Source organism: Taudactylus pleione, unplaced genomic scaffold (genome assembly GCF_031769625.1).
Source record: "Taudactylus pleione unplaced genomic scaffold, aTauple2 ptg000016l, whole genome shotgun sequence".
Lineage (NCBI taxonomy): Eukaryota > Metazoa > Chordata > Amphibia > Anura > Myobatrachidae > Taudactylus > Taudactylus pleione.
The window spans coordinates 26262110-26400762 of NW_028284418.1; the positions used below are offsets into that span (position 1 = coordinate 26262110).

General features: G+C 43.1%; 2 protein-coding genes and 1 pseudogene across 2 annotated transcripts; 2 read left to right on the plus strand and 1 right to left on the minus strand.

Moving 5' to 3' along the window:
* The first annotated feature begins 1728 nt into the window (after positions 1-1728).
* DGKE (diacylglycerol kinase epsilon) lies at positions 1729-44622 on the plus strand. Its single transcript, XM_088475152.1, has 11 exons — positions 1729-2335; positions 11380-11542; positions 13317-13436; positions 17040-17183; positions 22587-22744; positions 23048-23096; positions 23275-23388; positions 25337-25408; positions 27039-27166; positions 38635-38746; positions 41220-44622. The coding sequence occupies exons 1-11, from the start codon at positions 1905-1907 to the stop codon at positions 41418-41420; spliced, it is 1692 nt and encodes a 563-aa protein (XP_088331278.1). The 5' UTR covers positions 1729-1904; the 3' UTR covers positions 41421-44622.
* A 14488-nt stretch (positions 44623-59110) lies between these two features.
* On the minus strand, positions 59111-103138 carry EBI3 (Epstein-Barr virus induced 3). Its single transcript, XM_088473344.1, has 7 exons — positions 103047-103138; positions 102797-102895; positions 86359-86601; positions 78176-78293; positions 77664-77842; positions 68438-68601; positions 59111-61576 (listed from the first exon to the last, which is right to left on the minus strand). The coding sequence occupies exons 2-7, from the start codon at positions 102864-102866 to the stop codon at positions 61424-61426; spliced, it is 927 nt and encodes a 308-aa protein (XP_088329470.1). The 5' UTR covers positions 102867-102895; positions 103047-103138; the 3' UTR covers positions 59111-61423.
* An 847-nt stretch (positions 103139-103985) lies between these two features.
* LOC148541881 (protein kinase C theta type-like) lies at positions 103986-119577 on the plus strand (annotated as a pseudogene).
* Positions 119578-138653: the final 19076 nt, after the last annotated feature.

Genomic DNA, 138653 nt, shown 5'->3' on the forward strand with positions numbered 1-138653 from the left:
TGGGTGGTGACCCACAGCTATACGAGCGTCCAGGAGGATGCTCCATAGTTATGGAGGCCGGCCCTCATTCAGAGCGTGCGCTCTGCTCAGAGCGTACGGCTCTGAATGAGGGCCATAATCTATAGAGGATTTCAAAGGAACTTCTAAGTGTGTGATTTCTTGCACTTTTCGGTGTGAACACAACAAATATTTCCCCCATTAATCACCGGCATTAGGAGAAGAGACATTTCTTGTGTTACATACTGGTCCTTGGATATATGACAGTGGTTATAAGCAGACACAAAAGGATGTTAGTCTGAGTGTTAACTAATGTACAAAGAAGTGTGTTTTACCTTTCTCTGCATATAAAGCAAGACAAGTATTCAACTTCCCTGCTCTTTTCGTTTGGAAGTACAGATTACGACATCCTAAAATGGAGAATCCGTACACAGCAACGGAACGTAAATTATTCTATGAATCGCTCTTACCATACTACCGTATGGTAAAGTAATCCAGGCAGGGAGTGGGGGCGGTGCTGGAGAAATCATTAACTTCTCCACTTTATCCTGCTTCCTGAAAGGAAGCCGTTTCAGTTAAACAGGGCTTTTCTTTACTTCATGAATAGACCCCATACGAGCCCATTTACCATTTGCAGCGTATTCCCAGAAAACACAGATTTTCAGGGGATACCCGCAAATATTAAGTATCTCCGATATCTGCTGGTGTCTTTCCATTTCCACCAACACCACAATCCCCATAGGATTCTATGAAGGATGCAATGCTGTCAGATTTACCAAGTACCAGAATGCAAAACATTTCAGACCTTGGTCCCTGCAGCTTACACCATCTGAAGATGGTGTAAACCGCTGTAGCCTATGGGCTACATATTGCATCACTAGCCAAGATAGGGTTCCACTGGAACCCTCCCTCGGCAATGGCCACCGTGCATGTGTGATCTATGGACCATGCATGCGCCGGAATAAAGAGACCGCTGACGTGGTCGCTTCACTCCTAGCACATCACAGGGAAGGGCTCCTTTCAGAGCCTGTGTTCCTGCAGGTAACCTTTAGTACATTCGGGAACTATGATCACGTCTTGCAATGTAATCATGGACAATAATATTGCACCAGGGACGGGATGTACTTAAGGTAAAAATGTGGTAAAATCCCCAAAAATGCAGCTTGTCAGGGGATTTACCGCATTTCCCAAATGTACTAAGCACCTGGAATCCGATCGGATCCCTCCCATGAGCTCCCGCGGCCTTCTGCACATGCACAAAAAGACGCCAGAGCGACTTCTGGGTGTTAAAACCGCAAATGATTGCTCTTATTGGGAGAGCTGTCCATTGCGAAATTCTTGGTACATACAGTGGTAATGAACAGCGGTATGTACCCAAAGTCATGGGGGGATGTACCGCATCGTGGAAGCGATGCTTAGTACATCCCGCCTCCTGATCGCACTGCAAATACGATCATTAAGAAATGGGCCCCTTAGGGAGAGGCGAGCTTCCAGCTCTTCGCTAGGACAGGCACATATTGGAGACCATGTCCCGGCAATAACAGCTTTCCCAATTTGTGAGAACATTTAAATTTTCACTTTTTGAATTTAGGAAAATCTATTTAATCACATCTGCTTGTTTAATGTTGATTGTGATAAATAGGGCCCAAAGGTACAACAATATTAGGGACATACCAAAAACAATTAATAATTCGTTTCCCACAAGCTAAACCCCCCAGCGAAGCCATTACACTGATGTGAAGTAGAGGGCACTGGTCAGAGCAGCGGATGAGAGTGCAGGGATCAGGCATGTCAGGCTGCTGTAACAGATGCGTCACCAGCTTTCTCCGGTAGTGTCGGGCAGCCGGGAGTCGCCGTGACGCAGTGTCTGTGCATTACGGAGATCATGTCGGTGTGAGCGGCCGGACATGGAGGAGGCTGCAGCTGCCGGTGATGAGCGCGGGCTGAGCCTGGCAGTGTGGACGGTGTGCGCAGTGGCGCTGCCGGTGCTCATAACGCTGTGGTGCAGTGTGCGCCGCTCCCGGCGGAGGTGCCTGTCCCCGGCCGGGAAGCATTGTTGGCAGGACACGGATTTGTTCGGGCGGCCCACGTACTGCTCGGTGTGCGGCCTACACATCCTGCGGGGAGCCTACTGCCTGTGCTGCGGCCTGTGCGCTGACGAGCCCTGCGTGTGGGCGGCCAACCGGCGCTTCTCCTGCAAGGACGGGCAGGGGCGCAGTGAGGGAGATGAAGCCGCCGGCCGGAGTCATCATTGGATACGGGGGAACGTACCGCTCTGCAGTCCGTGTGCGGTGTGCGGCCAGCAGTGCGGGAGCCAGCCCAAGCTGTGCGACTACAGGTGCCGCATTATGTTCCCCTATACATTCATACTTATTGCACATATACATTAGTCCTAGGGAGAGTGTCAGCGCTTTATTTATAGCATAGACTGATGATCTCATCTAGTAATGATATACTGCTACCAGGGGCAAAGGCAGGATTTATAGGGTTTCCATGTATGTGGCTGCTTTAACAAATTACTCTTCCACATAGTGTCAAGGCACTAAGAACTCCCCAGCTCCTGAACCTCTCATTAACTATGACATTATATATATATATATATATATATATATATATATATATATATATATATATATAATATTTTAGTACCAGTCAAAAGTTTGGACACCTTCTCATTCAGTGGTTTTAGTTTATTTAAATTATTTTCAATATAGTAGATTAATACTAAAAACATCAAAACTATGAAAGAACACATATGGAATTATGTTGTAAACAAAAAAGTGTTAAAATCAAAATATGTTTTCTATTTTAGATTCCTCAAAGTAGCCCCCTTTTGCTTGGATGACCGCTTTGCACGCTGTTGGCATTCCCTCAATCTACTTCATGAGGTAGTCTCCTGGAATGGTTTTGAATGAACAGGTGTGCCTTGTCAAGAGACAATCTGTGGAATTACTTGCCTTCTTAATGTGTTTGAGACCATCAGTTGTGTTGTGCAGTGGTAGGGTTAGTACACCGTGGACACCACTATTTGACTACTGTTGTAATCCATATTATGGCACCAACCACTCAACTCAGTAAAGAGAAACGACAGTCCATCATTACTTTAAAGGGGCCTATCCATTAGCAGATCTTTCTCTACGATGAAAGACAAAAGATTTATCCCTTGAAAATTCCTGGGGCTGCGGTGACAGATATCTGTCATGTACATGACAGAATTTTGCGACCGACATTGCATGACAATCATTCAAGGAGTGGATTTTTTTATATGTTTCTATTAATTTTCATTAAAAATATCGTTTGTAGTTTATCGCTTATAAACTGACAGATATTTCTAATATCTGTCAGCGATAATTGACCAACATGTTGGAGAGACGAAAGACACAATTTGTCGGCTACGGGAGTGTGCATCTGTCATCTTTCAGGGCCTATCTGTGACAGATAAATTGAACGACTGAACGATATATCGTTCATCGTTCAAATTTATCTGTTAATGGATAGGCCCCTTAAGACATGAAGGTCAGTCGATATGGAAAATTTCAAGAACTTTGAATGTGTCCTCAAGTGCAGTTGCAAAAACAATCAAATGCTATGATGAAACTGGCTCTCATGAGGACCGCCTCAGAGAATAAAAGACCCAGAGTTACCTCTGCTGCAGAGAATAAGTTCATTAGAGTTACCAGCCTCAGAAACCGCTACTTAACAGCACCTCAGATTAGAGACCACATAAAGTATTCATAGAGTTAAACTAGCAGACAAATCTCAACATCAACTGTTCAGAGGAGACTGCGTGAATCAGGCCTTCATGGTCGTATTGCTGCGAAGAAGCCACTACTGAGGATGAACAACAAGAAGAAGAGAATTGTTTGGGCCAAGAAACACTAGGAATGGACATTAGACCAGTGGAAATCTGTACTTTAGTCTGATTAGTCCAAATTAGTGATTTTTGGTTCCAACCGCCGTGTCTTTGTGAGACGCAGAGAAGGTGAATCACCCGACCTAAACCCAATTGAGCTGGTTTGGGATGAGTTGGACAGCAGAGTGAAGGAAAAGCAGCCAACAAGTGCTCAGCATCTCTGGGAACTCATTCAAGACTGTTGGAAAACCATTCCAGGAGACTACAGCTGGCCACACATCTAAAGATTATCTGTCCAACCAGCCAACTAATTGATTGGTTATAATGAAAATTTGGTAAGGTATGAAAACAAATGATCTGCAATTTGCTCCCAAATGCTGGAAAATGGACAAACTGTTGTTTGAACAAATTGTTTAGTTCAAACCTTTAACAAACTTGTTTGAACGACCATTTTCATCTGTTTTCTGGCATTTAAGAGCAAATTGCTGATTGTCATTTACTCCCATACCTTACCAGATTTTCATTCCAACCAATCAACTAGTTGGCTGGTTGATGTAAGTTGGTCTAGTGTGTGGCCAGCTTTAGTCTCACTCGAAGATAATCTCTCGAGACTAAAGCTGGCCACACACTAGACCAATTTTCATCCAACCAGCCAATTAGTTGATTGGTTGGAATGAAAATCTGGTAACGTATGGGAGTAAATAATGATCAGCAATTTGCTCCTAAATGCCAGAAAACAGATGGAAATGGTAGTCAGACAAGTTTGTTAAATGTTTGGTCAAAACAATTTGTTCAAACAGTTTTTAGTCCATTTTCTGGTGTTTGGGAGCAAATTGCTGATTGTCATTTGCTTTCATCCCTTACCAGATTTTCATTCCAACCAATCAGCTAGTTGGCTGGTTGGATGTAAGTTGGTCTAGTGTGTGGCCAGCTTACCTCATGAAGCTGATTGAGAGAATGCCAAGAGTGTGCAAAGCTGTCATCAAAGCAAATGGGGGCTTTGATGAATCTAAAATATAAAACCTATTGTGATTTGTTTGACACTTTTTTTTGTTTACAATATAATTCCATATGTGTTCTTTCATAGTTTTGATGTCTTCAGTATTAATCTACTATGTTGAAAATAATTTAAATTAACAAAAACTATTGAAAGAGAAGGTGTGTCCAAACTTTTGACTGGTACTGTGTGTGTGTATATTTGTATAATGTATATAATGTGTGTGTTGTGTTTTTTTTTTTATATAGCTCCACCCACTGTCTCTGAACCTATTTTTTTCAGAAAAATAGACCTGTATATAAGTATATGCTTTATAAACTGCCATACTATTCTAATTATATAGTATGTGTTTTATAACTGCATTATATTACCTAATGATATAGTGTGCACTGTGGGGCTTCATCCTATACCAGGGTTTCCCAAACTCTGTTCTCAAGGCACCCTAGCAGTCCAGGTTTTAAGGATGTCCTTCTTGTGTACAGATGGTATAATCAAACTGGCTACGGTACTAATTAACTCACCTGTGCTTAAGCATGGATATCCTTAATACCTGAACTGTTAGGGTGACTTGACCGAGTTTGGGAAACCCTGCCTCGTACAGTGCGCTCTATCAATGATTTCAATGTGGTCAGCACTGTTTTTGCCTGGTTGGGTACAGGATCCCGGTGGTCAGAATACCGACAGCGGCATCCCGAAAGTCAAATTCCAGACGCATTTTTGTAAGTATTTAACCCAAACTTTAATCTTTACAATAACCCACCCCTCCTGTAGCATAACCCGAACTGTCCCGCAACCTAACCGTAATACAGAGTTGGAATCTGTCGGGATGCTCGGAATCCCGGGTAAGTATACTAACCCTCCCCCCTTCTCCCCCTAACCCTCTCTGCACCCTAACCCTCCCCATTAGTGGCTAAACCTAATTGCACCCCCCTAACCTCCCCCTCTTAGTGCCTAACCAAATGTGGTGCCTAACTCTAAAGTCCCCAAGCCCAACCCTAACCCTGCTGTGGTGCCTGACTTTAGTCCCGGGTCAGGATTCCGCCGTTGGGATTTTGACAGCCAGCATCACGTCCGCCGGCATACTCACTACATCCAGAGATATTTATGCTGAACTTGTAGTATTCTAGCAGTCTATTTATTAAGATCCCTACAAAAAGATTTTCCATCGCCACTCAGTAATAGAAAGTCTTCTTTACCGCAATTTATTATTGTTTAAAAAAGTTTCCGGGTCATCTGAGTGATGCTTAGCTCTATGGTGATGCTTAACAGCAGTAAGAGTACTCTTACATCTTGCCAGATGGGCCCGGCATCTATTCACAGAGACAGGAGAACTTGGGTTATGAAAAGGGAACGCGTCATAAAGACATGCCCTCTTTTCTCATGACCACACCCCCTTTTTGGCATGCGCAGAAGTTCCCCTTTCTATATCACAGGGCGGAATTCAATTGTTTTTGCGGCCCGCATCTCCCGTCTAAAGTGACAGGAGATCGCGGGCCGCTATGCAATTGTCCAAGATTTTCATGCTGATCGCGCCCATAGAGGTCAGGTTTAGCTGCTTTACGCGTAAAGCAGCTAAACCCGACCAAAGTGCTGGGCGCGATCGCGAAAAGTGATGTTTGGGCGCCCAAACATGTCACTTTCTACTTCAGGGTCCATAGGGGGTCCACAGGGTTGACCTTGGGGTATAGGTTGGGAACCTAATCCGGGCACCACGCAGTTAAAGCTTTTAGCTCCCAGGATGCACTTGGGTCCACTCTCCCTATAACCCCGCCCCCCAGCCAGAGGCACCTCAGTTTAAGTTGGTGCCCGGCCGGAGTCGGGTCACCGTTAGTGCAGTGGGGAGCTGATTAGCAGCCCCTAAGCTTAAAATTTGTTTTAAAAAAGAGTTTTATTATTTTTTACTACTCTTCAGAGCGGCAGCGTCAGACTGTCCAATGGACGTCTAAGCTGCCGCTCCTACACCCCGCCGGCGCTGCGACGCCAGTACAGATCTGGGGATCGCAGCGGGACCCCAGAGTCTGTACTAGCCGGACTCTGGAGGAATCCCTAGGCTGCTGCCGGATCGACGGGGACAGGTAAGTCGCGTGGTCACCGCTTGCGGTGACCCGCGTGTACATGCAGCCTTATGCCTCCGGTCTCTGGGGACAGACCGGAGGCGCTAGCGGTGGCGGCGGGCTCCCCCTCCATGGAGGCATACCCCGCGTGTCCACAGCCCACCAGGGATTATAGCGGCAGCGGGAGCCGGCATCCCGGGGGGTTAATTGCTAGCCAGGGAAGGAAGCCTTCCCTATCTAGCGGCTCCTCCCCTCAGCTTAGTGCGCCTTTCAATATTAGTCTGGCGTCGCTGAGCTGCTTCCTCCGCGGGCCACGCTTCTTCTGAGGTCTCCAGTGGCCATTTTCTCTCTGTGGTGCTGCAGAACTCCTAGGATATCAGTGAGCCCAGTCCCCCTGCGTACCTGGCCATTTTGGGTGAGTGTACACAGCGCTATAGCCTTCCCAGACACTGAATCTGGGCAGTTGAATGTAGCGGCATTGTGCAGTAATATGTCATGCAAATGTATGTATATATGTTTTTCTGCATTGTATGTGACTTATGCTAGTGCTGACTGTCTGCTTTTCTCACCTGTCAGTGTATATCTATCCCTTTTCTTTATCTGCCCTAATACAGGTGTACCTAGGGTGGTTCTGAGACCTCACATATATATACTTGTTAATATTTGTGAGGTTTGTCACATACTGTTGCGTGCTGCACGTTGCCATATTTTAGATGGAACTGTGTGTTGCATACGCTGATAATGGGTCCCTGCAGCTAATCTTAGCGTCAGTCAGGACCGGTATGGCGCTGCTTAATATTTCCGTCAGGATAGTCAAATATATCTGACCAGGAGATTGCGCACGATACTGCACCCATTATTGCTATCCTGCAAGCCATGTGCTGCAGGTATTAGTGCGGAGGATTTGACTCAGAAAGGCTGGGGGGCGGGGTTATAGGGAGAGTGGACCCAAGTGCATCCTGGGAGCTAAAAGCTTTAACTGCGTGGTGCCCGGATTTGGTTCCCAACCTATACCCCAAGGTCAACCCTGTGGACCCTATGGACTTCGTAGAAACAGAGATAACAAAGGTAAGTTCTTACCATATCTCTTGTTTTTCGCACATTTCAGCTCTCATCCCCCAGGGGCTGCGAGCTGAAATGTAGTGCTGGCAGCTCATCGTGCCCGACAGGAGCAAGAATTGAATAGCTCCGTCGGGCGCGATAGGGGCTGGAAAGAATTGAATTCCGCCCAATGAGTGAACACTAGGTACCAGGACAATAATGGTTTCTTAGGTCTTACTGTGTATGTTCATCACCTTACATACATTAATATGAAGAAAGATGAGGTATATCATTAAAAAAAAAACTACTTTTTTTTTAATTTAAAATGTATTATTCTTTTAGTCAGCAGGTTTTCCTGTTTAAACATAGTTTGTTTTCTAAAATTTCTAGCATATTGTAATGACAATGCTTTTCTAAGTTTATACCTGTCGTTGCTGAGTGATTATGAAATTCACTCAATGACAAGAAGACGGCGCCCTGGGCGCTCTCAATCGCTCTTCTGTGCACGGTCTGATTTTCAAAGCAAAGTTTTCCAGGTAAGTTTCGGACAGAGGTGGCGGTGTGGCCGGTGCTAAGAGCGGTTCATCCCCAACCAGCAGAAGGGAAATACACTGCAGCGGCGGCCCTGGGAACTCATTCTTGGAGGGAGGGAAACATGGCGCACATGGGTGGGGGCTGGGTGGATGCAGCCCCAGCCGTGGTCTGTAAACATCCAGATGGAAGATGCTGATGGGGGGGGCACAGATCCTACGCGGACGGCACTCGGAAACAAACGGGCAGAAGAGACCTTAATAACATACCTGAGCTCCTGACGGCTCCACCTCCGCGGGCACAGAGCACTGTAGTCAGGCAGACCAGCCGCGCAAACTTCTCCCAGCACATCAGGCCGCTGGCACCGTACAGGGCGCTCAGTGTGACGGAGACTGTCAGCAGCTGAGCGAGATCCTCAGCTCGCGGGACACAAACGTCTCTCTGGTGCCCTTGTGTCTTCACAACTGGTTACATTACCACGCGGTTTCACTCTCCTCCAGCTAACCAGAGCCCGGCCATGCTAGGCAAAACGCATAAAAGCCAATCACCCTGCCTTTCAACGTGGTGTCATGACGCCACTAGACGCAGGAGCCAATTATCACCCTCCCCTTGTTGTTCTTGGGGAAGCCTTCCACCCGGGCTGCTTGGCGCTTCAGCCAGCCAATGAGGAGGTGGGATGGGAGGGGCCATCTGGCAACAGAGAGGAGAGGACAGGAGACGGAGCAATAGCTGCCTGGCTGCAGTCACTCAAAGTAACGTGAGGCCAAGAGGCTCTGCTCAGCCAAGAGATTACATGAGGAGCTGCTGTTGGAAGAAGCCCAGTAAGTTATCTCTGTAATGGCCTCCTGATGAGGAGAATGGATTGTTTGTGTGTGTGTAACCTATGTAACTCGGAGGATCTCAAGGAACATTTTGGTGAAAATTCAATCAAAATCAGTTCAGTAGTTCCGTGTTTATTGTGAACATACATACATACATACATACATACAAACTAATATATCCATCTATCCATTCACCATGTGATGTGCAGGCACTCAGGGACCACAGCATAAAATCAATACACCAACAAGATCTGCAGTATCTGATACTGCAGACCTTGTTGGTGTATTGTTTTTTATGCTGTGGTCCCTGAGTGCCTGCACATCGCATGGTGGATATAATTTTTATACAGTGGGGTGCACCAGGGCATGTTGCAGGTTATATTGTGCATGCCGGATGATAGCCTGTGGAATGTCTGTCACTCCAGACACTGTCGTTCACCGCTCTTTCCGCTCTAAGCCAATTCCCGACTCAGGAATTCAGCGGAAGACTTTTTCGGCAGCCGCGTCAGCGTATTTTCATATATCGCTATAATGGTGTATATCACCGTCCTAGGCTGCTTAGAGCGGTGAACGACAGTGTCTGGAGTGATGGACATTCTACAGGCTATCAGGCTGTCTCATGAGCTGATTATTGTATACATGTTGAGTCTCCCATATCCAAAATACTTGGGACCAAGGGTATTTTGGATATCGGAATATTCCATATAATGAAATATCTTTGGAATGGAACCCCAATATACACACAGAATGCATATATGTGTTATATACACCTTATACACACAGCCTGCAGGTAATTTTATACAATATTTTTAATAATTTTGTGGCTCAAGCAAAGTTTGTGTACAGAAATTAAATTAATTTGTTTCATATACACCTTATACACACAGCCTGAAGGTAAGTTTATACAATAGTTTTAATAATTTGTGCCTTAGACAAAGTTTGTGTACATTGAGCTATCAAAAATCAAAGGTTTCATTAACTCAGTCATGCCCAAAATATTTTGGAATATTCTGTATTTCGGAATATTTCGATATGGGAGACTCAACCTGTACCTTAATGTTCGTGTTTTATGCTTTTTTTATTACATAAAACTTACAATTTTACTACATTGTGAGCTCTTATACCTTCTTCCTAGAACTATCTAATAACGGAGATTCTGTGGTGATACAATCTCAATGGGAAGCTGCACTCTGGAGAAAAAAAAACGCCAAAAACACGTGGACTGTCTAAAATATATTTTACAGAGACATTGATCGAATTTTGAATCGACAGCGCAGAACCTTGGTTTCCTGTATATGTGTGTGTATGTATGTGTGTGTGTGTGTATATATGTATGTATATATATGTGTATATATATATATGCCAAAATCGGTCCGGCACTCATATAATAAAATAACTTAGCCGGTGCCCCCACAAGATAGATGGATATCAGAACAAAAGGTGCGGCACTCAGGGCTTTATAAAACAAATAACTCTGACACGCTGAGGTAATATCAAATATTACCTCATCGAGTCTAAGTTATTTGTTTTACAAAACCATGAGTGCCGCACCTTTCCACCAAAAGGAGGGGCTGCATATGTGGTGTGTGTATATCATGATAGTGGGATGAGCCTATGTTACTTGGAGGATCTCGAGGAACATTTCCGTGAAAACCCGATCAAAATCAGTTCAATAGATGCATACATACAAAAAAACTTTTTTATATATAGATAGATACAAATCTATTATATATAATCAACGAGGTGTCAGTCTAGCACAGACTTAGTAGATCCATCTCCCTCTCCTCACAACTTTCCCTGGCTAACCGACTCCAACACAGTCACTCCTCCAAGCTGTTTTTTTGGCAAGAGCTGTAACTGACCTCCAGAGTCTTGGTTGTCAGCACCCGGAGGGCATCTCCGGGTGCGACAACTAAGCCTCCAGAGGGCATCAATTATATATGTTCACTTTAGGGATCTGTTTATGTGCACAATTTATACGAGTTAGCAGTAAGATCCCTCAACCACCTTGTGCATACATATTTTTATCTGTCTTTAAGTTAATATTACTTCAGCAAAGTCTTTGTTTTTTGCCTTTTAAAATAGATGCATCTGGTGCCAGAGAACTGTCCATGATGACTGCATACAAAGCCATTTGAAGACCGAGGACTGTGATCTTGGTGAATTTAGAAACCTCATTATACCACCAAATTATCTTTTGGCTGTTAAACAGATGAAGAAGAACAAACCTACAGATTATATGAAGGAGGTAAAGAAATATTTAGTTGATGTGATTTCAGACTTTGAATACACTGGAAAATGAATTATTTAGTGGAATAAGACATTGTCTGATATTTTTCTTGTGTCCTCATCTGCTGCACTTACCATAGACTGGTAAACCGATGCTACCGATTCTGTGACCCTAATGCAGATGGGTTATGCATGCCTCACGGAACCAGTTAGTGGCGCACAGCTGCTTGCTGTCTGTTCAGTCTGAAGTGTGCATATGGCATTGTCCCAACACTTCAGCTGCCAATAGGGGTCACAAGGCTCGTAGTGTCAGCTACTATTTATGGTAAATGCAACACATTAAGAACACAGTAGTCATCTGAGTAATTTATGTACAGCATTAGAATTTAACCAACACAATATAAATATAATATTAAAGAAAATGTTATAATATCGGTGATATTACTATATTTGTGCTGGTGATTTTGTTTATATAAATATTGCATAGGGGAAAAGGAGCGGTAGAACATGAGGATATGCACTAAGGGACCTACTGTATGTATCAAGCCTTTTTTTTTTTTTTTAATTATGTAGAACCTGCAGTTTCTGCATAATTGTATGAATAGTTGCTATGTGCTAATGGCATAATGCAGAAGATTTCACAGAAATCTCTGTCAGAGTGCTTGTTAGAACTACATATTGCAGTCCCCATTATTATAAATGGGTGCTACGATCTCAGCCCTATGTACCACACTGCAAAAAGCGAAGCTTTTCGGAGTTTGGCCCATTTAGTTTACAGCATTTTCAGCTGTTGTAAACTGCTTTATACCTATGGAGGCTTACAAGCAGTAGAGAGAGATTCCAATTTCTCTCCTGCAGTCTCCGGCTGGCGATGGAAACTGGCACTGCACACACGCAGTGTCAGCTTTCCCTGGAGAAGTATATTCACAAATGTGAAAGACTCCACACAATGCCAGGGATGTAGCTCACAGGCACAGCAGTTACCGCAATCGCTGTCCTTGCGGGTTTCCCTTGGTACATAGCGGGGTTATTTCCTTGAAAAGGAAAATATCTGCTGCGATACAAAACCGTTATGATTGTGGCAGTTACGCTATTTTTAATGTATAGGCTCAAATCTGTAGTGTATCCGCTTTAGAAGAGTCACTTTACCAGAAGAGTAGTAGATAATTGGAATAGGTTAATGCTAACACGGTAGGAGGATTTAAATATCCGTGGGATAAACATAATGCTATCCCAAAGTCTACTAAACGTTACAGGTCAAATAGCTTTAGCTTTGACGTTTTTTAGGAAAAGAGAAAGGGACATGTGGTTCTTATCAGCCGTCAAATTATTTGCAAATAATTACTTAATATAGTATTTAATGAGCGATGAGTTACCCCCTACTGTGGATATTAGAAGGGAACTAGTTGCATGAGCTGTATTACAGCACTCATGATTGTATATGTTCCTAGGGCCCTTTAGTGACTTCTAAAAATCTTAATTATTCTCAGTAGAGAGAACATTAACCCATATATAAACAAAAATCTTGTAAAGGAAGTAGTGGACTGCAAGCGTGTATACTTAGGCTTGCCATATCATCCCTTTAATTCGGGACACTTGTGAATTACACAAATTCGTTGGCTGACTGACTTCATCTCAATTTCACCTGGTTTTAGACAGCCAAAGAAGTTGTAATGAACCTGTAATTCACGTGTCCAGAATTAAAGGGAGGCTATGGCAAGCCAGTTGTGTCAGAGTAATCTGCTGTTTCATGTTCCACCTCATATATTTTAATATAACCACTTGTCTTCTAGTTAGTATCTGCTATGGGAAGCAACTGGACTCCATTGATTGTTCTGGCAAACACACGAAGTGGGAACAATATGGGTGAAGTTCTAGTTAGTGAATTGAAAGGTCTTCTAAATCCTGCACAGGTGGGTATTTTGGAATGTTCCAAAGGTACCAATTATTAGTATTGGGATGTGGGGAAAGTTCGTACTTTAGTAAATAACAGACTGAATGATAGACAACAAAAGTTGATTGTAAACAACATAATAAAACAGTGCTAAAGTTGTTAGAGGACTACTGTTGCTAATATAGAGTTATTAACCTGGAAAGGAAAGGAATTCGCTAGAGTGTACACAAGTCAGGCGCAGGAGAAAATCCAGCATGAATAGACCGGGGGTTAAGGGGCATATTCATGTGGAGCGAAAAGTCAGTTGCCAGACTTTTCGCCATCATCGTGGGTTTTGGGTGCGAAAAAGTATCACGCTTATTCAATTCCAAATCGGCGAAAACGGGACCCGGTGAAACTTAAATCAGCGAAAAGTTCTGCCAGTTTTGGGGAAATCAGGCTGACACCCCTCAAAAGATGCACTGACATGGGGGATCACTATGGGAACCCCAGTATAGCCCTGCTTAAAGGTATGTGGGGTCTTTAAACGGTCTCAATATGTGCTATATATAGTGTCTTTGGTAAAGTGGTGAAGCATAGCATTTAGCAACTTTTTTTTGGTAAAAGTAAGGTGTCCCATCAAACTTGGGGTACTTGAAAATGGGTCCAAGCATATTTTAAAGTCGCTAATATGAAGTTTTAAAAACACTTGAAAAATCCACCTGCCGCAACTACCTACAAACAAAAAAACACCTGGGGCATACTTGGGGACCCCCCCCCTTCCCTCCGAGTCTATTTCAATAGTTTAGAAGTTTGTCCCCCAACTTTGTTTTTTCGCCCCCAAAACGAAAGTACTTTTTTGGGGTGTCCGAAGGTACTTTTTAAATTTTTTTTTACACAGATTACCTTTAGGGGATTGTCCAAGGGGTGGTGGGTGGTTTTTGGAAGTCTGCACCCCAAAACCCCAATACTGCACTTTTTCTCGACACCTATTCAATGGGGATACTTTTTCGCCAAGTCTGTTGCATTGACTTTTCGCACCGGATTAGTGGAATCGGCGAAAAAGTTTAGCTGAAACTGACTTTTCGCTCTAAATTGAATACGGCCCTATATGTGTACTCTCTGGTCTGCGTCACTATAGTTCATCTTTTATTAGGATATAATATAGGCAAATTAAAATTAAACAATTTTTTTACGTTCTGCCTCCAATCTGGAGCTGGAGATAGATGCCTGTGTGACACTGCCTCTGTAATTATGTACTGTATGGTCAACAACTAGTGTAACCATCCAATATATTGATTTGTAGGTCAGGAATGTGAAGTACTCTGGAGTAACAAAAAAAATAAATAAATCATGCTTCCATTAGTTAAAATTCTATTTTATTACAACTATGAAATTAATAAACACAAAATTTGCTCTTACAAAATGGTGCATGGTAAGAGACAGCCTTAAGTGTCTTTATGATAAATACTTGGACCCTTATTTATAGGTTCTAATATGTTGCATACATTTACCCATTGTAATAAAATATATCTGGATCTATAGGAAGTATGCTTTGTTGCTATATATATCTAGTACACTCCAATTTCCTGATTACAGTAGTTACACCTGTATGGCAGTGACTGGAAGTCTTGACAGTTGGAATTCTTTCTGGTCATATTGTGAACTGTTGTTTTGTTTGGAATTACTGATCTTTCCTTAGTTGTTTGTATGTTAGAAATATTTTCTCTGCCCTCATGATCTTATGTAAATCTAAGCAAAGTATTGACACCATTGATTTATGCTAACTCCTAAATTCTAAAAACGACTAATAACATTTTGATCAACCTGTATTATTTGACACTTACAGAGGTTAAAGGGAGTCCTCTTAATACACATAGGATATTTATGCATTTTACTGCACTAGGTTTTTCATCCTGTGGCCTGACCCTCAGCTTCCTCTAGAAACATGAAAACTACTTTAAGTTAACATAATTGTACTTACTGTATACAGCCATGGCCAACAGTTTTGAAAATGACACAAGAATTGGTTTTCACAAAGTTTGATGCTTCAGTGTTTTTAGGCCTTTTTGTCAGATGTTACTATGGTATACTGAAGTAAAATTACAAGCATTACATAAGTGTTAAAGGCATTGTTTATGCAGAGAGTCAATATTTGCAGTGTTGACCCTTCTTTTTCAAGACTGCAATTCGCCCTGGCATGCTGTCAATCAACTTCTAGGCCACATACTGACTGATGGCCGCCCATTCTTGCCTTATCAATGCTTGGAGTTTGTCAGAAATTGTGGGATTTTGTTTGTCCACCCGCCTCTTGAGGATTCACCACAAGTTCTCAATGGGATTACGGTCTGGGGAGTTTTCTGGCCATGGACCCAAAATGTTGATATTTTGTTCCCCGAGCCACTTAGTTATCACTTTTGCCTTATGGCAAGGTGCTCCATCACGCATTGTTTGTCCACAAACTGTTCTTGGATTGTTGGGAGAAGTTGCTCTTGGAGTATGTTTTGGTACCATTCTTTATTCATGGCTGTTTTCTTAGGCAAAATTGTGAGTGAGCCCACTCCCTTTGCTGAGAAGCAACCCCACACATGAATGGTCTCAGGATGCTTTACTGTCGGCATGACACAGGACTGATGGTAGTGCTCACCTTTACTTCTCCGGACAAGCATCCAAACAGATGCCCAAAACAATCTGAAAGGGGATTCATAGATTAAATAACTTTACCCCAGTCCTCAGCAGTCAAATCCCTGTACCTTTTGCAGAATATCAGTCTCCCTGATGTTTTTTCTGGAGAGAAGTGGCTTCTTTGTTGCCCTTCTTGACACCAGGCCATCATCCAAAAGTCTTCGCCTCACTGTGCGTGAAGATGCACTCACACCTGCCTGCTGCCATTCCTGAGCAAGCTCTGCACTGGTGGTGCCCCGATCCCACAGCTGAATTAACTTTAGGAGATGGTCCTGGCGCTTGCTGGACGTTCTTGCCCTTAAGCCTTCTTCACAATTATTGAACCTCCTTGACGTTCTTGATGATCCGATAAATGGTTGATTTATATGTAATCTTACTAGCATCAATATCCTTACCTGTGAAGCCCTATTTGTGCAAACAATGACGACTGCACGTGTTTCCTCGCAAGTAATAGAGGAAGAACAACAAATTCAAGCTCCAATCTCCTTTTAAAGCTTTGTCTGTTATTCTAACTCAATCAGCAAGACAGAGTGATCTCCAGCCTTGTCCTCTTCAACACTCTCATCTGTATTAACAAGAGAATCAGACATGTCAGCTGGTCCTTTTGTGGCAGGGCTGAAATGCAGTGGAAATGTTGTTTTTGGGATTAAGTTCTTTGTCATGGCAAAGAGGGACTTTGCAATTCATCTGATCACTCTTCATGACATTCTGGAGTATATGCAAATTGCCATCATAAAAACTGAAGCAGCAGACTTTGTGAAGACCAATACTTGTGTCATTCTCAAAACTTTTGGCCATGGCTGTATACTTACAATATTATATCAGATTGATGTGTGCAATAATTTAACAGTGCATGGCTCCAGTATTAACTAGTGTACAGCTGCGAATGCTTAGCTTTTTGACAATGCTCCTTTCTATTTGGGCTGTCTTGTTTAAAGTTTGGAAATATATTTTGTAGGTATTTGACTTGAGCAAAACTACTCCGTTCAAAGCACTTCAACTCTGTACACTCCTCCCTGCTAATTCTGCCAAGGTGCTTGTCTGCGGAGGGGATGGCACTGTCGGCTGGGTCCTCGATGCTGTTGATGAGATGAAAATAAAGGTAAAAACTGTCTATTACACTGGAAGCTGTTTGTAATTTGGAGGGTATGGAAATGCATGGGGAAAAACACATTTGGAGATGTCCTTTAGCCCAAGAAGCTAATTGTTTGATGAAGCTGAGGAAAATGTTATTGCATATATCTGTCACTTTGTGTTTTTAGTTTGTTTTCAAAGGGGGCGATTCAATTGTTTGAGAGAATGAGCACCTGCCTAAAGTGACCGGGAGCTAATTCAATTGTTTCTGAGGACCTGCCCCGAGGCTGCACTTATCGTGGATTTCTGCTTGCAGACTCATGAGGTGTAAGCAGAAGTCACATAAGGTAGGGCTTTGGGGCTGGTCACGAGCGTCTGGCACTTAGCAGGGAGAAGCCTCTTAACATCGCTAATCCATTAGGACACAAGCATGCCCATGGTGTTTAATAGTGGGTTTGCGAAGGTTATAATGATTATTACATTATATTAATAGGGCGCCAAAAGTGTTCCGCAGTGCTGTACAGAGGGCAAGACAATAAGACAGTACAGGGTAAAACCGTACAGTACAAATAGCACTACATAGCTCGACACAGCCACTGATGCAGTGTGTGCAGTTGAAATGTACAGCGTCAGCTGAAACCTGTAGCTGTCAGCGTGGGTGCAAATGATGGGTCTAAGTTGTCTAAAAAATAAAAACAAACATGATTGGAGTCCAAGGAGGATGAGAAGCAGGTGTGCAAGAGAAGTAGGTGATGAGAACAGGAGGGAGGAAGGCCCTGCGCATGGAGCTTACAGTCAGTCTGAAGAGAAGGGGGAGACAAATGGAAGACATAAGGAGTGAAGCAGTGTAAGAGGAGCTTAGGGCAGGAGTGAGTGAATGGGAGAGTGCAAAAGGTGACCTGGTTAAGTGGTGGACGTTTATATTCTTTTATGAGCAGGTGGAGTTTCAGCGCCCGCTTAAAGCAATGCAGGCTGGGAGATAGTCTGATGGAACGAGGGAGATCCTTCCAATGGTGGGGAGCAGCAGTGAGATGTGGTAACCAGAGGGGAGGAGAAGCTTTTTCATTAACTGCCCTGAGAGGGCACGAGGGAGTGTGTAAGGAGATGTAGGGAGCTGCAGAGGGCCTTGTTCGTGATAGTTAGGAGTTTGAAAAAGATTCCGTTGTCCGTTACACCTTACTACACATTTTTTTATGGCATCTCTCAGTCAGCATTTAGGGCCTATTTATTAATTTGTGGGTTTTAGACATGATAATTATAACTTCTTATCACGGCAATAAAAAAATTATGTACCGCTGGGATGCATTAAGAAACGTGTGTCTCTGTGATGTGTAAAATGCCATCACTTTACTTTCTGCTCCGGGATCCTGGCACAGTACTGTGCTTGTGCAGCCATCAGACCACGCATATGTGAGACGCTATTACTGGGGAATGATCCTGCAGGTCCCTTTCCCGGTAATTGTGCGTTCTATAGCCTATATGCTACAAGGGCTTGCTCCATCTAAAGACTGCATTAGCTACCAGTGTCAATATTCCGGAGCTTGGTAAATCTCACAGTATAGTAGCCCCCATAGAAACCTATGGGGCCTGCCATTATGATTTGAAATGGGGGAACCACAGCAGATTAGTCCCGATATCTACTGTGGTACCCCTACATACATAGATACATTACAATTTGTGAGTATCTGACATGCTACATGCTGATCTTGCTGTGCCCATTTCAAAACTGGTTTACATACACATATGTAGGCGGTGAGTGTTACCCACTAGATCAGCTGGAATTTTTGAGCAACAGGGTTGATCTAATGGTTCTATGTATTTGTTTTAACTGAAAAAAACTTGTAATTTTATTAATGTTATTGCATTAATGCAATTCGTGCTCTAACCATCGGTAAACACATCGCTTCCAGAGTATTTGTATCTGAAATAGATCACAAAAGATTAGTCACCGAAACATAGTAGCTCAATAAGTGAAACGGATCTTGTGTAATTTTATTATCCGTGTCTTTTATAAAGCTTTGATAAAGCTTTGCTGCCACGCTACCGAAACTGGGATCTTGTGCTGTAGAAGCCTAATAGACTGAGGGCCGTATTCAATTAGCAGCGAAAATGGACGTTTTTTTTCACCATTTGTGAAAACTGATGTTTTTCGCCAAAGATGGCTACATTTTTGCCAAAAAAACAAGTGAAAACGGAAAACAGGCGAAAATGGAGAAAAAAAACTGGAGAAAGAAAGACAGCAAAAAATGTGGGGAACCCTTTGGACATCCCCAAACCCCCTCTAATGATAATTTACCGGGAAAAAAATGGTGTACTTGTGTACTTCGGTGAAAAATGACCACGTATATTTTGGGCAAAATAAAAACCTTTGAAAATGATAAAGCTATTTTTTTCCAGGTAATTACTGTTCCACGTAAATTGGGGGTACGTTAAAATGGGTGCAAGTATATTTTCGTGTCATAAAAACGCAATTTAAAAACTCCCCTCTGCGATTGCGTGCGATGTTTAAAACACTTGACACATCCATACTGCCCCCCCCCCCCCCAAAAAAATCGGACCCAATAAGTTAAAACCATTTTCAACTGGTTTTTTTTTTTTTTTTTGCCCAAAATTTGTGCGGTCATCGTTTTTCGGCAAAGTACGCAATGCACGTTTTTGGTTTTTTTCCAGTAATTTCTCATTAGGGGGTGTCCAAAGGGTTCTGAAAGAAATCCCCACATTTTAAGTTAAAAATAGGGATTTTGTATTTTTTCTCCTGGTCTGGGGAAAACTTTTCTCCAGCTTTTTTTTCGCCTGTTTGCTGTTTTCGCCTTTTTTTTTTTTTAGCAAAATTTTAACGTTTTTTGGCGAAAAACGTCCGTTTTCGCCGCTAATTGAATACGGCCCTTAGTCTGAAGCAGGGAGCTGGAAGCTCCATCAACACATATATACAAGCGGCTGTGTCTCAGAACAGCTCATGCTTGGGATTGCACATTGGAAACTCCCTTGGTTATCCGCTGCACACGTGAAACAACGACCAGGCCCCACTACTTACCAGGAGTGCCCACCATGAGCGTGCTTCAGGGGAGGTGTGTCCTTCCAAACTCAACAGATTGTTCATGGGACTCTGCAACTGGGTATCGATGTGGTGAGAGACTGGTATAACAGTGTGCGCACGTATATCATACAGAAAGAGCTTTATATATTATTGGATTTTCCACATGTCATTCATTTGCAAGAGACTGCTCCAGGCATCAAAGATCCAGTGATTCATTTCTATTAGAGGCAGTATATATTTCAATTCTCAGGAATGCATTTGACTCTTTCTATATTGGATAAATGTGTTTATTTATAAGTGTAAATGTGATTATATGTACTGACTTATTCCATTTTTATAAAGGTTATTAATATTATATAGGTGGTGTCTTGAGAATTTTTTTTGCCATTCCGGGAACTACATACTTATTTGTTTATTAGCGCATCACCATTGTCTTGTTGTAGTATCTTTTATAAACCCAGCTTCCAAAATATACAAAGCAATATTAATATAGGGTTACAGGTTGAGTCTACCATATCCAATTTTCCGAAATACCGAATTTTTTGAACACAACACTTTTTGCTTTCTGATGGTTCAATGTGCCTTAAACAAAGTTTGTGTACAAAATTAATAAAAATATTGTATAAAATTACATTCAGGCTGTGTTTGTCAGTTAAGATGAATGAATTTCATGTATGTACATAAACTTTGTCTGATGAACAAAATTATTAAAACATTGTATAAAATAACCTGCAGGCAGTGTGTATAAGGTGTATATGAAACATGAATGCAGTCAGACTTGGGTCACATCCCCTAGAATCTCATTATGCTATGCTGGTCCCAAGTATTTTGGATATGGGAGACTCAACTTGTATATATTGGATAAAGATTAGATTTACACATCTGTAGCAAGATGGTACATATCCATTAGATAAAAGAACCTTCTGGTCTGTAATCATGTAATTTCCAGTTTCCCAAAAAAGAAATTACAATATAAAAAAGCTTTAATCAAGATGTATATATTGTTCATACATTTAAAACAATACTGAAAGGCTTATCTGTACTTTTCAATGGAGAAAGTTCACCAAGCAGAGGGTTCCTAGGCCAAGGGATCCATTCACTTGAGTAATGCCTTGTAAGAGGGTTGAATAAGGAGAACCTGGAGTGATCAGATGTCACAGGAGAAGGTCCCCCTGAGGAAGTCCACAAGGACAAAACACTTGTCACGAATGTGAACATCTAATTTTTATCCAATATGCAAAACTATGGGAGAGATGTATCAAGCCTTGGAGAGAGATAGTATCAACTTCTAACTAGCATTTTACAGGCTGTGCTTGATAAATGGCAGTTATAAGCTGATTGGTACTTTATCTCTATCCACTATCTCTCTCTAAAGCTGGGCACACACTAGGATGCCGAATTGTCCTTCAGGCCGCTCCACCGTCCTATCTGACGATTGGTAAGTGCATGCACATTTACCAAACATTGGCCCCATTTGTCGTGCCTGATGTCACAACTGTGCGGGCATTTATATTTGCCCACCCAGTTGTGATGTCAGTCACAGGCTGCCTCTGCAGCAAGTGTATGGGCGCTTGGCTGACCGCTCGTACACACAGCACGATGTGCCGGTATATCTGCAGATGTATCTGCCATTGGCTGTGCTGCACAGCCGATGCGATATGTCTGTGAACAACTTCGTTCAGACATATCGTTGGTACACACCTCCCAACTCCTCCACGATATATTGCTCTTTCAATTGAATGGCCAATATATATCGGCCAGTGTCTACAGCAATCAGAAATCTAGTTGAAAGCTTCCCTTCCCCCTGACTTCGCTTTCCTACATGCTGACAGCCGGGCAGGGTATAATCATCAATTGCAGCGGGCAGCACTACCATATCGCACTCATTCTACATGGGCACCATTAACACCAGGCCATTAGCCATGCCACCCCAGAGGAATTGCTCATAGCTGCACATCCCTCGGTACGGCCCTGACCTCAAGTACATTGTGGGTTTACCAAGTGTCTATAATACTGTAGTATGTATAAAACAATTGTTGTTTGGAATTCTAGATTAAAAATACGTAAGTAGATTTGAAACCAATTATCTGTATATATTCAAAGCAATCAAAATCGAGCACTTCCTTGCTAGGAATCCTCTTTGTCTCTGAAGTTCCTGGTGAAGAGAGGCAAGAGGACCAACATAGGGGAATATAGCCGCAGTCCTTACCCACATGTTTTGTCATGTGACTTCTATTTTCTTCTATTTCCTATATTGGTCATAGTTTAAGCGTTATACACAATGTATGAAATGATAAATACACATAAAATTTTATATTGAATGTATCCATTTTGAGCTGATATTTGTGAGCCCTCTCTTCAAATCTCCACATTTGGATGTATTTGTGTATCCAGGGCCAAGAAAGTTCAGCACCACAGGTAGCAGTATTACCCCTGGGAACTGGCAATGACCTGGCTAATACATTAGGATGGGGAGCAGGCTATGCTGGGGAGGTGCCCGTGGAACAAATACTGCGCAACGTGATGGAAGCAGACAGTGTTAAGCTTGATCGGTGAGCAAGAGAACTGCTGGTGGTTTTGATCCAATCTATTGTTTAGATGTGTAATTGGCATTACAGCACAGATTTCTGTGCAAAATGGCTACAGCAGCAGCTGTCCAATGTGTACATTCAGATCTTGGTGTGGAACCTTTTCTTGTGTGTCATTCTTTTTAACCGCATATATTCACTGATCTCAGAAGGCAGTGGATACTTGAAGTCTAGGTTATGAATATTTTACTTAGGTTATTTTTAATTTATGAACTAGTGAGAAAGTGTCACGTCTAGTCATACAATGACTTAATCTCTCTTTTTCAGGTGGAAAGTGCAGGTTACTAAAAGGGGCTACAGTCTGAGGAAACCAAAGGTAAAAATATTTCTTATTGTGAGTGGGTGCTACACTACAAATAAGCACAAATGTTATATATAAACTGTTAACTGCTACTTCTACAATTTCACTAAATTCAAGTTTAACTTTTATATATCCTGCACTAATTTGTTGTTATAAAGCATAATGAAACATTATAATTGAATTGTTCTTGTAGGTGCTGTCAATGAATAATTACTTCTCAATAGGACCCGATGCCCTGATGGCTTTAAATTTCCATGCACATCGAGAGAAGACGCCCTCACTGTTTTCAAGCAGACTTGTTAATAAGGTAGGTTTTCCTAGGTGGCCTGAGAGAGCTTAAAATTATATTTACACCTTCAAATATCTATAACAATGCAAAATGCTGATTTTTGCTTCAGTATATAATGTCTGTTGTACATTCAAAATCTTTAATCAAAAAGGCAAAAGCAAAGCTAATGCTCTGTGGGTTCCAGAAATGAATTGCTCCATTCAGATCTGTATATTATCTATAATATAATCCTGCTATGCTTGTCTAGCAGGTGCGCAGTGAGGACAACCCACCCCCCCTCTCACAGCCTAATGTCCAAACACATCCCCTCTTGTCAACCTTGCAAACTGTCCCTCTCCCCAGTCTAAAGCTGGGTACACACCTGTACAATCACACTTTCAATACAATGTTTCCATCGGCCGCAGTGCCGATACGCGCATACACTCCTATACAATCATACTTGCGACCTTTGATCCAGGGCTGCTGAAATATCAAAAGAAAATTGTCTCAAGGTACACTCGCTCCCAATTCCTTGTTGCACTCACCTAAATTTATCATAATGGGCAGGGAAGGGAAGGACTGGCATGATTACGGGACAAATCAAGCCTCCGGGAATCTTCTCGCCACTAATGCTGGGGGCTGAATACGTTAGCTGGTTTAATTCCCCATCATGAGTTTGAGAAGAAGGAAGGCTCATGCTTGTATTCTTGCTGCTATGGCGACAACAATGCAAGCTATCAGGAGGAAATAGAGGAGCAAAACTTGGAGTTGCTGGACCAGAGATTGGCTGCAGAGGTGAGACACCACCTCCCACCTGCCTCTAGTTCAGTAGATACGTGATGCCAGGATGTTGACCTGTAATGACTCGCTGGCTTGGGACTGTATGAGCGACATATACCACTATGAGCCATATTCAATCAGCCTACGAAAAGTCGGATGACTTCATTTTCGCTTGTTTCAATTATCCCCGTATTCAATTTCAAATACTTTTCGCCGGTGTGAAAAGTCTTTGTAAAAAAAAACGGCGATAAGTTTTCACCATGTTTTACATGGTGAAAAAAAGTGCAGAATTGGGGTTTAGGGGTGCAGGTTTAAAAAAAAAAATAACCTGCACCCCTGAGAATAGCCCCTAAAAACGAACTGTCAAAGTGGGGGGGAAAAAAATAGGGACACCCAAAAAAAATTAATATTGGGGTAAAAAAAAAATTATGGGAACAAGTTTTTAAATAGCCTAATTAATTCAAGGGGTTTTAAAGAATGCGGGTGGTAGCGGCAGGTGCATTTTTGAAGAATTGTCAAAATGCACTTTAGGGACTTAAAAATATGCTTGCACCCATTTTCATGTGCCCCAAATTTGATGGGCAAATTTTTTATTTTTTTTTATGCAAAAAAAAAAACCTAAGTGCTATTCTTAACCCCTTCTTCACAGGCTCAAAAAAGCACCTGCCGTGTTTATTTAAAAACTCGACTTCCCTTCAGCAGCCAAAACGGGGAGTACCCATAGTGATCCCCCATGTCTGGACATCTTTAGGGGGGTCCCAGGACCCTTTCCCGAAAATTCCCATTTTTTTGTGAAACTCACCTTTCCACCGGCTCCCGTTTTTGCTCATTCCTAATTGAATACGGGGATAAAGCGGGCGCACGCCCGATACGTTATCCCCGGAAAACCTGCGATGTGGAGCGAAAAGTCCAGCACTGACTTTTCGCTCCCAAATTGAATATGGGCCCTATATGTTTGCAGATTCATACTTTGTGTTGTATATGGGCATGTAGGCCCCCATTTCCTTTTGGGAAATCGATTGAAAATGTTTAGAAAACAAAGACTTTTTGTATAAGTTGCAGCTTCCTGTAGTGACATTTTTGTTGCAGCATTCTGTACTATGTAATTTATGCTTGTTGTGCGGTTTTGCTAAACTGCACTTTTCTGAGTTTAGCTTCTGATTTGGTATAATATTTACATTTTTATCATAATTTTTTTTTTTTCCAGGCAGTATATTTATTTTATGGAACCAAGGATTGCTTAATTCAAGAATGTAAAGATCTCGACAAAAAAGTTGAGGTGAGGGCTCAGCATCATACAGCAATAATTAAATCATCTAGAAAAATATAGTAAATCTCTCAACCAATTAAGAATGCATTGTAAATCCGTGCCCAATGCCTGCCATTGTTTTGTATTTGAAAATAATTTGTCATGCAGTGCTACAGAATGGAGTAAATTCAGCAAATAATTGTCAGCATCCGCTTTTGTTTTCACCTCACAGCCTGCAAGGGATTTCCAGATAGATATAGGCTGCCAGGGACCACTCAGCCCCTATTAAGTATTTTAACCTGGCTCCCCCCATTCATATATTTATTTTAACTCTTGATTGGGCTTCCACTGCGACAGAATTTATTAAGCATCAGAAATAGGATGCTTCTCCTAGCTTCTGATTTATTATCGCTATTAATTTCTTCAACTAGTTACTTTTGCTTATTGTTTTCCCCACTATTATTTCTATTTCCTAGAGCAGGAGTGTTTAGTATAATGGAGCATACACACGGTCAGATTTGTCAGATGAACGATTTTACCAAAGATTTGAACGATTGAACGATTTTTGACTGCATTAAAATGAATGGAATCGTCCAAGTCTGACTGCAAACACATCAGATGTCAGATATCGTTATCTGACAAATGGGAACGCGCATCGTTCATCGTCCATCGTTCAGGCATGTCAGATATGTCAGATTTTCCTTCAGATATGAACGACTGAACGATTTTTAAATCGTTATCGTTCATATCTGAAGGAAAAATCTGACCGTGTGTATGCACCATAACAGTGTGGACTATATGTAGGCTTCAGGCAGCTTCAGTTTTTCTTGATTTGTTTTGTGGCACCAAAATAAAACATCACCCTGTTATCTATCATACTGCTTTAGGGTTTTAGAGATCTGATAGGAGAATTTTGATAGGGGCCCCAAGCTTTCTGGGTCTCTGACTGAACAAGCCGTCTGTACCCACTCCCTCCCCTCTGAGCAGAGTTAATCCCTGGTGTAGTTGGTGGTCACACAGCATTGAGCTGTTCAAACTCTACGCAGAGGGTGGTGCCTGGAGTAGCCCTGAAGCTACATAGCACAGCAGCTGAGGGCCTTTACCGGCTCCATAGATGCTGCTACAATGAACATTACACCACCTGTGAACACCTGTGAAGGGTACCTATTATTATTACTGTATATGTAATTGGAAAAGTGTAACCTTCTGACAGATGACTCTCCTGCATGTTGAGAGAGCTACAAAATGCTTTCTTTTTTAACACATTGAGTTTTTTTTTATATAAAAGACACATCTGAGGATCTTGCCTCTATAACATATTATCTACTTGTCTATGTTCATGTTTATGTGAATGCTCTATATTAGTTGATGTAATGACCTGTGCAATGCCTCACAAGTAGGACATGCTTCATTCTGACATCAGGGATAATGCTGCTAAAAGCTTTTACTTACCTGTGGTCAGTGTACATGTTGTATATGTTCCCCAGTATGATGGAGCTTAGATGGGAATGACTACTTAGACATTTTCAGTATGATACAATAACTGGAATTCTTTTTTTAGCACCTGATGTAGCATTAGATTTACAGGTTTCCTATGTTCACTCTCATCTAGGTGAGCAGCCAACTGTGTGTGCTGACCTATTGTACTTTGTAACTGCAGCTTGAGTTGGATGGAGAGAGGATATCCTTGCCTAACCTGGAAGGAATTGTTGTGCTGAACATCGGCTACTGGGGTGGTGGCTGCCGCCTATGGGAAGGGATGGGGGATGAGCCATATCCTTTATCAAGGTGGGTGTCTGTGCTTATCCTCTTAACAAATGCTTACTACTACCATTTTTAGTTGCCACGTTTCCTAATGGCTCAATTTTAATGACATTGCCAGGGTACTAGCCTGGCTGGTTTTTACAGCCTGTGAGAACTGTTGTTATGCTAACCTGTAATTTTGGATATATTTGAGGACTATGGACCCAAATACAATAAAGTTAAATGTGTGAAAATTAAATAGTTGCCTATTTCTGTATATTTTGTATTGAATTCTAACATCATACCTGAATAAAACATATCATTTTTGATCTGGATTTATTTTATTTGGATTAGAAGCCGCTATAACTGTGTGCTGCTTTTCAATAGGAGTGCCACCAACCAGCATCTAAGCGCCATATACCAATTGGTGTGGTCTTTATCTTTTAAAGCACCTCCACTTATAAAGGTGGTTAGGGTTTATAAACCGTGACTTACACTCTTTTTTGTGTATTAACATAAATAACTCAGGTTACCTACCTGTAAGAAGACACAAGGTATTTTTTTTTTTTTTTTACTTAGGTGTCATTTATCAGGTTAGATCACTGTAATGGTAAATTATTTGTCTCCAAACTTAAGTTTTGTGCAAATCAGCATAGTATTTTACTAGACAAATTAATAAAATTAAACACTTTGTTCAGTTCAAAACCAATTTAGTTGTGTATTCGCTTGAACTTCTTCTATGTGATTGTCACTGGTGAAGCTATTCCAGTTGGCAGGCATTATTACTCTGGTTGGGGAAAAAAAAAAGGATTTCTATACACCAGGGATGGGGAACCTCAGGCCCAGAATCATTTGGTCCGGCCCTCAGAGCTTTTTTCTCCTTCATCCACTAGGGGACACTGGAGTTCAAGACAGTGGGGTATAGACGGTGGTAGAGCAGAGCCTGGCACTTTAAATAATTCTGAAGTGTGACTGGCTCCTCCCCCTCTATGCCCCATCAGCCCCAGTTTTTAGAATGTGCCCGAGAGAGCCGGTCACATAGGGCTGAGCTCCAGCCCACACTTAGTATTTTTTCTTTTATTTCAACTTTATTTTAATTTCTAGCTTTCACAAAGCATTGAGGACAGGCTGACAGAGTGCTGCGTCTGTCAGCCTGCTACATGGAGGCATCAGGAGACCCGCCACCACTAAATAAGAGTGTGTGTCGGAGTCCAAGGCACCCCGGCAGTAGCTCAGGGAGGACACGCCACAGCTTAATATAGAGGCTGTGTCCGTGCTTCCGAATGCCTAGCCGCAGCCCTGATGCCAGCAGCTGGTAAGTATAGCTCTGTTCCCCTTATGGGGAACAGAGTTTAATCTGCGGCCCCTCTGCCCCCTCCCAGGCTCAGGTGGTATACACTGTAGTATGACCCCTCCTGGAATCCTGTTATAACGCCGCTAGCGTTATTACAAGGGGCAGAGCTACCGCGCATAGAGCGCGGATACATGTACAGGGAGACTGTTCAGACAGTCTGTAATGTTGCTGCCTAGCAGCGAGCCCTGATATCCTGCACTGAGCGCTGTCTGACTTAATAGAGCTGACAGCGCTCTGTTTGTCAGCTCTCACGAGAGCCGAATCCTCCCTCTTCTCTATCCCCACGGGGAGGGAGCCTGCGCGTCCCGCTACTCCCATAAGGGAGTCTACATTGCGCAGCAGCGCGGCTGTTCCCTGCCGCGCTGGTGCTTGAAGAAGCACTGCCGCTGGCTTCTGCAGGGGGAGGAGCACAGCGCCGGAGAGCGAGGCTGTTATTCACAGCGCTCTCGGCTGCTGGTTGCGGCGCCGGTGCTTGTATGAAGATTGCACCGGCGCTGCCTACAATTGGCCGCATGGCGGGGCTTAGGGAGCTGCTCAGAGCGGCTGTTCCCTGCCGCGCTGGTGCTTGTAGAAGCTCTGGCGTCTGCACACAGCCGCCGGAGAGCGAGGCTGTTATTCAGCGCTCTCGGCTGCTGGTTGCGGCGCCGGTGCTTGTATGAAGATGCACCGGCGCTGGCTATTACGTTCCCGCTCCCCCACTCGCGCTGCTATACCAGCCATTGTTTGCGCCCCGCCCGCTTATTGATAAGGGGCCGGAGTCTAGTCCATGCTGGCGTGCACAGATGCCGCCATTACCTCCAGCGAGTATTTTAAAACAGCATATGCACCTGCCTTAAAAGGAGCTGTGGCTTATTGCCAGCATCTCCTGCATCCTCACTCTGGAGTGTTGTGGGGGGTGCAACCCTTAACAGGGTTGTGGGTTTTATTCCCAGAACAGCCCTAGCTGTTGGGAGTTTGTATGTTCTCCCTGTGCTTGCATATGGCCTCTCCCGTTTTTTTCTTTACTTAAACCTACAGCACCTGGTCTTATTAGGTTTAACGACACAACTGTGGAGTTTGTAATTTAACCTGCAGTCTATATATAGATCTGGCTCTGCCTCATCTCTGTTATATTGCACGTTGGTAGTTCCCCTACGGAACTGGGCAGTGTACTGGTTTAATATTATATTAAAAAAAAAAAAAAAAATGAAGCACAGGGAGGAACATGCCACAGCCTAATATAGAGGTTGTGTCCATGCCACTTTGCCCACCACATATCTATCAGCGCCTATGGCCACATGCCCGATCTCGTCTGATCTTGGACGCTAAGCAGCGCCAGGCCTGGGTAGTACTTGGATGGGAGACCGCCTGGGTATACCAGGTGCGGCAGGCTTATTACATTGAACATCTGGGGCAAATATGCTTGATGTGTAACAGAATAATGCAGTGTGTTTCTTGCATCTATAGCTGCCAGAGATCACTCTGCCTAAATGTGTATGGTATGCATAGTCGGGGCCACTGTTCTGGCTGCTGCCAGAAATTACGGTTATTGAATATCTTTAACTCAAGGTTACAAAAAGGTTGCGTCCCATCCTCAGGCTTATGCCTCACATTGGCTCACCTTAAGAATGAGCCGTACTGTTCTCATGCATATATGTGGCTGCACATATGTTAAATCTCAACAGCCTTCGGTGCTTACCTTAGAAGGTATGCATCTATATGGATTTATATCTTATTTATTCCCTTCGGCAGCACACACAACACGTAGTAGTAACATATGGCCGTTGTGGTGGTTGGCATTGCTGTCTCGCATCACTGAGGTCATCTTTTGATTTCCATCATCTGGGGCACACCTGATAAGGCGAGTACACCGGTAACGGAAGGGTCCCAGGATCGCAATCAGTCTGGGATAGTACGTTGCTAACATTTCCAGCCCTAACGCCGTAGCAGAATGACGGCCACACGCGGCACATGAGCAGTCTCCCTGCATGGAGGTAAGCCACATGTATGTATATACTTGTATTTTATACTAAACCCGGCGTTAAGACCTGGGGCTCAGTTCCTTCCATGGCTCTAACTATTGCCCTTGTTATATTTTTCAAATTAGATCGTCACCTACTAATCTTGTATGTAGGTACACGTAGGCATGTGGGGATTTGTGTGTGTATATGTGTATATATATGTATATATATATATATATGTGTATAATATATATATATATATATATATATATTGCTTCTTATCCTTACCATTAAAGCAGGGGTAGGATATGTTCTTCTCAGTTTTATGTCTGATACCTAGCATATTTAAAGAGGATGCTGCGATGAGAGGCTGGACTCTCCTAATCCGGTAGTTTGTTCTATAACTCCGCTTACACCATCTCTCCCTAGGGATTGGGTGGTGTGTGTGTATATGTATATAATTATGGATATGTGTAGGTATGCCTATACTTCCACAATCATTAAGGTACATATTATTCCACGTCTGGAAAGCTGCCAGGGGTTACCAGAAGCTGTCTGTTATATACATACATATTATATGGTGGCTCTATAGACTAGAGTCATGTTCTGCAGCTTACATAGGATAGTCAGAGGCTCCTACGGCATTGCTTCTAGTATGGACTCTATACATGTCCTGGGGCCTTCCTGTATGTCCACACATGTATATAAGGATATGTACTTACACCCGCCTCGGGTTATAGTCCTGTTTCCATCAGTCTATATCTACGGCGTCCACTTCGGGGGACCTATTAATTACAACTACACTCTAGGGCGCACTTAGTAACCAACTTGTAAGACACTAGGAATGCAGTGTGTGTATATATAGATATAGCATGCTGATCTCCTATTGTGGGATATATGTGTGTGTGTGTATATATGTATGTAGCGTGCAGGAGTTTGACAAGTGACTTACTATGTCGGTACTAACTCTTCCTTTCAAAGAGTTTGTCTTTTCATGCAGCTATGTTTATGTGTGTGTGTATGTGTATATATACTGATATATTCCCGTTCCTTGTATGAATTTTCCTAATAATTGGAGAAATCTGTTTTTGGCCCTGACTGGCGTTATCACTACATATATATATATATCTCTTCTTACTTGGGATAATTAACGCATTCTATATCTATGTACAGGTACCTTTCCCAGCATCGATTCTGGTACTTTATATTATTGTCTTGTCGCATATCTCAATAAAATGGGTATCTGATGGTCCCTTGGGTACATTTCCTATCAGTACATAGAGAATCCTGGATCTATTCCATCCTCATGGCTTATTTAGTTAATTTACATGAGGCCTAGGGCCACCCGCCGATATAGGCAGGGTCTGGCCTGGGTTGTATCAGATTGTGGGCGTAATACACACTTCACCATTATAAGTGTTAATGTAAGGATACACTAGCAGACCGTTTTTGGGGTATGTGTAATCTCTATATGGATACATATCCCTAATGGAACAGGCTCAGGTATAGCGTCCTGTTGTACGGCCTTCTTGTCTCCACTAACAATTTGCTAGTTTCTACAGTATTTTCTTCTGCAGCATTTCCAGACTGAAGTCCGTACTGTAGAGCATTGATCTTTGCCCACTGAGGCTACTCTCTGTACCTGTCGTGGTGGGTTGCTGTGAGATGAATAAGGTCAGTGACATTCTACATAGCGTCCAGAGGGCTTCTGGTCGCTCACAGGTAAGCGGGCTTACCCCACTAATGCCTCGGAAGATGCTTCCTTTTCATGCATCCTGACATAGCTGTTATTCTCTCTTACGCACCCTAGCTGCTGTCCTAGCAGCCTTCAGTTCTCTTAAATCAGTTGGCTGTACACTTTAGAGCTTTCCTGGTGTGTAGGTGCATAGTTGTAACATTGAGATTTGTGACCCTATTCTACTGGAATCTGTTGGGTTTATGGACTGAAGCGCATCTATGGGCTAATGCACATCTTTACTATAAAGTGTGACAGTCTCTATGTTCCATACAGAGGGCCTGGTTAGTTTCCTGTTCAGTATCTGTTGATAAATTCAGCACACTGACAGGTACCTGAATGGTACCTTCATAGTTGTCCTAGTGCTTTAGCCTTGCGGATGGGATACTTCCCTATATTGGTAACTCTCCCTGGGTGGAGGTGGCATCCGTGCTCTTTTTCTGCTAAGGGTATCCTGGGTGTTTTCATACTATGTTCAGGCCAGTAGTTGGTACTGATTACACTCTACCATCATGTAGGAAGTTGTCTGCTGTTTGACAGGAGGGGTGGTACTGCCGTCTGACCCACTGGAAGGAATTGTAGTCTCAATCCTCTCGTATCCGTCTCATGCCCAGTGGGATCGCCACTCGTTGACAACTTCTATGGTCTAAACCTTCCACTGGTTACCAACCCTTTAGTAGTTATAGTTGGACCTCGAGAATGGTTCAGGGCGACTGTTAGGTCGTGACTCTTGCCTCCTTGTTTGCTTGGTTAAGAGTCTGTGGACGGGTTCAGCTCCGTCTCTGTATATTGGTATCATTATACTTTTATCTATATGATTGATGTCCCGCAGTGCTGGGATTCTGCTGTCTGAGACTGTTGCAGCTTCCTGTAGTTGTCGCTGGAACGGTTTTCTCGAGTTTTGTTCTCATGTTACTGCCATTCTATGGATTCTAGTTGGGGTTTTCTGCTCCCAGCGGTCTTGCTTGGTCTGTTTTTGGCTGAGCTTACGGTGTTCTGATGCTTCTCATCTGCGGCTACTCTCTAGCCGTATTCCATTGAATTTACGCTGTAAGTTGTGGAATGTCTGTGACTGTTCAGCAAGGAGCTCTGATTGTCTCCTGGCTCTACGACATGCCTCCAGTCTTGGGCTGTCCCTGTTTCGGTTGGCCGAAAGGTCGGCAGGTTCTCCGCGCTTCCCACCCGGGAGGTTGGCTTTGGGACGTCCCCACTGTCTTGAACTCCAGTGTCCCCTAGTGGATGAAGGAGAAAACAGGATTTTGGTACTTACCGATAAATCCCTTTCTCCGATTCCACAGGGGACACTGGACGCCCGCCCAGCGCTGCGTTCCTGCCGTTATGTTGGGTCCTTATCTAGTTGTGTGACTGCATGTGTTCCCTGCAGTGGGTTCCTCTGTTCTCCTTCAGTCGGTATTGTTCCGTTCTGTGGTCTTCTCCTTCTCCTCATTTTCCTGTTGTCTACCGTCTCCTCTCGGGCTCAGTTCTTAAAACTGGGGCTGATGGGGCATAGAGGGGGAGGAGCCAGTCACACTTCAGAATTATTTAAAGTGCCAGGCTCTGCTCTACCACCGTGTCTAACCCACTGTCTTGAACTCCAGTGTCCCCTGTGGAATCGGAGAAAGGGATTTATCGGTAAGTACCAAAATCCTGTTTTCTGTTAGCCTCATCTGGCTAGCATGGTGCCTAGAATGGCACACTGCAGCCAGAATCTATGCAGCAGTGGCGCCTGTAGCGTATGACGATTGTGTCCCCGTGTGACGTCATACGTAGGGGGCATGGTCTGCACCTGGCCCGCGATTAATGTTATATATATCAAAATGACCTATGGCTGAAAAAAGGTTCCCCACCCCTGCTATACACCCACAAATCAGCCTAGATGATCTCCTGTTAATGTGCTTCCCAATGATAAATTAACCCTCAGACTTAGATGCGTATCATCACAATCACTTTACAATTTACTAAGCAAATGAACTTTACTATCTTGTGACTTTACAGTAAGCTGTCATAGTCTGTTTTCAAACTAATTTGACAAATCAAAATCAACAACCAGGGTGAGCCACGTGGTCATGTTATGGAGATTTGACAATACTAACTTTCATCTCCACATTCAGCTGCTTAAGAGTCAGGTAAAGGATTATTATAAAATATTATGTCATGAGGTGTTCCCAATTTTACTGGACCTGTATCATCTGATACACAGACAGACTCTTAGCTATCCCACTTTTAATTCTTCTCACACTATTTTCCTGCCTAAACATAATAAAGATCCCCAATACGTAGCCTTCTACCGACCGATAACCATACTTAATATAGACTTTAAAATTATTGCTAAGATCGTGGCCAACAGATTGCAATCCATTCTCCCAGACCTTCTGACTCCTCATCAACTTGGCTTTGTAAAAGACCGCCACTTGGTTAAAGGGATTTGATTGTCTGTTGCTGCTACAGTGGCTTCATCCCATGATCCCTCTTCTTCCAATTTATTACTTAGCCTTGATACCCATAAATCCTTGATACCATCCTTTGGCCGCACCTGTATGAAATTCTATCACGTAGATCATTTGGTCAAGACTTTATTGGTCTAGTAAAGTTAGCTAATAATATAACTCCCCAAGTACAACTCTTCTACTGAGTGGACTGCGGTGGGGGGGGGTGAGGTACGGATGTATAGGCGTACCCAGCAGGGATGTCCATTATCCCCCCTCTTTTTTTCTTTTTTTTTTTTTTTTTTTTTATTTATCCCTAGATCCACTTCTCGGATTAATCCAACAGGCCTCCAACATTCAGGGTATACGTGTAGGTTCAAGAAAAATTTAAGGTCACTGCATTTGCGGATGACGTTCTACTTTACTTCTCTCAGCCCACTGGTTCCATACTCCATCTGATGTCTTTACATAGAGGTTTTGGGGATATTTCAGGACTTCAAGTTAATTTGGAAAAATCCCTATAGGTGTGCAAATTACTAAAAACTACTAAAAATCCCTCTTCTTTCTATATGAATATATCTAAGGCTATTACGGCTTTGGTTAGGGATTTAGATGGGTGGCGTCTCCAGCTCTCCTACTTGGGTAGGACAAGTTTGCTCAAAAAATGATTATATTCCCAAGATTGATGTATTACTCCAGTTCCTCCCTTTATACCATAAACGTCACCGAATAGGCCTAATTTGACTTCAGCTGACTAAATACAATGGTGGACTTAATTTTCCTAAAATTACAAATTATAACCATGCAGCGCTTTTACGTCATCTTCGTGATTGGTTACATGGTACAGATACTTATACGGATTCAGTTCTTAAGGAGAATTTTCTAACTGATTTGTAATTTAGTTTCCTTATTACATCTCCTGGATCATGAGATACCTGCAGATCTGCGGGTGAATCCTCTTCTCTGGAACACCTGTCGGCTATGGCATGTACTACATCATAAAATAGGCTTGAATGTGCATAAAACTTTTCTTTCTTTACTACGCAACCCAGAATTCCAACATGGCTTAGCTACTAATCCTTTCTTAATGTGGGCAGCTAGGGGTATTCACTCCATTGGTTGCTTAGTAGATAGAAACATTAAGGGGCCCCTCACGTTCCATCAGGTGATGGAGAAATATGATTTTTTTTTTCTGTCCATTTCCTTTTGCCTATTATCAGGCACACCATTATGTGTGACTACTAATTATTAGCAATCCTTCCGAACATGATTGGGATAATACTCAGGATACACTTTTGTCTAATCCTCCACCTGTGTATGGGGCAATTTCTCGTCACTATCTGTTCTTATGAAATAATTTAGATTACAGTAGACTCCAGACTGATTTGCCTAAGTGGATGCACCACTTTCTCAACCTCACCGTAGACTTATTGCTTAAAAACCTGTATGACTCATGTCATATTATTACCGCTAGCTCCTACAGAGAGTTGTTGCTGAATATATATCACAGATCTTATATTAGCCCACATCGTGTTTTTTAATGGGCTACTTATCCTCGTATAGGTGCCCCCTTTGTTGGGAAAGTAACACTGACCTCTTTCATTGCTTATGGTCTTGTCCCTTGGATAGAACCTTCTGGCTTCGAGTTTGTAGATATGCCCTGGACCATTTGGTTCATTTTCTGCCTTTTGATCCCGCATGGGCCATATTGGGAATCTTGCCATGGGGTCAACGAATGTCAAGAGGATGTCGTAAACTTTTATTGGCACTGAGTGCAGCTGCTAAAAAAAAAAAAGAATATTTTACAAGTCTGGATACAACCTGGAGTGGCCCCCCTTTTTCTTTTGGCTAAGGAATCCAGGGTTTTTTGAGGTTTTGGAAAGCTAAATTTCTATACTCCCTACACAGATGCAACATCTGCTCACTCAATGTTTCTCATCTACCTCATGGTATCTATTGAGGCTAGTTGATAATGATCCCCCCCATTGTTTAATGAACCACTCTCTTTCACACAGTGTACCCTTCACTCCTTTATCTATTGTCATTATATTCTATGTTCACGAGATCAGGGCCGGTGCAAGCTTTCCCGGCTCATCCTACCACCTTCCAATGCCACCGTCTCCAGCCCCTCACACAAACAGATGTTTTCGGGGAGTACCCAAAAGTATTAAGGATCCCCTAAATGTAACAAGGAGGGTTGCAGCAGATACCTCTGATACGAGACCTGGATAGATACGAGACCTAGATAGATAGATAGATATGAGAGAGATCAGTGGTTCTCAAACTCTGTCCTCGACCCCACACAGTTCACAATTTCCATGTCACCCAGCAGGTGCATACATTACTCACTGACACATTTTAAAAGATCCACAGGTGGAGATAATTATTTCACTTGTGATTCTGTGGGGAGACCTGGAAAACATGCACTGTTTGGGGTCCTGAGGACCGAGTTTTTGAACCTGTGAGATAGATATGCGATAGATATGAGAGTGATATGAGATAAAAATATATATATGAAATGGATATGAGATAGATATGAAATTGATATATATGAAATAGATATGCTAAACATAGGGGGGATTCAATTCAGTGCGATATTAAATAGCCACGGGAGGGAGTTCCCGAAGCTAATCAATACACTGCGCTGTTTGGACGGGAAAAGGATTTCTTCTCGCACCCCCCTGGGGATGCGAGGAGAAATATGACAAAGGTGCTGAGCGCGCAGCTGTTTTACTGCTTAGTGCGGCGTTAACAGCTGCGCGCCTGGCACTTTAGTCAGAGAATGCCGGTTCTCGTGCCTTTAACACCCTTGTTAAGCGCGAGAACCGGCATTCTCCTACATAACAGCGCACTGAATTGAATTCCCCCCAAAGATAGATATTAGATATTACAGTAGATAGATATGAAATGAATATATATTAGATATGAGAGCTGGATAGATATATATGAGATGCATAGATAGATACGAGAGATGGATAGATATTAGATATGCGAGATTAATAGATATGAGATACATAGATGTTAGATAGATACGAGAGATGGATAGATATGAGATACATAGATGTTAGATACGAGAGATGGATAGATATGAGATAAATAGATATGTGATAGATATGAAATAGATGGATATGAGATAGATAGATATTATACACATTGTGCATGCATGAAAAAGGTTTTTCAAAATGTTAAATAACACTTTATTAAATGTATAATCACAACATGTATAAAATATGAATTAAATAATTATATGAAAATATAGCTAACAGCTAGAATCTGCAAACATTGGTCTTGTGTGTGTGTGTATACTGTAAAAGGGAGTGTAGTGTGAAGAGCTGACAATTTCACTTAGCAGACATTGGATAGTTCAACAGCTTCTCATAGTCTTGTCTGGGAGGCGGAGCTTCATCTATGAATGGCCAGGCCAGCTGGTAGGAGAGGGTAGTGGGGGGGGAGGAGTCTGGAGAGGGAAACAGATCAGTGGTGCAATCATTCCTGGTTTTTCCTTTTTCTAAATTCAGCACTGCATGTGCATGTCGGAGTCGGGCAGTGTTTGAGCAGGGGAGAAGTGTGGCAGCTGCTGTAGCTGATAAGGTCCACGGCCACCGCTATAAGTAAGCAGTATAAGGATGTGTCTTTCAGAGACATCCTTTGCTTTTGTACTGCAAGACCTCTGGCGCCTTACACAGGTGCCGGCGCTCTAGGCAGCCGTCTAATGGTAGCGCCAGCCCTGCACAAGATATATTCTATTTGCTGGATGTATCACTTTATTTCATGTCCGCTCTATACTGCATTTTTTTTATGTACTTTTTGATATGCTTCAGAATCAATAAAAACATTTTTGAAAAAAAAGTCAGGTAAAGTCCTGCTGGCATCTTTGGTGCATACACTTTGCAGAATCCAAGTATATTGTGCTTAAATACACACCTGTGTTTGTGCCAGCCTGTTGCATTTCCGTTTTTTTCTAATGATGAATGTAAGTTGGTTTACACACCAGCTACCTTGACTGTTTGTATATTGAATAGATTAACATGAATACTTTTTTTTTTTTTAAACTGAAGGCATGATGATGGGCTACTGGAAGTTGTAGGAGTTTATGGGTCTTTCCACTGTGCTCAGATTCAGGTTAAATTGGCGAATCCTGTCCGTCTTGGCCAAGCACACACTGTAAGGGTAAGTCCTTTGCTGGTCATTATGTAAGGCCAGGTTGTTTGAGGTGAGTCATGAAGATTGAGGTGCATTGGATACTATAATGGTGCATACACATGGTTAGATATTACTGGTCGATTTGTCCGATATCATATAGTTATCGTCAAAATCGTCCAGTATTTGGCCCCTTCAAACGATGGTCGATGCGCGGGCACGGATGGTCGATATTGACCATCGCCCATGCATGCTGGCCAACCTGGTCGATATCGACCAGGTTGGCCTGGCTACTATAGGGAGTAGTGATCGGGGGTCGTTATAGTCATCGGGGGGTTGGTGCTTGTGCTGATTGTTCGATATCGAACAGGACGATCAGACAACGATCATCTCTCCGTGTGTACAGAGCTTTAGGCTCCTGTGTGCCAGTCCTTCACTGGTGTTGGCATGGGACACATCACATGATCTATCCTTTGTGCTATTTGATGGCTGATTTAATCAGCCATTGTATGCTTATAGTATCTGTATCCCAAATCTCAACTTGAGCGATAGACCCTTGCCTCACACATATGACAATATGACAAGAGAGGGGTAGAGGAACCCATTGCCATGGGAAATTGGATTATAATGGGAAAAAAAGTTGGAACACCGCTATATGTAGATCTGCTTGTAACTTTAGTCTAATTCAATTTTAGGCTTTTAAACATGGTTGAAAAAATGTGCGACTGTGAGGGTTTATGGTAAAATAGAAAGCGCATAAAGTGGGTATTGTCTTAAAACTATGGTTCAGTGTACTGTTGGGGCTTACAGATCGTATATATTAAGCAGGGCACTTGGGAAAGGTGGGCAAATATTGCGTATTTACACACATTTGATAGTTCTGCGGTACCTTAAAAGGCATCCAGCTGAACAACTGTAGCATGTGTGCCAGGTTTGCATCAGGCATACTCACACCCAAGCAAATGGGCCTATGTCTAACTGAGCACGAGCTCCTATGTGTTATTAAAATTATGACAAGTTGTAAGAGCATATTTCTTCTCTACATTTGCAATCCAACCTTGCATTTTAAATATCTAATTTTTAAAACCATAATTTAAAGGTTAAAATATAAAAAGGACCATTTCCCACAGAGAAATAATAACAAACGGATCATATGGAAATCAAATGACTTAAATTGTTAGAATTAGTGAGATAACCACCTGTTTAAAGGGCCTATACAACATCTGTTAAGGTGGGCATACACGGCAAGATAAAATGTCTGTCAGACCGACAGACATTTTATCTGGCCGGCTGCCAGCCGCAGATTTCCGCGGCATACACTGTGAGAGAAATCTCAGTGTATAGCCCGACATCTGCGCTCCGCCCCCGGGGGAGGAGACATTTCCCTGTTCCTTCCGTAGGAAGGAACACAGGAAATGTCTGTCTGTCGGCCACGCTGGGCATACACTGCCCGATGCGGCCAACAGTTACCGGGTAAATATCGCATCGGACGGGCATGCTGGACAATCCAGCATGCCCGACCGAGCAATATTTAACCCTTGGTCGCCCCCCCCCACGCTACAATTATCGCGGCGATCCGCCGATATCGGGCGGATCGTCCCGATTATTGCAGCGTGTATGGCCAGCATAACTCTTCAGAAAAAAAAGATACAATATTTACAGTATATACTAAATAAGAGCTGGAGATAAATGGGAAATGTGTATGGTAAAATAGTGTAATTTCCATGCCTCTCAAGATACGTGACTGATTTATTACTAGTGATCATCATAAGTATGTATCTGCCCTATACTAGGTGCGTAAGCTACTCCTCCCAGCAGGCGCATTTCTGCTTACATGTAGGGTCAGCATGGCCCGCGTTTCCATCATCCCTGCACTTTACCTATATAAGAACATCTCTTTCCAACCCAGTTACTTCTTTGGTTGCAAATGACGGTGCATCCAAATCGCATAAGACTCTGCATAGCTGCATTTGCTTGTGCTCATTTTCTGTGCGTGTGCAGTGCGAATTCACACAAGATACGTGTTACTACTGTGCTTCAGCCCCTTTATCTTCTATTCTGATCATAATTTTAACTGAATTTAAATCCTATATTATTTTTTTGTAATTGCATTTTTAAGCCGGCCTTGTTCAATGAAGCAGCTACATTAGTTGTTTCTGTAGTGTCTTGTATGAGCTCTGGCAACTTGTTTGTATGCAGGCTAAGTCAGGGGCTGCCTAGTAGGCTGCCATTGCGATAATGGGCACAATGCGATTTAATGCTCTTGGTAATACGGAAGAGGATACAGAGTGTTTGTAAACACGCTAATTTATGGTTTGTTTTTATTCATTGCATTGTTACATTTGTATATTTTGTGGATAAATACATTAATTTGTGGATTATTTATAGTTGTTATCCTTTTGAAATTTCGGTTGGTTGGTGACAGACAAATCATCACAGCACCAAATGAACATTTAGTCCTATGTGGATAAAGCATTTTTGTTGTTTTTTTTTTTTATTACAGCTGATTTTGAAGAATTCAAGAATGCCTATGCAGGTGGACGGAGAGCCGTGGGCTCAGGGGCCTTGCATAGTCACCATCACTCACAAGACACATGCACCCATGTTGTATCATTCAGGAGAACAGACTGATGACGACGATCCATCCAGTGAATCAGACCAAGACCCACAAGATGCTGGGAATCTTAGTGATGGGGAAATGTAGGCAATCAGAACCACATAGAAGGAGATATTTTTTGACGAAATGGTATATAAAATGTCTATTTGAGGGCATCATATATTTATTTATTTATACTTTATTTTATTTTTTTTATCTATAATCTTTTGTGATGCGAGAGACTGTGACTGTTTTATATGACCTGTCTTTTAACTAGTTTACATCCCTCACAACTGTGATTTCAGAACACTGTAATTACACTTTAACTGTTGTATTGTCCTAGTCTTTGTAAATCTCTGTTACAAGAAGGCCAATGTGCAATGATATCAAAGGGGAACTTATGCATAGAACAGCATGGAAATGGTATTGGAAGCTGCCATGTCTGCAGTAATGAGATCTAAACATTCCCATCTTTGAATGACTTTTATGTTAAAGAAAAAGAAGTGCACTTTTCACGAAACAAGCCATTGTTTGAGGCAGACCACTCCATAGATTAGTTTTGCAAATACATTTCTGGTGACTTCAGGCTGAGTGAACAGAGCTGCTCACACGTTACTTGGCACTTTATATAGGGAAATGGAGCCAAAGACTGCGCACACCGGCAAATAAGTCACCCTCTGACCGATATTTCCAGGCAGTCCCGATTTAAATATGAATCTGGTTAAGATGTTGATAGAGTGGTGGTCATGTTCTGCTTGCTCATAGAAACTGAATGTGAAATTACTGAATTGGCTGTAAAATTGCTACGTGTTTAGACCACTTTTGTATGTGCACAGATAGACCAATCGCTACACATAAAATTAAATCATACCAGACATTTGTTTTACTTGCAAGCTCCACCCTATGCATGTCTAGCTGATTAAAGTTTATCTACATTCACCAAATTCTATAGATGATCTGCAGTTTTGTTTCACTTGCTGGCCGATTTCAGACTGAAAAAGATGTTTACGATAATCGCATGCTCTTTAGCAGTAAGGATAACTGTTTTGCAATGATAAGTTTGTTGCAACATAGGGAGAGATTTTTCATAGGGCATTTTTTTCTGACAATTTCAACGCAGGCACAAATCACCAGTGATTTTGCCCTCCAATCCATCATATTTATTATCTAGCAGTCAGGAGACTTACAATGAAAATTGTTGATTTGCAGTGATTTTAAAATGTCAAACAAACTGCCGATTTGGCTGAAGTCATCTGAAAAATCACCAGAAAATGGCTCCTAAAAAGGAGGATGCACATTACACTTCTGTATTAAGGTGGCAATGATAACTACTTAACAAAGAGCCAAAGCAATTAATGTTTAGAGGGGCACAATTATTGAATTAATTTATTATTGGAGGCAAATTATAAAATGAATCTATCGTGTGCAATACATTATTTCATAGATATTAAGAGGCCAATATTGTTTGTAATTTATTTTAAATAGAGCAATCAATATTTTGTTAATTGGGGCTATTTTAATTTAATTGTAGAGGAACCAATCATATCACACACTTGGAGACACATGAATGATGGCACTTCTAGTGCTAGATCATTAATTAATTTGTAGTAATAATTGCACCTTATTACATCCATGTAAAGTACATCTTTATGACTTTATGGCCAGACAGCTCAAACTGCCCCTTGGCTATTCCCTCTGTGTGTGCTTTGCTAATGTTCTTTCTGCTACATTCAGTTATTAAAAGCTGAACACTGGAAAGACTGAAGCTCAGATAGGACTTCACCATATAGGCATTTGTTTTGTATTTTCTTGGAGGTGTTCAAAGCACGTTCATAAAATGCACTGGCACAGAAAGTAACATAAGTGGCATTGGTGGGTACATTTGCTGTCCTTTGGAAGTTAGCGACCAGTATGAATGACCGTTGGACGAGAGCCCAGCGGTCGAAATCCCGACGCTGGCAGGCCGAACAGCAGAGATCCCGATGGAAGTGAGTAAACTACCCAACCCTCCCCTCTCTCCACCCTAACCCTCCTTTAGGGGTGCCTAAACCGAACCCCCCCCCCCCTACCCGCACCCTAATCCTCCCGGGGGGTACCTAACCTTCCCCTGCGGGTGCCTAACCCCAATCTTTCCCTAGCCTAACCCTAACCTCCCCCCCTGGGGTGCTTAAACCTAAACCCCCCCCCCCCTCCCCGCACCTTAAATCTAACCCTCCCTGGGGGGTGCCTAACCCCAACCCCCCCTTCCCCTAGCCTAACCCTTCCGGGGGGTGGCTAATCCTAAATCCCCCCGGGGTGCCCTAAACTTAACCCCCCTTCCTCCCCGCGCCACGGCTATGAGGACGCGCGGACAGAACGAGGTAAGTTGTTCTAGATTCCGGCGTCGGGTTTATGATGGGTGTCAGTATTACGATGCCTATCAATAATCCCTAGCCGGCATTCTGCCGTCGGGATTGTGACCGACGGTCACATGACTGCATCCCGGAAATTAGATTGTTTTGCATTCTTTGACTGTATCAATGTTGCTACTGACTGCACTGACAGCTTACACACAGAGTGGAACAGTTATATTAGCACTTAGCAAGTGCTTGTCAGGATGTGTTTTACCTGAATCTGACCACACTAAGCCCTGCATCTGTGAAAGCACTTTGAATTGGAGGACACAGTGAAGGTTTTGTCTATATTGTTTATCTAATGTTCTTTTTTTTTTTTTTTTATTGAACTCCATGGAGTGTTGTCAGTGCACTTAACCCAGATGTTATAGCAAGGTGAATGGCAGAGCAGGCATAGGGTAAATGTAATGTGTGGAATGTCCCCCTTTCCTCAGTCACCCTCCTTGTTACAACACTTGTGTACCAATGTCTAGCTATAGAGAGAAGTTCTATCTGTAAACAGAACATAGGAGAAATGGAAGCAATGTTATATACACAGACTACATCTTCTCTGCCAGGGGAAGGAAGGGAAATGTGAGCTCTCAGATTACAGTCTTTTTCAATTTAAATGATATATTTCAGTTGAAATCTCCAGCTCACAAGTATGTATGTAATTAATAACAATATTCTAATTCTGTTAATATGATCACTTGCTTCCTTATGATGGAACAGTAAATAACAGTAACTTGTGAATCTTGTTTTTCTCAAGATAAGATATAATTAAAAATAAGTCTCTGCTTATATTGTAAGGATGCTTATAAGACGTTTACATTTTCAATTAACAAAATTGTAACAAAAATAAAGCTATTCATGTTTCAACTGTGAAACTGAAGTATTCCAATGTGCTGCAAGTTTTCAACAAAATAAAACTGGCTACTGACAAGAATTGTCATTCATTGTTTGTATTCATTGTTTAATACCAAGGAGTAGCTAGAGGGACTTGTGATGTGCCTACTCTACAGGAATCATATTGCTTGTGCAGTTACACTCCAGCCTTAAAGCTTGTAGTGAAACAGTGCAAATGGAGTCTGCTGTATAAGGGTAATATATTAGGCCATTGGTTCCCAAACTTTTTCCGTTGCAGGCACCCTTAGGGTCTCCTTTTTCCTCTTGTTCCAACCTGTGTAGGCAACATGTGCTGTTAATCCTGATTCCGTGGTGCAACTGACATCCGTCAGGGAGAACAGAACAGCACTGCATGAAGGTGCCCCTGTGACCTAAAATTAAGGGCATACACAGGACCTCATTCAGAGCGGCAAAATGCGAGCGCTCGCTCTGAATGAGGTCGGCCGTTTCTCTGTAAAGAGCCGGCCTCCTGACCGTTCGCTAAGCTGTGGGTGACCTTTAACGAGCGGCCAGGTTGATGGTCGTGATGGTCAAGACCATCGGGGCTTGCAACGAGACCCTTGTAGTACGGTCTCATCAGCCGCAAGCCCCAGTGAGCTTTCGACAGTGGGGCCACCCCCAAATGGCAGGCGTTCCTTCGGGAATGCCTCCGTTTGGCCAGCCACCCCCCCCCCCCCACCCCGCCTACAAAACTGTGAGCTGTCAATCACTATCGACAACAGCCCCTTTTGTAGTGAGCCCCAGTGCGAGATTTTTCTCTCCGGGGCTTGCGCACGCTGAGCGTGCGCAGAGTGGGCCTGAATGAGACCCATAGTGTCATCCATAACAAGAAAGAAAAATAAAAACTGGGCTATTCTTGCCCATTGCCCCCTCCGTCTCTCTTCTATTGCCACCTCTTATTGCAGAAACCTGTTTCTCTCCTTTTGTAGCCCCCTCCATGTGTCTCCTTTGTAGCCCCCTCCATGTGTCTCCTTTGTAGCCCCCTCCATGTGTCTCCTTTGTAGTCCCCTTTATGTGTCTCATTTGCAGGCTCCACCATATTTCCCTATGCAGTCCCCTTCATGTGTCTCCTTTGTAGCCCCCTCCATGTGTCTCCTTTGTAGTCCCCTTTATGTGTCTCATTTGCAGGCTCCACCATATTTCCCTATGCAGTCCCCTTCATGTGTCTCCTTTGTAGCCCCCTCCATGTGTCTCCTTTGTAGTCCCCTTTATGTGTCTCATTTGCAGGCTCCACCATATTTCCCTATGCAGTCCCCTTCATGTGTCTCCAGTCTCCATTTGCAGCCCCCTCCTCATCATAAATTATTAGGACTCTAGCTTTTGAGGAGAGACCAGATTCTGTATGTCCTCACCACTAATGACGTTTCAGTGTGGTGTTGTAAGGCATAATAATAAGCATTTTGAATATAAAAGCAAGTTGGGGAGTGCCAGAAGCATCAGGGATGTTGCATTTTGTAAACTTTTAACCTAGGTTAAGATTCCCATTATATCAAAGTAATGGAGGAATATAAACATTTTGAGGAAGTAAAATTTTAGGAAAAGTGGAAACTGTAATTTAAATTCAGTAGTAATATTAATTTGACCAAATGTATTTTACCAATATTGTAAAGAAACCTAAACCAGATGGCAATTGTCAGTTTAATGAATCTTAATCCATTTACTGAATTTAGCTTCATTGTTATGAGACACCACCTAGCAGTGCGGTAACTAGCTCTCCATGCCAGCCATGCCTCCTGACTGGATGAAAGGGCTGTAGCTAGGGTGGTGCGACCAGTGCCATGGCACAGGGCACCGCAGGTCAGGGGGCGCTGTTTGGGCCTGTCAAATTTCTGTTTATTATCATTCCCATTTGCGGCTTACTCTTATTTTATCTCCAGCATCTCCTGGCCTCCCCTATCTCTTCCCTGGCCCTTCCCCATGAGGCCATGGCCCTTTTTCATGTGCATTATATCCCTATTTGAAATTAGGGGGGGGGGGCGCCAATGCTCTTTCTGGCACAGGGCACCAAAAAGTCTAGTTACGGCTCTGCTGGATGATGTCACACTCAGGGGGGCCAGGGTTGCCAAACCCAGGAAATACAGCCCTGCCCAGAGCATCCTGAGGATACTCCAAGATGCTGTACAGACTGCAAAGTGCATGTATGGAGCGTCCGACAACCCTGACTGCAAGGGCCTGCTACAGGCACACTGCTTGCCAGAAACTAGCTGTGGCTCAGCAAAAATGCCGTCCCCAGAGGTCTCTGCGATGGAACCGCTCGCACACCCCTAGTTACATCCCTGCTCCCTAGTCCTTTTTTTTTTTTTTTTTAATATAATATGTCAACATTGAGACAACTCAAGAAATTGCACTGGCTAAAGCAGGGGTAGGCAATCTAGCTGCTGTGGAACTACACATCCCAGCATGACCTTACATAGTCTTGCTATTAGGTCATGCTAAAACTGTGGCAAAACATGCTGGGATGTGTAGTTCCACAGTAGCTGGAGTGCCACTGGTTGCCTACTCCTACCTACCTGCAGGACTCCCTCTGCCAGGGTTAAACCATTTTGTGTAGGGACTATTCTTTGATAAAACTGCTAAGGGATGAGTCAGAGTGATGTTCAGCTCCCAATGTGATTTATGGTCCTTTTCTGTCCAAGGGATGATCAGTGGCCCTGATTCAGAGCCGGATGCTCTGAATCAGGGCGTTTTTTGTTTTTTTTTGTGCTGACTCCTGGCCGCTCGCATAGCTGTGGTTACCACCCACAGCTATAGCGAGCGGCCATGATGACCATCGGGCTTGCGACGAGACCCTTGTGGTAGGATCTCGTGGCCGCAAGCCCCATAGAGATTTCGGCTCTTAACAGAGCTGGAATCTCTCCACTGACATCACTCGTGATGTCAGTGGGGGCCGCCCCCAAATGGGAGGCGTTCTCATGGGAACGCCTCCGTTTGTGCAGCCACCCCCCCCCGGCCCGCCCACCAAAGGGCGCGAGCTGTCACTCAACATTTACAGCTTGCCCCCTTTCGTGCGAAACCTGGAGCGACGGATTGCCCATCGCTATCCGGGTCTCATGCGCACGACGGAGTCTGCTCCGTCGTGCGCCTGCGCTCTGTGCCACCATCGACCCGGATGCGAGCGCTTGTGACCGGGACTGAATCAGGCTCAGTGTTCCAACCTGCCCGGAACTGGGGCCTGTGTGGCATGCCATGCAGGCTGAGGAGAGCTTACAGCCCCTTGCTGAGCAGGAATAGGTACAGTATATAAACTCAGCCATAGGAGGTTTAAAGGATTTTCACTCTCGCTCAGTTGCAAAAAAATTGCTCACCTACTTGAACCTTTGCATGTTGCTCTCGATCAGTCCCTTTGTGGGGGTGAATTACTTGCCATTTATTAGTTATTGTAGTATTTTTCCCTTGCAAGATTGCAATTTGTAAGATAAAGACACGATTCCTGCATAGGACTTAAATGTAATATTTTCAGGCAATATGTACAATTAAGAAACTAGAATAATAAAGATGAATGGCCAAATTGAGTATAGATTATCAATTTCTGATGGTGATCCTCATAAGTCAGAAAACATATAAGTAACTACAGAAGGAAGCCAGAAGTACTCACTGTGTTGAAAGCACACAAGTATTATGATACAAAATACAATTTAACTTTTAATGTATATACATTAAAATAGAGAGGTCCTTAGGTTTTCAAAAGAAACTGCAGGAATAAATTGTGCACAAAAATTGTGAAATAGTGTATCTACAACTTGCCTCAATCCAGTTGTGTGACTATTTCTGGCAGAGAAAGGTAACAATTGGAGATAGTGGTAGCAAAATATGACAAAAAGTGAGCATTATATATAACATTAGTTTCTATGTGAGATACATAGACGACTTGTTTCTGCTCTGGAAAGGGGATGAATTATCCTTTAAAACTATGATGTCTAGTGTCAATCGCCTGAACACTCCGATTAAATTTACATATGAGTCTAGTACTTCGTCTATAAATTATCTGGACGTTACTATTAAGATAATCAACAATAAATTTGAGACATCACTGTATACTAAGGATACTGATCGTAACACGTTACTCATGTCAAGCAGTTTTCACCCTCCGGCATTGAAAAAGGGACTGGCTAGGTCCCAGATGATACGTGCAATTCGAATTACCAGCAAAAACAGTGATGTGGAAAAGGAACTTGATGAGATTGTCACTAAGTTTGAAAAAAGAGGATATAACAGACAGACATTATTAAAACAAAAAAAAAGAAGCACTACAAATGTCAAGGTCTACTTTATTGAACAGTACGACTATACGTGACACTATATATATATATATATATATATATATAGTAATAGGATCACTGGTAAAGTGGTCTGTGGCAGGTACATTTGTCCCAGATTCCTGTCGTATGTGTTTTAAACCCCCAGGAGAAAGTCTGCAGTGTAGCAGGCTTGAGTCTCGGCTTTTTGAAAAGCCGGTTTGGGACCTGGGGGTTGTGGGTGAGAGGAGAGGGAGGGCTCCACCCACGGCCACTCCAGGTTTTGGTTCTCGCAGCCTGGTAACAGGCTTGTTAGGGTTCCCACCTGAGAGTGGCCAATATAAGCCTTGTGTGTTTAGGGCTGAGTGTCTCACCTAGGAGAGCAGGCAGGGAGTTTGCTCGGAGACACTTGAAAACCTAACTGCGAGTGTTGTGCTGTGCCTTTGTTGCTGGTGAGGGCATTAGGCCCTGCCAGGTTCTGGTAGTGGGAGAACCACCTGTGAAGTTAGTGCCCCGACAGGGCTAGGATTTATGTTTATGTTTTCTTAATGTTATTTCTGACATTGTACAATAAAGAGGGACCCCTAATCTGACTGTGTCACAATATGGTGGAGAATGCGGGCACCCACACATACTGAAGTTGCAGCGAGAGGAAAACTTTCCGTTTAAAAATTAAAGGGACAGACACCCAATTGGTGAGTGTGGAAATAACACTGTGTCCTTGGAGTCCCATAGAGGAGGCGTCAGCCAATGCTCAGAGAGGCAAGGTTCAGCTTCCAACCTACACCCCAGGACAAAATGGAGGACATTATTAAGGCCTTGCTCCAAGCTACAGCAGCTCAGCAGGAGACAAACAGAGTTCAGCAGGAATCCACCAGGGTGCAACTGTTGGCCTTGGAGACAGCCCAGAGGCAACAACAGGTCGCCGTCGAGGAAACCCGCCAGGCCATAAAAGAGGTGGTACAGCACCTGGTCGCCCAGCCCAGAGATGTTACTACTGGTCCTCCCACCACCACTCACTCCATACGAGCCAGTCACTTCCTCCAAAAGATGACTTCGAGCGATGATATGGAGGCCTACCTCACCGCATTTGAAAGAACGTCCGAAAGGGAGAGTTGGCCCAAGGAGCAGTGGGCAAGTCTGGTGGCACCTTTTCTGTCGGGGGAGCCACAAAAGGCCTATTTCGACTTATGCCTGGCTGATGCCAAGGACTATAAAAAACTAAAACAGGAGATCCTAACTCGCTTGGGAGTCACCACCTTTGTTCGTGCCCAACGGGTCCACCGCTGGGAGTTCCATATGGATAAGCCTCCACGTTCACAAATGCATGACCTCATCCATCTGTCCTCAAAATGGCTACAGCCCGAGACGCTGACGGGACCACAGATCGTGGAAAGGGTCGTGATGGACCGGTACCTGCGATAATTACCTGTGACTCTGCGCAAGTGGGTGAGCCATGCAGACCCTAAGTCCGCGGACCAGTTGGTCGAGCTGGTGGAGAGGTACGTGGCGGCTGAGGAGCTGATGAGTATGCCCCACCAAGCCCCGATGGCGCACCGGCGAACTCCCACAGACACTGGTAAGACTGTTCCAGGGGAGAAGGGTGCTGGGCGGTGGAATGTACCTAAGACTGAGGGTGTAGAGCCTGGAGACAGGCCTGCCAGTCCGGGAAGGTTCTTGCCCCGTAAACGACTAGACATTAATATGACTGTGTTTCCGATGTGGTGGCTTCGGCCATATTGCCGCTAATTGTTCACTTACAACTGAACCTATGCAATGTGATACTGCTCATGTCTACCGCAGCGGGTCTTTCTTTGCACAGATAGCCTGTACGGCTGACCGGCAGGCTGAGACTGATAAGCACATGTGTGTACTCACTGTAGATGGCAACTGAGTAGAGGCATTGTTAGACTCTGGTAGCTTGGTGACACTTATAAAAGCTGAGCTGGTGAACCCCTTGCGGCGTGAGGGAAATACTGTTGGTGTGACCTGCATACATGGGGATACTCGATATTATGTTACTGCCGAGGTGAACATCGAGACACCATGTGTTCTGCTATAGTTTCTGTGGGTTTGGTGCATGGTCTGATGTACAATGCAATATTGGGGAGAGACTTTGCTCACTTCTGGAAGTTGTGGGAAAGCCGTTTTGTTCCAGAGGTGAACAACCCCGATCCATTTGAGAAGGTTGTCGATGTAGTGAAGGAGGGAGTTTCTTCTGAGTCAGAGTTATTCCCTTTTTCTACTATGATTGGCGAACTAGAGAATGCGGAGCGTGACGGTGGCCCGCCAACTGATGTGCCTCCCATTGAGGTGGGAAGTGTTGTTGGGCCAGGTGATCGTCTGCCTGATTTAGAGGTCAGAAGAGAGGTCTTTGCCGTGGAGCAGTTGAATGACCCTACTTTGGTAAAAGCCAGGGAGAATGTAAAAGTAGTTGATGGTAAACCCGTAGACCCCGATAGTCCTTTGTCCTACCCCCACATGGCAATGTGTCAGGATTTGTTATATCAGGTGACTAAGAAGGGGGAAGATGTTGTGGAATAACTAATAGTTCCCAAAGCCTACAGAAGAACAGTGTTGGATCTGGCCCATGGTCATATAACGGCAGGCCATCTAGGGGTAGAGAAAACCACTGAGCGAATGCTGCAGAGGTTTTTCTGGCCCGGGCTTCATAAAGAGGTATCTGACTTTTGCGCATCCTGCCCTGAGTGTCAGTATCATGCTCCCTGGCCACATTTTAAGGGTCCACTAGTTCCATTGCCTATTATAGAGGTGCCGTTTGAAAGAATAGCGATGGATTTGGTTGGAGCCTTAATGAAGTCTGCCAGGGGACACCAGTATATTCTGGTCATAATGGATTACGCTACCAGGTACCCGGAAGCGATCCTGTTGCGCAATACGTCAACCAAGACCATTGCCAGAGAGCTAGTTCATGTCTTTAGCAGGCTGGGTATACCTAAGGAGATACTAACTGACCAGGGTACACCGTTTATGTCAAAAGTCATGAAAGAGTTATGCCGCCTGTTCAAAATCGAACAGTTAAGAACTTCGGTTCATCACCCCCAAACCGATGGGCTGGTCGAGAGGTTTAACAAGATGTTAAATCACATGCTTAGGAAAGTGGTCGACAAGGATGGTAGGGATTGGGATTACTTATTGCCGTATTTATTGTTGGCCATAAGAGAAGTTCCCCAGTCCTCCACCGGGTTTTCACCCTTCGACTTGTTGTATGGGAGACACCCAAGGGGGTTACTAGGCATTGCCAAAGAGACATGGGAGGGTCAGTCTAGTCCTTACAAAACGGTGATTGAGTATGTTTCTCAAATGCAGGAGAGAATTGCTGCGGTAGTGCCGATAGTGAGAGAGCACCTGGAACAGGCTCAACAGGCACAGCAGAGGGTATACAACCGTAATGCTTGGTTACACAGCTTTGCTCCTGGGGACAGAGTGTTAGTATTGGTTCCCATTGTGGAAAATAAACTTTTGGCTAAATGGCAAGGGCCCTTTGAAATCTTAGAAAGAGTGGGGCAGGTCAATTACAAAGTTTACCAGCCGGGGAAAAGAAAGCCGGAACAGATATACCATATAAATCTGTTAAAGCCCTGGAAAGAGAACGGTACTGTCGGCCGTCCGAGCCCCTCCAGTAAATCCAGGGCCCTTAGTTCCCGAAGTGACAGTGGCAAAAACCCTGTCGGCAATTCAACAACAAGAGGTCAAGGAGTTTCTGATCAGAAATAGGGTGCTGTTCTCTGACGTACCTGGGAAAACCTCGGTCATTAAACATGACATCATCACTGACCCAGGGGTTAAAGTTAATCTAAAGCCCTATAGGTTACCAGAAGCACAAAGAGAATCGGTGTCGAAAGAAATTAAAAATATGCTAGAGTTAGGGGTTATTGAAGAATCACATAGTGAATGGTCAAGACCCATTGTGTTGATTCCAAAGCCCGACGGGAGTGTGCGTTTCTGCAATGACTTCCGAAAGTTGAACAGTGTTTCAAAATTCGATGCCTACCCGATGCCAAGAGTGGATGAACTGATTGAGAGACTAGGGACGGCAAGGTATTTAACCACTCTTGACCTAACCAAAGGGTATTGGCAAGTACCGTTAACCGAGAGCGCCAAACAAAAGAGAGAGCGCCAGAGGGCTTGTTTCAGTACAAGATGTTGTCCTTCGGGCTACATGGGGCACCTGCTACCTTCCAAAGAATGATGGACAGGATTCTAAGGCCCCATAGACGGTATGCAGCTGCTTATCTGGATGACGTGGTCATTCATAGTCCTGATTGGCAGTCTCACTTACCCAGGGTACAAGCAGTGTTGGACTCGATCTATAAGGCAGGTTTGACAGCCAACCCAAAAAAGTGTTGTCTAGGCATGGAGGAAGTAAAATATCTGGGATACACCATTGGCAGAGGCCTGATAAAGCCTCAGCTCAATAAAGTTGATGCCATACAAAACTGGCCACAGCCTCTGAATAAGAAGCAGGTGAGAGCCTTCTTGGGAATTACGGGGTACTACAGGAGGTTTATACCCAACTTTGCCACCATGGCAGTCCCACTGACTGACCTGACCAAAGGCAAACAAAAAGTCATGGTAGAATGGAGTCCTGAGGCAGGGAAAGCTTTTCAGGAGTTGAAAGTAGCGTTGTGTTCCCAACCAGTCCTGATGACTCCTAATTTTGAAAGGGAAATCATAGTACAAACCGATGCATCAGAAGTAGGTATAGGAGCGGTCCTGTCCCAGAACAAGGAGGGTGAGGAACACCGTATTTTCTATCTTAGCAGAAAGTTGAATGTACATGAGAGAAACTATGCCACAGTGGAGAAGGAGGCGTTGGCCATAAAGTGGGCATTAGAGGCTCTCAGGTACTACTTGGTTGGAAGAAAGTTCAAATTGATCACTGATCATGCCCCTTTGAAGTGGATGTCCGAAAATAAGGATAGTAATGCGAGAATTACTAGATGGTTCTTGGCGTTACAAATGTTAAAATTTTCAGTGGAACACAGGCCAGGAAGCCAGCTGGCCAATGCTGACGCGTTGTCACGCGTTCATTGTTTGGGGGCTTCAGTTGTTCCGCCCCACAGGTCGAAACAAAGGGGGGGGATATGTGATAGGATCACTGGTAAAGTGGTCTGTGGCAGGGTGGCAGGTACATTTGTCCCAGATTCCTGTCGTATGTGTTTTAAACCCCCAGGAGAAAGTCTGCAGTGTAGCAGGCTTGAGTCTCGGCTTTTTGAAAAGCCGGTTTGGGACCTGGGGGTTGTGGGTGAGAGGAGAGGGAGGGCTCCACCCACAGCCACTCCAGGTTTTGGTTCTCGCAGCCTGGTAACAGGCTTGTTAGGGTTCCCAGCTGAGAGTGGCCAATATAAGCCTTGTGTGTTTAGGGCTGAGTGTCTCACCTGGGAGAGCAGGCAGGGAGTTTGCTCAGACACACTTGAAAACCTAACTGTGAGTGTTGTGCTGTGCCTTTGTTGCTGGTGAGGGCATAAGGCCCTGCCAGGTTCTGGTAGTGAGGGAACTACCTGTGAAGTTAGTGCCCCGACAGGGCTAGGATTTATGTTTTCTTTATGTTATTTCTGACACTGTACAATAAAGACTGGCGCCGACCAGCTTGTACTCGCATCCAGACTGGTGTGCTGCTTCCCTGCTGCTGTGTGTGTGTGTGTAAGGAAGGAGACCTCTACCCAGGAGAGGGACCCCTAATCTGACTGTGTCACAATATATATATATATATATAGTGCAGAAATACAGCCCTATTGTAGGGAGAATGATCAGTTAGGTTCAGTGTGGAGATGAGTTGCCGCTTCTGCTTTCAACTATTTGCCATGGACTGTGGATGAGAGAGCTATGTGCTCATATACAGTGAACCTGAAGTCAGAAATATTGTGAACAATATGTATAGATAACCATTTCAAAGCAAATCTTTTTATCTTGCTTTCCCAAAAATAATGTAAACATTGTAACATATAGTTAATAGACCGGCGGACTAAATGCCGCCAATCTATATCCCGACACCAGAAGACCGGCGCTTACCGGCCACTGTCGGAAATTCCTCCAGTCGGGCTCACGCTGTCGGGATGTGAACCGGTGGCAAAACAGCTGCTGACATTTCAATCCCAAAAAGCTGGTATCCCCTACTCTCCCAGTATGAACCAATGTAGGTGTGTAGCAATGTTAACAAATTCAACATGTACAGATGTGTACTCATACACCCAGGCTTCAGTCACACCAAACAGTCCCTCTCGGTGCACCAGGTCCCAGGCTACTCGGACACACATATCACCTTGCTCACTCAAAATATGCATCTAATTTGCAGGCGCTAAGTTAGACGGACACATTTGTATAGCATCGTGTTTTGGAGTGTCTCTGACTCACCACAGAGTTGGAGTGGAAATGTAAGGAAGTAGTGTTCAAAATATTGAGACAATTCAAGAACACTGAATGAAGTTAATGTACCACATAGTTGTACCTGTATTGGGGAGACGCTCAGGAAACCTGTGGTACAGCGGGGTCACAGTGGGAACCCCGTGATGCCCTGAGGGCTTGGTCACAAAGGTCAGAGCTGACCTACGAAATTACACATGCAGAAATTGTGCCAAGTTCAGAGAATGAGCTTCACACCATCAGATAACCAGTAGGTTCTAATCATCCAGCTGATAGAAGAAGAGATCAGGAGCATTCCAATGATATAGAAGATGTTATTGAGGAAATTTTGCCAGATCTCAGCACCAAAGTATCTGAACCGGGGTTTTCAATGGCTTAGTGCACAGGTTCTCAAACTCTGTCCTCAGGACCTCAAACAGTGCATGTTTTCCATGTCTCCTCACAGAATCACAAGTGACATAATTAGCTCCATCTGTGGATCTTTAAAAATGTGTCAGTGAGTAATGATTACACATGTGCACCTGCTAGGCGACCTGCAAAATGTGACCTGTGTGGGGTCCTGAGGACCGAGTTTGAGAACCACTGGCTTAGGGGAACATATACTGTAGATGACTTACCATAAGAGAGCTTGTATAATAGAGGCTATACCAAAAGCCAGTCAAGCTACAGTACCACAGCCTGATTCCCCGTAGCAGAAGTATATATGGGGACAATCAAACCAGACTGGGCCACAAAGGTTTTCCAGTCAATGAAATTGTGTGTTGAAGGCAATGCCAGGATCATGGAAGCTGAATGGCTCCTACCTCCTGAGATTTGAGAGTGAGTCTCTGAGCATAATCCATGCACCCCAGAACAAGCAGTCTGTTTTGCTGAGAAATATGTAGCCAACTGGTCTAGGAACAGATTATCTGCTGTGCACAACAATGTATCCAGCTCTTCATCAAAGGTACTGGATGCCATCCTCAAAAAAATGTTCTCAGCAGACTACTGACTTCTTTTGAATCGATGTCTCGTCCTCAACTTTTTCTCTCCTCTGGCTATAAACTTCTCACAAAGGACACTTTTTCCACGTTGCCGCGCTTTATGGCTGACTGGGAAAAGGATTTGGGTATAATATTAGAACCTAAAGATTGGGACAAGATCTTTCAGACAACAATGTCTTGCTCGGTTAGCTAATCTGTAGTGGAGACTCAGTTTAAGGTTCTTGCCAGTTGGTACAGATGCCCCTCGGTGCTTGCTAAAATGTACCCTGGGGTTTTCGCTACATGCTTGAGATACTCTTCAGCTGTCAGTTCCCTTCTACATATCTGGAGGGAATGTGCTGCTTTGTGCCCTTTCTGGAACTCTGTGATCTCTTTATATAAAGAGATTCTAGGCCAGGATGTTAGCTCAGCACCTGCTTTCTGGTTCCTTAATAAGATTGATGGTCCAGTGTCATCCTATTAAAAATAAAATAAAAAAATAAATAAATCGATTTTGAAACATCTCAATAGTGCAGCCAAGGCTATAATTCCAGTCCACTGGAGGTCTCCGATGGTTCTCCAGACTGGAATTTTATTTATCTTTGGATGATCTTTTGATGTCTGGAGCTACTAAATTTAGAGATTTCAGTAGTATCTGGGGACCCTGGTTCCTATTTAAAGACTCTCCCACTTATTCAGGCCACATTAGTGGGGTTACTTAATTTGCTTTATTGTTCAACTAGTTTTTTTGGAGATTATTTTGGGTGGTCATATTCCCCTCCCTCCCCTTCCCTTCTCTTACTTTGTTTCTTTTCTGTTCTATTCTATTCTGTCATTTTCTGGTCTGATTGTTATTTTTTATGTGCATTGGTTTTTTTTGTTATTCTGATTTTGTTGAAATTTTTTTGCTATCCTTTGGGTGTTCTGCAGCTTCTGTTACAGTTTTTGAAGATATTAATAAAATGTCTCTCATGGGTTCTCCCAACCGAACATAATGCACCAACTGAGAAGTTGAGTTCCCGAGTTTTCAAATCCAAAGTAATACAACCAGCCAAAGCACATATAGTGCAAATGTCCACAATGTAGTGGGAGGGTGAGGCACCTTCTGATTAGCAAGTACTCTGTTATCGATCTCCTGCCCTGCTGAAGCCATACCACTGTGGTAATCGGACCAACGTTAAAAGGAAACATCATATGTCAGCTAAGGGTTCTACTTTGGACAGCACTGATGAGGAGTCATGGCTCCTATTGGACTAGTTGACGATTATACAAATAATTGGATCTTCAAAGCCTCCACAGGTCTTGTTACGTTGTTTACTTGCCGAAAGCAGGAGGACTTCAGACAGAAGCCCAGCCGGCAGAGAAGTGAATAGTGTAACTCAGTGCAATACGTAGGTACCAAACCGGTCACAAAGTACAGTTGTGCCTTACAGCTGTTTGTTTAAGTCATTCACAAACCCATAGATGTACCGGGTGCCCTCAGCCAGCACCTAAGGCTGCCTTTGGGTGGTCGAGTTTTTTCACCAAATATACAAGCCCAGTCCTGCTGTTTATCTTTCCTCAGTCGATGCTGAATTATGTCCCATAGTTTGCTATTACTTGTTTTATTTTTTCTTAATTTAAAAAAAATCATAACATCGTAATTTTATTTTAGCATTTCTGTCAAAGCAATACATAACTCAAAATTAGCTTTCTTGCATGCAGCATATTTAAGCTGCCTCTTTGGTTGTTTTTATGTAATATGCTTCTCCTGCATGATGGAACGCTGCAGACTCACCTTCATCCCTTCCACACACATAGCCAGATTATGGAATATGGGCCTGATTCAGAGATGTATGCTATCCTGAAGGTTATGGGTCTACAATCCCGATCATAGACCCCCATGGGACGAAGCCAGGGTCTGCTTCGGTGGACACATATTTCTTGGCTTCGCAAGTGACCAGGCACCAGCCAGGCTGAGGTAAGCTTTGGCTTATGCAGCGTGGCCAAAGGATTGACCATCAGTCACAATGGTTGCGATAGTGATGTGAGGCCAGGGTCTGCGTCCATGGATACAGACTTCCTGGCCTCGCAAGCAGCCAGGAGCCAGCCTACGTAAGCTGAGACTTACTCAGCTGGTCGATGCCGGGGAACATCTCAGTGGCATCGCTGGGATCGCAGATGTTGACAGGCGACGTCTTCTCTTCAGGCGTCTCCTGCTGCATTAGCGTTTTAGATTAGGCCCAGAGTTGGCAGTGATGCTTTGCATACATACACAATACTGTATACCCCCACAGTGAAACTTTCTTCTCACCATCTAGACAACCATGACACTCTCCATCCCCTCCCCACCATCTATTACACATGCCCTGACATAGTTAACCATTTTATTTTTTTTATTGGACAATCGCATGGACATATAATAAACAGAGATGTGACAGTGTTAAGACACCAGCATAATGGAGAAAAAAATATAACAATACATTGGTTTAACAAATATAATGAACTCACCATCTCAAACATGGTAGGAATGAATTCAATGAGCAAGCTACTGACTAGCAAATAAAGGGCCTCATTCAGAGATGTATGCAAACCCGATGGTGGGGTGCCTGCTCAGGACCAGTTCTGCGCATGTGCAGAACCTGTCCCGCAACGTTGCATGCAGTGCCCCCCTGAGCCGCAGCCTGATTGACCACGCAGACTTCCTGGCCTCTGCTACGGAGCTTAGTGTTACTATTACTAATACCCCTTTCACACAGAAAAGCAAATTCCCAGGTCAAGCATTTGGAACTGGTAATTTGCGGATCAATACGGGTCCTTTTTCTGTGTGAAAGGGTCAACCCGGTTCGAAATTCCCGGGACTACGTCCCTGGTTTTTGCCAGGGTCGAAGTCCCGGGAATTGCGACCCAGGTTGACACTTTCACACAAAAGAAATACGCGGGTTGATCAGCAAATTACCAGGTCCAAATGCTTAACCCGGGAATTTGCTTTTCTGTGTGAAGGGGGTTACAGGCTGGGACTGGAAAAAAACCTGTGTATCAAATGCTGGGTAAAAGCCAGGTTTTGGGCTTTTTTCTGTGTGAAAATGGTATAAGATGATCCAATGCTGAGTCTTAGGGGCATATTCAATTGGGGCAAGAATAGCAAAAATCCCGCTCCTGCTGGGTTTTTCTGCAGGTGTGGGATTTTTGCTATTCAATTAGGTGCAGGATTTTTGATTTGTTGAGCGCCGGGAGGTGTTTTTTTTGCACACCTCCAGAGTACGACCAAATATTTTTTCTAAAATCCACAACTTTAGGATAAATGGTTGGGAAATTATTATTATTATTATTATTATCATCCTTTGTTTATATGGTGCCACAAGGGTTCTGCAGCGCCTTACAAAGTACAGAAACAAATGAGCAAACAAGACAACAGATATTAACAGTACAGACAATGCAATACAAGTACATGATTTATAAACAATGCTGCATAACACCTAAAAAAGCAGCAGGGTGTCAGTAACCAAGTTTTAGGTGCCATTGTAAATGAAAGTAAAAGTAAGGCAAAAAGAAGCACGTGAGGGAAGAGGGCACGGCTCGCGAGAGCTTACATTCTAAAGGGGAGGGTCAGACAAACGGGTGACACAGATGAGCTAGATAGTGAGGAAGGAGCATAGAGTAGTGGGTTAGGGTGAGCACTGGAAAGCATTGAGGAAGAAATGGGTCTCGAGAGCCCATTTGAAGATTAAGAGCCAGGAAGCCAAGTGATGGAGGAATTTTGAGCGAAGGCCAGAGAGACAAAAAAAAAGGCAGCTACTCGTTGAAGTTGGAAGAGGCAAATGTCATTAGTGTCGAATGGAAAGAATGAGATGGAGGGTTCAGAAGGTAAGAGTTGGTAGGAGTGACCCAAGGATAGAAGGACCCCAAGACCACCACTATGGAAACCTCCAGGCCAGGGTGTGGGGGAGAATGTGAGGCCCTCAAAGGAGATAGCTGCAGGAGCAGTGGTGTCAGATGGGTAAATCCAGGGTTTGGTGATGGCAAGGAGAATCAAGGTGTTGCAGATGAAGCACTCACGAATGGGGACCAGTTTATTATAGACAGAACTGTTTTTCCAGAGGGAACAGGAGAGAGGGACAGAGTTAAGAGGCGAGAGGAGAATGAGATTATTAAGGTTGATGTAGTGTGGAGGTGATTTGATCTAGAGCAGGGGGATAAGGAGTGTGGGGTTATGTGGCTGGCTTCTGAATGAGGAAGGGTGACAGCAGGTGGTGGGTAAGGTGGAGGTTTAGTGTGGTGTGGGGGGGGAAGAGGACAGGTAACTAGGAGAAAAGAGGGGGTGCAGGGTTTAGTGGTGGTGCAGCAATGCTCTAGGACCCCAGTGGCACCCCTCCTAATGACTAATTAAGCAATTAGAGTTTCCAATTAGCTTAATTAGTCATTAAATACTCACCTTCCGAAGTGCTGTCTTCTGCATACACCGTCGGGACCCGGTCTCCTGCAGGGGTAGGGGTGCTTAGGTGTGTGTGTGTCCAGTGTTAGTATGCCCCCCTGTAATGGGCGCTGGGAGAACTACATCTCCCAGCAGTCCTTGTGCTTCCCTGGAACCCATGGAGCCTCCCAGCAGCCCCCGGGACTCCCAGCAGCCCCCTCCCCAGTGAGCTGCAGAGACCCACCAGCTCTGAAAACCCTGCAACCACTTTATTTTAATTGAATACCGTGCATATCGGGAGCACGCATCCCCGCGGTAATACAAAATTGGGCGCGAGGGGCGGAAGGTTTTTTCCTCGCTAAACCTTGCGTCCAATTGAATATGCCCCTTAGAATGCAGCACTCGGATCTGCAATGCTGTCAGGAGGCGTCTTCTCTCCTCAGACGTCTCCTGCTTTAAAGATCCAGCAGTGATGTGTCCATCTCTGAATGAGGCCCAAAGTGTATGGCTTCATAAGGGGATTTTAGAACATGCATACAGTACATCTGAAGTATTGCATTTTTATTTCTGTTTTTTATTGTGATCGTGTGTGTTTATCTTTTAGTAATTTTGCCTGTCAAAAACAAAAAAAAATAAGGTTGGCTGAAGAATTGTCTCTATAATCAAAGCAATACTGTACATTCTGTAATCTAACTACTATATGATTGATTCACTTAACTATGATTAAGAACAAATATCGATTGGATATAAATGATAAGGGATGAAATTAGTAGTTGAATTTGAAGATAAAATGATGCTGCCAGCAAATGCTTAAAATGAAAAAACTTTTCTCCACGGCTCTCGGTATACTATGTGGTCACGATTTACTCCATGGTTGACCAATTGCCACTTCACTCCAGTCGCTGCAGTTCCCCGAACCAGTGAAATCTTTGGCAGCCACCTGAGCTTGAACGATGCATCCTGGCTGAAGACCAGTGAGGGTGAAAGATGTCTGCTCATAAGGGCCAACCTTTAGGGTGGATGAAGGAAAGTTGTAAGTATTAGCAGAGTATTTGTATCTGTATGGGGATCCAGTGACTATTAACCTGAGGCAGCTGGGCCCATAACCTATTAGCAGAGTATCGGTAGGTGTATTGGGATCCAGAGCCTATTAACCTATAACTGCTGGGCCCTTAACCTATTGGAACAGTATTGGTAGGTGTATATGAATCTAGAGCCTATTAAGCTGAGACTGCTGGCCATAACTGCAGAACTGTGTAACAGTGCAGTGTGCAGCAGTGATGCTGGATGTAGTAGTCCCCTTGACAATTTACCCACCAGGAGGGAATACACTTGGCCAAAGTATACATTATGTTAAGTGTGTTGTGCAGTTATTTGGTGCTGGTGGTTGGTTAGTCCAAACGTGATGCAGCTTAACCAGTTCTTAGGTCTACTGAACCAGGTACAGCAACAAGTAGCATAAGACTCAGGAATATGATAGGTAGCATATAGACTCAGCCTGGAGCTTTAGGGTATAGCTGGGCGTTGTAGTGCGCTGGGCATCTGAGCAGTGAATACAAAAGCGGATGTTAGCAATATGCCCAAACACTATAGCGGTGGATATCTAGTAGTAGACGTGCAGTGTTTAGACTGTACACAGCTAGTATGTTGGAGAGTCTTGGAGTCACGTCTAGTCGGCATGCATACCAGGGAGAAAGACACACAGAGATACCACGAATGTGCAGTAGCGCATGTCAGGTTAGACCTTTTATTTATACTGTATATATAACATAAAATAAATAAAGTAAACAGAACAGTATTCTCTATAAACACTTTAAGACTGAAAAATGCCTAAATTCTGCTGATGTGCAGAAAGACTTTTACAGTCATAGGGGCCTATTCATCATCGATAAATGGCCCGTTAACCATGCGGAAACGCTAGTTTCTGCATATTTTATTTTCCGGGCTATTCATCATCAGGGTTCCGGGAGGACCACCTGACATTCAGCAAACTCTGACAAAAGCAAAGTTTGCTTCTGAGAACAAGCGCCATCTTCCGGTGTCGGACTGGGATATGAAGGGTCCGCCGAGGTGAATGCAGTAGTAGGGGCCCATGCTTACGGGGTGTGGTTATCCACAAGAGGAGGTATGGCCAGTCACCCCAGATGCTTGACTGACCAATAGGCAAATATGGGTGTAGTTTCTATAGAAGGGAACCAAGCACCCATCAGTGGTACTGCTCCACCAGGTAACTGACCACTGACATTGTATAATTTGAGGTCTGAAACCTGACAACTTGAAGAGGCTGTGGGCCCTCAGGCAGTGGGGCCCACCGGGGATTTCCCCTGTACCACTGTGGGCTAGTCCAACCCTGCCATCTTCAGACAACGTTTGTTCTCGGATCCCCGCTCCTCCTTATGGGAATGAATTCCGAGGATGTGAAGAGGTATCCAAGCGGATCTCTCCAGTCTCCTCACTACCTCCCCAGTGGCTTTGTGCATGTGTGACATCGGGTGAATTGTGATTTGCTCCGCTGTCAAGTTTCCCCCGCTGTGAGTTGGATACTTAAGTATCCCTCGCAGCGAGATCAATACTTTAATCATCAGGGGCCATACGGCCACCGATGATGAATAGGCCTCTAACAGAGATAATTTATTTATATTAAGTAGATGATGTGCGCCGACCCTCGTGTTTTGGTTTTGGATCTGAATCTGGTTTTGGATTTTTTTTCCTTGGTGTTTAGTTTTTCGGTTTTGGATCTATATTTTTTCTTAAAATATCATAAAAACACCTAAAATCACATAAAATGGACCTGTTTTTGTTCCTACAGTATTATTAACCTCAATAACATGTATTTCCAGTCATTTCCAATCAATTTTGACCACCTCATAATATTATTTTTTCATCTAGTTAAGACCAAAAGGTTGCATCCAGCTAGCTGGCTGACTAAGCTAAGCGGCACAGTGGACGGCACTAAAATGTGGCAGTTGAGCTTCCAATTTCCAACACGGATACAGTGTGTTATACAGTGTGGGTTGGATACACCAATAGTGCACTTACTGTGATGCAGTGTCGGCAGAGTGGAGTTGCTGACGGTGTCCTCAGTACATGGAATGGCAGTGCTGGTAGTGTCCTCAGTGAAGCGTACTGGCGATGTCGGCAGTGCCAGAGGTGTCTTTAGTGCAGGTTTGCTGGCTGCGTTGGCAGTGCGGGGGTTGTTGACGGTGTCCTCAGTGAAGGGTACCGGCAATGTCGGCAGAGCGGGGGGGCCAGCGGTGTCCTCAGTGCAGGTTTGCTGACTGTGTTGGCAGTGCAGGGGTGTTCTCAATGCAGGGTGCCAGCGGTGTCGACAGCATGGGGGAGCCAGTGGTGTCAGCAGCAGGGCAGCCGGCGGTGTCAGCAGTGGGGTGCTGGTGTGTCGGCAGCGGGGGGGGGGGGGCGTGGGAACCAGTGCCATCTTCTGTTTTCCCTGCATTCAATGGGCTTAACGCTGATTGGCTGAGAGCCGTGACAGACAGGTCTGTCAGCCAATCAGAGCTTTGCCCATTGAAGGCAAAGAGATTTTTAAAAATGGCTGCTCGAGGCAAAACCTCGAGATCCGACAGAGGATCGCCAGGTTTTGCCTCGATAGGGATCCGGGGCAGGAGGAGAGATCCAAGGGGCACTTCGGATCGCCCCAAATCCCTGAAGGTCGGGTGGGTCTGGTTTCAGGGAACCGGACCCGCTCATATCTAATATTAAGTAATTGTTTATTTATTTTGCTTTCCTCTGTCTGCTGTACTTTCATGGTGGCTATTTATGATCATTTCAGATATAGATATAAAGCACTGTCACTAATAAACATATGCAGGAAGCTATTCCTTTTCTCTATGCCTGCAGTTACAAATAATGAAAAGCAGATTGCTGGCAGAATATACACCAATCCCAGAAACGGTTTCCTAGCTGCATCCCATAGAGCTGTGTTTCTTACATCTATCATTTAGAATTATCTTAGGGCCTGATTCAGTACCGATTGCAAGTGCAACTACGGACACACATCAATCGATTGTTTACCATTGCGCATGCATATAAGCTGCACTGCACGTGTGCAGCGATTGCACTATGATGCACTATGATCACTGATGCACAGAGGAACCCATCACAGAGTCGAGTAACAGGATGTCAGCGTTTGGGGGAAGGGGGGTTGATGGGGGAGTGGTCAGAGTAAAGCAGGTGCCGTTTCCTGGGCGTGCATGAATTAGCTACTATGATCGCATATGCAGCTTGAGAGCCCTCTGCATGTGTGGAGACTTGCAGTGTCTGCGGCTGGACAGACATGCTGTAAATGTTGTGTGAGTGGCCGATGTGCGTCGATGGTACCGATGTTTACGCAGAAGAGCGAGATTGGACGGATATGAGAAAGCAGCAGTGGGCATCTTTATGCCGACTGAGCTATGGCAGGCATTAGCATATTTTATCAGCTGCATTTGCAACTGCGATCGCAATTGTGATCCGTACAGGCCCTGAGATCATAGCACGCATAGAAACACAACTGCTGATTAAATGAGCACAAAAAACTGTTCCTGGGATCCGCCATTAATATTTTAAAATATATATATTTTTTTTTTTTACAGAAGTTGTGTTTAGTTTTCCATCTCCCATTGTCAGTAGAATCTCACGGCAGGCAACATCAGAAGAGAATATATATATTTTTTACACTAAGCATATATAAGTTTTTTAATTGAATTTGGCACATTACTTTTAGTATTTTGTTATGGTAGTAGACAGTGTACGTATGTGTACATCTAATCTGTGGGAATTAGTGATATGTGTAGAGCTTTAAGTGTAGGGAGTGGACAATTCTGTGTAATATGTTGTAGTATAATGTGGAGGGTTATTAATGCAGACAGCAGCAGGAAAGTATGAAGAATTAAATGCTTGTACATATTTCTAATCTTCCTTCCTGCACCAATGCCACTGCCAAGGGCTGCCGAGACATACAGCCGGCCCGGGTGCTCGAGGAAGAATGACTAAACACACTTGCTAAATCTTTCTCTTAAGGAGAATGGCTGGTACAGTGCCTAAAAGTAGGTAGGGGCAGGACTGCCAAAATAAATTGTTTATAAAACATTGATGGTTAACAGCCAATGTTAGATAGTTTTGCCATCAGTGGTGGAGAACCAATGGTTCTCCAACATCAATGGCAGAGAGCCCCCCCCATTTTAACTTAATGCCAGGACAGGGAGCTTAGCTCCACTCCCCAATGCAGCCCCATTGGTTCTGATTGGCCAGCAGCCCAGTATGTCATAGAAAAGGGATGACCATCGGTGGTTGAAACCATCAATGATTTCCCTTTGAATGGTTTTATACCATCGATGATAACCATCAATGGTGACCATCAATGGTTACTCACCGATGGCCATCTCTGCTTCTGAAAGAACTTCAGAGCTAGAATAGTGTGTGGACACTATCACTAATAGTCACTCCCCCCCTCCAGTTGCCTAGCAATCTGGCTGCAGCACTCCCCCCAACACAGGAAGCACCGTTTGGGGGTGGAGAGAGTGGAGTGTCGAAGGGACACAGGCATGCCTGTGCATTTGAACGAGGGCATACGCAGCCAGAGGTCTAGATGGTGACAGGAAGTTTTTCAGTTTGTGAGTCTGGATCAACTCAACCACAACTGTGCGTATGGGTCCGATGTTACCAATGTTTTCACTGACTTGCGGATGTATGTAATGGGAAGTAGGCGGCTTTATACAGTGGTGGGCGTCTTGGTATAATGCTGCAATCACACTGCGATCGCATTCATTTGCATAATTTTGCAGCGAGCGGGTGCGTATGATGCCCAGAGTGCAGCACTTGAAATGCAATTACAAAAATAAAGTTATCTGAATGTGGTGAGCCCCCATAGGCTGTCAGGGCCCCTTACTGCTGTACCTCCCATACAGTCCTGATGGTAAGGGTGGGGAGAGAATATTATATAGTGGAAGCAGGAGCAAAGGGAATAGGGGTGTTACCCAGAAAACCAATTATATTCTGTCATTTTCTAGAATACAATAAAGAAATGATAGCTACAATCTGATTGGTTGCTAAGGGCAGCACCACCACTATTCATTTTAGAAGCTTTAGTAAATCTACCCACATCTGTCATCAACTTACAAGCTTTTATATATATCTCTAGTCTATTTGTCTCTGAATCCTTGTGAATGTATATGCCAGCCAGAGGGAGCTACTCACCATACAGAAAGTTAGAGAAACAAAAAGTGGGGGTTTGACTGTTATCACTAGACATACAATCCACTGATGGTATGACATACTCTGTACTGTGAAATATTAGTACATCAGCAGTCACTGAGGAGTTCTCAGGGACATGCAGTCAGGAGAGGCAGAAGATATTTATAACACAGATTCTGTGTCATAAGTATCTGCTTTGCATTATTCTAATCTACAGTAGAGATCAGTTGGGAGGCAGTGAGAGTGCTGCCTCCCGCTGACAATAGAAAAGTGGCTGAAGTGGTGGGCGGGGCCATGCCACTGACTGTAATAGCCCATTGAAAAAATATGGGAAAGCGGCACCTATACAGGTGCCTCAATGACAAGGAAGTACTTTCAGCCCACATGAAAGCATCCCCATGTCAGTCAGGCAGATGTGATTGGACAGCGGATTCATCACTGTCCAGTGATGGATCCGCTGTCATCACTGGGTGGGTAGCAGGCGTACGTGGCAGGAATGCGGCGAAGGTGCAGGCATTAGCGAAGGTGCAGGATCCGGCGGAGATAGCTTGCATGGCGGCAGGCTTGGATCTTGGATCATTTTTGAATATCAAGATGACTTCTGCTAGCCAATCACAGCTCGCCACATCATCGCCTCGCCCCCTCTGACTGGCTTATATAAGCCAGTGCGAGGCAGCGTTTGGCAGTCCGCTGGTGCGGAAGGAGTGTGCAAGAGCTCCCGAAGATAGAAGATGCCGGAAGCCTTGGAAAGGCGGCGGCCATGCAAAAGAGCTTAAAGGCCGCCGCCCTCAGGTGAAGATGCTGCATAATAAACTTTTGTTAAAACTTTAAAACATTACTTGTTTTGTATTTATTTTAATATTTTCTTTACAGGTGGACTACAGGTTCCAACGAGCCTGTAATGTCCGGGCATTTAGGCACTTGTGGTTCTCCAAGTGCCGGCATGCTGGGGCAAGCTTGCTGAGACCTATAAACAACAATATTATCATACCATGAACCCTGTACCCACCACCACCAGGGGTGCGGGCCAGTTGCTCGGGAGGGGGGATCCCATTTTATTTTTGGGGGGATACCCGCTTTCCAAGGAATGCCAGCCCTGAGCTGACTAGTTTAGGGGTCATTAATGTGATGGCAGGGGGACCCCACAGTGAGTGTACCCCCTGCTATGGCATCATGCCCCTGGCTGGTTCAGCCTAGTGCTGGTTACTGTTAAATAGGGGGGGGACTCTATGCTGTATTTTTTTTTAATTATTAATTATTATTATTATTATTATTTCTTAAGGAAGGGGGTTATTATTATTATTATTTCTTAAGGAAGGGGGTGGTATGTTAATCAGCTAGTGCCTCCCTGGCCATTGACCTCACCGCATGTCACTGCCATATATAACAGTATGATGCTAGAGACCGGGGGCCTTATTTATGAAGCAGCGGCTTTTGTAAGCCGCCACTTCCTGACGGGTTGGAGTTGAACATTTAATACAGCACTCGCAGTCAGTGTGCAAGTGCCGTTTTACATTTTCACCTCCAACCCACTGGGAAGTGGTGGCTAACAAAAGCCGCTGCTTCGTAAATAAAGCCCCAAGTGTTGTATTACAGACACGGAATAGCTATAAGCTCACAGGATATATTAGAATACTGCATAGCAAAGTAAGGAAGGGAAATGCATACAGTTGCTCACCTTTCTGCAGGACTTTACACAAGACATGTTGTAGCGGATCAAGTATGTGAGAGGGAATAACTGCGGATGTGGCCAAGAAGGAGGAGGGCGCCATTGTAGCAGTAATTTCTTGCTTTCATGCTGTATGGGAGACAGGGTGATCTGCACAGGAGGGTCTGGGTGTACTGTTAAGTAAGATGAATAGTATTAGTTACATAGCTAGTTGCATTTTTATTTAGTTATGGATCAGTGTCAGATTAACATTCAAAATGCATTCACTATTAGGTTTGATTTAAATAATAAAACCCCTCTATAACACAGCAGGTATAATCTTCCTTTTCTTGTATGAATGAAAGTGGCAAAATATAAATTCACAAATACTCCTAGAAAAACATAAAACATATTCACAAGCAATGAAGAGGTGAAATCACAATTGGCCACTAAAAATAAGCCACTATTGCTAGGGATCATTACCAGGGTGTAGTGATATCACCCACAAGTGATACGGCTGCTGACAGGTATAAATGCTTTTCTGAGCTGGCCTGCCTCAGACACAGTAATATGCACACACCGTGCCTGTACTCACACTGCGTTTCCATGCTCTTTCCCTTCCCATCTTCAAGCATAAGGAAATGCAGCTACCAAATCTATATACAGATGCAGACATATGCCTTTATTAGTGATGCACATTTTACAACCCTTTATGGGTTTATTTCTCAAAGGAGAGGTTGGCCCATGATCAGAAACTGTAATGGGGCCCATAATCCTTATGGGCACCACTGCTTTTACCCGGGGCTGACCCAAGCCCTTCAAAGTGGTACCTACCATGGATATTGCATTCCCCCCAGTAGGCTCTTACCATAACAGGTGGGTGTTGGGAGGTGGCATCCTCTGCTCCTCAGACTGAGAGCATTGTGCTTAGCTAAGACATTACAGACAAGCATCACACTCCCAGCTTAACAGTGACATTGTGGAGCAACAGTCGACATCTCTGCGCGACGACATTAACAAAACTGGATGAATAACATTGTATCGAGTCGGACGCAGCAGTGCCCGTGTCATTTGCCACTGTAGCACCTGCGACTTTATGCTAATGCCACTACAAAGCCCTTCCCTTCTGTACAGCCCTGTATCCAAATGTGCAAGGACTGAGACAACCGCTATGAGCATCTTTAGATGCTCAAAGGCCTCTTGGTGCAATTTAGACCCCATCATTAGCTGCACCAATGAAACTTGCATCAGTCTATGTTAGGTGGAGATTCTCCATCTGAGTATAGTCTGCATTGTGAGCAACTAAATGTTTGTGTACAGATTACAGAACCACTCTCAGCAACTCCCATAAGATGCAGCATCTCTGTGCAATTATTTATCAATGAGTGGATTTTTTTTTTACAAATAACAGCTTTCTTACTGCAATACTAATTATTCATTATTATAATATTGTTTCTGTTCATTTGTGCAAAAATTTAAAATGAAGTGGACTAATCTATAATTTTTTTTGGTTTAGATGCACTCATAATTTATGTTTTTAAACTGTATCTTATTATTCTATTCTGCCTATAACATACATCTATAATCATATTTACCTACTTTTTTTTCCAAGTGGGCGGTGATGGGGGCGGGGCATGGCTTTTCCGCATCATTAAGCCTGGCCCCTCACGGTAAATTGCCGCAAATGGAGTATATTTAAATAGGGGGCAGTGCCAAATGACTCGATTCCTATAGAATTGACTCTTTAAGCTCCGTCCCCGATCCCCGGTAAAATTCTCCCTTATTCTGCCCATTTCACTAGGAGTGGGCAGGATGCGGGAGAAGTGCCTACTCTTCCGGTGTTGCGGGGGGTTACCCAAAAAATCGGGAGCCTCCCGCAGGTCCCAGGAGAGTAGACAAGTATGTCTATAATGTTTAATTCATAGTTATAATTATTTGTATTAATTTGTTGAGGCTTCTTTTATTTTCCCTTCTTTTTTATGATTTATGCTCTCAATCTACTGCACATAATACTCAACAATATTTATAAACTGCATAGATAGAATTCTGTATATTTCTTCTCTCATTAAAGTTTTTCCACTTAGAGCACTCTGGAATGAATTCTAAAGCTCTCAATGAAGAGACATTTGGACCAGGGCCGTAACTAGGGTTGTGTGACATGTGCCATGGCACAGGGCACCACAAAGCAGATGGCCTGTCAATTTTCTGTTTATAATAATTTTCACTTATAGCTTCTTCTTCTTTTATCCCCTGAATCTCTTGGCCAGCTCTATCACCTCCCTGGCCAATTCCCCCTCCTTCTGGCCTACTCCCCAAGCATCTCCAGTTACATTCTTCTTTATTTAACACACACAATTCAAAATATTGTCATACCTGGAACGCAAACCCATCACCTTTCACATGGCAGTCAGGCTTACTTTGCAGGAGCAGATAGCACCATGTGTAAGGGGTCTGACAGCAATTTAGAGGTGATGGGTTAGAGTCCAGGATATGGTGGTTTTGTGAAATGTGTGTGTTAAATTAAGGAGGTTGTAACTGTAGTTTGACCAGGATTAGATTGTTGCTTAGGTCTGAACTTCGTCAGGGCCACAGACTGTCACACAATCACTAAAAATGGGGACACTCTTAAATGTAATTATTTATTAACAGTTTTTTATATAGCGCAACATATACCGTTGCGCTTTACAATTTTAAACATTGAACAAAACTGGGTAATAACAGACAGACATAAATATAGACAGACATAAAGGTAGGAAGGCCCTGCTCGCAAGCTTACAATTAAATTACACAGGTTCCAGGGCTGGCTCCACTGGAAATTGGCAGTCTGCCAAAAACCTGGGTGAAAGCCACAAAAATATAATTTTAATCACACAGGCTGAGCAAACTTGATGATACATGCAAGTTCATATTAAATCTTGAGCCTCTGTATTTGCATGCACGTGTGTAACTAGAGCCACATAGCAAGATCTTAAAAGGTAAAAGAACACATACATTTGCCCCCCCCCCCACAGAACCAATTCATGTTAAGCCACACAGACCCCATTCAGGTAATGCCACACAGTAGTACCCCTTATACACATAATGCCACACAGTAGTAGTGCCCCTTATATATTATGCCACACAATAATGCCCCTTACACTACACAGTAATGCCCCTTACACATTATACCACATAGTAATGCCCCTCCCAGCAGCTCACCTCCCCGTGTCCCTCAGCAGCCTCTCACCTCCTCCTGTGTGCCATCAGCAGCCATGGAATTGGAGCTGGGCCCAGTGGCATACAGATGGCACAGTAGCAGGCAGCGGCAGACATGGACAGACAATGCGACGCAATTTGAATCTGGTGCCGGTCCACGAGCTCCAATTGCCTCATGTCTGCCGGTGCTGTCTTTCCATGACTGCCTGCCAGTGCATCAGCTGTACTCAGCTGGCGCTCCGGCACCAAATCAACATTGCTGACACTCGGGCCCCCCCTGACGGCCCTGACTGGACCAACCCTTCTTGTGTGGATGACTGGGAGCAGGGGGAGTGGCGGGCCACAGAGGCAGCTCAGGCACCATAGCAGCCACAATCCTTGCACCCACAGTAGTTATGCCACTGTTTGCATGCATGTTAGCAAACAGTGGGGTCCTTTTCAGGATCAATGTAATGGGGTTATAGGCGGGGACAATATAAATAAATAAAGGCTGGACACGAAGGGATTCCCTTAGAAATATATAAAAACACATGCCCGTATATTTATTCCATGGTTTTTAGAGCTGTTTAATGGGCTGTATGAGGAAAATTTGTTTTCTTCATCCGTGTCTGAAGCTATGATTGTAGTACTCCCCAAGACTGGGAAGGATGTTATATACCCGGATTCCTAGACCAATATCCCTAATTCCCACATATGCCAAATTATTAGCTAAGGTCCTTTCTATTGGATTGAACAAAGTGATTACTTTGATTATTCATCCAGACCAATCTGGATTTATGCCGGGTACTGTATGTCAACATCAGAGAATATAAGAAGGCTGCACATCCATTTGCAGGCCTCCTATGGCTAAGAGTCTTCCTCTGGTATTGTATTGTTAGATGCTGCAAAAGCATGTGATTCGGTGGAGTGGCCCTACCTGTGGGAGGTCATGCTAAGATTTGGACCGGTATTCTTGAAATGGGTACAAATATTATATACAAAACCCACTGCTAGAGTTTTTTTTTTAATAGGTTTATCTCCCCTTATTTTCTCTGTCTCGGAGCACAAGACAAGGGTGACCCGACTCTATTTGCCTTGGCTATAGAGCCACTGGCCTGTATTATATGTTCTCACCCTGAGATTACGGGATTGCGTCTGGGTAAAAGAATGGACAAAGTTGCCCTTTACGCAGTTGATTTATTACTTTTCTTATCAGATTACCTAACAGCCATGCCTGTGACTCTCCAAGTCATAGACCAGTTTGGTGATTTTTCTGGACTCAGGATCAACTGGGACAAATCATCTATTCTTCCCCTTAGGGGATCCTGCCCGACTGTTCCTCATATCACTCTTCCTCTAAGGTGGGTTAACAGGTTCAAGTATCTAGGTATTTTGATTACTAACTCCCCAAAGTATTACATAGCCTTGAATTTTAAGCCAAAGGATAACCTTAGGCCTTGGTGCCGACTCCCCCTTATAGTTACAGGTATAATTAATTTTATTCAAAATGGTGGTTCGGCCTAAATTTGTGTATGTTTTACAACACTCTCCAATTTTTCTCCCAGATACACTGTTTCGACGGTTGAATAGCGCTCTTTCCTCATTGGTGTGGGAGAATCATCGATCGCGTATCCAATTAAGTGTTTTTAACCCGCTCTAGGTTTATGGAAGGTCTGGTTCTTCCTAATTTTAAATTCTATCATTCTGTGGCCAAAATGGCACATATACGATTGTGACTTCAAGACGTATCCCCTGGTACTCTGCATGTTTTGCTGGACTCTCAGACCTTCCCCCATTTTACACCTTGGCAGGCTTTACTAGCAGGACAGATTTTGCACATAGGTCCTCCCCTAGTTGATGCATCCTATTAGAATATGGAAACTGGTTTCTAATCTCCTAGTTTCCAGGATTGGATCCAGATACTTCTCTTTGCAGTTGCCGCATATTGCCATAATTGGCTTCCCTAAAGCCTGGGGTGACATGGGGGTCTAAGGGGATAACCACTCTGGGTAACTTATATGACGAGTAGACTCTTAAATCCTTTGCACAGCTCAAAGTACCCCATCAGTTACCTAATTCATCTTTTTACAGATATCTCCAATTACGACATGCCCTCTCATCTCAATTCACGGACAGACCTCCTCTAATTCAAATGTCCCCTTTAAAGTCATTCCTGTTATCTTTAGGTCCTCAGAAGACACTTTTGCATTTATACTCTTATATTTTGTCTTCCCGCCACAATGACAGTTTACCACACCTTAGATTAAAGTGGGTGAGTGATATAGGCCCCATAAGTATATAGATTGGGACAAATGGCCTGATTAAGTACTGATTGCAGATGCGATCACGGCTGTGATTACGCAAGCAGTTTCACTGCGATGATATGCTAATCCACTAAGATCGCTATTATGCCTTTCGCAGCACAACATAAGGACGCCCAACTTACCTTACATACATCTGTAATACATAGCAAGACTGCAAAACCATCGGTAACATCCAGTACCATCGCAGCCTCACGCACACTTGCAGAAGGTCAGACCTTACTCAGAAATTGCTAACCTTCCGGTATGCAGAGAGAGCTCAGGCTGCGTATGGCATCACAGTGGCTAATTTATGCATACCCCTGTAACGGCGTTTAAACATTTTGCCGACCACCCCCCCATCACCATCACTCTGCATTGGGTCTGCGTAGTCACTGCAATCGCAGTCCTGATCGCAGTGGAGTATTCGCGCACACGCACTGCAATGCATACGCATAACGCAACAATCGCCCATCTGCGTGGGTAATTGCACTTGCGATCCTTGCTGAATCATGCCCAGTGCTTTGGCAGCACCTTGTATCTCCATGATAGCTGTAAGATTCCAACACAGACAACTGTTCATCCTACGTCGTACCTATTTAACATCTGTCTGATTAATGAAGTTTGGGGGGCGAGCATCTGAGCTATGTCCTAAGTGTAACAGAAGTAGTGGAATGTTCTGGCTGCTTTTATGGCGTTGTCCAGTGATTAGTACGGTCTGGAACAAAGTTTTGAATGTTTTGTCTAAGACTGGTTTCTCTTCCACATTAGCTATGTCTCAATAGATGATGAAGTACTGATGAATTACTGGGAAGGGAATGGGATTGAAATACCGACGGTTTAATAGCCGCCGGTTCTAATCCCGACAGTGAGAGAATGACGCATGAAGATCCCGACGGGCGCCCGTAAGTATACTAACCTTTCCCTCTCCTCCCTCTAACCCTAACCTTCCCTTAGGGGTGCCTAACCCTAACCCTAACCCCCCCTAGTGCCTAACCCTAACCTCCCCCCAGGGGTGCCTAAACCTAACCCCCCCTCCCCGCACCCTAAACCTAAGTCTCCCGGGGAAGGTGCTTAACCCTAACCACCCCCCCCTGGTGCCTAACCCTAACCCCTCCTTTCCCTAGCCTAACTCTAACCTTCCCCAGGGGGTGGCTAACCCTAAGTCCCCCCAGATATCCCTATACCTAACCCCCCCATCCCTGGGCTAAGTGCATACTTACCCGGCAGGAGGACGATCGGTCTGGCGTCCTTCGGCGTTTCAGCGTCGGGATTAACATAGGCGTCAGTATTTCAACGTCTATGTTAAATCCCTTGTCGGGATTGGCACAACTACATCCCCTGGAAAGATATGCTAAGCTATACGAGTATATTGTCAATATGTGTATGTTAGTTATGGTCTGTATAGCATGGACGTGGATGGCTTCTACGGGTTCAGATTTTAATGCCTGGCTGTCCTTGGTTCATACAACTGTTAAACATGAGAAGCATGTGTTTATATGTCGTAAAGCTGAGAAGAAGTTTGATTGAATATTGGGTAGATGGCTCAATTCAAATTATGCACGTGCAACACATCAGAACTAATCTATACTGTACTGTATAATTTATGCTGGTCCCTGAGATAATGCCATATGTTACTCAATTGGAAGCTTTAAGCTAATTGGAATACTATTTCTAATGGGAAAGAGCTGGATCCACTAACCACCGAACTTTATTTTATTTTATTTTTATTAATGTATAACCTCTTTAGATTTGTATACATGTATAGTGTGGTTTGTATTTGTATTTATTATTTGTGTATTTCTTTATTTTATATTTTATAAATATTTTTTTGTTTAGTTTTCGTTTTCTGTGGTATATGCTACTGTATTATGGTATTTAATGTGTTTCTGGGATATATTAAACCTTGAAAGAAAGAAATGATTTAACAATGTAGACAGCTATTTTTACTTTTTCACTATTATCTGTATTTTTTTTAATGAATTTAATATTTGAATTATTGGTCATTTGTATGGACAATATATTTTTGATGTTCATTGGGTTCAAACCTCGTAATTTGTATCCTGATACAATATATTATACAAAATATATGTAATAATGCACCATGACATACTTGCAAGTATTGTATCACCTTATTTTCTATATTGTTTTTCTCTGTAAAACTGATATTTTCAATAAAAAATGACTCAATTAAAAACCAAAAACAAATAAAGGCTGCAGGTGTACTTCAGGGTCCAGTCTTCAAACAGGTTAACACCGCATATCCCAGCTAGTATATAAAAAAAATAATAATGTGTGTTTGTGTGAGTGTGTCATGTGGGAAGAGGCATCATACTGTAGCATGTGCTTTTTGTGGGCGCCAGGGCTCGTTGAAACTTTGCATCCAACAGGCCGGTGTAGGGAGGCCCTGTATGTTACATGTGTACTGTGCCCCACGATTTCTGATGGCAGCCAAGAATACAGCCATTGATTCCCGAACCATGTGTTCCCAGCACACCTTGAGGACCATTGCCGGTGAGTTCAGCTGCCGGCATAGGGTACATACATGCAGTGGCAAACGCAGGATTTCTACAGGGGGTTTTCCAAATGCTTGATTTTAGAGCAAGTGTGGCCAGTCCATGAAGTGGGCAGAATTAGTACTCAACCAGCTTTAATATGCATCACACAAAGTGTATTGTGTCATAATTCCACCATATACAGGACCAGCGATCACAGTAAGCCATTAGATGCGGCAGTAGGGCCATCCTGCCTGAGCTGAGTGTTTTTTTATTTTAGATGTTGTCACCATTCCAGAGTATTAGAGCAAGTCCGGGAGCCTGGGGAGCAGCAGAAGAACCTAGCACTGCCCTGGGCTCTATAGCAGTGCATCCCTAATAGTGCATGTTTTCCAGATCTCCTAGTTGGTGCACAGGTTATTTATTACTGTCTGATACATATTAAAAGATCCACAGGTGGTGCTAATTATTATTGTGACACTGAGAAGAACATGCAGTACTAGCAAAATTCTATTATATTACTATTTCTACTGTGGTCATGTGTGTGCTGGGGAGGGGGGTTTCCAGGTAGATGGAACCCCCCCTGCATTTGCCTATGCATACACGGGCCTCTCTGCTGCTGATATTTGCTGCATATACACTACAAGTAGCACTCTTTCTATACCTTCACTGATATACACTGTCGGCTTCAGGCTTGTGCATGGCTGTTCTGATTGACAAATCATGCTGCAGGTGCAGCCATTGGATTCACACTGTATTTGGCAGTGACACCTTCCCCATGAGGCTATGCCCCTTTCTCGGGCAGGCTTCTTATGTCTCTATTTGAAAAATGGGGGGGGGGGCGCCATTGCTCTTACTAGCCCAGGGCACCAAAAAGTTTAGTTTACGACTCTGATTTGGACAATAGGTACTTCAGTAAATGCATTAGCTATTTATTTGAGAAAAATGTAAATTACATATTTTGTCACCAGCGCAACAATTGTTCTGCTCTGTATAACTTGTCTATTAAGCATGTGATCTTTATATTGAACTAACTGTAGTGATATCTCTAATAAAACAATATAATATTTTCAAATCAGAACAACAGTCATTTACAGTGTTGTATTATTATTATCTTGATTTTAACACCACTTTTGCAGTTGCAGTAGTCAGAGCCAAGAGCAATTCACATCAAATTTTCAAAAGGAACATGTGGGAAAATCAGTAGCAGAAAATGAAATGGACACTGGATAATAATTCTATACCCCACCAATGTTTACATTTTCCCTTTCCCTCTGTAAAACTCACTTATGTTCTCCACAACGAAAAGATGCAGGTATGTAATGGACCCCAACTGGTTGAAGGCTGTTACATTAAGAACATACGGAAATTCTGCAAACATCTGGAAGTCACTAATTAGGCAGCTGTTTTGATTAATGTCACTCTGGACACACTCACGAGGAGGCTCTGGATTCATCAACCCCAACCTGCGGTATAACACATAATTTACAGTCAGATTAAATGATCTTGAACTCATTATAATGAATCAAATTGACAATTACACTGGATATATCTTTTTCAATTATCTTAGCTGCCCATAGAAAACTTTGGGCATAGTGTCAGAATTACTTTCAAAGGGCCCAGTATGTAGTAAGGAGAAAAGGACTTTTGAAGGTACAGTATTCCATTAGCATGTAAATCACTGTGCGTACAGGGATTATTACATATACAGACTAGTGATCAGATCTATGAATTATCCAATCCATCATCTTCTCCTTGTTGTCTATAAAATGGGGAACCAGGAAAACAAAGTAACTTACCTGTATGTAGTAATGAAGGAGCTGTGTAAGTTGGTGTCAGGTAGAAGGTCCCAGGTACAATTAACTTTCTCCGGGTAACTTGAGGCCCTGCACTGGACATGGAGCTTCTTTGGAGGTACTAAGTATACATTTACATTACCCATCATGATTAAATACATACAAAAAAACAAACCCTGATCCTGATATGTGTATTTCACACACAACACGCCCTTATCTTATCAACCATGCTCACTTTCCACCAAAGTCCCACTCACTTCCCCTTAAGCCGTGTACTTTGTGTAGTACACAAAACGGGATAGTTGGGAGATATATTATATAATGTACCTGGATTAGTGGTAGATAGATACAAACAGCTACAATTGTTGTTCATCAACTTTATGTATAAAGTGTTCCCCACACCTCTTAGATTGAAAGGGCGGGGTTATCTTTACCTTCTGTTTCATGCCTTGTATGTCACTTGTGTCATGAGCCTTTAATGTACAATACTGTGTAATGTGTCTGCACTTTATAAATAAAATATAATCATAATAATAATACAAGTGTATAGGACTATGCTCATTAACATGAGAAAAGGCCCACTTATTTTTCGCCAGATCAGGGCTTCTCCCTGTTGAAAGAGGAGAACTTTCTCTACATTTGAGGTTCATGCTATATGCCTCTTCCAACCCGTACACCTGCGAGTAGCTGTCATTTACCGTCCCCCTGGCTCTCCCTCCAAACTCCTTGACAACTTTGCTTCCTGGCTCCATCACTTTCTGTCCTCAGACCTTACTTCCATTATCCTAGGTGACTTCAATATTCCAATTGATATCCCCACAGAATCTCTGCCTCCAAACTCCTTACACTCACATCTTCATTTGGTCTCTTCCAATGGACCTCCTCACCCTCCCATGTGAGTGGGCACTCGCTTGACCTGGTCTTCACTCACCGTTGTGATATTTCTGATTACTTAAATTTCTCATTCCCCCTCTATTACAATCACCTTCTCTCTTTTTACCTATCCCTTTCTCCTTCCCCTCCTCTATCTCCTAAAGCCTCCAGCACTAAGTGTAACATTGAGGCTATAGACACCAATTCATTTTCTTCCCTGCTTGACTCACTTCTTTCCCGTATCCTCTCTCTCTCCTACCCTGAACAAGCTGCTTCCCTATACGATGCCTCCCTCACTTCTGCTCTGGACTCTGTTGCTCCGGCCATGACGTCTCTCCCTCACAGATCCACACCTCAACCCTGGCATTCCAAATACACCAGATACCTGCAAAAGTGTTCACAAACCGCCGAGCGACAGTGGAACAGATCACACTTTAAGGCAGATCTTCGCCATTTCAAATGTATGCTCTCATCCTACAGTGTTGCCCTTTCCCTCTCTAAACAGTTATATTTCGAGAACCTCCTCCCAGTCCTCAAATCCCCAGCATCTCTTCACCACCTTCAACTCCCTCCTCTGCCCACGCCCTCCTCGTCTCCCCTCCTCGCTCTCTGCCCTTGACTTTGCTACCTACTTAAATCTAAAATTGATCCATACGTCAGGACATCATATCCCCCCAGTCCCCCAGCTCTCCACCTCCTCTTTTCCCAGATCACCCCTCCCCATCCATTTTACCAACTGACATCCTTTTCCCCTGCATCAGGAGAGGAAGTCATGGCTGGCCCTCATCCGGTCCTCCTCCCCTCCACCTTCCCCTTGACCCTATCCCTTCACGTCTCCTCCACTATCTCGCTCTTTGTGCCTGTTTCCATCTTGCCCACCTACTCAATCTCTCCCTCTCATCGGGCACTGTCCCTTCTACATTCAAACATGCCCTTTTCTTTGCCATTCTTAAAACAACCTACGCTTGATCCTAACACTCTCTCCAACTACATTCACATATCTCTCCTCCCTTTTGCATCCAAGCTCCTGGAGCATGTTGTTTACAACCGCCTTACCACCTTTCTTTCCTCCCACTCCCTACTTGAGCCTTTTCAGTCTGGCTTCCATTCTCTCCACTCCGCTAAAACTCCCTTGGGCTATGTGACACTGCCCTCTCCTGGCTGTCCTCCTACCTCTCTGACCGATCCTTCTCTGTCTCCTCTCATAACTCCTCTTTCCCCCACAGCCCCTTACAGTAAGAGTTTACCAATGTTCTGTTCTTGGACCTCTCCTTTTCTCCCTCTATATGTCCTCTCTAGGTGAACTTATCAGTTGTTTTGACATCCATTATCATCTCTATGCTGCTGATACTCAGATCTACCTTTCCTCCCTTGACCTCTCTCCTCACTCGTATCTCCAACTGTCTCTCTGCAATCTCTTCCTGGATGTCCCAGCGATTTCTTAAATTTAATATGTCTAAGACTGAGATGATAATTTTCCCACCCGCCAACATAATTGCACTTCCCACCATTTCTTTATCAATTGATTGCACAACTATCTCCTCTAGCCCCAAAGCGCGCTGTCTTGGAGTTATCCTGGACTCCTACCTCTCCTTCAAACCACATATGCAGAACCTTTCGCAGTCCTGTCATTTCCATCTTAAAAATATTTCCAAGAGTAGACCCTATCTCACCCAGGATGCCACTAAAACACTCATACACTCACTGGTCATTTCCAGATTGGACCACTGTAACCTCCGCCAATCTGACCTGCCCAACTCCCATCAATATCATCTCCAGTCTGTCTTCAATGCTGCTGCTCAGCTCATCTTTCTCTCCAAACATTCTACCTCTGCCACCCCTCTCCTACAAGCCCTCCCCTGGCTCCCCTTCCCTTTCAGAACCCAATTCAAGGTTCTCACACTTGCTTACAAAGCCCTCACCCATTCCTCTCCCATTTACATTTGTGACTTCATCTCTCTTCACTCTCCTGTCCGCCCTCTTCGTTCAACAAATGCACACCGCCTCTCATGCCATCTGATTACTTCATCCCACTCCTGCATGTAATATTTTGCCCGCGCTGCTCCCCACCTTTGGAACTCTCTCCCTCTTCCCATCAGACTCTCCACCTCTCTACAATCCTTCAAATGGGCTCTCAAAACTCACTACTTCATCAAAGCATTCCAGCTCTCATTTTAACTTGCTGCTACATGCTCCTTCCCCCCTGTCTACCCCATCTGTGTCACACCTGTTTGCCTGCCCCTTCCCTTTAGAAAGTAAGCTCTTACGAGCAGGGCCCTCTACCCTCTTGTGCTTCTCCTTACTTTACTTTCATCTACTTCTTACTCTCCACTAGGGCACATAACACTTGGTTGCTTATCTGGGTGTTGTGGTCGCTAATGTAGCAATGTATATTATCCTTGTCCTCGTCCTGTATTGTATTGTACTGTAAGTCACTGGTCAACCTATTTGTTTATGTACTTTGTAAGGCGCTGTGGAACACTTGTGGCACCATATAAATAAATGATTATAATAATAATAATAATAATAATAATAATAATAATAATAATAAGAGTGCGCTCTTGCTCTTACTCCAGTCTTGCTGTCCCTCCAGGGAGGCTTCACGCCCTGTTTCAAGATGGCCACCAAAATTACTGCTGAGCATGTGCAGGGGCCACCTAGTCTGTACTGTAGGGATGGCCATCGGTGGTGTTAGCCATCCCTACAGTACAGACTAGGTGGCCATCGATGGCTACAAACTATTCAATGAATGACCATCGATGGTTTCACCAACCGATGGTCATCCCTGCTTTGTGACTGACTGACCCATGGGCCTATCAGAACCTGGGGGCTGGGCTATGCTCTGAGTCTCAGCACCTTGTAAAAAAAATAAATAATTTGGTTATGCTTAGATATCGATGGAGGGAAACCATCTGGTTCTCCCCCACCGATGGCAAAAGCATTCAACATCGGCCATAAATCATGGATGATTATGAATGATCAATGGCTATCCCTACTGTACAGAGCAGTGGTTCTCAAACTCGGTCCTCAGGACCCCACACAGTTCACATTTTCCCGGTCGCCTAGAAGATGCACAGGTGTATTTATTACTCACTGACACATTGTAAAATATCCACAGGTGGAGGGAATTATTTAACTTGTAATTCTGTGAGGAGACCTGAAAAACATGCATGTTTGGGGTCCTGAGGGCCGAGGGCCTGATTCAGACCCGGTCGCAAGCGCTGAGTGCTCGCACCCGGGTCGATGGTGGCCCACAGCGCATGCGCATGATGGAGCCGGCTCCGTCGTGCGCATGCGCGAGACCCGGCTAGCGTCCCGGCAATCCGTCGCTCCGGGTCTCGCACCAAAGGGGGCAAGCTGTCGACGTTGAGTGACAGCTCGCCCCCTTTGGTGGGCGGGCCGGGGGGTGGCTGCCCAAACAGGCATTCCCGAGGGAACGCTTGCCGTTTGGGGGTGGCCCCACTGACATCATGAGTGATGTCAGTGGAGAGCTTCCGGCTCTGTTAGAGATGAAAGCTCTCTAGGGCTTGCGATGAATGAGACCTTACCACAAGGGTCTCGTCGCAAGCCCGATGGTCGCGATGGTCTTGACCATCGCGACCATCATCATGGCCACTCAAAAAAAAAAAAGCTCGGCCCTGATTCAGAGCGAGCGCTCTGTCAGAGCGAGCGGCTTTGAATCAGGCCCCGAGTTTGAGAACTGGGGGTATAGAGTAACATGGTGGGAGACAGAAGTCTCCTACTTAGCTCCTATTGGGAGACCTGGTTAATAACTGCATTTAATGCTGTTTCAGTATCCAGCTCTGCTACCCATTTGCAGCATATACTCAGCGGCTGGTGAGCAGTATAGAACCCTTCTCCGCTCCATTACCAGTGTTCATGTAACAGTGAGTATGACTGTACCTACTATGCTTCAATAAACCAATACCGCTGGATAAGTAACTGAACTGTTCATAGTTTGAGTCATCCGCTGATGTGTGCCTACATAACTCTGTAATATCAACACCTGCACACACATAATTTCCAACATTCCCCATACCTATTCTCCCAGAACCTCCTAAAGACTCCATGATTTTTGGGTAGACCGCGGGCTCCCGGAAGAGTGGGTGGTTCTCCCACATCCTGTTCATTTTCTAGTGAAGTGGGCAGGATGGGGAGAATAATGCTGGGAATTGTGTGGATTTGAACTGAATCCGTGAGAGGGAAGCACTCGGGAAGCCGATGGACGGAATCCTGACCGTCGGCTTCCCGACTGTATAATCCCGGCAAAACATCCTCCAACAGCAACTGCTCCCAACTATCCAAGAACAGTTTGGTGACGAACAGTTCCTTTTCCAGCATGATGGAGCACCTTGCCATAAGGCTAAAGTGATAACTAAGTGGCTCAGGGAACAAAACATCTAAATTTTGAGTCCATGGCCAGGAAACTCCCCAGACCTTAATCCCATTGAGAACTTGTGGTCAATCCTCAAGAGGCAGGTGGACAAACAAAAACCCACAAATTCTGACAAACTCCATGCATTGATTAGGCAAGAAGGGTGGCCAACAGTCAGTATGTGGCCCAGAAGTTGATTGACAGCATGCCAAGGCGAATTGCAGAGGTATTGAAAAAGAAGGGTCAGCACTGCAAATATTGACTCTTTGCATAAAGTTAATGTAATTGTCAATAAAAGCCTTTCACACTTATGAAGTGCTTGTAATTTTACTTCAGTATACCATAGTAATATCCGCCAAAAAGGTCTAAAAACACTGAAGCAGCAACCTTTGTGAAAACCAATACTTGTGTCATTCTCAAAACTTTTGGCCACGGCTGTACATTAAATTGCCCCAGTCACCCACAGAATACTGGCCTGCCTTAGAGAGAGGAGCACCGAGTCCCTCCCTGCTCTCATATGTGGGCAATACCAGCAGTCCAAAAGCAGCCACAGTGCAGCCCCGCCAATCTTGATAGGTCCACCCTAGGGTGCAGTACTGCCCCCCACTTGGGTTTGGCGCCTTTGTGCTGGACCTGCCCCCATGCCCACCATAAGCCCGGCTCTGCTCTACCCTGTCACTACCCTTCCTGACCGTAGAAAATCTCCTGTTTCCTCTTCCCGACCAAGGCTTTGTCCCCTTACCTCGAGTCTCTGCCCCCTCTGATCCTGAACCAGCGAAATGGAGGCTGTTACATGTGACAGCCTCAGCTAGTAAGAATTAGCCTGATTCTTATTGGCTATTGCTTTCACAGTGACAGCTGCCACAGGCAGCCGCGGCTTCAGCTAGCCGTGGCTTCAGTTCAGTGCAGCAGCCAATAAGAATCAGCCTCCAGAAACAGCCAGGGCTTCAGTTCAGCACAGCAGTCAATAACAGTCACACTGATTCTTATTGGACGCTGCTAACTGCTGCTGGACGTGGATGTGCCAACGTGATAGTGATCCACGTTTTGTCCACCCCTACAATATGGGCTATATTGATGAAGAGTTGCCTGAAAAAAGCAGTTTTCAAACACAAGTCGGCCGCAAGTTGATGTCCTGATTCATAAGCAGGCAATATTTTATTAGTTCATTTATTTGGGGTGCAACATGTTATTTTTTAAAAAGGGGGCTACAATTTAGAAATATAATTATAGTTTAGTTTTTTTCAAAATGGCACATATAGGGCCAGTTAGCTCTAGATAAGGAGGCGCCAGTTAGTTCTCTCCCCTAGATTAACAGCCCTGACACTGAATAGCACCAGCCTATTGTCCAAAGGGAGAGACCCAAACTCATTTTTCAAAACAATTATTTTTTTACAAACACGCTGTGCCAGTGCCATGTGCCAGTGCCTCCCTCCTGTTCTCACACCCTTCTTCTCTTGCACACCACCAACACTCTACAGCCCCTCCTTGGCACTCTGCCCCCGTACTACACTCTGTCCATGCTTTGCACCTCTTTCCATGGTTTCAAATCTGTTAGTTGCGCCCACGTTATCAGGTTTCAGCTGACACTAAGGGGGAGATTTAATAAAGCTTGGAGAGAGATAAAATTGGAGATAAATAGCACCAACCAATCAGCTCCTAACTGTCATTTTTCAAACACAACCTGTAAAGTGACAGTTAGGAGCTGATTGGTTGGTGCTATTTATCTCCAAGCTTTATTAAATCTCCACCTTAAATACTCTGGCAACCTGCATACACTATATAGTGTATGGAGAATTGTGATGTTAATTGTTATCTGTTTACTGTTATGTACTGGTTACTGTACTGTACTATTTATCTCATGCTGTCTTATTGTTTACCCTATGTACAGTGATGCGGAACACTTGTGGCACCCTATAAATAAAATGCAATTATAGTAGTAATAATAATAATGCATGGGGTTTAAACCCACCATACACTGCTTGCAATTTAGGTTTTCCCCCACCAATTCAATTGAAGGACAAGCTCGTTTTGCAGCGTGCCATGATTTGCGGCAACTTACAAGTCAACGCTAAAATCTTTGGTTACGTTCCACCCATGGGGTTAAAACATTGGGCCTAATGTCAAATGAAACAAGAATGCTTTACAATTTACTGTTAAACCAAATCGTTATACAGCTTAAATAGATACTGTATTCTTTGCAATATATTAGCAAGTGCAATTTTAAACAACTGGTAAACAATTCCATTAATAAGTGATACCACAGAAGATTCGCCCTGTAACATACCCATGAAAAATAACAAAGGAGTCTATTTATTATTGGTTGCATTGCGGCCCTGTAAACTATTATTTCTTATCTCTGTATATCATGGCAACAGGAAGTTATTTTCAGTTCTATTTTCACTGAAAGAAACCCTTGTGGGTACAGCAGCTCCAGTAGGAGCCTTTCCCGGCAACAGCAGTAAAGTGTTTAGAATGTCGCTGTCACTATACTGTCTGTACTGATATATATGCGATCACACATGAGCCGTATAATAGTGCCAATCACCAAGAGGGGAGGGGCATGGTGGCTGCTGCTGAGTGAGGCTCAATGCTCCCACCATAGGGACACAACAGCTAACCCCATCAGTGCCAAACTACAATAACCTAAGCTTTTCAGAGCTTGGTAAATTGCCAGTAAGGGGGACTATGGTCTGAAGGGTTACTTTGCTTTGTGCAGGTGTTATCTCTGATATTGTGTGCGGTAGGCATTTCTGTAAATTGGCTCAATCCTTAAACCTTGCGGGAATAGCTATGTCTGCATGTCTTTACCTTTAATAAATAGACTCCTAAATAGGGATCCATGTTAACGAGTGATATAAGGTTTTAGAGCATCTGCATCTCTTGGACACCTCTTTCAGCATACAATAATAATTGTCATTTAGGATGACACACTCACATCCAAGTTGTAGTTCCGTCAGAGTTAAGGTCTCCTCGTTGTGAGGGTTATGGCAAGTGTAGTTACCACTCTGATGTTTCCTTACTCCTCTCAGTGTAAGTTGTCTTTCGTTTGAATATATATTATGATCATGTTCAATCCTCTCTCCATTAAACCTCCATTCAACAAAAGGCAAATGAGTATCACAGTGCAGGGATACATCTGCTCCTAGTTGCTCAGTTTGATGGGTGATTGGAAAACACACTGTAAATAATAACATATATGACAGTAATTTTTTGATCAGAGTTCAACAATAAAAGATTACATTTTACCCATATACATGTGATGTTTTTAGAATTGACAAAAATTATATCAGCTATGCAAATCAAATGTAGGGAAAATAAATATGTAAAAGGACGTGTTGATTGCAATGAGGCAAATACACTAATGAGCTTTTAATAATTATTCATACCTATTTTTGTTAATTTACAAATCAACACTCTGTCCATGCATCAGATGTGATATATCCAGTACAGTAAAGCTGGGTACACACTGACAGATATATTGGGCCATCAATTGATCGGCCAAAATATCTGCTGCTCGTCGGCCAGTGTGTACCCGCGATATGTCTGTGAATGACATCATTCACAGGCATATCGCATTGGCTGTGCTGCACAGCCAATGGACAGATATATGTGCAGTCATATCTGTCCATCGGCAAGGGTGTAAGGGCAGTCTGCCGACCACCTGTACACATGCAGCCGCGGGGAGGGGGGCAGATCCGCACTCTGTGAGAGTGTTGAATCTGCAGTTAACCACAGGGTGTGATGGCATTACCATGTCTGTATTGTGCAAGGAACACGTTCATTAAGGCGTTAGCCTTAATGATCGGAATTTCATTGCTTTTTTAAGTTTGAGTGTCAGAAATTCAGTAGGTTTTGTGAAATTTCAGATCATGTCTAAGAAGCCTTAATGGGACATGTGAAACCGTACTGTTTTTTGTCTATAGAATTTAATTTTACTTGTAATAAACGAAAATACAGTATACTATGAAGCTTTAAAATATCAATAAATCAGTATCTACCATATAATATACCCTATAAACAGTTTTAATAATAAACAGATTTATTTGAAAGTAATGCAAGCCCCTTGATGTTAATAAGACTGTTGAAAGGAACAACATATATCACCTATTTCTATAAAGCAAGACTAGAGAATGCCAATTTTTAGTGCTAGTACTAGAGTTGGTAGTCATGCTTTTCTTTTAGCAGTGGCCAATTTCAATATACCTTTTTGAAGAACATACATCTCTAAGTAAATAAGGTTTAAAATGCAAACCTTATCTTAAAACAACAAAAGCATTTAATCCTAAAGCTAGAATACCTATTATCTCAAATACTTTTGTGGTACTCTAAAAAAAAAAAGAGATTAAAAAAAACATGACATTGAAGGGAAGTTGGTTACTACATGTTGAATTGTAATTATACTATTATTATTATTATTATTACTAGTACTACAAAGATGAAAATATTCTCACATTAAACAAGAGTATGTGTGCGCATTTGTGAGCGTGTGTGTGCGGCATGCGTGTTTATGTGTAACATTATTGTTGAACTTATAGATGATTTCAAAAAGTTTCATAGCTCAAACATCAAATTGATCAAAGCATTATTGTGTGGCAGATGTGGCAAAACAAGCAGGAGAATGTGGGTCGAAGAACAATAGAGAGTTTAGTGGAATGTACATTAAACAAACAAGCAAAAAACAACTCACAGAAATAAATGTATGATACACAGAAAAATAATCAGGAAAAAAGCTATAAAATTATATTGTGTGGCAGTGACTGATTTGTGAGGTGCCACAATTCAGTAGTCTGTCCCTTCCCCAATCATTGTGCATTTATCTGTTATCCATTCATCTGTTGTATTGCATCAGTCTTTTAAACCATAGTATCGAAATACTAGTACAGACAGAAGTACTACATCTACTAGGAAAGATCATGTAATAAGAAAATCTCAGGCAGTAGCCACCGAACAAATGCTGACTGCTCTCTCCCAATGCTACAGCTCATTAAAGCATTAAGGGGAGATATACTAATAATAATGATAATGATTGTTGATAATTGTAAGTAGTCATTACAAAGTAGAGTGGAAATGAGTGGAAATGCATTCACAGTAAATCATGTGACCACTAATACAGGAACAAAAAGTAGCTAAACACTACATAATGCTTTATCTTTACTGTTTTTTAATCATGTACTACAGTGCTGTACAATCACAGAGATCATACATTCAGGGGTCAGTATAAAAAAAAAAAATAAGTGAGAGAGCAAGAGAGGACCCTGTTCACAAGAGTTTATAAACTAAGGCAGATGGTGACAAAGACACAACTGCTTGTTGGTACAGTGGATTAGCTCTGGGTACGGCACTTCTAAAACTATCTAGACAGTACATTAAAAATAGACAGCCTGGTAATTGATGATGTACCAGTTATAACAATGCTGGATATTAGTCTTTTCATTGTGAAAAATAGAGAAATAGAGACAAACATTATTTAAAAAGAAATATGTTTAGTAATATATTTGTGAGAAAACAAAAACAATAGCATTTTGTCTAGTAATAAATTGTATCTCTTATATACTGGGTACGCTATTATTTCCTGGTTTCCACTTCATTGAGGTCATCCATTGGATATCTGGAATTATTTTCATCTGATGACTCAAGAATTGTCGTGGTTCAGATTTTCTGTACTAGGAGGCACCTCTTTGTTTTTGGTTTCTCACATCCTTGCTAACAACAAGGAGACATGACCAGGGAAGCCTCTCTGAACTAGGGGTGTGCACCGGCCACTTTTCGTGTTTTGTGTTTTGGTTTTGGATCTGGATCTTTCTTCGTGTTTTGGATCTGGATTGGTTTTGCCAAAACCACCCTTCCGTGTTTTGGGTTCTGGGTTTTGTGTTTTGGATCTGTATTTTTTTTTTTTAAAAAGCATAAAAACAGCTAAAATCACAGAATGTGTTGGTTTTTCTGCTCCTATGCTATTATTAACCTCAATAACCTTAATTTACACTAATTTCCAGTCTATTCTGAACACCTCACACCTCACAATAGTGTTTTTATGTCCAAAAGGTTGCACCGAGGTAGCTGGATGACTATGCTAAGCGACACGAGTGGGCGGCACAAACACGTGAGCCATCTAGGAGTGATACTGCAGTGGCAGACAGGATGGCAGTTTGAAAAACTAGGTCCCAAACTGTACATAATGCAAAGATAAAAAAGAGGTGCAAGATGGAATTGTCCTTGGGCCCTCCCATCCACCCTTATGTTGTATAAACAGGACATGCACACTTTAACAAAGCAATCATTTCAGCGCCAGGGTCTGCCACACGACTGTGGCTGAAGTGATTGGTTCGTTTGGGCCCCCACAAAACAAGCTGGCAATTAATCTGTCCCTGCACAAACTGGCTCTACGGAGGCAAGATGTCGTCCTCATCCTCCTCATCCTCACCCTCTTCAGTGTTGTGTACATCCTCATCCTCACAGAGTATTAACTCGTCCCCGCTGGAATCCACCACCACAGGTCCCTCTGTACGTTCTGGAGGCTGGTCTCCCTGGAAGAGTTGATAATTCATTTTTATGAACATCATCTTCTCCACATTTTGTGGAAGCAACCTCCTACGCCTTTCGCTGACAAGGTTCCCGGCTGCACTAAACACTCTTTCGGAGTACACACTGGAGGGGGGGCAACTCAGGTAAAATAGAGCCAGTTTGTACAGGGGCCTCCAAATTGCCTCTTTTTCCTGCCAGTACAGGTATGGACTGTCTGACATGCCTACTTGGATGCTGTCACTGATGTAATCCTCCACCATTCTGTTAATGGTGACAGTATCATATGTAGTGAAAGTAGACATGTCAGAAATTGTTGCCAGGTCCTTCAGTCCGGACCAGATGTCCAAACTTGGTCCTGCCTGCCCTGCATCACCGCCAGCGGGTTGCTTAGGATACCTAAGTTTTTTCCTGGCAGCCCCAGTTGCGGGAGAAAATGAAGAAGGAGCTGTTGACGTGTCACGATCCGCTTCAGCTGACAGTGTTTTCACCAGCAGGTCTTTGCACCTCTGCAGGCTTGTGTCGGCCGGAAAGAGAGACACCACATAGGCTTTAAACCTAGGATCGAGCACGGTGGCCAAAATGTAGTGGTCTGATTTCAACAGATTGACCACCCTGGAATCCTGGCAAAGCGAATGAAGGGCTTCATCCACAAGTCCCACATGCCGAGCGGAATCGCTCCGTCTTAGCTCCTCCTTCACTTTCTCCAGCTGCTTCTGCAAAAGCCTGATGAGGGGAATGACCTGACTCAAGCTGGCAGTGTCTGAACTGACTTCACGTGTGGCAAGTTCGAAGGGCTGGAGAACCTTGCACAACACGGAAATCATTCTCCACTTTGCTTGAGTCAGGTGCATACCCCCTCCTTTGCCTATGTCATAGGTGGATGTATAGGCTTGAATGGCCTTTTGCTGCTCCTCCATCCTCTGAAGCATATAGAGGGTTGAGTTCCACCGCGTCACAACCTCTTGCTTCAGGTGATGGCGGGGCAGGTTCAAGAGTGTTTGCTGGCGCTCCAGTCTTCGGCACGCAGTTGCTGAATGGCGAAAGTGGCCAGAAATTTTTCGGGCCACCCAAAGCATCTCCTGCACGCCCCTGTCGCTTTTCAGAAAATTCTGCACCACCAAGTTTATTGTGTGAGCAAAACATGGGACGTGCTGGAATTTGCCCAGATGTAATGCCCGCACAATATTGGTGGCGTTGTCAGATATCACAAATCCCCAGGAGAGTCTAAGTGGGGTAAGCCACTGGGCGATGATTTTGTCGGCGGTGTGCCTCTTACTGAAACCGGTGATACACAGCGTAGCCTGCCTTGGAACGAGCTGGCATTTCTGAGATGCTGCTACTGGTGACGCTGCTGCTGTTGCTGCGTAAGGTCATACATCTACCCAGTGGGCTGTCACAGTCATATAGTCCTTAGTCTGCCCTGTTCCACTTGTCCACATGTCCGTGGTTAAGTGGACATTGGGTACAACGGCATTTTTCAGGACACTGAGGACACTTTTTCTGACGTTTCTGTTCAGTCTCGGTATCCTGCCTAGTGAAGTGGAATCTAGACGGGATTTGGAACCGGGGACACACTACCTCCATCAATTGTCTAAATCCCACTGCACTAATGGCGGATACCGGACGCACGTCTAACACCAACATAGCAGTCAAGGCCTCAGTTATACATTTTGCTTCAGGATGACTGCTGTCGTACTTCATCCTCCTTGCTAAGGACTGTTGGAGGGTCAATTGTTTAGTAAAAGTAGTGGTGTTCCTACTTCCTCTCTGGGATGATGAACGACTCCCAGCAGCAGCAACAGCAGCAGCGCCAGAAGGAGGCTTAGCAATGCAGGATCCTCCGGAGGAATCCCGGATAGGAGAGTCAGTCATGCCAGTGACATGGCCTGCAGGACTACTTCCGATCTAAGGAGGAAATTGACGAGGAGGGAGTTGACGGTGTGGTTTGCAGGTGCTTGGATACAACAGGACAACGGGATTTAGGTGTCCCTGGACTGCTTACGGTTTTAGCCAAACTTTCTGAACTTGACAGTAACTTTTTATGAACGCGCTGCAGGTGCCGTATAAGGGAGGATGTTCCTAGGTGGTTAACGTCCCTACCCCTACTTATTTCACCTTTACATATGGTACATATGGCAAGACAGTTGTTGTCCGGATTTGGATAGAAATATTGCCAGACCAAAGAGGTGGAATGTTTGGTCTTCTGCCCAGGCATGACCGTGATGGGCTTTTTCATCCCACGGACAACAACTGTCTCCCCCGGAGCCTGATTTAAACAAACCACATCACCATCAGAATCCTCCTCGCCAACTTCCTCCTCAGTGCCAGCTACACCAGTATCCTCATCCTGTTGTACTTCAACAGTGACATCTTCAATTTGCATATCAGCAAGTGGACTGTGGGTGCTCCTTTCAGCACTTGCAGGGGGCGTGCAAATGGTGGAAAGAGCCACCTCTTCCCGTCCAGTGCTGGGAAGGTCAGGCATCGCAACCGCCACCACACTTGGACTCTCCTTGGAGATTTGTGATATCTTCTTAGAACGCACAGTTCTTCGCTGTGCTTTTGCCCGCTTAACTCGTTTGATTTTTTTAGCGGGAGGAGGGCTTCCATCGTCATGTGAAGCTGAACCACTAGTCATGAACATAGGGAAAGACCTTAGCCGTTCCTTGCCACTCCGTGTCGTAAATGGCATATTGGCAAGTTTACGTTTCTCTTCAGATGATTTAAATGTTTTTTTCAAGGTCATTTTCCTGAACTTTGTCATTTGGGATTGTATGTGCCCTCTACTATGACATTGGGCATCGGCCTTGGCAGACAACGTTGATGGCATGTTATCGTCTATGTCACGACTAGTGGCAGCAGCTTCAGCACTAGGAGGAAGTGGTTCTTGATCTTTCCCTATTTTATTTTTATCGCAGAAAGTTTGGTCCTCCATTTATATTGATATATACGTGCGGCTAAGGCACACACAAACACAGAAAATTATTTTTTATTTTGTTGGAGACTAGTGCACTTTGTGGGTTACACCACCCTTTAAGAAATGAGCCAGCCGGCCCTTTACTTATGGGACACAGGTGCATGCTTGGCGCTGCTCCTTTGTTGATGCACGTGCAGCCACAGTGCACACAATTCACAAACACAGAAAAAATATATATTTTTTTAGCACTTGGGGGGAGCACCCCTGACGGACAGAGCACCCCCTGGACAACACTACAGCACTCCTTTAGGACTGGGACACTGCACATGACTTTGGAGTGGACATAGCCCCTATGGACAATTGACTGCACAAAACAGTCCAGCCAGCCCCTATGGACTTTGAAGTAGTGGACACAGCCCCTATGGACAACAGCAGCGCAGCACAGCGCAACACTACACTACACTACACAGCCCAGCCAGCCCTAACTCCCACCCTCCCTCTTCACTGTCCACAGCCGAGTGAGAAAATGGCGCCGACGCGGGTACCTTATATAGGATCCAAAACCCGCGAGACCCGGAAGGCGGGATGATGACGTTTTGCCTCGATTTCATATCCGAGGCAGGCGGGAAAGGTCGAGCCTGACTCGGATCGGCCTCGGATCAGGGGGGCTCGGATTTCAGAAATCCGAACCCGCTCACCCCTAGTTAATAGCAATAAAGACAATAGGTAAGTAGTTACTGTTTGTCAGAGTTCAGCCGGGGATGGGCCGTCCCTTACCGTCCCGCCGGCTTCCTGGGCAGTCGGGCGGCTCGTGCGGCGACGTGGGAGGTGCTGAGCATTCTCCCCAGCGGCCCGGTGCGCGGGGCGGCCTGGTGCGCGGGGATCGGAGTTCCTGTCATGGGCGCCGCCATGACACTTCCTGCTCTGACTGCTTTTCCTCTCCTGACAGTCTGGCCGGTCAGCTGACGCTGTGGACCAATCAGTGGGCTTCCAGGGGTATATTTCCAGCTCCTGTGTATCAGGTAGTTGCCTGAACAACCATTGTCGCTTTTAGTGTTACTAGTGGTCTCTCGTTCCAGGTTCCCTTGCTTCCAGTGATCTATTCCTGTGTACAGCTATATCGTCCATCTCACCAGTGCTTTACCATCTCAGCCTGTGAGCAGCTGTATCATTCATCTCATCAGTGCTTTACCATCTCAGCCTGTGTACAGCTATATCATTCATCTCACCAGTGCTTTACCACCTCAGCCTGTGTGCAGCTATATCATTCTTCTCATCAGTGCTTTACCATCTCAGCCTGTGAGCAGCTGTATCATTCATCTCATCAGTGCTTTACCATCTCAGCCTGTGTACAGCTATATCATTCATCTCACCAGTGCTTTACCACCTCAGCCTGTGTGCAGCTATATTGTCAGTGCGTTATCACCTCGCCTGTGTGCAGTATACCTCTATTCCACCAGTGCGTTACCACCGCCACCTGTGTGCAGTATACTATCCATTTCACCAGTGCTTTACCATCACAGCCTGTGTAGTTATACGTACCCACCTCTCCAGCGTCATAATCTCTGGCTGGCTCCAGTACCACTACCCACCTCGTTACTGGACTCTGTGGTCTCTACCTACATATTACGGTATTGCACCATGGTGCACTCTTTCTGACCGGCAACCCGGTAGAGTGTGTCCGCAGTGCACACTTCCTTGTACCTCAAGTACAGTGTCCCTACGTGCCCCTTACTGGCACAGACCCTTTGGGCCACGAGTGTTCGTTTCTCCCTTTTCCCACAGGCTTTGGTCACCTAGTCAAAAGACCGCGACCTGCTTACGAGGTGCAGCTCAAGCCCATCTCCCGATTGGTGGGGTCACTGGCGAACACCATCTCGTGGGTTAGATTCCGCACCTTTGACTAGGTCTCGCCAACGACCAAGACCCGTGGATGCGGAGGTCGTACATTCAGGCCCCTCGCCTCCATTTCCTCCCGCAGCCTCTGGCCTCAGCTTCCAGAGAACCGCCTCCCAGCGTGACAGTTTGTTCAGGCCTAATGGAAGCTATGGGCTCCCCAGGTACTGGGAATCTCCAGGAGCTAACGGCTCGCATGGATAACCAAGAGGCGGCACAGCAACATGTGGCCCAGTACCTACAGGAATTATCTGGTCAGCTCCTGTCTATTCAGAACACTCTGGCTACTATGTCTCATGCTCCACCTTCTGTCGCTCCTACAGTTTCTCCGGTATTACCTTCGGGGATCGTTCCTCAAAAATCCTGTTTGCACTTGGCTACTCCCGAGAGGTTCGATGGTACGCCTCAATGATGTCGTGGTTTCATAAACCAGTGTGAGATCCAGTTCGAATGCCTACCCCAGAATTTCCCTACCTCCCGGTCTAAGGTGGCCTATGTAATTTCGTTACTAACCGGGGCAGCTCTGGATTGGGTCTCCCCCTTGTGGGAACGAGCAGATCCACTCGTATCTAGATTTGAAGAGTTCGTGGCAGCTTTCAAAAGGATCTTCGATGAACCCAGGAGATCCGTCTCTGCTTCTTCAGATTTGCTTCGCGTTCGTCAGGGTACCCGGTCCGTCGGGCAATATGTGGTACAATTTCAAACCCTGGTGTCCGAACTAAAATGGAACGAGGAAGCACCGAAGGCAGCCTTCCTACATGGCTTATCTGAGAGGATGAAGGATGAATTGGCATCTAGGGATTTACCTCCCGCCTTCTCGGATGTTATATCCCTCTGTATAAAGATTGACCTTCGCCATAGAGAGCGGTGGGGAAATAGGGGGCATGGAGATCGTCCTCGGGATCGCCCATCCTTGGGAGGTAATGTCCCTCCTTCCTTCCTTAACAGTGAGGAGCCGATGTAAATTAACAGATCCCGGTTAAGTACCGCCGAACGGAACCGGCGTTTTCAAAATAAATTGTGCTTATATTGTGCTGCTCCGGAGCACATATTAAGGAACTGTCCTGTATTGGCGGGAAACGCGAAACCCTAATTGATGTTGGGAGCATGCAATTGGGGATTATTTCTGACTCCTCCCAAATAAATGACAGTTTATTGCCAGTGTCGCTTTCCTACCGGTCCAGGACAAGGATGGTTAAAGCCCTTGTGGATTCTGGGGCTGCCGGCAGTTTCATTTCTAAGTCACTGGTTCAGATCCTAGGCATTCCGGTGGTTCCATTGCCAAACAGGTTACTGCTCTCAGGTGTAGATGGCAAAACCTTGTTAGGAAGATCTATTTCCTCTAAAACCCTGCCAGTGTTCCTCCAGATTGCATGTCTGCACCAGGAGACAATTGAATTTTTTGTTCTTCCCGACTCAGCCTATGAACTAGTTTTAGGCCTCCCCTGGCTACAAAAGCACAACCCTACGTTTGAGCGGTCCAGTATGCAGATTTTATCGTGGGGTCCAAGTTGTTTCCATGGATGTCTCATCCAAGTATTCCCTGTCCGCACTAATACGGTGTCCTCCAGTGGAAATACAAGCTTCCCCCCATCTGATAAGCCCAAGTGTTCTTCTGTTCCCGGTCTACCGGCAGCTTATCAAGATTTTGCCGATGTATTCTGCGAACAGGCTGCGGATAAACTTCCACCTCATCGTTCCTGGGACTGTGGTATTGAGCTCCTGCCAGGGAAGAACCCTCCTCGGGGTCGAACCTACCCATTATCAGTTCCTGAAACAGCCGCTATGGCGGCATATATAAAAGAAAATCTAGCTAAGGGGTTTATCCGGCCCTCCACTTCTCCAGCAGGGGCAGGGCTTTTTTTTGTTAGCAAGAAAGACGGCGGGCTTCGGCCTTGTATTGACTACCGTGGTCTCAACCAGATTACTGTAAAGAATCGATATCCTCTGCCACTGATTCCGGAGCTTTTTGATAAAGTTCGCGGGGCCTCTTTGTTCACCAAACTTGATCTGAGGGGTGCATATAATTTAATTCGTATTAAAGCTGAAAATGAGTGGAAGACCGCTTTTAACACCAGAGACGGCCACTTCGAATATCTCATAATGCCCTTCGGACTCTGCAACGCCCCAGTGATATTTCAAGGTTACGTGAACGAGATTTTCCGGGATGTTCTCTACAGTTTTGTTATAGTCTATTTGGATGATATTCTAATTTTTTCCAAGAATTTGCAGGATCATCGCCAGCATGTCCGCGAAGTCTTGTCCCGCCTCCGGAAGCATCACCTTTATGGAAAAATATCCAAGTGCCCTTTCGAACAAACCGCAGTACCCTTCCTAGGGCACATAATTTCTGGAAAGACCCTCCGGATGGATCCGGAGAAGTTAAAAGCCATTTCTGACTGGCCGTTACCCAAATCCTTGAAGGCTACTCAACGCTTCTTGGGTTTTTCAAATTATTACCGGCGGTTTATACCAAATTTCTCTACACTGGTGTCACCTATCACAAATCTCACAAAGAAGGGGGCCAATCCCATTCGCTGGCCAGATACTGCCATCCAAGCCTTCCAAAAATTAAAAGAAGCCTTCTCCACTGCACCTATCCTGTGCCAACCCCAATTGGACAAACCATTCACAGTTGAGCTAGATGCTTCTTCAGTAGGGGTAGGGGCAGTACTGTCTCAAATCTCAAGTGATGGAAAGTACCATCCCTGTGGGTATTTTTCTCGTAAGTTTTCCATTGCCGAAAAGAACTACGGAATTGGTGACCAGGAACTACTAGCTATGCGGTTAGCTTTAATGGAATGGCGGCATTTGTTGGAAGGAGCCAACTTTCCAATTACCGTGATCACGGATCATAAAAACTTAATCTACCTCCAAACGGCTCACCGTCTAAATGCTAGACAGGCCCGTTGGTCCTTGTTCTTTTCAAGATTTAATTTAAAACTTCAATTTCATCCTGGCAGTCTAAACAGAAAAGCTGACGCCCTCTCACGGTCTTTCTTTGTCCAGCACTCAGGATCATCAACGTTTCCGACCAATTTTAGATCCTGTAGTCTTTGCCTCTACTCAGATTTTGACTCCTCCCCCAGGGAAAATTTTCGTGACCCCAGAACTACGGGGAAAATTACTAACTTGGGCTCATAGCTCTCTGTTTGCTGGCCATTCAGGCATCCTCAAGACTTACAAGTTTCTTCAGCGTTCCTATTGGTGGCCCACAATGAAAGGGGATATTCGAGAATTTATTCTTTCATGTGTAAAATGCGCTCAGCATAAGACTCCTCGCAAGAAGGCAGCAGGTCTCCTGCGACCCCTGTCTATTCCTAATACGCCTTGGACCCATATATCCATGGATTTCATCTCTGAGCTACCATGCTCCCAAGGATACAATACCATATGGGTAGTCGTGGATCGCTTTTCTAAGATGGCACACTTTATTCCATTAATGGGTCTCCCTTCTGCTCTGCAGTTGGCAAGAGTCTTTATTAAGGAAATATTTAGGTTGCATGGACTTCCTAAAGAGATCATTTCCGACCGCGGAGTTCAATTCGTAGCTAAATTTTGGAGAGCCTTATGTAGCACTTGTGGAACCAAGTTAAAATATTTTCTTCAGCCTACCATCCACAAACTAATGGGCAAACCGAAACAGTTAACCAAGAGCTGGAGACTATTACCTTGGGCAGAATTTTCACATAACTTCAAATATCACACTTCCTCCAAAGCCACTCCTTTTTTTACGGTGTTTGGGAGACATCCTCGAGTCCCAGATTTTCAAAATTTGCCTACTGTAGAGGTTCCTGCAGTTTCTAAATTGGTGGAGTCCTTCGCGACCATTTGGAAGAGGGTTCATTCTTCTCTGAAGCAGTCGTCTAAGAACTACAAAAAATTTGCGGATAGACGATGTGTCGCTGTCCCACTGCTGAGAGTTGGAGCTAAAGTCTGGGTATCCTCAAGGAACATCCGTTTGAGAGTACCTAGTATGAAGCTAGCTCCGCGCTTCATTGGTCCTTATCGTGTTCGCAAGGTCATCAACCCGGTCGCGTATAAGTTGGAACTCCTCAACTAAGAATATCCAATACCTTTCATATTTCTTTACTGCGTCCTTTAGTGCTGAATCGTTTTCAAACTTCTGCTCCCAAGTTACCTCAAGTGCAAACTTCTCAAGGTACAGAGTTCGAGGTAGGGAGGATTTTGGACTCTTGATTTACCCAATCTAACAAACTCCAATATCTCATTGACTGGAAAGGGTACGGTCCGGAAGAAAGGGCATGGATCAGGGCCACAGACGTTCACACGCCTCAATTGGTTCGAGCCTTCCATACTAGATTTCCTGGTAAACCTTGTGGGTGTCCGGTGTCCACCCTGAAAGGGGGGGTACTGTCAGAGTTCAGCCGGGGATCAGCCATCCCGCCGGCTTCCTCTGACTTCCCGGGCAGTCGGGCGGCTCGTGCGGCGACGTGGGAGGTGCTGAGCATTCTCCCTGATGCTGTGTCCCGGGCGGCCTGGTGCGCGGGAATCGGAGTTCCTGTCATGGGCGCCGCCATGACACTTCCTGCTCTGACTGCTTTTCCTCTCCTGACAGTCTGGCCGGTCAGCTGACACTGTGGACCAAACAGTGGGCTTCCAGGGGTATATTTCCGGCTCCTGTGTATCAGGTAGTTGCCTGAACAACCATTGTCGCTGCCAGTGTTACTAGTGGTCTCTCGTTCCAGGTACCCTTGCTTCCAGTAATCTATTCCTGTGTACAGCTATATCGTCCATCTCACCAGTGCTTTACCACCTCAGCCTGTGTGCAGCTATATCATTCATCTCATCATTGCTTTACCATCTCAGCCTGTGTACAGCTATATCATTCATCTCACCAGTGCTTTACCACCTCAGCCTGTGTGCAGCTATATTGTCAGTGCGTTATCACCTCGCCTGTGTGCAGTATACCTCTATTCCACCAGTGCGTTACCACCGCCACCTGTGTGCAGTATACTATCCATTTCACCAGTGCTTTACCATCACAGCCTGTGTAGTTATACATACCCACCTCTCCAGCGTCATAATCTCTGGCTGGCTCCAGTACCACTTACCCACCTCGTTACTGGACTCTGTGGTCTCTACCTACGTATTATGGTATTGCACCGTGGTGCACTCTTTCTGACCGGCAACCCGGTAGTGTGTGTCCGCAGTGCACACTTCCTTGTACCTCAAGTACAGTGTCCCTACGTGCCCCTTACTGGCACAGACCCTTTGGGCCACGAGTGTTCGTTTCTCCCTTTTCCCGCAGGCTTTGGTCACCTAGTCAAAGGACCGCGACCTGCTTACGAGGTGCAGCTCAAGCCCATCTCCCGATTGGTGGGGTCACTGGCGAACACCATCTCGTTGGTTAGATTCCGCACCTTTGACTAGGTCTCGCCAACAACCAAGACCCGTGGATGCGGTGGTCGTACATTCAGGCCCCTCGCCTCCGTTTCCTCCCGCAGCCTCTGGCCTTAGCTTCCAGAGAACCGCCTCCCAGCGTGACACTGTTCTAGTTAGTAGTGACATTGCTGGTGATAGTCTGAGAGAGGGAAAAGAGTAATAAGAAACCAGTCACAACAGGAACACAGCTAGAAAAAGCTTTCCAGGCAGTGGCCACCAGGATGAGTGGGAGAGCCCACCTACTGGGAGTTATAATGAAAAGAGGTTACAGATAGAACAGCTGCAGAAAAAGAATGAGGATTGTCAATTAGGATGTAGAAACATCACATCCTTCCAGTGATGAGGATGATGTCCATCTTGCTCTCTCTAGGAAAGAAACAGCACCTTACATGGCTCCTAAACACACACTTAGGAAAAGATTTTTGAGAAAATCTGGGAAATCTGCAGAAATTTGGGAATGAATGGCTTGTACAGAACTGATAACAAGTGCATACTTGCCATTATCTGCGAGTAAATATGTACCTGGCTAAATGGCAATAGACAGGGCCGGATTATGGGCGGGGTGGTCGTCCCGAGGCCCCCACACAAATTGAGTGTAGTGCGGACCGCAGTGAGTGCGGTCTACACTACACAAAAAACAAACACACTGCTGCTGCCGGGTGCCAGCGGTGGTGTGTTTGTTGTTACTACAAACACACCGCTGCCAACACCCAGTGGCAGTGTGTTTGTTTTGGCAGCCAATGAGAGTCAAACAGACTCTCATTGGCTGCTGCACCCACAGAGGGAGCTGGGCTGGAGCTCACTCATGAGCTCCGCCTTCTGGCTCCCGTAGTGGGTGATGGGAGAGACGTCATGACGTCTCTCCTCATGACATCTCTCCCACAGAGCCGGCCGGAGGAGCGGATAGCAGCGGTTGCGGCAGGAGCGGGGATACAGGTAAGTGTTGTGTTTTTTTTATTTTTGTGTATATGTAAGGGGGCACTGGCACTGCATAGGGGGCACTACTGGGGACACTGGCACTGCATAGGGGGACACTACTGAGGGAACTGACACTTCATAGGGGGGCCACTGGCACTGTATAGGGGGGCCACTACTGGGGGCACTGGCACTGCATAGGGGGGCACTACTGGGGACACTATAGAAGGGGCACTGCATAGGGGGAACCAATACTAGGGGCACTATATTAGGGGCTCTGCATAGGGGGGACTACTACTGGGAGCATTATATAAGGGGCACTGCATAGAGGGGGGCACTGCATAGAAAGGACCGCTACTGGGGGCACTGCATAAGGTGAACTACTACAGGGGGCACTGCATAGGGGGTGACCATTACAGGGGCCACTGCTATTGGGGACACTGCATAAGGGGCACTACTACAGCGGGCATTGCAAGAGGGGCATTACGGTGCATAGAAAGAAAGAAATGTTCCTAGGGTGACAAGAAACGGTGGTATATAGGGGCTCCAACAAGTTTGTTGCCCAGGGGCCCCCACAGACCTTAATCCGGCTCTATCAATAGAGGAGTCTGTCCTCTGCATTGTCCTGCATGTCTGTGTGCAGATACGAAGGACCAGCTCCCTATAAAATAGGTAGAGTCATTATGGCACCCAGACAGTCAGCTGCCCTGAACTGTGCCCAGTTGAGCACACACAGAAGCCAATAACAGAAATCTATTGCAGATAAAAATAAAGTAAGTATTAACAGAAATGCACATGGAATATAGAGGGACAGAAGAGGATACATAGGCTGGAAAATCTCCAGCAATGTTATTAGAAGAATGCAATGAAAGGACAATGCTTCTGTAATGTGCATCCCTAAAAGGATATGCAGTTCCCATTGACAATCAACAGTTCAACACTGAGAATACAGACACTGTTAGGTCGCAATATTGCGATTTACAGCATTGTTACACCCATTCATCAAAGTATGTAAATTATCCCCGATAGTTTCCACAATCCCCATACTTTCGTGCAGCTCCAGATAGTCTTCACAAGCTGCCGTTTACAGATTTGGTTGGGCAGTAAAAACAGCTGCAGAATAGCCATGCACAGGTTTAGCCGTTAAACCACCAGCCTGATGGTGATTTATGCAATACATTCTGACTGAAGAGTACTATGCATAGTATAATTATTTATGAATTTTAAAATTTTTCTTTTTATTCAGATTTTTTTTTTCTCCCACTGTTCTAAAAAAATAGTTTGAAGCTTCTATCAAGTATTTTATGTGATTGCGTTATTATGATATGCTTTCATGTATTATTTACTATGCTAATGCATTCAATGAATAATAAGAAATATGCTGACAGTATAACATCACAAGTTCTGCTGATCTGTTTTACTGTAAACAAAAATCTGACTTTTTACAACATAAAAACAGCAGAATGACTAACGTGTTATGTTTTATTGTGATGAGTTTATTATTTTACACTATTGGTATGTGCTACAGGTTTATGAGTAGAGGAACTATGCCTGTGCAATGTCTTGTTTCTTAGAGGTGCCTGAGAAACACAAATTGTGCCATTCCTGTTATATTCCCTATATCGTACTGACATTGCTCATGTATCATTTGCTGGATCCCAATTATATTCTGGCTCTCATGTACACCCACATAATTTTAACATTGTCTATACATCACCTTGAGTCTTTAAGAGCTCTGAAGAAGGAGGTAGATTTAGTACAGTCACAAGGATTATGATCCAGATCATTTTCCAATTTACAGAAAATAGCAAGATATCTAGAACAACAGTAATAGAAATCAACATCATAGTTCATATAGAAAATACAAGGTGGCTACAAGCTTAGTTCTAACTGTCATCTAAACATACATTTTACTGGAACAGTCTACGTTTCTGACAGACATTACAGGAAATAGCATATGGTTTTACCTTCTTATCGCACTTCTTCAGATGGCAATATTGTGTAGAGTGAGACTTGCAAGAAATGAAAAATTATATATCTTTGTGAATACATAAATAGTTCTATACTGTGCGGGAATTAGGTTTCATTTTTCACTTCCCGTTATTAGTCAGGAAATAGGCTGGAATGTAAAAAGAAGACTAAAAAAGGGAACAATACTATGTTGGTGCTGAGAACTGTATTATAAAAACAATTTTAATATAACATGTGAAGACTTATGTTTGAATGTATTTGAAAACCAAAATGTACAGTGAGGGAACATTATAGCAATTACAGGATGTGCTTAATGAATTATGAAAAGATTTTGACATTTCAATATTAGTGACAAAAAATTATTTGTCCACACGAGCTGTAATAAAAAAAAATGTAGTCACATTTAGAAAAACAATGTAATATAGTTACACATTTCAAAGGTATGATTTACGCCTGATTGAGTATATATATATATATATATTAGATAGAAGTAACTGAAAATCATTAGATCTTAATTTGCATTCATATCATTTTTAGCCATTGTAAGCAGAGCTAGATAAGATTCTATGGGGGTCCAGGAAAGATGTTGGTCTGGCGTGCTCTCCATCCAAACCGGCCTTGCCAATATGGCATTCCCTTTATTATTATTATCCTTTATTACGAAGAGTAGCCAGGCTGACATTCAGGTGTGATTAGATATAGCCAGATCAAAGATCCGTCATATTTCAGATGGTTTATGAGCTAAAATTGATGTATCAGTGATAGCTGGAAGCTTGAAAAATCATACACACATTACTGGAATCAACATCCAGGTTGGGTGCGATTCACAAATCACTGAGACATATAGTTTCAAAGATATGAGATATCTCAAGAATGCACCATCACAAACACATCATATCTACAATCATATAATAGATAAAATAAGGACCAGTAAGATGATCTCCCCATATTTTAGGTAATCTGACTGCAGGGGAAGTTATTAGGATTATTCTGTTTTAAGTTTAAAGGGATTTAGAAACTAGCTGGGAGGTTTTTGTCCCCCAATTATCTAAGCCACCAATCAGAGTCGACTGCGAGGACATCATCTTAGGTGTGATGCTCTTCTGATAAAAAGGATTGAAGTCCTGGGTTCTGGGTTCACACTGAGGGATCAATGTCACATTAGAGTTTAACCTGCAGTCCTTGCATTTCCTACTGTTCCTTCCAAGCAAATTAGCTGAGTGTTAATTTGTAAGTATTCCTGTTTATTTTATATTGCTATACATGTATTTACCTTTGCAATCATTCTTTTCTTTGTAACATTCTTTTTAAGCAATGTACTCCTTTTTGTAAATAAAGTATTCTTTATTAGTTTATTTCATATATGCTCCAAAACCTAGTCTTTGAAGAGATTACTAGTCCGCTAGGGTGACGCTACACCTATTGTTAATTACAAGAAGCAGAGATGGTCTCGGCGAACTGTGTGGTCGTCTGTGAAGCTGAGTCTGTGCTATTGGGGAGAGGTTAGGCAATAACTGTGATAATTGCTAGAAGCAGAAGGCAACAGATTATTGCGTGGGAATCTTGTTGCCAGGTCTGTGCAATTATTGGATAAATAGAGGACTGGTGGGCTATTTGAATCATTTCCATTGGTGGTGGCAGTTTGGTAAGTAAGGTATTTGTTTTACAGCGCTCTGTCTATAGCAGAGGTACACCCCCACGTTAGGGATACTTGTTCCCTTTGCACCATACCACTCTTCTTGCAATACTGACACATTTTTCATCCTAAAGGAAAATCAAAAAGCCTGCTGGGGTCATAAGCCAACTTGATCAAGGTATCTACCAGTAGCCCTTGCTCAATTTTTAAGGTAGGCACATATAGCCCCTACCCAACCATCTGATATATCCATGCAGAGCATGGGATATGCATCATTCAGTCCACATACATCTAAGCAAAACCCAGTGGTCCGACCTTTCTAAGGAACACTATGTTAGGATCTGGGTTTGTTGTGGGCCCGGGGTGGTAATAGGAGCAGACACCTGAACAGATTTAAATTGAAAAGTGGTTTTTTTTAATGAGTGAACCTGCAGCCATGTACACGGATAAATGAAAGTCCACAATATTAACAGGATGGTAATTATTATAGACTGTAGCGAAGTAAGAATAAATAATGTCCGGATAGTGGCAGAACTAATAAAAGTCTTTGTAATCCAAAAGGTCACTGCAAGGCTGCAGACAGGAAAACAGTTACTGATTGATACTGGTGAGATGAAATCCAGAGAGGTTATAGAGTAATTGGATTAGCAGCAGCTGATGAATTGAAGGGAGAGTTGTACTGAGATGGCTCAGTGTAGAAACAGAGAGCTAGGTAAATGGAGTCAGTGTAGGTACAGGGTTAACTGCACACTCAGGTCCTTTGGCAGGGAAAGGGTAGATAGAAGGTGTCGGATGGTTCCAGCAGGAGACTGGGAGCAGGCAGGGCGATGTAGGCTGCTGGGAAGCTGGGAATCAGCAAAAACACAGGTGAGCACTTAAACAGACGGTTATCAGGAGCACAGGAACTCTCTCACAGTATGTGCTGTGAAACGCGTTGCACTGGCAACAATGAGAAACTCTGAACTCTCTTAAGTACCCAGTGCAGAATCGTTATAGGTCAGAGAGAGCATGTGACATTCCAGGACTGGAGCAGCTTTGTCACATGACCAGAGGCAAGATGGCGGCGCCCATATACCAGAGCGGAATGAAAACACCACCAGGCCTACCCCGGCCAGAATGACACAGTGCCCGTGGAACACTCTGCACAGCATATGCCCGCCGCCAGCCCCTCCACCGGAAGGACCACGCCACAGCGCCCTCACAGGTAATACCCATCGTCCCCTATGCCGAGAAACCCTGGTTGTGACACACTAGTAGTAAAAAACAAACATTTATCTCAAAACGTTGAGTACCTACCTACAGACAGCCCACGATAATTAAGTATCCAACTCGCTGCAAGTGGATACAAATTCACCAGAGCAATTCAACATTGCTCCAGTGCAGAGACAGCTGATCCGGAAATCAGCTATCTCTGTGACCTCATTAGCACTGCTGAGTCTGACTCTGTTGTGCTAGTGAATGTGTTTAAAAGTAGCTGCACAGGACTCTTCGCAACCCGGGACTCCTTTCCATTGGGAAGGAGCGATGGTGCGGGACCAAACGCCATCAGAATATGGTGAATGCTCCCGCAGTCAAGCTCCAAAAATACTGTATTTTAATATTGTATCTAGAAGGAGACTGAGCACCACACAGAAAGCCTTGGAGGGCTGCCAGCCTATGGGAAAAGTTACATTGTTGTTTCCTACTTTGCTATTTTGCTCTACTAGTGCTCAGAGATGTCATGTACCAGATTTACCCAGTTATTGTATACCAAACTCAGACCCAGACATCTCTTTATTTTACTGCAGGGATATTAAGCCCGAGAACATCTTGCTGGACCAGGAAGGCCAAATGAAAATCATAGATTTTGGCCTCGCCTAGGATGGCATGATTGGAGGCATAACAACTTCCGGCCAGACTGGCACCTACAGATACATGGCCCCAGAGGTGAGATACAGAATATGAGAGAGTTGCAAAGAGGTTTTGCAAATTTATATTACTGAAAATGTTTCTGGTTTTTAATGTAACCAACTGATAAACTGAATAGTAGATGTACTCTAGTTTTAGGAAAGATACATCTATACATTGGTATAGATTACACGGTACAATAAACTGCATTGTACTTCTGTTACTGTAACTGACCCACGATACTGTCCTGCTGCAACTGATAGACCCTCACTCCAGCTATACCACGTTACACAGGAGCTGAAGCCGTGCAGTAATGCCCACATCTAATTGTATTTCCCCTTATGTAGAATACTTATTGTGTTATCTACAAAGTTACTGGTGTAATAGAAATATGGATGCATTAAAAGGTATTATTTCTCAGGGATGAGGGAATTTCTAAGATTCAGTTATTGGAGAACTAGTTACTTTCTATTTTAATGAACTTACATTTTTTATGTTAATACTGTATGACAAGGATTTGTTTAGCCAATGAATGTCTGGAAGGCAGCACTAGGTCATCATAACATATCCCAACATCTAGTAAAATAAAAAAAGGAACTTATATAATTGTAATTCACAAGAAACCACGTATCTGTGCACTAAGCAATATCCAGGGTATAACTGATGGCACTTCAGTAGCAGCTACAGCAATGTCTGTGCAGAAGATGCTACGTAACTTGCTGGAGGAGTCATATCTCTATGTAGACATTGTGCGGATGGTGACACACTGTCCTGCAGCTGCACTAGGCAGAAAGCCATAGTGACTGAGTATAAAGCCACAGGGGATAAATTCAGGGCCGGATTTACCGCTAGGAAACCTAGGCAGTCGTCTAGGGCCCAAAGGGCCCGTGGACGGGCCCCCGCAAAATCCGGCCCTGGTGAACCTGTTACGCTGTCTGTGACGTCACCTGCTGCTACTAGCACCAGCCAGGGAGAGAGGAGTCGAGGACAAACATACTGGCAGTGAGTGTAGTAGCACGTCCGAGGCCCTGCCCCTGGGGGAGGAGGAGGGGTAGTTGAAATCCAGGAAAGGCAGGAAGGGGATGCTGCCAGTGATGCAATGGTGAGGAGGGCGCTCGCAGTCAGTGACAGTGACTCATTGTCACTTAATTGGTCCCCTGCTGTGCCGCTGTTAAGGAGGCTGGACCGCTGGAGCTTCTGCTGGTCTGCAGTATGCTGGACAGGTAAGTTTGCTGGACCTGGCAGCATGGGGAGAAAGGCACTGAACTGTGAGGGGGTGTCTATGCTGAGTGGGGTCTGTTCTGTGCGGGGAGAGAGTCTATATGCTAAGAGGAGTCTGTGAGAGCTGAGGGGGTCTGTGCTGAAAGGGAAGGGGGGTCTGTGTTGTTAGGGTCTATGCTGACAGTGGTCTGTTCAGTGATGGGAGAGAGCCTACAGTATATGCTAGGAGCGGTCTGTGAGGGAGGGGGGTCTGCTGAAAGGGTCTATGCTGAGAGGGGTCTGTGAGGGGAGGTGGGTCTGTGCTGAAGGGGGGGTCTGTGCTGTGAGGGGTCTGTGCTGTGAAGGGAGGTCTGTTCTTCGAGTTGTGCTGGGTCTGTGCTGTGAAGGGAGAGGGGTCTATGCTGAGAGGGTCGGTGCTGTGAGGGAAGAGGGGTCTATGCTGAGGGGGGTCTGTGCTGTGAGGGGAGATAGGTCTGTGCTTTGGGGGAGGGGGATCTGTGTGAGGGGAGGGTTAGGTCTAAAATAAAGTTGGCTGCAGGATCTGTGATTCGCGACAACAGGGGCAGGAGCAAGGTTCAAGACATGGAGCCCAGAGTGTACCCTCGCAGGCTTCCTTCGCTCGCCACAGATAAATTTCCCCACTCTATGTCCACATGTATAGTAAAAGTGGAATGAAAATATAGTGCTATGGATTGTTTGAAAGAGTGGGCCCCAAAACGGTATCTTGCCTAGGACCCCCTGGGGTCTAAATCCAGCTCTGGATACATTACATGGGTAATACAGACATTAGATTAAGATATAGTTCATAAGAAAGAGGTGTAAGCCAATGTAGAAGAGCACAATTAAAGGAAAACAGTTGTTAGAGATCCATAGAACCTATCTGTAGCACACAGAAGATGTAATTACAGATAGAATTATGTATGTTATGATAATCACTTCTTTATCAGGTTCTCCTAGATAAGCCGTATGGGAAAGCTGTGGATTGGTGGTCCCTGGGGATCACAGTAACCAGAATGGCCACAGGATACTCCCCATTCTATGACGGCCCGAACACTCAGCTGTATTTTAAATCAGATCAGTGCTGCGTGAGAAGCCAAAATTCCCATCATGGCTCCACCCTGAGGCAAAACATTTCCTGAAGAAGGTGAGGACCTGAGTTTATATATGAAGTATTGAAGTCATTTAAACCTTACTATGGAGCCCATTTGTTACATAATTATAATTTCTTATAGCAGCAATAAGAAATGATGTACCTCTGGCATGTATTAAATAAATTAGAGATGTGCGGTTCGGTTTTTCTGAAAACTGAACACACCTGAAGTTTGGGGTCCAGAGTCGAATCGAGTCCCAGCTCAGATCACTTTTGGGGTTGTGAGTAGAACAGAGTCCTGGCTTGGGTCTGCTGTATGTTCAGAACTTGGATTTAAAAAAATCAAATCTCGGGTTTTGGATTGCTTGTAAACAGGTACAAAGGACATAATTTTAGCAGTTTTTAGCAATTTTTAAGAAATCGAAAACCAAAACTGAATCAAAACCAAACTTTTAAGGGTGGTTTTGCCAAAACCAAACACGGGAGTCTACGCACATCTCTAATTAAAATACACATGAAGAGACAGTGGCTCTGATAGGAGCCCTTCCCCGCGATGTATAAAATGAATGTGATTACTTTAATTTCAGTTTCCATGGATGGCTACACTATTGCACAGTGTAGTCTCCTGTCCACGCATTTGGAAGTGGAGAGTGCTAGGGAGGGATCCAATGGATTCCTCTCTCTGTACCTTTTGCGGAGCATAGCCTATAGGGTACAGTGGCAAGCGTAATCTGAAAATGGAGTTAGCTACTGGGGCCAAGCTCTAAGCATGGTAAATTTGGCAGTGAAGTACTGAAGTAAGTCCAGAACTTGGTCCCAGTAGCCAGCTTGGTAGATGTGACTGTAAGTTATTGGCCTTCAAAGTTTCTCAAAGATCTCCTAGTAAAAGGGGACAGAATATCACAGTGTGGCCCCCCCATTACACATAGACTAAGACTGCAGTGTCACTTGCTCAACTTGGAAGATCTTAAACTTTACATTGACATTTTATTACCATTCATACCCTCAAAACAGTGTAACAAAGAAACATATTATTTATAGGTAAAAGACCTTTTCTGTTGTTTGGGGTATTTCCATTGTAAAATCATCTCCTATGATACATTAAATGAGATTCACCCATTGTTACATAAATCATCTTTAGAATTGTTTTTATATATTGCAATTGTTCAAAAACCGCTAAGAGGAGCAGAGCGGGGACCTCTATAGCAGACACAGGCATTGCCAGGGCTCCTCTATGTTGGGTGCCATGTCCCTCACAGTTCCATCCCTGCTCCAGTCTGACAGTTTGTCTAATTGTTAATATTCCTGTTTTCTGCTGAAGGCAAAGCTTATGTGGGGAATATAATTGGTGCGATTTGTTAAAAGGGCCAGGTGTCTGAGAATGATCTAAAACAAAATTATTGAAAACATTGACAAAAAATAAATAAAACAAATAATAAATAAAAAATAAATATAAATAAAACATTTCCTAACATAACCAACTGCAAATCACATCCATTTTTTTCTTAATAAAATAAAAAGTAAAACTAGGATACAGATGTGTCCACATACATCTAGCCTCTTTGCGCAATAAACAGCCCATCTAGTCGCGCCATGCCGTGATGCGATGCGGTAGTGCCGAGCATCTTTTCGTGCAACTTTTTCCCTTAAAATGCATCTTATTTACAAAGTGATGTGAATAGCATGCACAAGCAGCTTATGACTTGTAGCACAATTAAACAAACGGCAGGTTAACCGGTCCACAAAAGGCCATCTTGAGGTACCCTAAAAGGTACAACAATAAAACTTGAAGTGTTCTTTAACATTTTTGTAGGACATAATGAAAGATAAAAGTACTTTCTCACACATTTAATAATAATTATTCGTAAAAAAAAGTATGACATGACACGTATTTGTTGCTTCAATTTACAGCTACTGAAAAAGAAGGCAGAACATCGCCTCATGGTGTCACAGAATATCCGTGACCATCCCTTCCTGCGCACCATCTGCTGGAGAGACATAGAGAGGAGGAGAGTGAGACCCCCATTCCTGCCATTTATGGTACGTTACCACTTCTTGTAAACAAAGATAATTATTGCTAGATGCATTGGTGTATCTATAACAGGTGCACGGTGTGCAGTGCACGTCCTGCCCCCATAAAATTATTATACTTACCTCTTTGGCATCCTGTGTTGGCTGGTGCTGCAGACTGAAATCACCGGGAAAATGGCATGGTGGACAATTTCCCGGTGTTTTGCGCACTAGAGATGTCTCAAGTAATATAGAGTGGGGCCATGTTCCCAGAGACCTGCATTGAGTCAAGTAGTATGTATTTGAGAAATGACCCAAAGGGACTATTACAAATAATTTAAGAAAATTCAATATATCCTTTGTGTATAGATAACATTTTATATATTTTATCACTAGGGAGAGAAAAAAGTAGGCATAATATACAGTTATTTGTATATAATTACAAACAGAACACTAACCCAAACTTAGTAATATACAGTTTATACTAAATATGTATTTTATTTTTACCTAAGTTTGATACAGCTTTAGGACCAGAAACACACCTTGATTTTGTGGCTATAGTGCTTTTCATTTCTTTTTATCTGAAATTTGGCAGATACTTATTTTCAAAAATGTGAGACATTGAAGATTCCATCTGATCTCCCCTATTGTCAGCACTAATAAATCCATGCTACATTAGCTCTAGTAGTCACTGATCCAGCATTTACTATAGGATCCATCTCAGCTTGGGTCTATTAGTAATGCCTTGTATCTGATCTCCCCTATTGTCAGCACTAATAAATCCATGCTACATTAGATCTAGTAGTCACTGATCTAGCATTTACTATAGGATCAATCTCAGCTTGGGTTTATTAGTAATGCCTTGCATCTGATCTCCCCTATTATCAGCACTAATAAATCCATGCTATATTAGCTCTAGTAGTCACTGATCCAGCAGTTACTATAGGATCAATCTCAGCTTGGGTTTATTAGTAATGCCTTGCATCTGATCTCCCCTATTATCAGCACTAATAAATCCATGCTACATTAGCTCTAGTAGTCACTGATCCAGCAGTTACTATAGGATCCGTTTCAGCGTGGGTTTATTAGTAATGCCTTGTATCTGATCTCCCCTATTGTCAGCGCTAATATATCCATGCTACATTAGCTCTAAGGGCGGAATTCAATTGTCTGTTATTGGTCGTTTTACTTACGGCTGGCAAAAGTTTTGCGCTTAGCGCGCCTTATTTTAAGAACCTATGCAATTAATTTAGCGCTTAACCTTGATAGGCGCGTCCAGAGAGGGCATTCGCGAAGATAGAGGGCGTGGTTTCACGACTATTTCATTCTGCGCCATTAACCGAGTGGCCTGCATCGGAGCCTGGTATGCAGGGTTCTTTCCCAGGACATCCAGCTACAGCGGTGAGTTTCTTTTTTTTAATGGAATGCGGCCTTTTTGAGTGGATGTTGAGCCTGGACGAGTGATTAGTTCCTTTGGGCTGTTTGAAAACGCTATAATGAAAAGCGTGTTTACATTTTTTTTTTAGGCAGAGGAGCTGTGGGTGTTAGGAAACAGAATCTGAGGGTAAGAATCATGTTATTTTAGTTTCTTGTGGCTTTGGATTGTATGGGAAAACGAATATTCTGGAGGGGGATTAAAGGTTTTATGATCACTGGGTGTGGAGGGGGGGGTGGATTTTGGAATGATAATTCAATTATTTTGGATTGTATGTTTTGCAGCATTTTATTATTTTTTTTTCTAAATTTACCTTTTTCAAACGATTGTGTATATTCATGGAATAGTATGGAGTTGGGTGTTTTTTTTATTTTTATTTTAAAAGAATCATTCGATTACAATTTACGCATTTGCAGCAAACCAATCTTTTACTGGGCAAATGTTTTGCAGGGAAACGCTCATTACAACGATGCATAATATTTTAATTTGAATTTAAAGTCAGTCGAAAAAGGTGTCAAGTAACAGGAAGAAAGGTTTATAGATAAGAGGCATGTGTTTTTGTGAGTGCAAGGTTGCTTACTGTCGGTGGTGTATATAGGTCTATCTTATTTGCTGTGGAAGTATATGTAGTGGCACCCACACTCCCCTTATAATTTCAGGCATTGTCCCCATTTTTTTTTCACCCCAATGCTGAGTCTCCATTAGTAGTGCCCCCAGTATTATTCCACACTATACAATGTCCCTAGTAGTAGGCCCTCCTATGCAGTGTCCCCAGTAGTTGGCCCCATTTACTAATCAGTACTCCTAGTATTATTCTCCCCTATGCTGCAGTTCCCCCAGCAGTAGTGTACCCAGTATAGGCCATATAGCCCCACAAAGTGGCCCCAGAAGAGGACCTCCTATACAGTGCCCGCAGTAGTAGTCCCCCCTCTACAGTATTCCCTGTAGCACCCCACCCCATAAAAATAGTGTACCCAGTAGCATGCCACCATGTATTCTGTGCACCCTCTCCCCTGCCATGGTTTTCAGTCACACATAAATTAAAATCTTACCTGAACTGTGATCCTGCTGGCCATTGCTCCAGAGCCACTCTTGCTCTGCACAACAAGGGTTGGGAGAGATGTCATCTGGGAAAAACAGATCTCCAGAGTGAGCTCCAGAGTCTGCTACCTTATGTGGTTGATTCCTTAGCCAATAAATCTGGTTGTCCTTCATCCCCGATGCGATGTCTCATTTTATTTTCCCAATCTCTACCAAATATCTGGCGCCTGTATGTTTGTAATGTATTTATGGCTGCTGTCTCTCACTGTGGTCTGCCATACACTTGTGGGTCCCATGGGACAAGTGGTGTCTGCAGGTTTAAGGCAATGGGTGTGTAGCTGCTAGTCCTAATTTATCCCTTGGCTGCTGGAAGGTGGTCCCCTTTGAGTAGTGTCGAAGGCGAGTGGCATCCAGGGCAATGGGTAGTTATGGGCCTGTGTACTGCAATGGTTTTTTTTTTTTTGTGAATTTTTTTGTATTTTTTATTCTCCATGTTTTTTTTTAGCATTGTTTTTTTTTTTTTTTTTCAGTTGTGACTATAATAATTACTTCGGGTTTAGGGATTTGTTTTAATTGATGTATGATGTTGGTCTGCATAAGTAATTTTTTTTAAATTTCTAATTTTTTTTTAAAAATGGTATAAAGTTGTCTGTTGGACTTTTTACCCCTTTTTTTTGTTGATACGATCTTAATTTGTGAAATTTTGTGTCATTTTTAGTAGGTTTGAAGCGTTTACAGCATTTTTTGTTTTGGTAGGTTTTTGGTGTTTAATCTTAGAGGTGATATGCGCCCCTGGTTGTTTTTTAGCGCAGAAATGTACAAGCTTTTAGAGGAGTTAGGCGGGGCCATGTCTGAAGGCTTAACTCACCAGTCCCTTTGGCCACTGTAGCTGTTGCTTTTGAGCAGTACAGCAAGGCTTTGCCCTATCCCCACATCAGGGACATTGCTGTCTTTTCTGCATTTGCTTGTTGGCTCTAGGGCTGGTTGCGTCATTTCTGCCTTACTTCTGAAATACCACGAATGCTAAGTTTCTCCTTTGGCTGGACTGTCATACAGCGTATCAGTTCAGGACTGATGCGTTGTGGTCTATAGTGGGTAGCGCTGTAGAGTGGAATAAACACTACCCCGTCTCTGTTAGAGATGTTTGTACATGTCATTGGTATTGTTTCCTGCTTTCGGATAGTTTTAGAGGCAAAACAGTAAGTGTTTTTGTGCCATTGTAAAAACCACTAATATACATCTATGCCATTAGAAGGAGCAATTACTGCAATGTACACAGGCGTTTAAGTGCAAATTTGTGTTTGATGGTTTTTTTTTTTACATTTGTAGATTTATGGATATTATGGAAAGTGATGATGATAATGGAGATCAGTGTGTAACTGCTCCACCCAGTAAGCGTAAAAAGGTTGAGGGTTGAGGGTCTTGCAGGTGGTGTAGACACTTTGGATGATATTTTATGCAATCGAGGTATAGTTAATTTTTTTATGTTTTTTAACAAATATTATACTGAATTTAAGTTTGGCGGTATTCAATTGATTTTTACATCCCGCAAGATCTCTGTAAAGTGACAGGAGATCGCAGGTCGCTAGGCAATTGTCCCAGATTTTCTTGTTGATTGCCCTCCAAGTGGTCTGTTTTAGTCGCGTAAATTAGCTTTCCTCGACCAAAGTGCTGGCCGTCATTGTAAAAATTGATGTTTGGGCACCCAAACAGGAATTGGTATGAAATACCGTGCGGCCGGCGGTTCGATTTCTGTCAGCGGCAGCCTGACAGGTGCAGAGTTTGAAGCAGCGGAAGTCCGACAGCGCTGGAAATCCCGATCGTGGATAGGTGAGTATTTACTAACCTAACCCCCCTAACCCTAACTTCTCCCGTCTAAGTGCCTAACCCTAACCACCCCCTTCCCCGCTGCCTAAACCTAAGTCCCCCGGGGGGGTGCCTAACCCTAAGTCCCCCCTGGGGATGCCTAACCCTAACCCTCCCTCCCCCTAGCCTAGCCCTAACCCTCCCGGGGGGTGCCTAACCTTAAGTCCCCCCGGGAGCCCTAAACCTAACCCTCCCCCCGCGGCTGTCCGCTTGCGGCGCCCGGCATAACTACGATCGAGATGCCGGGCGCCGGTCTCCCGGCGTTGGGGAAATGCGGGCGTCTACATCTAGACGCCCGGCATTTCACCCTTGCCGGGATAAGACAGTCAGGAAGCCGGCTGCCGGTATTTAGGCAGTCGGCTTCCCGATTGCATCCCCCCAAACATGTCTCTTTTTTCCAGCAATTTGGCTCTCTACCCCCCTTGGGCCTGGGAGGTGAAATGTTGTGCTTGCAGCTGATTGTGCCCGACAGGGGCAAAATTTCAATAGCTCCGTTGGGTGCATTTGGGACTTTAATCAATTGTATTCCGCCCATATATGACCTTATTAGTAAATGTTATAAAAACATTTTTTTTTTGTGTGTGTAATGCAAATTTGTGAAAATTAATGTTTTTTTTGTTTGTTTTGTTAACTTTTTATATTTTTATTTTATTTAAAGAAACAGACAAGAACATGTCAATTCCGCCCAAGACAAAAATAATGAAGAAAAGTGTGAATCAACATGGTGATTTTTATTTTAAAAATAATTTTAAAATTTTTTAGTGATTGTGTTAAAACTTTGCTATGTTGTCATAGTTGTATGTGTTGACACAGAAGAATGGACATAGTTAATGTTTTTTTGTTTTGTTTTTTAGTATAAATAGTATTTAGTTTTTTTTTTATTTTATTTTTTTTTAATTTTTTTATCATTCTTTGTTTTTATAATAAAAATGTAGTGAATACATTGGACAATGGAGCTGGAGAAGGAACAAGTGTTATGAAACTTGGTAGTTATGGATTTTTAATTTCAGGTATTTTTTTTTATTAATTGTGTGTATTTTTTTTTTTTTTTTTTAAATATGTTATATTTCTGAGAGAGCTTTGTGGAAGGTGATTTTTTAGGCAATTATTTTCTGTTCCAATATTGTTTTGTTTGTTATATTTTCAAAGTATACGGGGCAATTCAATTGTTTTAGTGGGCCGCATCTCCTGTCTAAAGTGACAGGAGAAGACGGCCCGCTATTCAATTTTTGGCTGTAATTGCACTGATCACTCCTTTAGAGGTGTGGTTTAGGCGTTTTAAGCTGCTGATCCCAATCATAGTGCTGGATTGCGAATGTTAAAAGTGATGTTTGGGCGGCCAAACAGAAAATTTTTAGCACATTCCTGCTCTCAAACCCCTTTGGGGCAGCGAATTTGAATTGTTGCGCTTGCAGCTGTTGGTGCACGATAGGAGACAGATTTGAATAACTCTGGCGGGCTCTTTTTGGGTTTTTTTTTTTAATTTTGTATTTTGTCCTTTTTCTTATCCTTATTTTGTTTCTATTTTATATTTTTTTATTTATTTTATTTTTTTTAGGTATAAGGTAATTTGTTTATAATTTTTTTTTTGTTTTATTAAAAATGTATTAGTCCAAACAAAACCAATATCTTGACAAATAATGACCAAGGGCCAAAATACTGTAATGAAAAATGGAGAAATTTACATCTTGTAGACTGAATAAGAAAACAAATCCCAGACATGCAGTAACATCTTTGTCTTTGACAACCGACACACCACGACTTGTTGCTGATGTAAATTCAAGTAATTTTTTTAAAAATTTTTGATTAAATCAATGAATTGGTTATAAATCTTTTCAAATGGTTTTAGTTGGAGTCCTATTTTAAGTGAGCTTGAAGTTGTTTGGGTTTTTTTTTTTTTTTTAAATTGTGAGCTGCATTTAGGTTAGTTTCTTATTGGCACCCATACATCACAAATAGGCAAAATGTACTGTTATTTGATCGTTACACCCTATAATTTGCAAAATTTGAGGTGCCAACACACGACAGCGTTTTTCTTCTTTTGGCTATAGTTCAAAAAAATTTTCACAATGAAGTTAGGTCTGGCAAAGGCTGTTTATGCGCCTTACACTATTTTTTTTGATTGAAGAAGGATCTCTTTGAATAAATAACCCGCATAATTGTATAGTTTGGTTGAGTATTTTCCGTGGTCTTTTTTTTAAATTTTGATGGTTTAGTTTGTAGTCAAATTTATCAGAGGGCACAGTGAGAAGTATGGGTAGTTCTTTAATATTTGTTATTTTTATCCGAAGTATTAAATTGTTGTGAAAAAGGTATTTTTAATTTTGAATGGTTTTAAAATATTGTTCTTTTTTGTTTGCGTGAAAAATGTTTCACTCTTAAAAAATTTTTGCCCAATTTTTTTCATTAAAGGATTTTCGCCTCTTCAAAATGTAATTAATGATGCTGCTGGAGAAAACCAAAGCAATTTGGTGAATCAATCAACAGTAAATGAAGGTAAGTTTTTTTTTTGGGTGAAAAATATTCTTATTTCTAATAGTTTTAAAACTAATAAAAATAATGTTTATTGTGAATATTTGTGCACTCTTTTTGACGTTCTTTATTTTACATAAATTTTAATATTTTTTTGGTAATTTCATCATTTTAGGCAAAATAATGTCCAACAAGCAATGATCACCCATTCAAAATGCACATTTCATACCAACTGGAAATCGATGTCCAAGGGATACCAATATATTAGATAAAGAGGCTGTTAACCATCTACTGTCTACAGAAGCTGAAACAAATATAGCACATAGCATTACAGGTAAATGGCAAACACCTAGTAATTTTTTTTTTTTTAAATACTGTGATCGTTTACCACAAACTAAAATCATTTTAATGTTATGCATGCACAAGTTATCAAATGCTTAATTGAATCAAACGAAGTCCTTTGTTTTTTTTTTAAATATTGTCTTCTGAAAATCAAAATTTTTAATTTTTTTTTTTTTGGCCTGTACTAATATATCTTTTACATGTTGTCACTTTCTATTTTTTTTATTTTATTATAGCTTATTAAAAACATCATTGGTCTGTTATTTTCATTTTTTGTTTTTTTTTAACAAATCTGTTTTTTTTAAAGTAAATGTATAACAGAAAACTGACTAGGAAAATTATTTATTTTTAAAAAAAAAAAAAATTTTTTTTAAGAGTTAAATTCTCCAGATTTACTTGAAGAGCCAACTTTAAATGATTCAGAATATATTGTTTTGACAAATATTTCCATGACAGGTAAGTTTTTTAATTTCTAACTAAAAAAAAAAGATTACTTAAGCAGACTGTGAACTGAGGCAACTCAGGGCACTGTGTTCCCCTGGCATGAAAAAGTAATTAGCAATAAAAGGTGTCATAATAGCATTGATGACAATTTTAGATGGTTATTCATTCCCTTGACATTTCTTTGAAGTAAAAATTGTTAACAAAAATCCTGTTAACTGACTAAATATATGTAAAAGTAAACACGGAATACATCTGGTTTTAACAAATTATATGGGGTTTTGGGAGCATCGTCATTGAAAAAATAATCTAAAACATATACATATTGTAATAGTTTTGATTTTAAGGTTTTTTTGTAATTTTCATAGTTAAATTTAAAAAAGATTTTTTTTTTTTTCATAAAAATAACATAATTACACAGAAATGCCTCAAACCAAGATTCATGAAGTAGGTCCTGCAGCAGGAGAGTTGCAAAATACAGATCACGAAATGGAAGAAGGTAAGTTTTGTTTTTTTATTTTTTTTTATTTATTTTTATTTTTTTAAATTTTATCCATAATCAGAAATTGAATTTAGCTTTGTTTTTTACAATTGTTAAGTGGGTTTTGCAAATGTATCAATTTCCAAAAGGTATATGAACAAAGCAATTAAATTCTTGTTTCAGTTGGTGAGTAACATATCTCTTCATTATTTTGTAAATGGCAGCAGCAGACATGTGCGAGCATTAACTTTAAGGATGGTGACCTGTGTGGGTGTGTGAAAGTCAAATGTAAATTGGCCATACAATTTTTGCTGGGTGTTACTAACCAGTCTACAGTGGTCACCTTTAGTAGTACTAAAAAATTTTATTTTTGCATTAAGGCCCGCCTTAATCTGTGACTTTTGATGACAGTTTGGCTTTGTTTTAAAGTTTGTGATACTAGTGTTATGAGTGGTTTTTTTTGTTTGTTTTTCAAAAAAAAATATGCATTTATTAAATCAATACTGTAATTATTTTATTTGTAATCTCAATCCTTAGAAATCCCTGCAAACGGACGGAATATTGAGAATCTTGTTAATATAGATTTAACACAAGGCAAATTTTAATGTTTAGTAATCAAATGGAATAAAAAAAAAATTCTCATTAAACTACATTTTTATATTTGCTAGTTTATTAGGGTTCTTTTTTGGCATTTTTTTTAATTAATAATGTTTATAATGTTTTTTTTGTTTGTTTTAATCTGTAACGTTTTTGATTTTTTTGTAAAAAAAGAACATTTTTATTCAGTTTTACATTTTAAAAAAGCATAAACCAATCTCTAATTGCCTAGTTAAATGCTATGAAAACTTATATACTAAGCATTTCAAGGACCTTGGATAATATTAGTAAAATACAGCAACAAAATGCAGCAGCAACATTATCCATCTCTAAAAGTCTCGAATGTATTTCCACAGAATTTAAAACAGATAGATTTCCATGAGCAAAACACTTTTAATCCTTTAACTGTACATCAGAATAATGTTATGATTCCCAAAAGTAGTGAAGTGAAAAGTGATGTTGACCAAGGCAAGACGACTACTAACCATCAGTCTCTTTATGACAGTTCAAATTAACATAGACATTTGTAATAGCAACACAAGGGAGTGTTTGGAGGTCGTCCTTAATAAGGGCTGATTTAAAATTTTGAAAATGTTTACTAATTTTGACGTTTAGCCAACATTTAGGCATTTAAGGTAGAAAAATCTAAATTTACAAAAATAAATAGTAAACCAAAAATAAACATTATATGTAGAAATTTCATACTCTATTTTGTTAGTGTTTCTCCGTGTTGTAAAGGCTTACTAACTTTAAATTTCGAAATAATTGAAACCAAATTTCTATTCTTGAAGCCGTTATGTAACAAACTTCCAAAATATAAAGGAAAAGAATACTTTCATTCAAAAAACTAACTAATATTTTCAGATTTATTTTCCATGTACTGCTTATTCCGATGGAAGAGCTACATTTCCACTTGCATTTCCAGTGAGGTGTTAATGGAATTTTGTAAAAATTTAGCAGATACACTAGGGAAACCACATTTTTAGGATGGGTGCCTCTAGCACTTTTTTGGAGGCATTTGCTGCTTAACGCAGCTCTGCCAGCGTACTGTTTATGGACACCCCTTAAAAATGACAAATTTATCAGCTGTAGACAAATTCCATTCATTTTATTTAGAAAATACTTTTAAGGCAAAACAATTGAAATGGGTCCTAAAAAATCCTTACATTGGCCATGTTTCTTCTCTATGCGTTGGTAATTTGCATGGGAAGATTGATCTTGGAGCTATTCAAATCATTACTCATCTAACCAAGATTAATGATTTCTATTTACATCACTGTGAATTAGCAAACAAAAGACACACAAGTTTGTTTGCGAGGCTGATTCCAGGCCATCGCGCCAGGATAACAGCCACGCAGCGGGAAGTGTGGAGGGGGAATGGCCGTTTTTGCAAATAAAAACTAATTTTTAAAGTGCGTTAACGACCCATCCCACCTCAAAAATAATGTCATTTTTTGGATTACAACAAAAAAAATATCTATTTGCCAATATTTTCAAGCTAAAGAATGGAATTGTGGGGATAGGTCATTTTTGCAGAACAAAATATTTTTGAAAAAACTTAAGTCTAATCTAGAATTACCTTTAAAAATTATACTCAAAACCTTTGCTGTTTTATAAGATTTTTTAGTGCTTTACAGGTTTTTTCTTTGCATCAACAATTTTTGAGCGTGTAAAGAAGTGCTCATGAGAGATCACTATTGGTTCTGAGCCTTCTTATATAGTCTCTAATAAGCTTACATTCTAATTTGCTAAAAACAATTTTTTCTAAAACATTGAAAGTGAGCTAATTTTTTCCAAAAACACAGAAATAAAAAACAAAAAGGTCTGATAAGAAGTCCCCTATTGTTACTACTGTTATCTAAGGCTATGTTTGGTTTGATACGTGACTTTAAGGTCTACTTTCAATTGTAATTTTACAAGTTTAAAAAATAAAGCAATTTTGTTTGCATTTGAAAAAAACAAAAACAAATGCATAAATGTTTGCAATAAAACCATTTTACAAAATACTAGCCACCATTTACATGTGAAAAATGCATCCGTAAAAACCTAATGTTAGATTTATATTGTTATTAATAAAGTGACAATCTTTAAAAATTTCTGGGTTTTACATTGATGTATTTTGTACACTTATTAATGCACTAAACCAGTATCAGGTTCATCTTGCAAAAACAGGATTCAAATATCCTTTAAAATCAAAAACCCTTATTGCTTTGGTGTCTGACTAAACCCAAAGCCTTGTTTATTTTTGGTAAAGAAATCCAGTACCAGTAGGAAAAGAAATGTTTAAATTAAATTTCCGGTTTAATTAAAAAAAAAAAATTACATCAACTACACGTTTTTTTTTACACATCTGGCCAAGATCAGAGCACTAAAGTGACAGAAGTTTGAGTGCCCTAATATATTTGTAAATTTTTGTTTACTAATGCCTAATGGCTGTTAATGTAGTTTTTTTCCCTCCCTGATCTACTATCATAAATGACGGTTGCTTGGGGAAGAACTTTTCATTTGTTCTAACTAATCGTGCCTCAAGTGGTCAGGTTTAGGCACGTTAAGCAAATTAGACAGGAACCAAAAAAAATCCTAAACAAAATAACAGAACTATTAATTGCCTTGGCTCAAACTGTTGCAAGGGGGATTTGCAAAAAATGTTTTCCAGTCTTGATTTGCAAGACTACATTCTTACTATGTGAATTTGTTTCAAAAATAATTTTTCACACTTTCAAATCTTATAAAGTTTTAATGAAATACAAGACATAATTTCACTCTTTTTTGTGTTTAAAGAAACAACAGTTAACAGAAAAAAAAATTTGGTTTAAGAATTTTGAATTTCAAAACACAAAAATAATCCAAACATTTCATATTATTAAAATTTCTAAATAAAAAAACCTTAATGAAACTTCAGGGTAGGTAATGGACACTTTTCTCTGTTAATTATCTTGCGTACTTCAATTCTATATAAAGGCAAAAAAAAAAATATATATATATATATATATATATATATATATATATATATATCCAGACGTAGAGGCGGCACTCAGAGATCAATCACCAGACTTGAGACAGAATAATATTTCAACGTTTCGAGACCATTTATTATCTCGTCTTCAGGTAATAAATGGTCTCGAAACGTTGAAATATTATTCTGTCTCAAGTCTGGTGATTGATCTCTGAGTGCCGCCTCTACGTCTGGATATGTTGGATCCTATGGGGGATACCTAGGAGGGCACCAGAACATTATCGATTCAAGGTGGGAGTGCTGCCCTATGTGGATTATATATATATATATATATATATATATATACATACATATACATATACATATACACACACAATATTAACACATATATGTACAAATTTTATTGTTATTTTTTTTTAAATAAATTGGTTTAACTACAAATTACAAAATGTTAGACAACCACACAGAGATAAGTTTTTGAAATTTTTGAATTATTTATGACAAATGTAAAAAAATTAAACAAAAAAACAAAAAATTACATCTATGCATATGCATATTATTAATTATTTAATAAGGTAGGTTTAAAGGGAATATGTAAACTGCTATTTTTCCACAAAAAAAATGATTTTACAATCTATACCGTTATTTATCGGGATAACTACTCAGTTAGGGGCCCATTTTTTAATGATTGCAATGCAATCAGGGCATGCAGTACCGCCCCTCGTCGCATTGCAAAATGCCATCTTATCTGCCGGTTGTATTATCCGGGGCATGCAGGGAGACGGGCTCCGAAAAGAGCCCGTCCCTGCGATGTCTCCGGAGGGCAGTCGGGGCTTCTGCGCATGTGCAGTCCCGCGGACTGCACATGAGCGGCGCCCATTGCCGGCGGAGGGATTTAGGAGATCCCTCTGCTGGCAGAAAGGCGGTAAGTCCCTATAGACTATAGCGGCTAATGCTATTTTCAGATAGCTTTAGCTGCTGGATCCAAAATCGCTAATGCTTTGCATTCCCAATAATAATACATTTGGAAGCATCGCATCCCCCATAAAAACCTATGGGGGAGGCGGCTGCCGGCGACAATGGACGGGATCACAGCAGGTATCGGAGATACCTGCTGCGATCCCTCTTTCATACATCCAGGGGATAATTAATATTTGAGGTAAACCCCCTGAAAACAGGTGTTTTAGGGAAATTTACCTCAAAATTACATTGATAGATTGGACCCTTAGCCTGGCAAAGATTTACTCTTTGTTTTTGGACAAACGTTTCCCAAACTAAAGCTAGGGTTTGGAAAGCCACCCAGAAAAGAAAGGAAGCATAGAGAGGGATGGATGACTTGTTTGAGGGCAGGACCAATTAGCCATAAGTGACGGGAGTTTGCAGATATCAATGTTTTAAACACAGATAGATAACAATGTAAAAGTCAACAAACATAAAAGAAAATATGGAAATATTTTAAATTAAAATATAGATTTGCAAACAGCTGTGCTGCTGTGAAAACTATTTACAACATTACTACTACAGCACTCACACTCTAGGGTGGGACAAGAAATCCACGCGCCACTGGGTGGCATCATGATCCCACGTCCATAAATCAGTGTAACAGTGTCTTTGAGGAACACGAAAAGATATTGAGAAAAGACACCACAGTTCTGCACCTAATACAATTGTAACAGATACACATCCATATGGGTTTACCCCAAATGGTAAAACACTATAAAATATGTGGCCTAAAAAGTATCCTCAAAAAATGAACCAAAGCAGTGGCCCTGGAAAAACACCAGTGATCTTCTTAAAAATTATCCATAATTCTATTTGACCTTGAAAAAGATCTTTAGCAGTGCACCCAGACATTCGTGGAATTAAACAGATCACCCAAAACAGTACCCCCAGTAGTGACCCAAAGCAGTGACCTGCACAATGGCCCCAATAATGCCCAATATAATGTGCCCACTCCCTTCTGCTGAACCACTTACCTCTCTTTACCATGTACACAGGGGTTTACATATGGAATGTCCGGCCACACACCGTCTTGTTATCCTAAGTCCCACGTGCCTCAAACATCATGCCATCACCACCGCCAGTGTGCATAGCCATTCACTAAAACATTATTTGTATGCCAGTGTCATGTTCCTGGTAGCACCACTTGTAAGGGAATTTAATTCCAGCCTGGTCGGGTGCTAAGCCACATCATATGTGGTCACCGGTGGTGCACTGGTACAGGGGAATGGGGTGTGCAGCCAGCAGACGTGGTACAGCCCTCAGGTAAGTGCTCTTCATTTTCTTGTCACCCTGAAGGATGACACCCTATACAAGCTACAACCTCCTTATGACGCAATACTGTTTACTTTAGTATAAGCTAAAAAAAAAATTTTCAACAACGGTATGTACAAAAAAACATAACCTTATGTTTTCTATATTATACTTTGTTTGTATGATTAAAGCAAAAAAAACTTACAAATTATAAAAAAAATTTCCTTACATGAAAAATATGTATCCAGAAGATCTTGCCTGACTCGATTACCAGTTGCAAGAGGTTCATCTGGAACAGACATCACATCGGCATCCACAAGAACTTCGGGGTCAATTTCTGCCAAAGAATTCCCAACTATGCAAATGTTGTGCAGTATACTGCACGCAAGAATAATATCTGAAGCCTTGGAAGCTGAATAGAGAAGAGTGCCTGCAGAACGATCCAAACATCGGAAACGAGTTTTCAGAATGCCAAAAGTGCGCTCAATAACACATCTTGTACGTGTATGTGCAGCTTGATATTTTTTTTCCGAAGGCATGTCAGGATTTGACAATGGAGTTAATAACCATGGCCTGATCCCATAACCGGCGTCACCTGGAAAAATTAAGGTATACTAAAGTAAAATATAAAATTTATCTAAAAAAAAAAAAAAAAAAAAACATAGCAAAGAATAAAAAAAATGTAGAACACTGGCCCTGATTCAGAGCCGAATGCTCTGACATAGCGCTCGTTCTGATTCAGGGCCGTCCATCCTATTTTTAGAGCGGCCTCCTAGCCGCTCGCAAAGCTGTGGTTGACCACCCACAGCTATAGCCAACGGGCAGGAAGATGGTCGCCATGGTCAAGACCATCGCTACCATCGGCCTTGAGATGACACCCTTGTGGTAGGGTCTCGTTTGCCGCAAGCCCTGGAGTGCTTTCAGCTCTATCAGAGCCGAGAACACTCCCACTGACCTCACTTGTGATGTCAGTTTGGCCTGGCCCCAGACGGTAGGCGTTCCCATTGGTAATGCCTCCGTTTGGGCAGCAAGGCCTCCTACATGCCCACCAAAGGGGGCGTGCTGTCACACACCATCGACAGCACGCCCCCTTTGTAGCGATTACAATAGCAACGGCTTGGCCGTCGCTATCCGGGTCTCGTGCATGCACAAGATGGAACCGGCTCCCTCGTGCGCATGCGCACTGGCCCAACATCGTCCCGCTTGCGAGCGTTTAGTGCTCGCCAGCAGATCTGAATTAGGCCCAGTGGGCAGAATTCAATTGTTTCTAGCCCCCTTTGTGCCTGAGGAAGCTATTCAATTACTGCTCCTGTCGGGCACGATCAGCTGTGAGCACTCCATTTCAGTTCGCAGGCCCAGCAGGGTTCGAATTGAAAAGTGCAAAAATTAACCTGTTTGGCCACATTAACCAATTATCGAGAACTCGCCCAGCACTTTGGTCGGGGGTAGCTACTTTCCACGCCTAAACCCAACCACTTTGGCCGGAATTCAATTGATTATGTGCAGATCTCCCGTCTAAAATGGCTGGAGTTTGTGGGCTAATTTTAAAATGTATTCAATTTTTGGGGCTGTTTGCGCCTTGGGAAAAATTCAAAATGATCCCTGCCCCCTGCGCGTCCAACGGAGCTATTCAATTACTGCTCCTGTCGGGCACGATCAGCTGACAGCGCTATATTTCAACTTGCAGCCTCAGGGGGGTGAGAGCTTAAATGTGCGACAAATCACCTATTTGGCCACCCATACATCACTTCTCACAATCGCGCCCAGCATTTATGTCAGGGTTAGCTGCTTAACGCGGCTAAACCCAACCACTTTGGCCGCAAAAAACAACAAATTCAGCAAAAAACCTGACACTTTAGACAGGACATGCGGACCACGAAAAGCATTGAAAACCATTAAAAATGTACAGGGTTTAGTCACGTACAGCAGCTACCCCCGACCAAAGTGCTGGCCGTCTCAACCAAAAGCGATGTAAGGGTGGCCAAAAAAATTACTTTTTATAGAAAAATTAACTCGCACCCTGCTGGGGCTAAAAAGCTGAAATGGAGCGCAGACAGCAGATCGCAACCAACAGGAGCAATATTTAAATATATTCGTCAGGCACAAAGGGGGGGGGGGGGGGAACAATTGCATTCCGCCCTTTGTGTGCAATCACCAAAAAAAAGTGGCAAAAAAACAATAGCGGTCCACGATCACCATTCACTTCAGACGTGAGATCCGGACCGCGTAAACAAATGAATTCCGCCCAATGTGAATTAGTGGGTGGGATTTATTTGGTGAAAACATGTTTTACAAAATAAACAACCTGTTGACAGCAAAAGAGTAGAAATTGTACAAGTTCGTAAACAAGGCACAAAACTGTTTTCCAGCCACTAATTTAATAAAAAAATGTGGCCCTAAGCATTTTCGTAGCATTTCTGCTGCCATTCCCACAGGTGTGCTAGTTAAAAGCCTTAGGGGACCTTTTTTGAAGGTGGTTTAGGGGATGTTTTCAGGGGTTTAAACCTCAAATCAAAATATGCCATAGATGTTTTATTGGAGGGACCGCAGAAGGGATCACCGAAAACTTCCTACATTCCCTCCTTTGCCACCGGCAGCCAACTCCCCTATAGGTTTTTATGGGGGATACGATGCTACAAAAAAAATTTTACATAAAAAATGCAAAGGATTTCGCATAAAGACCCCAGCAGCTAACACCATCTGAAGAAAGCTTCAGGCTCTGTAGACAAAAGACAACAGCGCACATTGGGGTACATGTATTATAGTGGCACGTTAAGTGCCGCTATAACGCTTCCTGCTTCGCCTCTTTACCGAGGCAAAGCAGGAAGCACAACCGGTGAGATGTGTGAACATCTCACCGGCCGGAGAGGGGGAGCATTAACTCCCCCCTCCGGCGCTACCCGCTACAGACCACATCGCATCAGCCTAGTGCTGATGCAATGTGTGTCAGGCCCGGCAGCCACCACAGCAGGGACAGCGCTGTATCCTGCGGTGGGGATAGGCTAGCGCCGGGCTGTAGCTGTCGATAACGACAGCTACAGCCGGTCGAAGGGTCAGACGATCTGATCGTTCATACATAGCCCAGGCTGTCGGCGCTGCTATCTTGTAGATAGCAGCGGCGATAATGATAGCGGTGCATAGCGCCCCTGTCATTTACCGCCCAGACCCCCGATCATACATCGGGGAGAAACGGTATCAGCGCACATAACGTGCGCTGATACAGTTTCTGGTCTTCATACATCTTCCCCATTATTGGTCGGTGGAGGGATCTACCCGATCCCTCCCCATCTACGGTGGATGTGCATGTGCCTTCAATGGGACGGTGCATGCGCATCGCCCCCTGCACTGACCGGACACTCTCTGTGGACGTCGCAGGGACAGGATCCTTTCAGAGCCTGTGTCCCTGCATGTCCCAGATAATACATCTGGTAACATTTTTGATTTTTTAAAAGAGGAAAAAGGAGGGCGTTACATGAAATTCCCTGTTCACCGTGCAAAAGCCATCCATGAAAAATAGGCAAATAGAACTGCTTAAGCTGCCCTGTGTATTTTTAAACACCGGTAAATGATTCCTGAAAGCAATCACATTGCACAGAATTGAATCGAGTAATTCAAAATTAAATAAACAATTTAAAAAAAAAATTACCTAGGAGCCATCCATATGGGAAAAATCCACCATCCTCAAACTTCCTAGATATAGTAGATTGTTGAAGTATGAATGAGTCATGAGTTGAGCCAGGAAAACAAGCATTCACATAATTTTGCATTTAGCATCGCACACCATCTGAACGTTTAGCGAATGAAAACATTTACGATTGCGGAAGATCTCTTCCATCCTCGCCGGTGCCAGAACAGCAACATGAGTGCAATCAATTGCACCTATTACATTGGGAAATTGGGCTATATTATAGAATTCGGATTTGACATTACGCCATTCTGCCTCACTATTGGGAAATTTAATAAAATTAGTTGCAATTTTGCGCATGCCCTTCAAAACCTTGCCTAAAGCACGTGAAAACGTTGGCTGGGAAAAACCAGCAACTTCTGCTAAAGTGGGCTGGAATGATCCTGAAGCGAAAAAATGCAGAGCTCCAAGCAACTTTCCAATACCAGGTACAGCTCTATTGCTACAGTATTTTGGCTCGAAATCATCCTTTAACATGTTGTATAGTAAATAAATGATAGTGGAAAGACTGAATAATTTCTGTACTTTATCCTCTGGCATATTAAGGACACGTCTACGCAAATATATACGTGGTCTGGGAACACGGCGAACAACATTGCTTAAAACTAATGTCTGTGGCTCATTAAAATAATCATTATTTTCTGTAAAACCATCAGGTAATGTAGAAATAACTGAAGTTTGACCATGAAGCCAGTCAGATTGGCTTTTTTCCACACAAGCTAAAAAAGCCAGCATCCACACGGACTCTGGAAATTGCTCCATAAGGAAAAATCAGTAGCCTTGAAAATTTGGTCAGAAAAATAAATTTGCCAAATATATTACTAGGACAAATTAGCAGAGCAGATTCTTTTCACACACTAGCCTGCTGCCTGCAGTGTTAACAGTGATACATCCTGACAGGGGGGAAACACCATAACATTTATCATACAAAAATAAACAAAAAAACACACAACCATTTCTTAAGAATTTAATAAAAAAATCTTTATTTAGGACACATTTCAAACAAAAGTAACTATTTTCAACAATACTCGCTCCCCCAAGGACAAGGGAGAATAATGCGCGTCAACGGGGACAAAAACGCGAAAAAAAAAAAAAAGCGCCCATTACAAAGATTTGAATGTCCATCCCCATTGTGAAATACGCTACAACATGGGCGCTCTTTCTTTACTGTATCGCGTCTTTGTAAAAGGTGAAAAGAATAGCACATGGAAATCGCGCTAACATCGCGCTCAAACGACGCGCAAAACGGGAGAATGTGACAATTGAATTCCGCCCTAATAGTCACTGACCCAGCAGTTACTATAGGATCTGTCTCAGCTTGGATTTATTAGTAATGCCTTCCATCTGATCTCCCCTATTGTCAGCACTAATAAATCCATGCTACATTAGCTCTAGTAGTCACAGATCCAGCAGTTACTATAGGATCTGTCTCAGCTTGGGTTTATTAGTAATGCCTTCCATCTGATCTCCCCTATTGTCAGCACTAATAAATCCATGCTACCATTAGCTCTAGTAGTCACTGATCCAGCAGTTACTATAGGATCTGTCTCAGCTTGGGTTTATTAGTAATGCCTTGTATCTGATCTCCCCTATTGTCAGCACAATCATAGTTACATAAGTGTTTTTTAAATCAATATTTCTTATTATTGTAGCACCATCAGGAGCTCCAGACACTCAGGAGTGGCAGCCACTCGATTCCAGGATTCTCCTTTTAATGGACACACAGTAAGACAGACATTACACACATTTGTGCTAATATATTTCCTAATCCACAGTCAAACTATTGAAGTTCCTGGAATACACAATGAAAACAAAATAATAGTTACAGGGACTATCAGAAGTAAAAACAAGGTAACAAATTCCTTTCAGAAAACACCCAGAATCTAAATACTTTGTACGGACTATCGTTATAATACTAGTATATTGGAACTGTCAATTGTCGCATTATTAGCTGCGATTCTGGGTTTTCATATTCTCCCCTCTGTCTCCTACCCCCACGTCTTTTATTAGTTTTGTGAGCACTGCCTCAAGACTGCATCCGTTGCCAGTGATCGGCTGCCTGGCTGCAGTGACACCAATGTACTTTTCAAACCCTCTAATGTGTATGACATCATGAGTCATGTGCGTGTGCTACACATATGCATTTACAGCACATGCTCCGGCTACTTCAGTAGAAACAGGTCTTGTTATGCAGCACACGCACAGCCGGTTCCACTTCTGTTAGCAATCTGTGCGGAGGTCCCGGTCCCTGGTATCATCCATCACCGATGCCAGTTAGAGCAGAGGTAGGGCACGCGCATGCCTCAAAGCCGCAGCACTGGCTTCCAAGCGACTGCATCAACTCTTCAAAATTGTACCATCGGCTTCTTAGCCATACTACTGATTTTTCTCCCAGTTTCCATTATCTCCCACTATTCTCTGGTTTCCAAAGCTAATCAGTGTGAACCTCTACTACTTCGAGTATTAAGTCCAGACAGCCACTTAAGTACCAGTAAACATCTTCTAGTTCTAAGGGAACAGCGGGTGGCTGTTAGTGACAGAAGACCTCGCTAGTCTGGGTTATAGGTGTTTGCATGGAACAGCCTAGGAATCTATAACATGCTGCCACTCAGGGCTCTGTGGGTGGCACCATCCTTGCCCCACGGCCCTTGTTTCTGGCTAGCAGGGTGCCTGTAACAGCACCCTGCAGACAGTATTATTGTGGTATGCACCTTGCCGTCTGAAGCATCCGGTGATAGCAGTCTCACTCCCTATGTGCGACATCATACGCTTAGGGGCTATGCAGGGCGCTCTGGAGCCTTATTACAGCACTGATCTGCAGTAACCTTTCTAAATGTTAAAGCAGTTCCTATTATTCATCACTAGTCAGTAGGCTGCACTAGTATCTGCTATAGGCAGAGCAGGTCTTTAATGTGCAGGATCAGGGAATGTCAGTGTCACTGCTTTCCTTAGATTTATTGTAGTGCTCATGTAACCCATCATACTTTTTATCAAACTAATGGGACTGTGGCACTAACTATTTTATAACCCTTTAAAAGTGTGTCAGACAGGAATGCAGTCGGGATGCCGATGGTCGGCAACCCGACTGTCTAATGAAAGGCATCGAAATCCCGCCGCCTGTCATTTTACCTATGCCGGGAGCTTGACGCCCAGCATCCCAATTGAAGGTAAGTCGGGCGTGGACAGGAGGGTTAGGTTAGGGGCTCCCGGGGGGGGACTTAGGGTTAAGCAGCGGGGAAAGGGGGGCAGGGGGTTAGGCACCCATAAGGGAGGGTTAGGTTAGTTTGTACTCACCTTACCTGCTGTTGGGATCTTCACCTCTGCCAGGCATCCGCTGTCGGGATTTGAACCGCAGGCGGTAAATCATACCGATTCAGACAATGTAATATTTCCTTATTCATTGCTACCACCTGTACTAATGGAATCATCAGCACTTATTACATAATGTACATTCTACTCCATGGCATGATCACTGGCTATATGTCTCCTCATCCTGTCACTGCTGATCTCTTATAGCCAGATAAGGGTAGCTGCAAGACAGGGCAACAAGTGTAGCTCATCTTATAGCAACCAACAGTCACAGAGAGGAGAGGGAGAGGAGAGTAGCTAGTGGCCGTGTCACCTACTAGTATACTTTAGCCAGCCCATAGTTTCCTATCTCTTTACAATGGTTTGTATAGCTCACTTCCTACAACACTTTATTTTTAGGAGTATAAAGGCCTTCAACCGGGACAGCCAGTTGCTCCTCCATCACCATCAAATCGGCCCATATGAACCACCTGAAGGCATCTGGGAACATCTATCAGATAACACCTGCTGTTAAAAAAAACATCAAAGTCCACAAAGGCCCCAAAATCTTCCAATTCCACCTGTAGAGACCAGAAACACCTAGCCTGCATCAGCCTAACTGGCCTTTCTTGCAGCCAGCCTGTGGCCAGGGACACATATCACATAGCTGAACTAGCAGGCACCATGCTCCACCACCATCAGCCAACTCCTATCTGCTGCTACTCTGGAGCTTCTTCTCCCCTTACAGCAGCCAATACAGAACACCCGGGACTCAGGCCCTCAGACCTGCACATAAGGCACCAAAGATACCAGATACTAGCTGTCTCCTTTGGAGCATGAAGTCCATCTATTAAATTCTTTTACACCATTGTTCATGTACTTTATTGCTTATTACATTTTCTGTGTACCTGACCTTGTTCCTGAACCTTTGCTTGTGGCAGTGACCATTCTCCTACTGATTTTGTACCTTATCTGCCTGGTGGTCACAGAACCAGACACTCCCTGCTGACTTCTGTATGTTCAGCCAGTATATAAAATGTATTGGTGTACATTACAAAGTAATTCTCTACCCATAGGATGGCAAATTATTAAAAGAAGCAAACTTCCCCTCTATATATTTACTGTAATGGACACTTTGGGCTGTAGATAGTAAATAGCAATGTAATAGTGACATCCTCTCAGTAGGAAAGTATGATTTATGTGAATATAATAAACGAGACAGGCAGCTGCTGGATACTGTATTTACATTTGTCAGATAGTGGATTCAGTTGTGATACATGAAGTGTATTTTAGTTCCATCTACTGTAGGTGTGCATAACATACAAGTCACACAGTAAGCCTCTAAAGCAGGGGTGTCAAACTCTTAGCCATCCAGCTGCTGTGGGACGACATATACCAGCATGCCCTAATAGCAAAACTGTGGCAGTGCATGCTGGGATGTGTAGCTCCACTGCAGCTGGAGGGCTGCACGTTTGACACAAGTGCTCTAAAAAGTCTTAAGGGGGGTATCCACTTAACGATATACAAATGACAGCACGATTATGACATTGCAATCGTGCTGTCGTTTGTATAGCTAGTGATGTGCCTAGACTGAACGTAAACTCGTTCAGTCCCGGCACATCACTCATCCCCGCACATGCTGAACCTGACGAGATCGTCAGGTTGACCTGCATGTACGGGCGATGTCGGATGTCAGAAGCGACCAGCGGGCACGCGCATCGCTGGTAGCTTCTGACTAAAACATGCCCGATTTGCAAGCGATTGCACGATAACGACATAGTTAGCAATTTAAACAAGCGATTGCACGAAATAAGTGGATACCCCCATTACAATTTCCTCAATGCTGTGGCTCATTAAATTTCACTTATTACTGAATAGCTTATTCACTCAACAGGTTGTGGGGGGTCTATGTATTATGTGCAATCCCCCCCCCCTCCCCCCATTACCATATATTTATCGCTATATACTAATTGGGCAGATGTGTAAGTGCCAAGTTATCAGAGGAATTTCCACTAAATAAAATGCTCAATAAACATGGTCCTGCTCCCAATACAATAGTATAGGCTAGTGGTCGCCAACTCTTAGCTCACGAGCTACCAGTAGCTCGTGATCCTAGTTTTGGTAGCTCACCTAGCTGCAGTACTGCCGAGTAAACTAGGAGGAAGTGACCTGACACACACACTCCCCCGTTGCGTCAACACCATGGATGGAGCCACAGACAAGCACGGGAGATTACCGCAGTCTCTACAGCAATCACCTAATGTGCTTCCCCACGGTCCCACCCACGGCGTCTACTCCATAGTGGAGCGAGTGACTCCCCGCCCAGTCCGACCTATATAATTTGCTCCTCTACTGTACTTACCACCTTGGAGTGGTAATTAACAGTGAAATGTGCCTGTTCTTAAAACTTTATTTACAAATTACAATAATATCACTGTAAGAATTAAATGCATTGCTGTTTTCTATGAAACATTTTCATTAAATGCCCTTCAATTGTTCGGTTATTAGCCAGATTTTTTTTTCTACAATTTTAGTAGCTCTTCAGGAGGTTTCATTTTTCTCAAGTAGCTCACACCCCAGTTAAGGTTGGCGACCACTGGTTTAGGCTGTGCTATAGTAGAAAGTGTGCTTTAAAAAAGGCGCAAGTAAAGTGAAGTGATGGAACGGCTGGCATGAGCACTGTCTCTGCAGCGATGCCACCAGCAGCCCAAGTAAAATTAAAATAAAAAAAATACAAAAAAAACACACAAAAAAAAAAAACTTATCTAGCTGCAAAGGCAGCTTAAAAAAACAGGATCAACTCCGTTGGACAGCAAAATGAAACCGGCTGCAAAAGATCAGTCTAAAACAGATGCATCAAACAAGCATGGAAGACGGGCTACACGTTCTTGACACTACCAAGCATCTGTTCCATGTATTGTACAAAAACCACCCAAAAATACCCATTAGATGGACACAGCGATCTGGCCATACACAGTGATCTGCCTGCTCACGTATCCTCAGTGAAGGAGCAGTGCATGCACAATTTGTGAATGCTTCTTTTGGCGTGTGCAGTCTGAGGCTGCCTGCTGCGACATGTGAAGTTTGCGATAACAAAAAGTGTACGCTTTTGGACTTGCGTGCAACTCAAAATCAGGCCCATAACCAAATCTCTTGTGGCTACATACCTTTATTAGCATTAAAGATATTTCAAGTAAGATACACACTAAAAACGGACTAAAAAGGTTACAAAAATATTTTATTGATATGTAACAATACAAAAATGGAATCTGTGTACAAAACTGTTTACATAGAACTGTTCTAGTGTTATAAGCAAATAAATTAGAGAGCTAAAAAGCTTAACACAAGAAAGGGAAACAAACATAAAAAAAAAACACAGAATCAAGCAGATTGCAAAGATATGAACACCATAGATATGACTATTATAAAAAAGGTCAGCAACAGAAAAAAAAAATTAGAAGAGTAGAAAAAAAATATATATATTTTCTATTCAACCGATACAATTCTCTATTCAGATAAGTCAAGGTAATTTTCTTCATAAGCATTATATGTATACGGGTGTATATGAAGGCAACATTAAGCAAAGAGGAAAGAACAGTAGATTTGTTAATTGATCAACTGGGTATATGAGAGTATGCGATACCTGTCAAGGCAATGTAGTCGACAAGTCGGAATCCCGGCATCAGTATCCCGACAGTAAGTATCGGAATGTTAGGGTGAGGTTAGGTAGCGGGGTCAGTGTTAGGCATTATGGGGAGGGCTAGGCACTGGGTAGCGAGTGCTAGCATTAGGGTGCGATGGGGAAGGGGGGTAGGTTTAGGCACAGAGGAGGGTGAGCTAGGGTAGGGATTACAAAAGTGCTCACCGTCACTTGCTATGGGTGTCGGGGTTCTGACTGTCTGTATTCTGAACAGCGGCATCCCAACAGCCTGGATTCCATACCCAACCCGTCCACACTGTTGACCAGGGATATTCAACATGCAGCCCTCCAGCTGTCGTGGAACTACACATCCCAGGTTGCCCTGCAAGTTCTAGCATGCCCCAATAGAAAAACTACATGTTGAATACCCCTGCTGTAGACAAATCAAAAGGAATGTCAGCTATTGTTTGACCTCGCTAGAACAGGAGCTTGGTATTTGTCCTGAGATTAGTCAGGAAAGAATTACAGGTATGTTTGATGTGTGCATAAGGTGATCAAGAGAGCTAGATAAAAGTAATGCAGTTTAGTAAAATTGTTGGTGCCTTATCTAATGGCAAAGATATTTAATTTCAAGTAACATTTTTCATTTGTCAAAAGTAAACGATTACATTTTTACAATCTTGAGTTGAGTTAAGCTTTCCCAATTGCTGCACACTGTAGAAGTAGAAGTATAGTTAGAAATATCAGGTTCTTTGAGCTAATGGGATGGGACACCTTACAAAACAGGTAGTAGCTGCCAAATTAGCAGTATATTTGCTTTGCTATACCACCATGTAGCAGCAGTATAGGCTACAAGGTAAGAAAATGGGCACATTTTTGGTTTAGGCTTTCTCCACTGAATGGAAATTTCTTTAGTAAATTTCCCTTACACTATAAAAAGGTCACTTATTAATTACTGTAGTGTGAAAAAAAACTTGTTCCCAAAAGGGGACCCAGTACCTAAATGCCCCAATCCTTTACAGAGCACTCTCACATCTTATCTGGGACAATATCACTGGGTTCCAAATGATGGTGCACAATGCACATTGCCTTGTACAGAAAGCATCATAGATGGAACTTAGCTTATTAACCAAGCACAATGCGCACACTGCTTGTTCACTGGTATAATCTTATACACACAAGCGTAAGGTCACAACTTGCTCTATAGTGTGGCCATAGTCCTATGCAAATTATGTGTCAGCAACTCATTAGCACTTAAGTAAACTAAGAATAAAAAGTAACATTTAATTTTTAACAAAGGTGTTTTGCACAACACTTCTTTACAAAGCAATAACCTATGAACTAAGGCAACTTATTTTACCACAAACTTGGCTACCTGGGACCACTTTAATTAAAAATAATCTTATTTTGGATGAGAAAATAGTATGAAGACACTTGGCAGCAAAAATGCACCAAAATGACGTTCAGTGAAACAGTCTTAGGATCAGGGGCTGTAATAGTGAATTTAAAAAGAAAGATAAAAGGCATTTTTTTTTATTTTTTAGCATAAAATCTTACTATATTGTACATTCCTCTCAATGTTAAGATTGTGTACAAATCCTTTTGTACTGTAAATCACTGAGCAATAGAGTGTACGAAATAAGCCGCGGCTTCCTCAAAGCAGAGACCACTCAGGTCGCATAAAAGTACCGCAATTTGTTTTACCTCATTTTAGTAGTAAATGGCTGTTTGGAAACATGTTTCTTAGCAGGAAACATTATGTGCCAGCAGTTAAATAGGACATGAATTGGAAAACAAAAAGTCAGACAATTCACATTACTGTGCAAGTGCAGTTACCAAAACCATTGAATTCAGCTCCATACTGTGCAGAAAGTCATTTGCAGATGCAGAAAATGTGCTTAGTAAGTTCCCCCGCCCGCAACTAACAGCAAGTGTGAAACGTACAAGCCTCAACATACCCTCACATCTATCAAGCTCTCGGGTTCCAGCAGCTACACAAAGTCTGGAAGGCACATAAAATATTTGGAAAATGGTGATATGCTATAAATTATATAAGGGAATCCATCACCATGAGGTTACTAATGCAATAATACATCTAGCACTACCAATACCCCACGCAAGCTACAAGTTTCAGAAATGCTGGGCTAGCAGCTCCATCCCATAGCCGATGACATTTTATACAAAGGGAAAATCTGAAAATCTATTTTCCTCTAGTTAGGAATGTAAACAGTTCCCTACTTGATTTCTTAAGCTACTAAACGCTGTAAGAGGATGAATTGTCTACACAAAAAAATACAATCTGAACATCTCTACCCCAAAACGTAGGCCGCTGGGATGTAAGGCAGCCACCTTAAGCTTTTGTGTGGCTTATGGAAAACTAAGAAGTCTGCATATATGACTCCATGAGATCTGGTCCACAAGCAATGTATAACAGTCATGCCGCCCTCCTATGAATGCGCTGCCAATTAAGGTGAAGCATGGAATCCTTTACGGTTTGTAATGAAACCACTATGCGGTTATATGTCGACAATACCATAAACGTGAGGGGTTGCGATTACCTTAAAAATGCCATGTCGACATTGTGACCATATCAACATTTCATCAGTGTCGACATGATAAATGATGATATGGTGACTGTCATCCTAATATACCAAACCCTCCAAATCAAGTCACCCTCTTATACTGACTCTACATAAACAGAGCATTACTGGGGAAACTCATCCAAATACAGTAAAGAAAATTATGAATTACTGAAGAACTAAGTCTCTGAAGTGCTCAGTTGCAACCTTAATACAAAAGGTTAATAAAATTATATTTATTCTACTTAAATTATTACCTTAATTTAATTTGCAAATGTTGTTTACATAGGTATATTACATTTGCAAAGTCCAACGTGTAAAAAGGTGGGTACACACCCGACAGATATATCTGCAGAACGAGTGATCTGCAGATGATGGTTGTTCATGCACACTGAACGGTCATCATCTGCTTGTGCAGTCGGGGGGCGGGACCCAGCGGCGTGCCCCGCCCCCCTCCTCGCGGCTGCTGCTGTGTGTGTACGGGCGGTCTGCAGACCACCCGTACACACCTGCCGATGGACAGCTATGTGTGCAGACATATCGGTCCATCGGCTGTGCAGCACAGCCAATGCGATGTCTGAACGCCGGCGTTTACTGACATATCGCAGGTACACACTGGCGACGGGCAGCATACATTGGCCGATCAATTGATCAGCCAATGTATCTGTCAGTGTGTACCCAGC

What these genes read in the sequence shown, in the direction of transcription:
- EBI3 (XM_088473344.1), bottom strand. Translation starts at nt 102,866, where the DNA reads ATGATCTGGATCATAATCCTTGTGACTGTACTAAATCTACCTCCTTCT. An exon ending in TTTCGTTGTGGAGAACATAA is followed by an intron (nt 68,602 to 77,663) that starts GTGAGTTTTACA and finishes CTTACTTAACAG; the next exon opens with TACACCCAGACCCTCCTGTG. An exon ending in GTGTAAAGTCCTGCAGAAAG is followed by an intron (nt 61,577 to 68,437) that starts GTGAGCAACTGT and finishes TCCACCCTAAAG; the next exon opens with GTTGGCCCTTATGAGCAGAC.
- DGKE (XM_088475152.1), top strand. Translation starts at nt 1,905, where the DNA reads ATGGAGGAGGCTGCAGCTGCCGGTGATGAGCGCGGGCTGAGCCTGGCA. An exon ending in TTGATGAGATGAAAATAAAG is followed by an intron (nt 17,184 to 22,586) that starts GTAAAAACTGTC and finishes TTGTGTATCCAG; the next exon opens with GGCCAAGAAAGTTCAGCACC. An exon ending in GCCAAGCACACACTGTAAGG is followed by an intron (nt 38,747 to 41,219) that starts GTAAGTCCTTTG and finishes TTTTTATTACAG; the next exon opens with CTGATTTTGAAGAATTCAAG.